Source organism: Cydia pomonella, chromosome 3 (genome assembly GCF_033807575.1).
Source record: "Cydia pomonella isolate Wapato2018A chromosome 3, ilCydPomo1, whole genome shotgun sequence".
Lineage (NCBI taxonomy): Eukaryota > Metazoa > Arthropoda > Insecta > Lepidoptera > Tortricidae > Cydia > Cydia pomonella.
Window position 1 is genome coordinate 159,380 of NC_084705.1, and position 144,179 is coordinate 303,558.

At 43.6% G+C, this 144,179-nt stretch overlaps 8 protein-coding genes across 8 annotated transcripts in view; 3 read left to right on the forward strand and 5 right to left on the reverse strand.

Moving 5' to 3' along the window:
• Positions 1-4,149: 4,149 nt before the first annotated feature.
• On the reverse strand, positions 4,150-31,822 carry LOC133515695 (uncharacterized). Its single transcript, XM_061848237.1, has 9 exons — positions 31,383-31,822; positions 28,349-31,180; positions 25,749-25,849; positions 25,048-25,223; positions 24,667-24,809; positions 23,596-23,735; positions 23,203-23,340; positions 15,130-15,385; positions 4,150-11,433 (listed from the first exon to the last, which is right to left on the reverse strand). Exons 2-9 carry the CDS (start codon positions 31,037-31,039, stop codon positions 10,927-10,929), a joined length of 4,152 nt encoding a protein of 1,383 aa, XP_061704221.1. The 5' UTR covers positions 31,040-31,180; positions 31,383-31,822; the 3' UTR covers positions 4,150-10,926.
• A 105-nt stretch (positions 31,823-31,927) lies between these two features.
• On the forward strand, positions 31,928-47,808 carry LOC133515693 (ER membrane protein complex subunit 2-like). The gene is made up of 8 exons (XM_061848235.1): positions 31,928-32,098; positions 32,457-32,567; positions 36,702-36,852; positions 40,995-41,138; positions 41,538-41,694; positions 42,952-43,047; positions 43,346-43,432; positions 45,717-47,808. The coding sequence occupies exons 1-8, from the start codon at positions 32,065-32,067 to the stop codon at positions 45,810-45,812; spliced, it is 876 nt and encodes a 291-aa protein (XP_061704219.1). The 5' UTR covers positions 31,928-32,064; the 3' UTR covers positions 45,813-47,808.
• Positions 46,886-54,393, reverse strand: LOC133515691 (tRNA (guanine(10)-N2)-methyltransferase homolog). The gene is made up of 9 exons (XM_061848234.1): positions 54,179-54,393; positions 53,715-54,101; positions 53,253-53,387; positions 52,370-52,559; positions 52,047-52,120; positions 51,564-51,702; positions 48,976-49,174; positions 48,242-48,406; positions 46,886-47,151 (listed from the first exon to the last, which is right to left on the reverse strand). The coding sequence occupies exons 1-9, from the start codon at positions 54,248-54,250 to the stop codon at positions 47,055-47,057; spliced, it is 1,458 nt and encodes a 485-aa protein (XP_061704218.1). The 5' UTR covers positions 54,251-54,393; the 3' UTR covers positions 46,886-47,054.
• A 627-nt stretch (positions 54,394-55,020) lies between these two features.
• Positions 55,021-59,362, reverse strand: LOC133515694 (esterase AGAP003155). Its single transcript, XM_061848236.1, has 4 exons — positions 58,848-59,362; positions 57,078-57,275; positions 56,475-56,615; positions 55,021-55,256 (listed from the first exon to the last, which is right to left on the reverse strand). Exons 1-4 carry the CDS (start codon positions 59,095-59,097, stop codon positions 55,072-55,074), a joined length of 774 nt encoding a protein of 257 aa, XP_061704220.1. The 5' UTR covers positions 59,098-59,362; the 3' UTR covers positions 55,021-55,071.
• A 298-nt stretch (positions 59,363-59,660) lies between these two features.
• LOC133515697 (DNA replication licensing factor Mcm3) lies at positions 59,661-86,081 on the forward strand. Its single transcript, XM_061848239.1, has 14 exons — positions 59,661-59,803; positions 59,887-60,164; positions 63,783-63,957; positions 64,249-64,487; positions 66,049-66,288; positions 68,972-69,136; positions 72,506-72,704; positions 78,156-78,304; positions 78,842-78,932; positions 79,310-79,525; positions 81,635-81,775; positions 82,370-82,459; positions 83,504-83,652; positions 85,069-86,081. Exons 1-14 carry the CDS (start codon positions 59,732-59,734, stop codon positions 85,268-85,270), a joined length of 2,406 nt encoding a protein of 801 aa, XP_061704223.1. The 5' UTR covers positions 59,661-59,731; the 3' UTR covers positions 85,271-86,081.
• Positions 86,082-86,212: 131 nt separating this feature from the next.
• LOC133515696 (protein Peter pan) lies at positions 86,213-92,045 on the reverse strand. Its single transcript, XM_061848238.1, has 9 exons — positions 91,573-92,045; positions 91,004-91,156; positions 89,785-89,955; positions 89,197-89,319; positions 88,996-89,057; positions 88,708-88,861; positions 87,532-87,687; positions 86,847-87,030; positions 86,213-86,656 (listed from the first exon to the last, which is right to left on the reverse strand). The coding sequence occupies exons 1-9, from the start codon at positions 91,756-91,758 to the stop codon at positions 86,235-86,237; spliced, it is 1,611 nt and encodes a 536-aa protein (XP_061704222.1). The 5' UTR covers positions 91,759-92,045; the 3' UTR covers positions 86,213-86,234.
• Positions 92,046-94,620: 2,575 nt separating this feature from the next.
• LOC133515698 (elongin-B) lies at positions 94,621-111,118 on the reverse strand. The gene is made up of 5 exons (XM_061848240.1): positions 110,987-111,118; positions 110,788-110,881; positions 109,208-109,352; positions 99,219-99,321; positions 94,621-97,792 (listed from the first exon to the last, which is right to left on the reverse strand). The coding sequence occupies exons 1-5, from the start codon at positions 110,987-110,989 to the stop codon at positions 97,778-97,780; spliced, it is 360 nt and encodes a 119-aa protein (XP_061704224.1). The 5' UTR covers positions 110,990-111,118; the 3' UTR covers positions 94,621-97,777.
• Positions 111,119-137,906: 26,788 nt separating this feature from the next.
• Positions 137,907-144,179, forward strand: part of LOC133515699 (lipid storage droplets surface-binding protein 1) — a 32,150-nt gene continuing 25,877 nt past the window's right edge. Inside the window, exon 1 of the mRNA XM_061848244.1 lies at positions 137,907-138,063. Coding sequence (XP_061704228.1) covers position 138,063 — 1 coding nt within the window. The 5' untranslated portion in view covers positions 137,907-138,062. The remainder of the gene's footprint in view (positions 138,064-144,179) is intronic.

The window sequence follows — 144,179 nt, forward strand, 5'->3', positions numbered from 1 at the left end:
CGACTTGATAGCCGAGAAGGTGAAAGTGTTATTTCAAACGTCAAACTTCTATGAAATTATGACGTTTACTTAACACTTGCCCCGTCTGTGCTATCAATATCGCTGCCAACTTAGCTTGGTCTGACTCTACTCATCCGCTACTTTTGATGCTGACTGTACCTATCTACACGAAATGTAGTAACATCGTTGACGTGGATCACTTGTGATTCACTAATGATTAACAAAAAATATAAATATTATAATTATTAATTCGTCGGTCACGTGCCGCACGCCGCCCGTCGGTATCACCTTGGCGGGTCCGGAGCAGACCGGTTGCCCGAACCGAAGCCGCGACATCGGTATATTATATTACTTATATACCTACCTATATTTGTAAGCTACAAACACAGAATCGTTCCTCTACTTATCTTATCGGAAACAATAAGAGTGTAAAGTCCGGGCCCAAGGCAACCTGGATAGAAATAACGATTTTTTTTATACCACGACGGTGGTAAACAAGTATACGGCCCGCCTGATGCTAAGCAGTCACCGCAGCCTATGGACGCCTGCAACTCCAGATGTTTTACATGCGCGTTGCCGACCCTTTAAAAACCTGTACACGTTAAAGAACCATGTAAACGGATCATTTTATAATAGAATTTCTATACAACACTTTTCTGCCTGATAAGTAGTTAGTTATATAAGAGCTTAACATGTAAGCAACCTTATTTATAACCTGCAGTGTACATTGTTTAATTTAAAAATAAGTTATTAAACGTTATCATGCCATGTATCGGCTTTTAGCTTTATTAGGTTACGTAGCCAACGTGCCAATCCTTTACGCTCCGTAGCGAACCAAACGCAACTGTCACAGTCGCACTAATATGGAAGAGTGATAGAGAGAGATGACTACGCTACGCTACGGAGCGTTAACGATTGGCACGTTTGGTAGTATAATAATCACACAGAATTAACAGATTTTTTTTTCACGATTATTTCCATTGTTTAAGATAGGGCCACGTCACTAATATACTCGTCTTAACAAGCGTATCTCGGGGGTGAAAGGTGACAGTCACACAGATTGCGCTATGCTCCAGTTTTTCTTACTCTTCCATAGTATTATTAAGCAATTGTTCTAGAAAATATTAAAATTGGGATTTAGGTTAAAGGTTGGCTAGTTTCAGTAGAGGTCAACTTCTTTGAAATACAAATGGGGTCACAATTATTGCAAATCTATTGTCATATTTAATTGTTATTGGTATCGCAACGCTTTTGTTCTAATTTTTTTTTATAACGGAAACGTGATATCGGTGAATTTAAATGGTTGCCACCAATGTTCAAAATAAATAGTAACATCAGCACCTGCAAGCGCGTGATCCTCCACAGCCGGACCACCTGGCCTGGTTGCGCTCAGATTACAAATTGGTGGATTGTAATTTACAATGATGCAATGTAATGTAATGTAATGTACCTTAAGTACCACGTGAGAAATCAAACGTACCTCCGTAGTTTGGCTGATATGTGTTTAAAAAGGATCCAGCTGGGGAGTAAAATCTGCAGCCGTACCACGCCTGGACCCGCTGATATCCGCGACTTCAAGACATAATTTAAATAACAGATAAATGTGCCTGTTATGTACCTGTGACTGAATCGTTTTTTTTTTTTCAAAAATGGTCTTATAAATTATTCATACATTTCAGTTTTTTGGGTAAACGCGGAATCGTAAGCGCCTGTCAAAAAATAATAGCAATTTTACGTGCGTATATGTAATGTGTACATATTAATGTAAATTGAAACAATACGTTTTTTAAATAAACATTGATTATGAAGCTGTGGGTTCGAGTTCCACGTTGGCCAGAGTTGATCACAGTCATAGAGAAATAAGAAGTAAGGATAGATCGACTACTACAAGTAAGTGGATTCGAAATCTAGCATCGAGTAGCGGAACTATCAGTACCGCTACTTGACACTAGATGTCTCAGGTTCTGCGACTCACGAAAATTGTATTTTTCAACAATTTACAACTAATATTACAAGCAGAAGAAGTTGAAAATAGAGTTCCGGTTAATCCGGTTATAATATTAGTTGAAAATTGTTGAGCATTGGACTTTTCGTTCGTCGCGACATCTATTGTCAAGTAGCAGTACTGATAATTCCGCTACTCGATGCTAAATGTCGACTACGAAAATAATAAGCGTTTTAGTACCAAAACGTTTTATTTCTCTATGGTTCTACGTACGAAGGTTAGATTAGCTAAAGTAATCCGAAATTTGCGTTATTTAATTCTAGGCCAATCGAAAAGAATACAAAAAATCGAATTTGGTAACTGACGAAGAGAAGAATAAGAGCACCCAACCAAACGTCATACAGTGCCGTTCTGTTCTCTCGACTATTATTGGGCTCAAATCAAGTGTGTGTTAAAAGGGAAAGATAACTTTAACAACTGCAGGTGTTGGCCTGGTGCAGGGAAATATGGAAAACAGCTCTGTAACAACCTGCCACAGAATGCGCTAGGAAGAAGCTGCATATCCTTCTTCTCCTACAGAAAAAAATACCATTGAATAAACTGACAATTATCAAAATTAAAAGTAGCTTTTTATTGTAGTTATTCTAAAAACGTAGTTTCTTATCAATAGGGTTGTTTCCATCTACAGATCTAAGGGCAGAATTGTATCCCAATAAATTCTTACGGATTATAAGAGCTTGTTAAACTACCTTTAGTGGACCGTTAAAAAGCATATTTTTGTAAATATTGAATTTATAATATCTTTTAACAACGTCACGTGACCCAAATCGAAACGACATTTAAGATTCTGATGACGTCACAACTGTTTGTTTGACACCCCAGTGTGAGCATTTTTCTCTGCCACTCTAATTACGTATTAGTAAGAGAAAAAGAGAAAGATCCTCACAGTATGCGATATTCGATGTTCGCGGTTGGCCCCCCGTTGTCTGTTCTCAGTTGGTTCTCCCTCAGTACAAAATTTAATACTCGAGCCGTAGCCATTTTGGTGGTGGACAATTAATTGAAGCTTTGATATCTTCACTAAAAAATAACATCATAGAAATGTTAATTGATAATAAATATTTTACGATATAATAAAATAACTCAATTATTGCAGAAAACATATTTTATTAATTGGTTAGAAACCCACACGCACGCATACACAGCTTGCCCACCACCTAAATGGCTACGACTCGAGTATCAAATTATGTACTGAGAACTGATACAGAACGTATTACAAGCGTTTCAAAAAATTGGAAACAACCCTATTGCATCCGTTTTTTTCATTTGATGTTTAGTTTTTTTTTCGGTCGTTACACCCCTTTTGTGTTACGTAGTGTGTGTGTAGAAAAGTTAGAGTCAAACCAAGATAAGTTGGCAGCCAAGTGTGCTTCTACTTTGAAGTTCTACCCGTAGTGGAAGCACGGACTCCTGAAAAAAGCTTCATGACCCCACATTGAGGGGACAGGGATCGTGCTAACAAATAGGGAGTATTACTGCAATGTTCTGCCGTCAGAGTGCAGCACTAGCACGAATCTTAAACCACAGTAACTTATACATACTGTGCCTTAAATTGTATTTTGACAAGTCTTCACAGATAATAAAATGTGACATTGATGCATCAAGGCGGTTTGTTTACGAAGGGCCTACCGGGAAACGCGAAAATCGAAATTTAGTTATCTGCCTCTATATAGCCCCAATATGCAAGAGTGATAGAGAGGTTAGATAACAAAATTTCGATTTTCTTGTTTCGCGGTATACCCTCAGATTGTGGTAGTGGCGCCCCCTACGCAGTTTGGCGTAATATTCCCTATTGTCAGCTATCACAGCTGACAGTTAATGTAGATGCCGCTGTACGACTCCCTACATTGTGCGGCAATTTTGTATGTAGTTATCACTACAAACAGCGCCATCTTCAGCTGTCAAACTCGGGCACTTTTTTGAGTTTACAAATCTTACGCTGCATTTCCCGCTGTAATGTCCGAACATTAGGGCTCATTCACACGGTGCGATCGCATGCGAGTTTCATAACATTGCGGTATTTGATCGGTCGGCCGAATTGCTTGTAACCTCAATACTCCGCAATGTAACTAAAATGTCATGCGAGTTCGCGCGCCGTGTAAATCAGCCCTTATAGTAACGACAGTTGAAATAAAAGTCTCGTATAAGTCCTTACGATAATTTATTGCAGACACAAACCTTTCAGTCCAGTGACCCCGCCGAACCGAGTTTTGGTGTACGACCCACGTTACAAAATACACTATATTATTTACAACAATAAAACTATCGTTACCATTAACTTACATAAAATAAATAACCAATTTCTCTAAGAACCGAGTACAGAGCGAATTATAACTAAATGCTTAATTCATATTAGAATAATTAAAAAAAAAAAACAAAACATTAACGTTTTATGTAGTTTAAAAAAATACGAGATCATTGTTTTACATGAAATGAAAGAATATGGTGGTGTTTTGACTGAACACAGCTGGCGTGGTGCGCGGCGGGGCCTCGACGTGTCGGCGGCGGCCCCGCCCGTGCCCGGGTACTGACTACGCGATTGGCAAACAATTGGATTAAGGTTAGCGAAATTCCTTTATATTTCTTCATAATCATTTAATTATTGATGGAATAATTTACCATAAAATAAGTATCAAAGCAGTTTAAATCATTTTTGCATCGCATGGTTGTTATATATGACCAAACTTTTCATTACATAAACCGTATGGATAGGGCATAAAAAAATTGCTCAGACAGGAAAAGTCAATATTGGAACGATTCACTGAACAAATCCCTCCTGACACTGCTGTAAGAAATGCAACTTCCATCGCGGCGTTCAAGGTTAGACGAAATAATTATCAACATTTTATTAAATAAAACCTAAAATTCTTTAAATAAAAACATATCGCGAAAATATGTATGTTCTCGGATTTGACAAATAAAATTTACGAAATAAATGTCCATATTATATTGTATTAATATTATTAATGTTGTGATATTTAACTCTGTTATTAATAATAAATTTCATTTCATTTCAAAATTAATCTCAATTAATTTAAAACTGCTGTTCGCTGTCCACAATTCAACTGCCTGCCCCCACCAGATAAATTTAGGGGGGAAATGTCTAACACGTACACAAAACCGTCAATCGCTTGTGATGTTATTGAACTAAAAAAATAGTCAAATACTTTACTGCGCTAGGACTCTACCCCTCTTTCCAATAGCGCATTTTTATGTCCGAAACTACATGAGATCATGCCACTTTCAGCTTTTAACCTCTAGCGTCGTGTAGTCCCAGTTCTAGTACAAATTATCTCAAAATGAAATTTAAATTTGTCCTATTTTCTAATACCATTGATTCAAATTTGACCGCCAAGTGTTCTTGTTTGTGGGCCGCTAAAGGTTAAAGGTACAGTTGAAATTTTATGAGGTGATTTTTTGGGCTAAAACCCCTAATGTGTTAAATAAAAGATGATCTCCATCGGAGATAACAGTGTAGGACGATCAGTCGACTGTGGGCGGTCAATCAGTTGAAAAGTTTGCTGTTACATAAATTTAAACCATTAAATACGATCGTAAAATTGCTTTTTAAAAGGGTTTGTTCCCGTTCGGTCAGTAGCAGTAGTAACCGCTACATAAAAGAAACGATACCTTTTGGTTATCAGATTAGGGGTTTAATCCGAAAAAATCACCTCCGAAAATTCCAACTTTAAAGTTGTTAATCGTGAGCTCTCGATGTAGTATCGGACTGTGTCGTTTTAAATGTATACATAATGAAATTTATCTTCTTCTTCCTCGCGTTGTCCCGGCATTTGCCACGGCTCATGGGAGCCTGGGGTCCGCTTGACAACTAATCCCAAGATTTGGCATAGGCACTAGTTTTTACGAAAGCGACTGCCATCAGACCTTCCAACCCAGAGGATAAACTAGGCCTTGTTGGGATTAGTCCGGTTTCCTCACGATGTTTTCCTTCACCGAAAAGCGACTGGTAAATATCAAATGATATTTCGTACATAAGTTCCGAAAAACTCATTGGTACGAGCCGGGGTTTGAACCCGCGACCTCTGGATTGCAAGTCGCACGCTCTTACCGCTAGGCCACCAGCGCTTATTACATAATGAAATTTATATTAAATTGAAATCAAAAACAAACAATAAGATCAACAATCATTGCACATGGCTCCTGCTGGCCGCGGCGCTCTCGCTCGCACTCGCCAACTATACTGCATCTGTCTATGCCACATCTGTCCCTGTCCAACATTAAAGGACGTCAGAAAAACCAAATGGTCTATGTTATCTAGTCCTCTTTATCCTTCAAACGCGACAAAAGGTGTAGCTGTATTTACGAGTACCACACTTGTCCTATCGCTGTGAATGAAGCAGACGTAGACTGGACGTCTCCGTTGCGGGGGTCTATTTGAAACCCCTTCGGAATTTGAAATCGGACTATTTGGAATCTTAGGAATCTTTGTGGGATTTTAAATAGCCCCTCGCGACGCTGTCATGTGATGTTGATGTGTTTTAACACGACGGAGACACACCATTTCAGCTCTTTATGTTTCAATTCATATTGCTTGTTATTTGGCTGTATTAATAATAGCGAGTGCATTCGAGAGGTGACACGTTTTTGTGGAAACAGACTTAAGGCTCATTTAGGCAGCGCGCGAACTCGCATGCAATTTTAGTTACACTGAGGTAACTTTCAATTCAGCCGACCCCTCAACTATCGGTAATAAAACACGAGTGCGAATTCTCGCACCGTCTAAATGAGCCTTTATAGTGAAAACGTGGACGGAAATTTTACAAATCAAGTTTTGGCAGCTGTTTTTCCCTTCCATGGAAGATTACAATTAATTTTAGGATGATGTAGATTAAATTAACTGATTTATGATTTGTACAATTACAAGTTTTGTGATGATACTTTAAATAATAGTTTTTCTGCCCTCCGGCCGAAAAGCGTTAACTTTCGGCCCGTTGCAGTAAAGTTACCGCTTTCCGGCTTCGTCGTACAGAAAAATAGTATACACACCTCGTCCAGTAAATAAGAAAGCCTCGGGTTTGTCGACCTCGGCTTCGCCTCGGCTAATTGGCAATTACAGGTGATTTGAGACATTTCGTACTTTACTATCGAAAGTATGTAATATACTATTTAATGGTATGGTAAAGAAAGGTTGCCCTACCTACTAGTTTTGCAGCCCTCCAACATATTAATTGTAATGTGCGCCCACGATTTCACTACGAGTGGCCGCGCCCGCGGCTCCCTCGTGGCAGATGCAATACTCGAACATGTGTCAACTCTTTCTAAATTCCATTATTGAACTAAACAATAAGTAAATTATAATATAACAAAATTAGATACTATGTACAGTAAATAAACCGGGAACGCAGGGTTTGTGTTCCGGGCGGAGAGCCTACTCTATTTCTGTAAAGAGTTTGGGAGGATCATGTACAAAATGAAGCTTCACAATCGAACAACTACTTATTTACAATCGTCTGAGGTGTGCTACAGGAGTGACACAAGTCTCGTTTTACAAGCGTTTCGATCATTGCTATGAAACACCAACATACATTTGAAACCCCAGACTTGTATCATATCCTCAACATGACTTACAAAAGAAACAGTAATATTTACTGACACTATTTGGCAAGTATTATTTTCGTTTCGTTTTTTCTGCAATTTCATAACTTGAGGTAATTAACTTCATTTGTCCAAACTCATCGCCAAGTCTGCAATGAGTCGATCCTTAAATAAATAAATTGAGTACGAGCGGGGTACTTGCCGACATGCCCTGATCGACTCGACGTGCAGGACACGACGCCCGACACGACACGGCACCCGACACGACGCGACGCGACACACATGACACTCGCCAAACTTGTGATACGTGATACGATCACATGACATGACTGACTCGTCTCTTCTATTTGATAGAAAAGTTATAATTGTGACGGTTTCAAGCAATATTTTCCTTAATGTTGGTTTTTGATAAAGGCTATATTTCTAATTTCATCTTTATGGCAGAAGCACCTTATTGAGAACCGATTATGTGCAGAAAACGTCACAATAATGTAAGAACTAAGATTATTAATAAACAGTGTATACCGACAATAAACGTAGGTGGCACCGACGATAGCCTCCTAGCTTTCTCACTCATGTCATGGCATTAATTTTTCCATTATACTTTAATTCTACTATTTTATAGCTTATTTCCTTGGAACGTGTCGCGTGTAGCGTCGGAGGCCGCGGCGGGGGACTGTCCCTACGCCAGTAAAATGCTGCGCCCATGTACACTTGGTCCTGTATTTACAGTTTACAATTCAAAATCAATTTTAACTAGATATTTACAAGTCGCCAGACGACGGTCGGAGGAGGAGCTGTCTCGGCGTGGAACGATGGCAATCCAATCAAAATCATTACATTGGAGCAAAAATCGACACAAAATGTTGTAATGATTGACTGTGGAATAGGCAAGAAATGCATAATATGAGGTAAATCACACCTTAAAAAATATAAAATTCTAATCAACTGGTATATAGTATTAGCTACTTTGGTTTGAGTGATGTTAAAACATGGCAATATAAAATATCCGACCGATCCGTTTTAGAGGTGGCAGCCAACAAGAAACTGATAGGGCTTATAGGGATGTTCATATTTATTGAGTTGTTCTGTAGCTGCGGACAGATGACTCTGGATGAGTCGTGACAGAAGTGTCTCGAGTGACCATGTTCATATTGATTGAGTTGTTCTGTAGCTACGGACAGATGACTCTGGATGAGTCATGACAGAAGTGTCTCGAGTGACCATGTTCATATTGATTGAGTTGTTCTGTAGCTGCGGACAGATGACTCTGGATGAGTCATGACAGAAGTGTCTCGAGTGACCATGTTCATATTGATTGAGTTGTTCTGTAGCTACGGACAGATGACTCTGGATGAGTCGTGACAGAAGTGTCTCGAGTGACCATGTTCATATTGATTGAGTTGTTCTGTAGCTACGGACAGATGACTCTGGATGAGTCATGACAGAAGTGTCTCGAGTGACCATGTTCATATTGATTGAGTTGTTCTGTAGCTGCGGACAGATGACTCTGGATGAGTCGTGACAGAAGTGTCTCGAGTGACCATGTTCATATTGATTGAGTTGTTCTGTAGCTACGGACAGATGACTCTGGATGAGTCATGACAGAAGTGTCTCGAGTGACCATGTTCATATTGATTGAGTTGTTCTGTAGCTGCGGACAGATGACTCTGGATGAGTCATGACAGAAGTGTCTCGAGTGACCATGTTCATATTGATTGAGTTGTTCTGTAGCTACGGACAGATGACTCTGGGTGAGTCACGACAGAAGTGTCTCGAGTGACCATGTTCATATTGATTGAGTTGTTCTGTAGCTACGGACAGATGACTCTGGGTGAGTCATGACAGAAGTGTCTCGAGTGACCATGTTCATATTTATTGAGTTGTTCTGTAGCTGCGGACAGATGACACTGGGTGAGTCACGACAGAAGTGTCTCGAGTGACCATGTTCATATTGATTGAGTTGTTCTGTAGCTACGGACAGATGACTCTGGGTGAGTCACGACAGAAGTGTCTCGAGTGACCATGTTCATATTTATTGAGTTGTTCTGTAGCTACGGACAGATGACTCTGGATGAGTCATGACAGAAGTGTCTCGAGTGACCATGTTCATATTGATTGAGTTGTTCTGTAGCTACGGACAGATGACTCTGGGTGAGTCACGACAGAAGTGTCTCGAGTGACCATGTTCATATTTATTGAGTTGTTCTGTAGCTACGGACAGATGACTCTGGATGAGTCATGACAGAAGTGTCTCGAGTGACCATGTTCATATTGATTGAGTTGTTCTGTAGCTGCGGACAGATGACTCTGGATGAGTCATGACAGAAGTGTCTCGAGTGACCATGTTCATATTGATTGAGTTGTTCTGTAGCTACGGACAGATGACTCTGGGTGAGTCACGACAGAAGTGTCTCGAGTGACCATGTTCATATTTATTGAGTTGTTCTGTAGCTACGGACAGATGACTCTGGGTGAGTCACGACAGAAGTGTCTCGAGTGACCATGTTCATATTGATTGAGTTGTTCTGTAGCTACGGACAGATGACTCTGGGTGAGTCACGACAGAAGTGTCTCGAGTGACCATGTTCATATTGATTGAGTTGTTCTGTAGCTACGGACAGATGACTCTGGGTGAGTCACGACAGAAGTGTCTCGAGTGACCATGTTCATATTGATTGAGTTGTTCTGTAGCTACGGACAGATGACTCTGGGTGAGTCACGACAGAAGTGTCTCGAGTGACCATGTTCATATTGATTGAGTTGTTCTGTAGCTACGGACAGATGACTCTGGGTGAGTCACGACAGAAGTGTCTCGAGTGACCATGTTCATATTGATTGAGTTGTTCTGTAGCTACGGACAGATGACTCTGGGTGAGTCACGACAGAAGTGTCTCGAGTGACCATGTTCATATTTATTGAGTTGTTCTGTAGCTACGGACAGATGACTCTGGGTGAGTCACGACAGAAGTGTCTCGAGTGACCATGTTCATATTTATTGAGTTGTTCTGTAGCTGCGGACAGATGACTCTGGGTGAGTCACGACAGAAGTGTCTCGAGTGACCAATTTTTGCTCCGCAGTAAGTTACGTCAACATTAGCCCCTTATCGCGTGTAATAAAAAATATTTGTTGAAATTTGAACTTTAATAGTTGTCAATAGAGTTGAATATCATATCCACCATATATGGCTTCATATGCGATAAGGGGTCAGATTGGATAAAAGTAATCGTTAATAATCTGATTTACTGATCTTGTAACGGAGAAATTTGACTGATCGACACGATTCGTTCCAAAATGAAGAGTGAAATGGAGCTGTTCTCGGACAGAAGCCATTAGAAGCAGCGGTGGTGCCGGCGGCACGGGCCTAGGCCTCGCTGGCGACGGGCTCGCGCGCGTGGTGGATGCGCACGTGCTTGTTGTGGTTGGACTTGTTGCCGGACAGCTTGCCGCACACGCCGCACGCGAAGGGCCGCGCGCCGCTGTGGACCTTCATGTGCTCGGACAGGTAGTAGGAGCGGTGGAAGGACTTGCCGCACTCGGCCACCTTGCACACGTACCGCTTGGCCGTCTCGTGCTCGCGCACGTGGCGCTGGCAGTTGTACTTGCGGATGAACTGGCAGCCGCAGTAGTTGCAGGTGTAGGGGCGCACGGCCTTGTGCGCGTTCATGTGCGACACGTACTCGGAGTGGCGGATGAAGGCGCCCTTGCACAGCGTGCACTTGTAGGGCTTGGCGGAGCGCGAGGCGTGCGTCCAGCGGTGCAGCTTGAGGTTCCACTTGGTGGTGAAGGCCTTGGAGCACACCACGCACACGTACGGCCGCTTGCCCGAGTGCGTCAGCAGGTGCGCGCGCAGGTTCGAGCGCAGGTACACCTGCGCACACGTACCCGTACACAACACGTTTCATAACACCGATTTATGGCATGCAATAAAGGATTAAACTATGAAAAGGTATCCTTTAATATACCGTCACCCGTACTGCTATGCGAAATGTTCTTAGAAGTCTTAGAATTTAACTTTTTGCTTAACAACGATTAAAATTTATAGATTTTGGAAAAAAGTACAGTCAGCGACAAAATTGACTAAAATGTTTGATGTCAATTGAAGCCATTTCTATCCAGGATCAAAAGCTTCTCAGGTAGTTTTAAAAACGAGCTTAAGAAATGGCTATTAATGAAATGTCTTTATACTCGTAGTTTAAAGTAATATTTTATGTATACAGACAGACAGTGAAGATTGTTTTGTTGTTGTTTTGAACTTATTAATTTTAATTTTAGTTTATTATAATATTGTATGCCCGAAATGCTCTTAGGGCCTCCTAGTCCTTAGAGCCGCTGTGCCCCGAGGCCATTTGGCGCAGACATCAGCCCTTTCAATTAGTTTGTAAGCATTATTGTGTACTTTTATTATGTAACTATGTTTAAGCTTACTGAATAAACGTCTTTATTATTATTCCCTTTATTATTAAATTGGCAAACTGTTGGAATTTTATTGTCGTGGCGGGTGAGGGAGGCCTGGTGCAGGAACTTATCGTGCAGGTGGCTACACCATGTACCTGCTTGCAGACGGGGCAGGGCACGTTCTGCTGCCTGGGGCGCTGCGTGTCGGTGTAGGCGGGGTCGTGGCGGGTGAGGGAGGCCCGGTGCAGGAACTTGTCGTGCAGGTGGCTACACCACGTACCTGCTTGCAGACGGGGCAGGGCACGTTCTGCTGCCTGGGGCGCTGCGTGTCGGTGTAGGCGGGGTCGTGGCGGGTGAGGGAGGCCCGGTGCAGGAACTTGTCGTGCAGGTGGCTACACCACGTACCTGCTTGCAGACGGGGCAGGGCACGTTCTGCTGCCTGGGCGCTGCGTGTCGGTGTAGGCGGGGTCGTGGCGGGTGAGGGAGGCCCGGTGCAGGAACTTGTCGTGCAGGTGGCTACACCACGTACCTGCTTGCAGACGGGGCAGGGCACGTTCTGCTGCCTGGGGCGCTGCGTGTCGGTGTAGGCGGGGTCGTGGCGGGTGAGGGAGGCCCGGTGCAGGAACTTGTCGTGCAGGTGGCTACACCACGTACCTGCTTGCAGACGGGGCAGGGCACGTTCTGCTGCCTGGGGCGCTGCGTGTCGGTGTAGGCGGGGTCGTGGCGGGTGAGGGAGGCCCGGTGCAGGAACTTGTCGTGCAGGTGGCTACACCACGTACCTGCTTGCAGACGGGGCAGGGCACGTTCTGCTGCCTGGGGCGCTGCGTGTCGGTGTAGGCGGGGTCGTGGCGGGTGAGGGAGGCCCGGTGCAGGAACTTGTCGTGCAGGTGGCTACACCACGTACCTGCTTGCAGACGGGGCAGGGCACGTTCTGCTGCCTGGGGCGCTGCGTGTCGGTGTAGGCGGGGTCGTGGCGGGTGAGGGAGGCCCGGTGCAGGAACTTGTCGTGCAGGTGGCTACACCACGTACCTGCTTGCAGACGGGGCAGGGCACGTTCTGCTGCCTGGGGCGCTGCGTGTCGGTGTAGGCGGGGTCGTGGCGGGTGAGGGAGGCCCGGTGCAGGAACTTGTCGTGCAGGTGGCTACACCACGTACCTGCTTGCAGACGGGGCAGGGCACGTTCTGCTGCCTGGGGCGCTGCGTGTCGGTGTAGGCGGGGTCGTGGCGGGTGAGGGAGGCCCGGTGCAGGAACTTGTCGTGCAGGTGGCTACACCACGTACCTGCTTGCAGACGGGGCAGGGCACGTTCTGCTGCCTGGGGCGCTGCGTGTCGGTGTAGGCGGGGTCGTGGCGGGTGAGGGAGGCCCGGTGCAGGAACTTGTCGTGCAGGTGGCTACACCACGTACCTGCTTGCAGACGGGGCAGGGCACGTTCTGCTGCCTGGGGCGCTGCGTGTCGGTGTAGGCGGGGTCGTGGCGGGTGAGGGAGGCCCGGTGCAGGAACTTGTCGTGCAGGTGGCTACACCACGTACCTGCTTGCAGACGGGGCAGGGCACGTTCTGCTGCCTGGGGCGCTGCGTGTCGGTGTAGGCGGGGTCGTGGCGGGTGAGGGAGGCCCGGTGCAGGAACTTGTCGTGCAGGTGGCTACACCACGTACCTGCTTGCAGACGGGGCAGGGCACGTTCTGCTGCCTGGGGCGCTGCGTGTCGGTGTAGGCGGGGTCGTGGCGGGTGAGGGAGGCCCGGTGCAGGAACTTGTCGTGCAGGTGGCTACACCACGTACCTGCTTGCAGACGGGGCAGGGCACGTTCTGCTGCCTGGGGCGCTGCGTGTCGGTGTAGGCGGGGTCGTGGCGGGTGAGGGAGGCCCGGTGCAGGAACTTGTCGTGCAGGTGGCTACACCACGTACCTGCTTGCAGACGGGGCAGGGCACGTTCTGCTGCCTGGGGCGCTGCGTGTCGGTGTAGGCGGGGTCGTGGCGGGTGAGGGAGGCCCGGTGCAGGAACTTGTCGTGCAGGTGGCTACACCACGTACCTGCTTGCAGACGGGGCAGGGCACGTTCTGCTGCCTGGGGCGCTGCGTGTCGGTGTAGGCGGGGTCGTGGCGGGTGAGGGAGGCCCGGTGCAGGAACTTGTCGTGCAGGTGGCTACACCACGTACCTGCTTGCAGACGGGGCAGGGCACGTTCTGCTGCCTGGGGCGCTGCGTGTCGGTGTAGGCGGGGTCGTGGCGGGTGAGGGAGGCCCGGTGCAGGAACTTGTCGTGCAGGTGGCTACACCACGTACCTGCTTGCAGACGGGGCAGGGCACGTTCTGCTGCCTGGGGCGCTGCGTGTCGGTGTAGGCGGGGTCGTGGCGGGTGAGGGAGGCCCGGTGCAGGAACTTGTCGTGCAGGTGGCTACACCACGTACCTGCTTGCAGACGGGGCAGGGCACGTTCTGCTGCCTGGGGCGCTGCGTGTCGGTGTAGGCGGGGTCGTGGCGGGTGAGGGAGGCCCGGTGCAGGAACTTGTCGTGCAGGTGGCTACACCACGTACCTGCTTGCAGACGGGGCAGGGCACGTTCTGCTGCCTGGGGCGCTGCGTGTCGGTGTAGGCGGGGTCGTGGCGGGTGAGGGAGGCCCGGTGCAGGAACTTGTCGTGCAGGTGGCTACACCACGTACCTGCTTGCAGACGGGGCAGGGCACGTTCTGCTGCCTGGGGCGCTGCGTGTCGGTGTAGGCGGGGTCGTGCGCGCGGCGCACGTGGCGGGTGAGCGAGGCCTGGTGCAGGAACTTGTCGTGCAGGTGGCTACACCACGTACCTGCTTGCAGACGGGGCAGGGCACGTTCTGCTGCCTGGGGCGCTGCGTGTCGGTGTAGGCGGGGTCGTGGCGGGTGAGGGAGGCCCGGTGCAGGAACTTGTCGTGCAGGTGGCTACACCACGTACCTGCTTGCAGACGGGGCAGGGCACGTTCTGCTGCCTGGGGCGCTGCGTGTCGGTGTAGGCGGGGTCGTGGCGGGTGAGGGAGGCCCGGTGCAGGAACTTGTCGTGCAGGTGGCTACACCACGTACCTGCTTGCAGACGGGGCAGGGCACGTTCTGCTGCCTGGGGCGCTGCGTGTCGGTGTAGGCGGGGTCGTGGCGGGTGAGGGAGGCCCGGTGCAGGAACTTGTCGTGCAGGTGGCTACACCACGTACCTGCTTGCAGACGGGGCAGGGCACGTTCTGCTGCCTGGGGCGCTGCGTGTCGGTGTAGGCGGGGTCGTGCGCGCGGCGCACGTGGCGGGTGAGCGAGGCCTGGTGCAGGAACTTGTCGCCGCACGTGGGGCAGGCGTGCGGGCGCGCGGCGTGCGTCTCGGCGTGCCAGCGCAGCTTGGCGCGCGAGTGGAACACGGCGCCGCACGCGCACACGAAGTCGCGCACCAGCCGCTTCTTGTGCAGGTGGTGCCGGTCTCTGCGGGGGAGGGGAGGGCAGGGATTATTTCATGCCCGATAAAACTTTTCACCAGAGAAGAGTTAAAATAGTTACTTACGATATAAATGCAGAAAATAGGAATTTCGCAACGAGTGGTGATAAGTTTTAAATCGACACGAGTTGCGAATCGCCTATTCGCACGAGTATCGTACAACGTTTTATAGTACATATAGCTCTTTAAATTTTCGACATATGCACGGAAAGTGCTCATTCCCGCACGCGTGCTGGAAAGTAGCACCATATGTAATAAGATAGTAAGTGACATAGGTTGCTAGCTATATTTTTTAGGAAATCTTGGTGGTAGTGATTGTCGCTTTTAAAGTTTTTAGTAATGCAGACTACTTATTTTTACAATACAAGTGCGGAGAATAGGATATTCGCAACGAGTAGTGATCAATTACCGACTGACTTAAAATCGACACGAGTTGCGAATTATCTATTCGCACGTGTATAGTACAACGTTTTTCAACACACTTGCTCAAAACGACGTTTTTATTCCACCGATTTTTGGCTCATAACAGTCATAAACCTAGATATTAAACACCCGTGTTTTTTCAGTATAGTATAACACTCGTGCTTTTTCATTATAATATCCGACTGAGTTAAGAAGGTAACAGATTGACTTCTAATAATATGCATGGAAACGGAACCTTAATTTGGTCGAGTAATTTTTTTTTAACCACCTATTAGGTTTCAAATGTTAGTTCAAATAGGTTTTATCACACCAAACATAATTTATAGATTAAATTATCTCGTAAATGACAATAATGAATAAACAACATTTTATCGATTTGTTCTCCATCCGTCGAATAGAAATACGAAAATATTAGCTTTTTACATTTTTTCAATTGGCTGTTTGTCGATTTCGTTCGCGCCTTTGACTTGCGCGCGCATTGGAATCGTGCGTAAAAAAAATAACGCACCAACCATTTACCGTATTTGTCATAAAATTGAAGTAGATTGGCATGTTTTTAGTTTATATATTGACGAACATGTCATTTTCAAGTATTGAAAATGAAGAACACATAAAATTGACGCTGCCAGTAATACGAGTACTAATAGAGGCAAGAGCCGAGAACCATAGCTTTTTACCATCAAAATCGGGTGAGAAATAATTGGCAGCATATGAAACTTTTATTCAATGGAAAATCAGCAAAAACGCCCGGTCTCTCTTGGAAAACGTGTTAGTAGCTTATTCCAATGAACTGGCGAATAAGTGCCTACTAGCCCAGCACGCTTTGGTGCAATTATTCGATGTTAAAACTGTAAGCCACCATTTTGAAAATTGTAGGTACCTTTACTGTTTTGACAAAAAAAAACTAATTTATAATAATACGATATTTCACTATAGTACATTGTAGGAGAGGCCGGAAAACCGCTCAAAGTGGAACGAGTGAGTTTGAGGGCCGACACGTTAGTGGAGTCCCTTAAATAACACGAGTCTATCCTTAGCGTTTCCGGCCGAGGCATTACATACTGCTTTTCACGACTACTGCGAGGAAATAAGAAAACATTTGCATAATTATAAGTACATTAATATACATTACTATTTATATTGGCGTGACGACAATTGTTGAAAGAAAGGGATGTACTTTTGCCAGAAACATTTATATTTTCTTCACTAGAAGAACTCATTTTTATAGCGTAGATAAGTGTTTCTTGTATTTTTTAGTCAAACAATTTACACTCCAATTCAGTAAGTCTAAGTATTTACTTTTTCTATCAATTTTAAGAGGCGTTTTTCTTAACTTAGAAGCAATTTTGCTAAAAGAATCACAAACAGCTACAAATTAAACGTGAACTGAACGGTTTTAACGTTTCTTTTTTTTAAACAAGTAATTGGTCCATTAAAAAACCTAATTTTATTTTTGAAGGAAAATATTGCGCCAAGACCTTTATTGATTTTTATGTTTAAAATGATTCTCATTGCTGTAGCACCTGAACCATCACCAATGACAGATGATGATAACAATGAATCATTGTAGTAGTGGTGGCTCAGGTGCTACAGCTATTGCATACTTTCCAGCAAAATAATTCAAATAGAAACTGTAAAAGTGTTTATGTATGGAATGAGTTGTAATTAACTGACTTACGAAGAGAGAACTGCTCGTGAATAATTGTTGGTAATGCTGCTGATCCAATGCCCCGCAGCTCTCGCTCCAGCTCTACGTATATAATTCGCCGGTTCTCACCAATATTTTTTTCTCCAGCTAGCACATTTTCAAGAGTAACTGTGGTTGGCGGCCGCCCCGTTATTGGCTCATCTTCAAAACTAAAGAACGTTGAGCGCCCGCCCTCTTTTGAGTTGAGCGAACCAATTAAAAACCGTTGGACGCGAACACGCAGATTCACCGAAAGTTGTAACTAAAAGTTGAAAATATTCCTGAGGCTTTAAACCTTTTTTGAACTCATAATAAATCCTAACCCGAAAATAACGTCGAGTGAGCTTTATCGTGGCGGCGAATTCCCGCCAGATTCATTCAGAAAAGAATATAAAAAAATGTGACTGATAAACCGAGTATTCTATTTTTACGTGTATAACTGATAACCAGCCTTTCCGATGGTGTGTAACATGCCAGTGTCTCACAGATGAGCATAGAGTATCCAATTTTTCTTGGCATGGCCCTCGTAAATATTAATTGTGTTATTCTCAATCAAAATTGAGAATAACACGTTTGATTTGTCTTTCACCTGTTAGTGTCTGATCCTTTCACATTTTCTCAAAGGTTAGCTAAAAGAGATCCCTTTTAGGGATAAGTTCGTCTTTGCATATTAAATTTTTTGTCTGTTTTATGTTAAGCTGTTTATGTGCAATAAAGTGACATATATACATACAAAAGGTAACTTTCTGTCGGTATCGAGTTATACCAGCACAGAGTTCAAAACATGTATTTAATATCCAAAAAGAATCAGGCCTCTAAGTTTACTTATTTTTCTATGATTTTTGAAAATTTACCATGCAAATGTACAGTTTTGAGATGTTCTATTTTAAAGTCGGAAAGTTTGAAAGACCAAGTTCTAGTGCGAAGTTATGTAGATGGCGATTTAAAAATATTCTCTAATCGTTATATTCCTAAGAAAATGACATTTAATCTCTAATATTTAACATATAATTGAGATATTATAAATAAAGCACGTAGGGTATTGAAACGTGAAACATAAAGAAAATATTTGTATGGCTTAAAATGGACAAGTTCTCGGCTAACTTATATTGCCCTTGCACGTCTATAATGTAGGGATAATAATAAAAAAGTAACACAGCTTTTATGTTAAATAAACTTTTTTTAAACAAAAGTAAAAGTAAAAAAAAATACATAAAATCAACGTAATTAGATGTCGGCAAGCATTCTACACATACGTTTATGCATAAAATTAACCAAAAAGTATAAAAATAATACACAATAATGTTAGTTGGTATTAAAAAAGTGGCTTCAAAGTCTAAACTTTGAATACAATTTTTGTATGAAAGTGATTAAGGGGACCACATTGTCACTATTCGTGACTTTACAGAAATAACAATTCCATATGCATATTTTTCTCGAAATGAAAGCTGTAATTGCTTATTACTGCTTAAAATATTAGAATGTGACTAAAAAAAATCAAATTCTTTCTTTTCGTCAGTACTAACTAAACATTTTGGGCTAAAGTTTCACTAAGTCTTAGGGTACCACATTGTCGCGTTATGAGATCATGATCTAATTCTAATAACCAAAAATACATAATACTATGTTATTGTTATTATACCTTTAAGCGTCACGTTTGTAAAAACAGAACGCAGACCTTTGACGTTTGCTACCTAATAGATACTCGATTGCTCATTGAATAAACATGAATTCAAAAGTTTACAAGTCTTGCGCAGGCCCTCATTGTGGTAACACATCAATAAAAGCACCTGATAAGGTACCCTAGTCATTAAACTTTATCTATTTATTGGAAAACCAACAGCACATGAAACATATTAACAATATATGTAACAATCGGAGGCTAATTATAACTATTATAAGTTCAAACAGATAGAAATTTCATAGACATTAACTACATGTGAGTATTTTAAGTGTCTAGAGACTATTTCTGAACAAAACAAAATTTCGTCAATTTCGACTTGATTTATAAAATCATTGATATCTCGGAATCCATAAGCGACAATGTGGTACCTTTTGATGGAGAATGACACAAATGATGTCTATTTATGATTCCAAGAACACGGACCTGGAATTAATTGAATAAAGTCATAGCTACAGACGGATGGGCATGGGCATGGGCAATGGGCACGTACCTGTGCTGCACCATGTTGGAGTAGCGGCGGAAGGTGTCGTCGCACACGGTGCACTTGTAGGGCGCGCGGCCCGTGTGCGTGTTGTGGTGCTCCTGCAGCTTCTGCCGCGTCAGGAACCGCTTCTCGCACACCTCGCATCTGTACAACGTGAGACACTTACTGCACTCTGCACGTACCTGTGCTGCACCATGTTGGAGTAGCGGCGGAAGGTGTCGTCGCACACGGTGCACTTGTAGGGCGCGCGGCCCGTGTGCGTGTTGTGGTGCTCCTGCAGCTTCTGCCGCGTCAGGAACCGCTTCTCGCACACCTCGCATCTGTACAACGTGAGACACTTACTGCACTCTGCACGTACCTGTGCTGCACCATGTTGGAGTAGCGGCGGAAGGTGTCGTCGCACACGGTGCACTTGTAGGGCGCGCGGCCCGTGTGCGTGTTGTGGTGCTCCTGCAGCTTCTGCCGCGTCAGGAACCGCTTCTCGCACACCTCGCATCTGTACAACGTGAGACACTTACTGCACTCTGCACGTACCTGTGCTGCACCATGTTGGAGTAGCGGCGGAAGGTGTCGTCGCACACGGTGCACTTGTAGGGCGCGCGGCCCGTGTGCGTGTTGTGGTGCTCCTGCAGCTTCTGCCGCGTCAGGAACCGCTTCTCGCACACCTCGCATCTGTACAACGTGAGACACTTACTGCACTCTGCACGTACCTGTGCTGCACCATGTTGGAGTAGCGGCGGAAGGTGTCGTCGCACACGGTGCACTTGTAGGGCGCGCGGCCCGTGTGCGTGTTGTGGTGCTCCTGCAGCTTCTGCCGCGTCAGGAACCGCTTCTCGCACACCTCGCATCTGTACAACGTGAGACACTTACTGCACTCTGCACGTACCTGTGCTGCACCATGTTGGAGTAGCGGCGGAAGGTGTCGTCGCACACGGTGCACTTGTAGGGCGCGCGGCCCGTGTGCGTGTTGTGGTGCTCCTGCAGCTTCTGCCGCGTCAGGAACCGCTTCTCGCACACCTCGCATCTGTACAACGTGAGACACTTACTGCACTCTGCACGTACCTGTGCTGCACCATGTTGGAGTAGCGGCGGAAGGTGTCGTCGCACACGGTGCACTTGTAGGGCGCGCGGCCCGTGTGCGTGTTGTGGTGCTCCTGCAGCTTCTGCCGCGTCAGGAACCGCTTCTCGCACACCTCGCATCTGTACAACGTGAGACACTTACTGCACTCTGCACGTACCTGTGCTGCACCATGTTGGAGTAGCGGCGGAAGGTGTCGTCGCACACGGTGCACTTGTAGGGCGCGCGGCCCGTGTGCGTGTTGTGGTGCTCCTGCAGCTTCTGCCGCGTCAGGAACCGCTTCTCGCACACCTCGCATCTGTACAACGTGAGACACTTACTGCACTCTGCACGTACCTGTGCTGCACCATGTTGGAGTAGCGGCGGAAGGTGTCGTCGCACACGGTGCACTTGTAGGGCGCGCGGCCCGTGTGCGTGTTGTGGTGCTCCTGCAGCTTCTGCCGCGTCAGGAACCGCTTCTCGCACACCTCGCATCTGTACAACGTGAGACACTTACTGCACTCTGCACGTACCTGTGCTGCACCATGTTGGAGTAGCGGCGGAAGGTGTCGTCGCACACGGTGCACTTGTAGGGCGCGCGGCCCGTGTGCGTGTTGTGGTGCTCCTGCAGCTTCTGCCGCGTCAGGAACCGCTTCTCGCACACCTCGCATCTGTACAACGTGAGACACTTACTGCACTCTGCACGTACCTGTGCTGCACCATGTTGGAGTAGCGGCGGAAGGTGTCGTCGCACACGGTGCACTTGTAGGGCGCGCGGCCCGTGTGCGTGTTGTGGTGCTCCTGCAGCTTCTGCCGCGTCAGGAACCGCTTCTCGCACACCTCGCATCTGTACAACGTGAGACACTTACTGCACTCTGCACGTACCTGTGCTGCACCATGTTGGAGTAGCGGCGGAAGGTGTCGTCGCACACGGTGCACTTGTAGGGCGCGCGGCCCGTGTGCGTGTTGTGGTGCTCCTGCAGCTTCTGCCGCGTCAGGAACCGCTTCTCGCACACCTCGCATCTGTACAACGTGAGACACTTACTGCACTCTGCACGTACCTGTGCTGCACCATGTTGGAGTAGCGGCGGAAGGTGTCGTCGCACACGGTGCACTTGTAGGGCGCGCGGCCCGTGTGCGTGTTGTGGTGCTCCTGCAGCTTCTGCCGCGTCAGGAACCGCTTCTCGCACACCTCGCATCTGTACAACGTGAGACACTTACTGCACTCTGCACGTACCTGTGCTGCACCATGTTGGAGTAGCGGCGGAAGGTGTCGTCGCACACGGTGCACTTGTAGGGCGCGCGGCCCGTGTGCGTGTTGTGGTGCTCCTGCAGCTTCTGCCGCGTCAGGAACCGCTTCTCGCACACCTCGCATCTGTACAACGTGAGACACTTACTGCACTCTGCACGTACCTGTGCTGCACCATGTTGGAGTAGCGGCGGAAGGTGTCGTCGCACACGGTGCACTTGTAGGGCGCGCGGCCCGTGTGCGTGTTGTGGTGCTCCTGCAGCTTCTGCCGCGTCAGGAACCGCTTCTCGCACACCTCGCATCTGTACAACGTGAGACACTTACTGCACTCTGCACGTACCTGTGCTGCACCATGTTGGAGTAGCGGCGGAAGGTGTCGTCGCACACGGTGCACTTGTAGGGCGCGCGGCCCGTGTGCGTGTTGTGGTGCTCCTGCAGCTTCTGCCGCGTCAGGAACCGCTTCTCGCACACCTCGCATCTGTACAACGTGAGACACTTACTGCACTCTGCACGTACCTGTGCTGCACCATGTTGGAGTAGCGGCGGAAGGTGTCGTCGCACACGGTGCACTTGTAGGGCGCGCGGCCCGTGTGCGTGTTGTGGTGCTCCTGCAGCTTCTGCCGCGTCAGGAACCGCTTCTCGCACACCTCGCATCTGTACAACGTGAGACACTTACTGCACTCTGCACGTACCTGTGCTGCACCATGTTGGAGTAGCGGCGGAAGGTGTCGTCGCACACGGTGCACTTGTAGGGCGCGCGGCCCGTGTGCGTGTTGTGGTGCTCCTGCAGCTTCTGCCGCGTCAGGAACCGCTTCTCGCACACCTCGCATCTGTACAACGTGAGACACTTACTGCACTCTGCACGTACCTGTGCTGCACCATGTTGGAGTAGCGGCGGAAGGTGTCGTCGCACACGGTGCACTTGTAGGGCGCGCGGCCCGTGTGCGTGTTGTGGTGCTCCTGCAGCTTCTGCCGCGTCAGGAACCGCTTCTCGCACACCTCGCATCTGTACAACGTGAGACACTTACTGCACTCTGCACGTACCTGTGCTGCACCATGTTGGAGTAGCGGCGGAAGGTGTCGTCGCACACGGTGCACTTGTAGGGCGCGCGGCCCGTGTGCGTGTTGTGGTGCTCCTGCAGCTTCTGCCGCGTCAGGAACCGCTTCTCGCACACCTCGCATCTGTACAACGTGAGACACTTACTGCACTCTGCACGTACCTGTGCTGCACCATGTTGGAGTAGCGGCGGAAGGTGTCGTCGCACACGGTGCACTTGTAGGGCGCGCGGCCCGTGTGCGTGTTGTGGTGCTCCTGCAGCTTCTGCCGCGTCAGGAACCGCTTCTCGCACACCTCGCATCTGTACAACGTGAGACACTTACGCTTACGAACAGATTACTCGCCTAGCGGGTCGCTGGCAGTGAATGTGTTAATGAACAATATCCATGCAAAGTTAACTTAGGCCTTGGACACGACATTTTTGTATTATTAACCAAATTTAAATTAATTGTATTGGGCGAAATCTGAATTTGTGGCTATGTAACACCGGTATCTATGAAATTGGCAACTACCTACCTTTTACTTCAAAATCAGTCAAATTGGACCGGGGACTCACTTGAAGTTCTTGATGCCCTGGTGCGTCTTGAGATGTAAAGCGAGGTTGGCGCGCCGGAAGAAGCACTTGCCGCACGTCAGGCACTCCAGCGGGTGCAGCTTCAAATGTGCCGTGAACGCCGCCTCCGAACCCTGGTCCACCTAGCAAATAGAAACTAATCAGTGTCATTCTTGCATGAATATACCGCCCTACTGCTGCTCAGGTCGCCTCAGCAGAGGTGTCGTGGTGCAGTGACCAACACGTCAATTTAATCCCAAATTTAAAACTTCAAGAGTTCCAGCTCGTTGTTAAATAAACGTCATAATTTCATAGCAGTTTGACGTTTAAAATGACATTTCCACCGCCTGGGCTATCAAAATGACTATCTGACTAGTTATTCATGAAATAAAACTATTTAAACGGATCATATCGCGTATAGTGAGTTTGAAATACCTACCGACATTTCGAACCCTTTTCAGCGTTCGTGGTCAACGGGTGACCCTTAATTGAGAGCTAAGAGCTAATTTACTATTATACGGTATTTCTTTGTCTACGCCGCAGATAAAGAGAGACAAATTAAGCTAGATATTTTCATTGTGTGGTCTGAAGTTATGAACGATGAATTTTCTGTGGTGCCTTATGATAACAATACCTTGCACGTGGGGCACGTGTGGTCACTCCGCCGCCGCCGGGGCTCCGGCTTGATGATGACGGGGTGGTCTCCAGCCCGGGTACAGGGCACTGTGGACCACGGTGTCATACCTTGCACGTGGGGCACGTGTGGTCTCTCCGCCGCCGCCGGGGCTCCGGCTTGATGATGACGGGGTGGTCTCCAGCCCGGGTACAGGGCACTGTGGACCACGGTGTCATACCTTGCACGTGGGGCACGTGTGGTCACTCCGCCGCCGCCGGGGCTCCGGCTTGATGATGACGGGGTGGTCTCCAGCCCGGGTACAGGGCACTGTGGACCACGGTGTCATACCTTGCACGTGGGGCACGTGTGGTCACTCCGCCGCCGCCGGGGCTCCGGCTTGATGATGACGGGGTGGTCTCCAGCCCGGGTACAGGGCACTGTGGACCACGGTGTCATACCTTGCACGTGGGGCACGTGTGGTCTCTCCGCCGCCGCCGAGGCTCCTGCTTAATGATGACGGGCTTGGTCTCCAGCCCGCCCGGGTACAGGATGCTCGATGTTAGAGCTTCTTTAGAGTCTGGCAGGAGCAAAGTGTCTGTTTCTGTAAAAAATCATATTAGTTCGGATATTAAATATTAATTGATTCAAAATTTAAGCACACGAAATAAAACATTATGTCATTAAAAAGGTAGGTATCATGCTGTAATGAATTATATATTTGACGAATCTTTGTTACTTAAATATTTGCATAGGTATAGATCCTGAGTCATAATAGTATTTTGGTATAAAAATTCAAGAAAAAAGGAAGTCGGTCACATATAAATTAAATAGGTGTGTACCTGCGGGCGGCGCGACTGCGTCAGGCTTGTCCTCCTGCTTGATGGCGGGCGCGCGGCCGCCGGGCGGGCGGGGCGCGCGGTGCGCGTGCGCGTGCAGCAGGGCGCGGTGCGCGCGCAGCTCGGCGCGCGACGCCAGCACGGCGCGGCACAGCCCGCACGCCGCCCGCCCCGCCTCCCTGCGACACGAGCTAACCTTGACCACGCTCAACGACCACAACACTCGATACTCATTGCTGTTCCAGTGGTCTCGCGCCAATTTATAAGCATTTGCATTATAAGCAAAAGTTTCTGTATATTTATTTATTTATTGTTCGGAGAAATAAATTGCACAAAAACAGCTATAAATTGCACAATAGTTATATATATAGATAACAAAGAGCCAATTATAGGTTCCCACCGGTAGCAACAGGTTAACAAATAATTGGTGGTTAGCACTAGATTTTTTTTTTTAACAAGGTGTTTCCACATATATTTTTAAATATTAATACTTATTATATTATATACTGAACAAAGAAACCAAAACTTATTATAAAATTGATACGTTAATCGATACAATAATATGCTATAGTATCAATGGTTACAATTTTATGTAGTTGTTTCTTCCTGATTCCGATAGAGTTTCCTCCTCGGGAGCCCCTGTCCGGTAGCGAAATATTTAAAATATGTAGTGTAAATTATAGAATAAAAATGAAGTAACTAACAAACAATCTGACTTCTCCGCAGTTTCATTATCGTCGCCGTCGGACAGCCAGCTCTCGCGGGCCAGCAGGTCGTAGCCCTCGGCCGCCACCTCGCGGTACATCTGCAACGTAACCGTGTTCTCTTAGTGCCACTTGTTGAAGATAGATACAAGATAGAATACTCTTTATTGGCACACCTCAGTAAAAAGATACAAGAAAAATAAACAATTGATTAAATGTAGAGACAGACAACAGGCGGTCTTATCGCTAAAAAGCGATCTCTTCCAGACAACCTTTGGGTAGAGGAAATAGATAAGTTAATCGAAAAAGTAGGTGTTGCTAAACCGTTATGAAGCCTACATTCACACACACAATTACAGTGAATATACATACACATATAAGGAATACAAATAAACATACATAAACATACATATAAATATATATAAAATTAACCGAAACATAGCTAAATATGACAGCAGCATGTCAGCCACAGAGTAAAAATAACTATGTACTATATAAACACTAAGGGAGAGATAAATAATGTTCTTTGAGTGATTTTTAAACACAGCAAGAGATTGAGCGCGTCTAATGCCAACGGGTAAGGAGTTCCAGAGTCGGACAGCTTGAAAAGTAAATGAAGTGTTGTGTGTGATAATACTAATTATACTAAAACTATGCTCAAAACGACCTATCACCGTAAATACCGTCACACCATTACCAGTACGACTACTCAATCTCTATTGAAACGGGAGTGAGCACTTTCCGTGCATATGTCTAAACTTTAAAGAGCCATATGTACTGTAAAACGTTGTACGATACACGTGCGAATAGGTAATTCGCAACTCGTGTCGATTTAAAACACTCCCTTCGGTCTTGTTTTAATTTATCACCACTACGTGTTATATTTCCTATTTTCTGCACTTGTATTGTAAATAAATATTGGGTGCCTGCCTCTCCTTCATGTATATTGGTGATCATTTTTTTTCAGGGTTGAGTAAGGTTTTAGGTTGTCCTTGGATAGGTCTTTCAAAACGATTTCAAAATGAACAGGTTTTCAATGATATTTTTTTGATACAGAAGATATTTTCTGAAATAATCGCTCTGAAAGAATAAAAAAATGTGTCAAAAAAAATTGTGAAAGCAAAACTTAGTAATGACTTTCATTGAAAACTATGATCGTTTTTTAAGCCGTTTTTGAGTTATCGCAGTCGCGCCGCGAAGGTACTCCCTTTTGCTGACTGTACATGATGCTTACTAGTAAATAGTCCCTGTTCAAGGCAGCCTACTGTGACGGACGGAAAACTACGGAACCCGACATTGACCATAGCCCGACATGCTCTTGGCCGGTTTTTTTAAGTCAAATGACTTGAGTGGTAGAACAGTAAAATTATTTTAAATCTCGGTATAGCATTGTAGTATAATTAACGGGACATTTTCTATTCCGTGCGGTGTTGCTATCTCGTATACATAAGTGCTTCTGCAAAGTTTTCCAAGTTTGAGGTCGTAAGCTTGAATCGATTGTATTTAAAGTTGGACATCATTTATTACAGTTAGGTTAGTGTTCAGGACATTGAATTTTTTTTTTCATGTAAAGTGTGGGCATTTTATAAATGGAACATTGTCTCAGTACAAAAGGCTCTCTAGCAACGACCCTGTCGCCGTTCAAGGGCAATTGATACTATAGTTCGTTCGCGTTAAGAATGCAGTAAAATCAGTATTGTCCGCCGGCCTAGCGATGCTCGTACCCAATCAGATCGTTCCAAATTAGAAAGTATGCCTGCAACTGGTCACTGTGAACTTGAATTTTTAATTAGGAACGATTTGATTAGTCATGAGCGTGGTTCAGCCGGCGGACAAGGATGATTTTACTGCAGTCTTAACGCGAACGTACTATAGGCATATGAACCCGAAACATACTCGTATAGGAAGCGGTAAATTGCCATAATAAGGAAATCTGAGAACAGCGAGTGCGTCACCCATTCTCACTAACCACTGACTAATTTTATTGGAGGTGGTTGTCCTCGTCCACATTTCGGCATTAGTCTAAATTATTACCAAACAAATTAAATATTTTTAACTAAGCCAAGGGTTAGGATTTATTATGTGAAAAATATCTACACAACTATTTTTAGTATTGTCCAAAATAAATGAAATAAATCAAGGTACAGTTGCCATTTCAAATAATTCGATACGCGAGCGGTTTACGTAACTACGAGTTCATTATTATTCAATGCTTTCTCTCGGCCATTGTGGCAGACCCAACACTTAATGACTCTCCGAGACCTCGACACACTTTAGACTCGACCGATTTGAGACCTGAGGAGAGTTCAACGTGAGAGGCTACTGTATGGTCTTTAAAGAGATAAGATACATTTTCAGTAAGAAACCAAATTAACAACAGCTCATTTCGCTTAACTCTTGTGCATCATCCTGAACCTGGTCGGAATGCACGAAGGTTGATATTCATACAATTAATACATATTATGTAGATAAATGTCTCTACCTACAACAACAATCCCTATACAAAGCGATATGTTCTGAAGGAACAATGGATAGTGGTGTCCTACATTTAAAGAGATGTTCTAAAATAGTGCGATAATGAAGAATGAATGTGGCCTTACCCCAGTCCAGGGCGACTCCATGTCCGGGTTGTCCTGCGCGGCGCGGCGCTCGTCAGGCTTGGCGTCGCGCTCGCGCAGCTCCGCGTACTCGGCGCCGCTGTCCGCGATCTTGTAGCTCTCGTGGATGAAGGTGGGCAGCACGAACTCGCCGTCCCGCTGCCCCGAGCCCCACAGGTACGCGTCCTTCTCGCGCGCCTCGAACGCTTCCCTCTCCGGCGTGAAGTAGTCCGCGTATATGTTGTCCCCGAAGTAGTTGTCGTTCATCATGCTCACGAACTGCTTGTTCTTTGAGGACGCCTCAAGCTCCAGCAGCTCCTTGTGGTTGGACTCGTCGTCGAACTCGGCCATGGCGCCGTAGGCGATCACGTTGATGGGGCGCATGGCCTCGAGCGGCGCGAGCCCGCGGTCGTTGCTGAAGCCACCCTCGTTGCTGGAGTTGATCTCCTCCTTCACCTGCACGGACGAGTGCTGACTCGAGTCGCGGATGCTAGAGCACGCCACGGGCTCCAGATCCATCGACTGCTCCTCCGTGTCTGCGTCGAACTCGTGCCGGCTGTCGTTGTCGTTGTCGTTGCACACTTCCACGGTGATGGTTTGCAAGGTCTCGGCTCTTTCGTTTTCGCTCGTGTCGATGCTGTGAATTTTATTCATGGTGAAGTTCTCGGGCGGGCGCGCCGACGACGACGGCCCCACTTGCAGGTCTTTACTGCTGCATGGCGTCACTGTGAAACTTTTGGAATTCTTAATTTCTAAAATCTTTTTATGCTTCTTGACAAAGATATTGTTCAGTCTTAAAGGCGTGTTCCTGAAGGAGGGCTTCAGAGGTGGTTTAGTGGTCTCTACGAGTAGTTCTACGGGCGCCGGCGTTTCAGGCTTCGGCGATATGGAAATTCTATCAGTGGAGTTATCCCCGCTCTCTGAGAGCTCGCTGCACGGCGATATTGACGGTTTTTCGTTGCAAATGAGGTCGGGCATGGGGCAGCTATCAGAAAATTCATTATCAATTTTATTATCTACAACAGAAGACTTGGAAACTGAGTCTTTGTACGAGGGAGGATTCCCGACGTTTTTTATCACAGAGAATGTATTCGAAACTACACTATCGTTACTAGTGGTGGGCTGCAGGCAGTCCCCAGACAGGCTGTGGTGGTTATCCTCAAAGTCAGGCAGGATCCGCTCCGGAGAGGTGGCTCGCTCCGAGTATTCAGGCTCCTGGGATCCTGTGAGGTCTACAATGGTATTGAGCAAATTTTTGTGATGCTGTACTGGCACTTCCACCTTAATATTGCTAAGAATTTTCAGTCCTTTACTGGACCCAGGCATGTCATTCCTTTCTACTTGCCTGTCTGGGCCAGGTGTAGTGGAAATGTCTGAAATCGTCTGCGAAGCTTGCGAAGTGCTAGTGTTCATGCTGGTGCTGCAAACTTCTACCGGCGGCCCCACTATGGGGCCCACTTCAATTATCAAAGTTTTATTGGATTCATTATTAATATTACTAGGATTAGACAGTGATTTCTCCAGGTTACTCACAGATATTTCGCTATACACCGGTGGGTTGCATTGCTTGGAGAGAATCTGCTGAGGAGTGGTGTACATACAAGATGTGTTGCCAAACTGGTCCACCACCATGACATTCTGGTACATAGAGCTAGTGGCAGCTACGTTAGTCACATTGTCATGGCCACTGAGCACTGTGGGCATGCTGGTAATGAAAGGTTTCCCATCTATATTATGTACCATTTCCCTGTAGATAATCTGTGAATTCTGTGTGACCACTGTAGTGCCTGGAGTGAAAGTGCCTGTTGACAACTGGTTGAAGGTACTACTGCTGCTGGCTAGTGGTGATGCTACAGACTTGGGCTCCATGATCTGGCTGGTAGGTATACTCCCTGACACAATCATATTGTTTTGAACACTTTTCTGCACAAATGTAGGTGCAGTGGGCACCACCAGGTGCATGGGCTTCACTCCAGGAGTAATATATTGCACTCCTCCCACATTGGCCTTAACAAGTATATTATTAGGTTTAGGAAGTATTTTTACAAGGTCATTATTTCTGCGGGAGCCCGAGCCTCCAGGCATCAAGGCTGCCTGTATCTTGGCCGCTGGGGCCACAGATGGCATATTATATGTAAGCACATTACTAGTGTTGTCTATGGCACTGTACTCAGCGCTGCGTGAATACTTGATCTCCTTGTCCTCCTGCTGCTCCGGGTAGTACACATACTGTGGATCAAACTCCGGGCCGGGCACATTCTGCATGAAGGGCTGACTAGACTTGTCAGGCTTCATAAATGACATAGCTGGATAAGGGCTAGATGTTGCATTATTGGAATTATTTTCAAAGTTGATGTCACCCATTTGCATATCTGCTGGTGTTGCATTTCTAGCAATACTGGATGCAGGGGTCTTGGAACTCCTGCTGGGGGTCCGTCGCCAGTATCTCTCATTGTCGATGCTGCGGCCACTCCACCGAGGGCTGTCCTCAGCGGGAGTCCTTGACCTACTCCTGTACGAGCGCTCCGAGTGAGCGGGTGTGGAAGTCCGGCTTCCAAACCCGACATTGTTAGCAGATAGGTTGCACAGGGCTTTGATAACTTGATCTTTAGGGTGGGTGTCGAGGTGGGACTCCAGGGACATGCCATTGTGGAGGAAGAGGGTGCACACGGGGCACTGAACGAGTTGCTCCATGTTGTCAGTCGCGCGCTCGCGGCGGAGGCTCGCGCGCCGTCAGACCGTCGTGGCGGCCTTCACGCGCATCGCCCACTCCACGCGAGTCAAGCATACGGCCGAGACCTTCTCCAATCTCGCACAGGTCTTCTTCTTATCGATCTGTCACAAAATAACTTTATATAAATACCACGATCGCGATCACCGATTTCGGGTTACACAAACTCGTTTAAAGTGCAAACAGAGGACAAAAGAAAACAAAACCCCGAGATAAAGGCCACTGAGACATAAAAAGTCGAGCATTATGAACGAGGAAGAAAGAAATGAATACAATGTATTGTTAACGCGCAGTAACGGGACTTACCTCGGATTATTGATTGTCAAATATCTTGCATACTGTGGATTATACTAAAATAAACCTTTGAATTAGTTCTATACACGAGTACTAAGCTAAGCTTAATCTAAAAATATTTCCAAATAGTCCGACATATTGCAGACGTCTCGTTCTATTGCTTGCAGTCACAAAACTTTTGTATTCCGATGTACGTATATAAACGTCGATAAGTTAGTGCTATAATCGGATTTCTATACATTCCCGACAAACAAAAAAAAATGTATTGAACGCAATATGCGTTGAACGAATTTATTTTCTACCATAGACATTAAAATATTTGTTTGTGTTACCATACCACCCAGCAATTATATTTTTAATGAGCAGCGTTTTTAATCTTTTTCACATGAATGATTTTTTTGAGTTTTCATGTATTTTTTCTTGAAATAAAATGGGATTCTTGACCTATTTTCATCGATTGTCTCTGACAATTCTGCCAGCTAATCATCAATCATCGAATTTTGAATGACAAATAAATGTGACAATGACAAATGACAACCAAAGAATAGAATATGACAACATTGACAACTGTCTGACGTGACTAGAATGGAAATGACTGCATGAGTTTTCCGGTTTTCCGACATTACTGAAATTCTATTACTTATTTGGTTAATATAAGATTGTTTATTGCTTTAGTAGATAAAACAAGATAAATATGTCGTACAATTACGAAGATCTCAGCATTGGAGGTTTGTAAACATACATCAATTATTTTCATTTAAATTACGATGAGAAAAGATTTTCTTGTAAGAAAAACCTTTGTTAATGCTACATGTCCAGGATTAAATAAAAACATCTTGCCTGGTCTATATGCTCACACCAAATATAATAATTGCTTGTTTGTTTACAGTGTTCAAACATCCTTTTATTTTCATTAATAACTTTACGTTTTGCCAGCAAGCAACGGAAAAACTGTTGGTAAAAAACACCTACTGCTTTTAGCCAATATTCACTAAAATGACACAACAACATAAAAATGATGATGTTATAAGTAGTATTCATTAGTAATTCAGGCAACTCATACCATAAAGTTCCCATTTTTTCCAGAAATAAAAGACCTAATGCGGCAATGGCGGGAGAACAACGAGCGGCGCAGCGAGGACGTGATGGAGTTCTGGGTCACCATCATGGACGACATAAACAGCCTCGGCAATGAGAGTGAGCACTGTTCATAATTAAACTCCGGGGCAGCCTTTGGGGGTGGCAAACAGGGCAACCGCCCGGGGCCTCGCACTTGGGGGGGTCCTCGCACAACAGGCTGAGTAGTTTTTTTACGTGAAATGTGAGTAGAGTCAAAGTCGATGTAGAAGTTAAAAGTTATCTAAGACTGACTCTTAGACATCTGTAAAAAGATCTAAGAGGGTTTAATTGCAAAAAAAACAGTTGTAAAAAAGTGTCATGGCCTCATGGCATGATGCCTTATTATATTTTGGCAATTATTTTTAATGAAGTTAATATTTTGTTTTGCTGCGCCGCACTGTGGGCTGAAATTCGACTCTCATTGATATAGAAACCGAAGTTGTTATTTTTATGTTTTTTTTCTTATTGAAATGGCCCTTTTGCCCAGTTTTGCCCGTATCATGCATTGTTATGGTAACCTATGAATTTTAGACGATTTGGAATGAAAAATGACGAGTAACGAATTTTTTCAATAAAAATGTATGGAGCAGGAACCAGAAATCATTATTACTCCAGAACCGCAAAACTAACCGTAATATCCTCGCAGGTGGTTATACTAAGAATTATTTGTGATTTTTTGGCAAAACCTATTTCAATCAAAAAACATAAAAATAACAACTTCGGTTTCTATGTCAATGAGAGCCGAATTTCACCCCACAGTGCGCCGTATGCAATTTGGCATATCTAATATAAAACTGGCATGCCAAACTTGGACAGCGAGAGGGAGATCCCAGCCTTCGAGAACCCACCACCATAGTGCGAGGCCTTAGACAGAGCTACAGAAGGGTTGAATTCGGAAATGGCAATGGTTAATTGTTTAGTAACGAACCGAAAGGCCGAAGGGCAATATGCAGGACAGCAGAGCTCGGACATAAACAAAAGACGGTGTGTTTGGCGGATCGCAAGAATGAGCTTCATGGCCCTAGGTGGCCGAAGAGCGCGCTCCACGGTATCAGGCCTAAAGCCTGAAATGTGCAGCCCTAGGCCAAATGCCGATTTACTGCACAGCTGTGATCGTATGATTCAAATATGAAATTAAAAAAAGTGCATACGGCTGAAGGCCCAAAACATCCAAGCAGGTTGCGTTTCCATGCGATGCTAAAGATTGAGTAGCAAGAGAATCGAGATCATATTGATTAATGTCCAGGCTATGCTCTCCTACAGCTTGGCCTTGCATGGAAACGCTCCTCGATCGAACGGTTGGGCCTTTGGCCGTTTGTCCGATTACAAGCTCTGATCTCTCGTAACTCGACCTTTGGCCTCACGCAGAAGTCCTTTGGTCCGTCGTGAAGCTCGGCCTTAAGCCTTGACCATTGGTTTTTGTCTGTAACTTGGCCTTTGGCCACGCCTAAATGCGCTGCACACACAACACTAAGCCAAGCTTGGCTTTCAGTCTTACTTACACTTGACCACTGGTTCAATTCCAAGTTATGCTCTTCTGCAGCTCGACTTCAAACTCGCAGGAAACTACACATTCGGGACTGCCTGCCTTATCTTTGCGGAGCTTAGCCGTCGGCCTCGCTCATTCTGCGAGTTCTTAAGAGTCATAAGAAAAATTGCCTAGATTGGCAACAAAGTGCATTGCAAATTGCAATATACAGGGCGTCCCACGGCGATGCCACATGGAGGGAAAGTACCTTAAATATCATAGATAGCATATTTTGCTGAAAGAAGACTTCATTTTATTTTTAAAACTTAGTTAAATTGCATTCATACTTTTTTAATTTTTTTTGAAAAAAAAATGTATGGAAAAAAAATATCGCGTCATTGGAGGAAAAGTACCTTAATTTTTGTAAATGAACATCTTACTGAAAGAAGACATTATTTCGATTTAAAAAAACAAGTTGAATTGCATTTTAAATAATTTCATGGTTAAACCGGGAATCGAACCCGCTACACGAGAAAAAAAAATACCTTGTAGCTTTGTCATACCGATCGAAAGGCTTCAATGTGAGAATTATTTTTTTGCCAATTAACATAGTGTTGGAAACAAAAGGAAGACCATTATTTTTTTCATTTGATGTGAAATTTTGATTAGAATAATGACATTCCCGTATGGGCATACAACTAATCTTTCATTTTAAAGTACCTATTACTAATGAATCAGGACCCACTTGAGAAGTACGCATCATTTCCTTATTATAATTGTAGTGCATGATAAAATGATAAAGAGATAAGTAATAAGTAGGAACGTACCTGTTTGTATGCAATCAATTGAGTTTGTGTGCATAATGTTCTGCCGTATGCGTAAACGACAACGAGCGTATTTTAATTCTTGCTATAATGTGTTTAAATTCCGTGTTTCGTGTCATTAAATTAAATAAATCTGTTAAAATAAGTGTCAATTATTGTTTAAACATGTTTTAAAATTACTGACTAGGCAGAAAAACAAGTATCTTAAACTATGATCAGGTGTTGAAAGTAAAAAAAAAAAGTTTAAAAAGTTTGTTGGCGGGAATTGACTATTTTATTTAGTTATTTCGCTTTACGAGGATTTTGTTACGACGGTATTGTATTAAATAACCATGGCGTATCAAAATAATGTTGATTTAATGGAAGCATACTTTTTGAACCACAAAAACATAACATTAGCCTTAAATTGGCACCGTGAAAGATATCCTGATAGAAATACACCATCTCGATTTATTATGAAACGGTTGGTGGATAATCTGACAAATTTGGGACGTTTCGATCATCTATTACCACAACCACGGCACCAAATGTTAAACACTGACGATGAGCTCGACATTTTGATATACTTTGAGGCAAATCCTAAATGTTCAGTGAGGGAAGGTGAAGCAGAAACCGGATTTTCGAAAAGCAAAATACACCGTGTACTGAAAAAATACAAATTTAAAAGTTACGTTGAAGGGCGATTAGTACAAAAATTGCAACCGGGTGATCCTGGTAGACGATTGATTTTCTGCCGAGAAATCGAGAGGCTCATTCTAGAGAATCACGATTTTCTTAATAATATTATCTGGTCTGACGAAACAAACTTCAGCAATAATGGTATGTACAACAGACATAATAACCGCATCTGGTGCAGGGAGAATCCCTTACGTATCCGCGAGACTAACAATCAAGTGCGTTTTTCCTTCAACTGTTGGTGTGGTATTGTAAACAACCGGGTCCTCTTAGTACATTTTTACGAAGGGCATCTAAATACGGATAGGTATTTAGAAATACTTGAGATTTTAAGAATTGAGATAAATAATCTTCCGTTGGCAGAACGACAAAACATTATTTTTCAGCAAGATGGGGCTCCGGCTCATAACAGTCACAGAACAAGGGATTATCTCAATGAACACTTTACTTCCTGGATCGGAACAAATGGAGAAACTAGATGGCCGCCGAGATCCCCAGATCTAACCCCGTTAGATTTTTTTTATGGGGTTATGTAAAAAATGTAGTTTACAAGAACCAGTATGAAAATGTCCACGAGCTACAAGCAGAACTTAGACGTATTATTTTAAATATCCACCACACCATAATTAAAAAATCGACAGGGAGTGAAATAATGAAAAGAGTGAGACTTTGTATTGAACAGGATGGAAAACATTTTGAGCATTTGATAAATTGATTTAATTTTGTATTAAAAATATTAAAATGCATGGCATTTTTATTTCGTTATTTAGCAAAAAAGTAATTCTCACATTGAAGCCTTTCGATCGATATGACAAAGCTACAGGGTATTTTTTTTTCTCGTGTAGAGGGTTCGATTCCCGGTTTAACCATGAAATTATTTAAAATGCAATTCAACTTGTTTTTTTAATTCGAAATAATGTCTTCTTTCAGTAAGATGTTCATTTACAAAAATTAAGGTACTTTTCCTCCAATGACGCGATATTTTTTTTCCATACATTTTTTTTTCAAAAAAAATTAAAAAAGTATGAATGCAATTTAACTAAGTTTTAAAAATAAAATGAAGTCTTCTTTCAGCAAAATATGCTATCTATGATATTTAAGGTACTTTCCCTCCATGTGGCATCGCCGTGGGACGCCCTGTATAGGTGCAAAATTGCTAAAACAGTAATTTTGCACTTTATCTACTAATAGCTATTTCAAAGTTAGCTGTACACCACTTATATTATACAAATGTGTATTGTACAGAGTATGTGATCCTGGAGCAAGTGCTGTATGCGGCACTGGACACACACACATACAGCGTGTCCAAGCAGTGCATCTCCATGCTGAAGCAGGAGTTCCCGGGCAGCATGCGCGTCATGCGCTATAAGGCGGCACAGCTCGAGGCAGAAGAAAGGTCAGTATACTGATGTACCATCAGAAAATTTCCAATGTTGGAAAAGTTTCGGAAACATGTCAAATGTTCGTATGGATATAACAATTTTCGTTCATAATCATTCATGGATATTATGAATGTCCAGAACTAAGAGACCAAGAGAACATTACCTTAAACAGTCGTGTCCAATGCGCGCATCGACAAAGACGCATTGATGATCAATTCATTTAATTAATTGCGAAATTAGCGCGGCTCGGCCGCAGCTAGCGAAGTGACGCGATGAGTGCCTTCGAGCTGAGTGCACCTATCGTGAACGAGCTCCTCGCCTTTCTGCAACGGAAGCTGCTGCTGGAAGGAGTGATGGACACGGTGTCTGCTGTCCAGATCTGTTCGTCGAGTTTTTCCGTCGAGGACATCTGTGCAGCAAAGAAGGTGCTGCACCAGTCCCTTGGGATCGCCGGCACGTTTGTACCTCACCGGAGAGGAGATGAAATTGGGAAGAAGACCCTAGAGGACATCATAAAAGTTCTAAGGGAGAATGAAGACCGGATTCCGGAGTTTATGACGACGGGTGTCTCCAGCCTGCCATCATATATTCCGGATCATGTTGACGCTAGCTGCTTGATGAAGGAAATCGTGGCCCTAAAAACAAGATTAGTGGATGTCATTTCGAAGTTTGAAGCGACCCAGGTCACTATAACCGAGTTAGGCAACGAAGTCATCAGTTTGCGAAACAGTGCCCTTACTCGGTCGGCGGCGTCGAATTTCAAGTGCGATGACCGGCATGCTACGAGCACCGAAGCGGTCAGTTTGCGAGTTGCTGACACTGTCAAATGTGTCGCATCAGCCGTGTTGCCGCCCGCGAGCCTCCCGCGCGCGCGCCCTCCCCCCGCCTCCTCCAAATCACGTCATCGTGTTTACGCGGATGTCGTCGCCGGTCCGAAAGTTGCATCGAACCGGTTTAGTGTACTTGTAAAGGGTACTGAAGAGGGAGCGACTCCAAAGGAGAAGCTCCCTGTTGCTAGTGTGGATGAGGAGGAGTTCACACTGGTATCAAGAAAGAAGAAGGCGCGCACGGCGCCTCGTAAGACTCAGTGTGGTACCGCCGAACCGGCTAATTCTGGCTTGCGGATTGCTACACCGAGTAAGGCGCTGTACGTATCGCGCTTGCATTACACCGCCACGGCTGCTGAAGTGGTGGAGTATGTACACCAGAAGACCGGATACACGCTGAGGGTGTTCCAGCTTCGATCGCGCCACTACGTGCATTTCAACTCTTTTGTTGTGCGCGTGCCGCGACCGCTGCAGGGGACCATCGAATGCGCCGACTTCTGGCCGAAGGGTGTCGTGTTTCGGAGGTTCCGGGGCAAACTGCCGAATCCGACACAAGAGCAGCCGATTCAACGGAGCCACGCCGTTTTGTCGCCTAAATAGTGTTTAGTTGTAATTTTATAAAATGTATATGTATGTTAGTCTGTAAGGTATTTGTAATATGGGCCTTGTTGCCTGAATCAAATTTTAAATAAATAAATAAAATAAATTTAAACTAATAGTAACAACATAAACCAAATATCAGCAAAAATTTTATTGCAAAGAACAAATTACCCTCCGAAGTTGTGAATCAATCAGCTTGTGGCGAGCTGTTGGGGAGTAACTCCACGGAACCGAGTGCTCCCGAGAGTCGATCAGGGTCTCCGCTTCTGGCGTGTCTCGGTCGGAGTGGACCCAGGGGACCCCGCAGGACTGTCAGCTCTGGCTTGCCTTAATTGGCCGTCCCTAGGACTCGTTATTAGAGCTATATGCTCCGGATGTGGAAATGAAAGATGCATAAGATGCGAGTTGGCACAGTGACTGTTAACAGCCACTGGGTACAAATCGGCGCACACCTCTCGACACCACGCGAACATTGTTCGACCGCGGCAAATCTGTATTTTGGCTCGTGAGCCTTTTTTGGCTCCATCTTGAACTATAGCGCGGCAGCCGCGTGCGGCAAGCGATCCGACGATCGACCAGTTTACAGGCAAGCCCATTGCTGCACTAATATCATTCCATGCATCATTTCTTAATGATTTGTTGCGATAATCACTACATTAACTGTTCCACCGGTTGCTCTTGGTCTCTTTACGACGGCAGTTTCAGGGGCCCATCAGGGGTGTATTACATAATATTAAATTTGTCTAAAAGGCACTCTGCGCTGTTGGCTTCGGCCCCACGCATGCCTGCAAAAGGTCCGGGACCCCATGGTCCCAAGATATGGAAAGACATACAAATAATAATAATAATAATTTTCCATATTAAAAGTGAAAGTTTCCTTATTACCTGAGAGATTGATGTATGTAACCAAGTGTAAAGAACAGACCAAGTAACAACATATTCTTCTCCCTCTCTCCCAGGCAAGTTTGCAACTTGGGTCAATAAAAGCACTTTTTACAGAACCCTTACCAATCTTGTTGAACATGCTCGGTGTCCGTGGCTCGTCATCATCATCGTCTCCTAGCCGTTTTCGGCCACAGCAACTGCTTTCTACCGCTGAGAGTGTCGCTGGTGCGCTCTCAGGTGACTGACGTAGCCAATCTTAGCAGCGAATGTGCGGCCACACTCGCTGCAGGTCAGCACCCCTCCGACGTAATTATATGTTATGGCCATAGGTGGTCTGGCCTTTAGCTCGTCACGCTTATCGTCAAGTTCTGTGCGTCGCCTGGCTTCGAATTCACGCACCTGCGTCTGCACAATATGCCTCCACTGTGGACGGTCACCAGCTAGACTCTCCCATGTCGTTGGTTCTATATGAGCTCTCTTCATATGCCGCTTCAACACATCTTTGAACCGCAGAAACTGGCCGCCTCGCTTTCGCTTACCATTTTGCAGTTCGCAGTAAAAGATGCGTTTCGCGACTCGGTCCTGGGACATCCGGGAGACGTGACCGCACCATCGTAGCTGTCGTCTCATTAGGTAGGCCTCTATTCCGGCGACATCGGCACGTCTAAGGATCTCCGTGTTCCTAAGACGGTCGGACCAGTGGACACCCATAATGTCGCGGAGGCATCTCAGATGGAAGCTGTCTAATGAGCGAATATGCTTCCGATACAGGCACCACGTTTCTGAAGCATATAGAAGATTTGGCAGGACAATAGCCATGTATACAGCAACCTTTGTAGCGAGCTTTATGTCATGTGACCGAAACACCTTTGAACGAAGTTTGCCGAATGCTGCTGCAGCGGCTCCTATTCTACAGTTTATCTCGTTCTCAAGGTGGCACTTGGCTGTGATGGTGCTACCCAGGTATTTAAACTGCTCTACTTGGTTAAGCGAGTCTCGGCCGAGTTTAATGTAGAATACGGGCAAAGACCTTCCCTGGAGAAGTTAGAAGGGATATTCCTCTGTAGGAGTTACAGTCCGCGCGGTCTCCTTTGTTCTTATATAAGGAACAGATGCGAGAGACTCGAAAGTCAGCAGGTACTCGCTCTTCGTAGCCGCCGTAAGGTTAACTTATTTTCAGATCGGGACAGTGAATGTGTTAAAAATCGGCCAAGTGCGAGTCGGACTCGCACAGGAAGGGTTCCGTAACTTCCGTACCATTATCTATCAAAACGGTCACCCATCCAAGTACTGACCCCGCCCGACGTTGCTTAACTTCGGTGATTGGATGAGAACCTCGAGATTGGAAAGAAATATTTATCTTATGCTGTTTTTAGTATTTGTTGGTATAGCGGCAACAGAAATACTCCATCTGTGCAAAATTTCAACTGACTAACTATCACAGTTCATGAGATACAGCCTGGTGACAGACGGACGGACGGACGGCGGAGTCTCAGTAATAGAGTCCCGTTTGACCCTTTGGGTACGGAACCCTAAAAAGGTTTCAGTCAGTACCTAAGGAGGTTAAAATTTTTAAGTTAAAAAGAAAAAGAGGTTAAAATTTCTCCATGATATAAAAGTATTAATGAACAAAAACTATTTAATTTTCGATTGATATTAATGTCAATAACATTGTTTCTAATTTAGTACCTAGTAATAGAAGTGAATGTGTCTTTGTGGATAATGAGAATTATGAGAATGAGTATTTATTTTTGGCACCAACTAAACTAAAACAAATAATGACGCAGGAAAAATAGTTATCTATATATGCAAACAAAATGTTGAGGTTATTTTCACTACCGCAGATATGAAGAAGCCCTGGAGCTGCTGGACGTGATCATCAAGGCGGACGAGACGAACGCGGCCGCGCGCAAGCGCAGGGTCGCTATCCTCAAGGCGCAGGGACTCATAGTCGAGGCCATCAAGGAGCTGGTCGACTACCTGAAGAAGTAAGTCTTGACATTTTGACGACCGGTTTGGCCTAGTGGGTAGTGACCCTGCCTACGAAGCTGATGGTCCCGGGTTCAAATCCTGGTAAGGGCATTTATTCGTGTGATGAGCATGGATATTTGTTCCTGAGTCATGGGTGTTTTCTATGTATTTAAGTATTTATATATTATATATATCGTTGTCTAAGTACCCTCAACACAAGCCTTATTGAGCTTACTGTGGGACTTAGTCAATTTGTGTAATAATGTCCTATAATATTTATTATTATTATTATTATTTTATTATTAAGTAGCATTGAAGGGTCCTTGTATTGCCTGTGTTTATTTAATCATTTTAAATTAAGTAAAACACGGTTTCGAGCAACCAACCTAACCTAACTTTACTGAATGTCCTTCCAGGTTCATGTCAGACGTGGAGGCGTGGCAGGAGCTGTGCGAGCTGTACCTGCAGACGGGCGAATATGCGCGGGCAGCCTTCTGCGCCGAGGAGCTGCTGCTGCACCAGCCGCACAGCCACCTGCACCTGCAGCGGCTGGCCGACATCCGGTACACCATGGTGAGGACTCCACGTTTGTGACTTCGTCTGCATTAGGGTAGAATATTTTTAACCAATCTGCTTTTTATTGATTTCCTACCAACTGCCAACTACATATAACGCCTAGAGTGTAAAGGCAATCATTCAATTTGAGCAAATGCTTACATCAATTATTTCACTTCCACCCCGGAATACCCTCAATTCACACCCTCTTAAGGGATGATTTCCGGGATAATTACTATCGCTTTACCAGATTCCAACTAACTCGGTTCAGCGGTTTACGCGTCAAGAGGTAACCGACAGACAGACAGACACACGTTCGGATTTATACATTCATTTAAACTTTATTGCACAAAACACAAAAATAATGTATGAGGCCTCACTCAATGAACGAGATCGTGCGGGGGCCTAATGTGCCGTGCGTTTTGGAGCCGCCGGGGTCGAGTCGCATGGACGGTACAAGGCCTGCTGGACTTAATTCCATGGGGGGGGGGGGGGGGGGGGGGGGGCGCTGCCTTTTATGGGAAGCAACTTGTGTCAGCACTTACGCTGCATCCCATTTGAGGCACAACGCTGGCTCAGCAGCGGAGTCCGCGGCAAAGTAGTCCGCGTTGGAATAAGAGGCCCTACCGCGAACCACGTTCGACGTGTTGCCTCTCTGTCGCACTCGTAAATTCGTACATAAGTGTGACTGGGAGGCGATACGTCGAACGTGGTTCGCGGTAAGCCCTCAGCTTATGAGTTTGTGCCGGTGGCTATTGAGACAGCGGGGCGGCGGGGTTCAGAGCCCGCTCCTCCTTCAGAGTCGGGCGTCGCCTGCGAGACGGGGGCTGCGAGCCTGGCTCTGGCTCGTGTCCGGTTCGGCAGCTCTCCATTGCGGTGCAGCGAGGAATGCAGCGGGAATAATGGGGACCTTTGAACCAGGGGGATTATTGTAGATTTAGTTTTATAGGTCGTAGTTTAAATGTTATTTTATTTATATTTGAAACAATGTGCAAACGGCGGCCCAAACAGACATGTAAAAATGTTGGAAGGAGAAAAGTAAACAGGTAATTATTAGAACTGCCGTAAACAATTGAAAAACTTAATAAACTATATAAAAACACTAAAATATATATATATATATATATATACTGAATATATTATAACTATAAATTGCTTTAAAAAATAATATCACTTTTTACTGTTGTCACCCAGTAATAGTATTTAATAATCGTAATTTTTGGATCACCCCTCGGAGCCCCTGTTTGTCTATTCACGTGTGGCATGTTGTTCCAGGGCGGCATGGAGAACATGGAGCTGGCAAAGACCTACTACTGCCAGGCCGTGAAGCTCAACCCGGACAACATGAGAGCGCTGCTTGGACTATTTTTGGTATGCTTTCATTTACATATTATCTTTGATTGCATCTACATGCACGTGATAATTATAAATATCTATGACTTTTGAGTACTGAGAGAGGGTCACCTACGAATATGCTAAGTTATGCCAATTAGAATAGAACAAAATGAGATAATGTCATTAGAAACGTCATATTTTTAGATATTAATGATATAGATAGTGTCGTGCAGAGTTAGCTTGGTCCGATTTTAAGGGCTTGAACTTATGACTCCCGTTTTGGTTTGTGCAGATGATTAATTTATTAAATTGGTTTGTTGTTGGCTGTTGCCAGGCGACGAACAATTTGCTGAACTACTACAAGTCCTCCGGCAACAGCGGCAAGCGCCAGGAGGTGCTCAAACTGTGCCAGTGGTCGCAGGTACCTTATCATTTTGATTAACTTTGTTACAAGACATGTTATTATACCAAGTGCTATTAACATACTTATTAGTTGATTTATCATTATGGAAAGGATTCGAATTACAATTTTTTTTACGTTAAACCAGGTTTTGAAGAGCGATCCAAGGGAACATAACCCTGGGAATGGGTCATAAGAAACAGTCGATATAGCCTTGAAATAGTCGAGGCGGTTAACACGTTCACTGTCCGTGTTACGGATGTGGGTCCCGACAAGCCCGACAAAGCCGGAAGGTTAATAAACGTGTTAAAAGATGTAAGAAATGGATAAAAAGTATATTTTTTTTTACATCAGCAAGGTGTTATTATAGGTATGATAGACTGCAAGTCCAAAGGACTTCCTGGAGCGATCGTTAGAATAGTATACATTTTTTTTCCGTTAATTACAAGGTTTATTCCTGAGCTTAAATTAAGTGACTTTCTCAAAAACACCGGTATTTTAATAGGGAATATTACGCGAAATACTGCGAAGGGGGCGCCACTGCCACCATCCATCACAATCTGTGGGTCTACCGTAAAACGAGAAAATCGAAATTTCGTTATCTAACCTCTCTATCACTCTTGCATATTCAAATAAAGAGGCAGATAAGTAAACTTCAATTTTTGCGTTGTCAAGTAGGCCCTTTGTAAACAAACCGCCTTGATGCATTAATGTCATATTTTATTATCTGTGACGACTTGTCAAAAACAGTTTAATTTAAGGCACAGAACTGTGGAGTGTGGAATGAAAAGGAATGAAATCTCTTGTGGTAGAACTGTTGCAAAAGTGTCCAGCTGTCAGCTATAAATAATAGTTCCAAATCTCTCCAGAGTAGCGCTGGAGTAGCTGAGAACCTAGGTGTTATAGGGAGCGTGCATGAACTGTAGGAGGCAGCACAGGAGTCGTCAGATTTTTGGCGCGAGGCGTAAATGTGGTGTTTTTTGTTCCGATGTAGCCCACAAGATGGCAGAACCTACTATGCACAAGAAAACACGTGACGTGTACATGTGCATGTTTATGGTTCCGATTCAGGCCACAAGATGGCAGACCCTCTAACGCGCACGGTCCCTATTGACGAAGTGAAGTTCGCTGTCTATGATTAGATTTTTTTTTTCAAGTATTCTAGGTATTATAGCGCCACCTATTTAAGGTTTTTTGATGACACTTTTTGGTACATGGAGATTCCATTTCTTAACTCCACCTTCCATAAACAGAATGTATAAGTTACTCTATTATTTACGAAAGGGGCTAGTGGTGTTCTCTGGCGGCAGAACATTGTAGTTATACTCCGTATTAACTCCATTTCGGAGATAATTTATTATTTATTTTTATTTACTATAGTGTGTACATTTGCTACTAAATGTAAACATCATCTTGGACGATTGATGTTCGAAATGAAATTGATATGTCACAGTTTTCAATTGTTTGGTTGAATTAAATGTAATGTCCGTGTTACAACAACGCTTAGATGCAACGTTTAATAACTTTTTATAAAAGAAAAAAAAAAAACATTTTTTTAAATTAAATATGTCATTTAGTTTCCTTAAAAGTATTTATCTACACACATATCATAAACCCTCTATGTTGCCTTCAAAATCCGTAAATAATGGCCAACATTACGATAAACTCTTTCGTTACAACAAATTTCTTATCTGTGATAATGTAGTTATAGCTTCATAACCACATCAAAATAGATTTCATAGATTTGGTTATGCATTTAAATTTGGAATATTTATTCTAATATCAGTCGAGATGCCTTTTTGTTTGAAATGAAATGTCAATTTCATACAATTTTGACATATCTCGCATGTTAGTTTGTATCGAATGATACGGAAATAGGCCCCCGACTCTAGTTTGTTTCTGAATTGAAAAAAAAATACATGCATGAAAAAAGTTTATCTTTTAATTAGTTTTAAGTATAAAATGAATATGTTTTGTTGTTTTTAAGGTAACTAATGTAAAATATGCGATAAAAATATTTCTGTGACGCCACCACATATCCGCGAGTTCCAATTCGATTTGGCAAAGATGCCTTAACGGAGGCTGTAATTTGGGTTAGTGAATATTTCATAGAAAGTTTGTGTGTAGATAAAATAGTGTATGTAACTGTACATAATTAGGCATTAAAACACTCGTGTGATCTTTTTAGAAACTCACTTCGTTCGTCTCTTGCCATTTAATATGTAGCAGTCACATAAACTACTATTACCCATACCCCGGAGTTAACGGAATTGAATAAAAACCCGGTATACGTGTGTCGGTGCAGAGCTCGGCGGCCAGGAGGCAGCAGCGGGCGGCCGGCGCCGCGCCCGCGCCCGCGCCGCTCGCGCGCCTGCTGGCCGCGCTCGCCCTCGCCGAGTAGCCCCGCCCCGCGTCACCACACACGAGACACACTGCCACTGCACTGCACCATCTACTCGATCCCACACACTGCCGTTGTACTATGTGTATATGTTACTTTACACCTACATACTACCTCGGCCTCCGCTTTAATCATTATTGCTGATGCGCCGTCACTAAATTGTAAAATTTCCACATGAACATTTTCAGAAACATCTCGTATTTATATGCGTATCGACATTTTCCATTACCGAGGGGGCAGACAGGAGTAAATCTGGTTTCACCACACCGACTGGTAAAGGCCTCCTTAATTGTTCAAAAACTAATGAGAAAGTTGCATTTTATCTACACGTGGGGCAAAGTAATCAGATGCAAATTTTGAGTTGTTTCCTTATGTTAACTAGTGGAATTGACTTTTAACCTTTTGACCGCCAAAGACGTCATATGACGCGCGCGGCTACAGCCCAATATCAACCTTTATGCGTGCCGACAAGGTTCACGATTACGCATACGATACGCGTGGCGTTCAAAAGGTTAAATAATAATTTTGAATGATAATTTTTTACTGCGTTCAATTTAATTTGATTTATTTAATATTTCATAGTTAGTATTTGCGTTCTCGCGTTGATGTAGTGACAAACTTTGTATTTCACTCGGACGTAAAGTTTGTTTAACCCTCGTGTCTTAACTCGCAACGCTCAAAATTCCACTTCTCGAACCACTCGCTACGCTTGTGATTCAATTTTAGAATCTTTTTCTCGGGTATCAATAACAGCACGAGCGGTTAACCAACAACCTTGCCCCCTTCTAAACCAATAACTATTCCATGTATCCCTGGAAACATACAAACCATTTATCCCCACCTCATGTAATCAAAAAGGGGACAGAATACTCCATATGTAAAAAAAAATTATCGTATTTACGGACAGTATCGAATTTAGACATATGTATGTTACAATACAAGAAAATCCTCGGACCATATTTTCAGCTGATTATACATCTACGTTATGTAGTTGACTATCTCAATTTACATGCGAATTTGAATATAAAATAAAAATATTTATCATAAAGATAATCTAAAAATAAATGCAATCATAATAATGGCATCATCACTGCCAAGTTTATTATCAACAAACTATTTCAGTCACACTTATTTAATAAATCACTAAAACGTGTAGACTCCACCGATCTCCCCCAGGCCGTTGATGGTACAAAATAAGTTACAACATAATGTATAGATATACAATATATATGAATAAAGTAATTAAGTAACATCCGCCCTGTGTCCGCCCCGGCGCCCCCGGCCGGCCGCCGCCCGCCTGGCGCGCCGCGGCTCCGCCCCGGAGTTGAAGTACTTCTCCCTGATCAAACATGACATTACTGTACCGCCGTGCATTCAATAGTACATTATTATCGAGGCTCGCAAGTAGCTACTTCTTGGCTGAGGATTCGTTTAGAACAGACGACCTTGGGAATCTGTTTAATTGAATCCGTAGCCAAGCTAGTAGTCTTCCAGCGGGGTCAGATACTTATAGTGCTTTTCTCAAAAATGGCGCATAAAATATAAATATACATGGAATAGAAATATTTTACAGAAGCAACGTTCTTACGTATATATTTTCACAATTTTTCTTTTTAATTTTTCTTATTTGGAGTGTTTAAAAACAATTGAAAATTGGTTTGCTTTGCCGCCTTTTTATCACTTAATAAAAAAATAGAAGTGTATTTTTCTGCCGAAAACCTATTTGAGACAGCTAAATAGTCGCGGTACCAATATTATAATAATAAGTTGATGAGCTGTTCATTTGATCTGGCCATTACAACTTCTTTTCGACAAATAATGGAATTTGTGTGCAACATTGCAGTCCTGAAATCGAGACTGCAATATTTTAACCTTTTGAATTTTTGGTTGACCATAAACTACGCACTTTGCGACCTATTTTTTAACTAGCAAAGTCGACTTTACCGTCCATTTTTGAGAAAAGGTATATTATTATTAAAGATTACAACTGAACACATTTGTGTCAAGTTATTCTCCCTCCGGCCTTAAACCTTATACGTGAGACACCTACTACAGTAACAACGAACTTTTCTCCACATAGCTCCCGTATCTAATATGTGAGCCACCTGCCACGGCAATATAGACCTAGTATATTCTCATTCCTCATAAGTACCTAAGTAATAATAGTAATAATCTCCTGGCAGTAAACCGAAATGAGACTTGCTCGGAGTTGTAGGTCTCCTGCCACGGTAATAGCGACCTTACGCCCCCCATACAAAGGGCTCTTATAATTTGTGAACCCCTCCGTCTGCCGCGACATCCCCATCGGGCGCCAGTATCTCCTAAGCAACCAACCGTCTTGCAGTGAGCCGAGATAGAACTGGCTGTATCTAGTACATCAGCCTCCTGTCATAGCAATATCGACCTTGCGCCCCCCACACAAGGCTCACCTGAAGTTGTGGACCCCTCCGTCGGCCGCGACGTCCCCGTCGGGCTCCCGTATCTTCTCATAAGTAAGTAATCTCCTAGCAGTGAGTCGTGACAGCACTTGCTCGGAGTTGGCTACCAGCTCGAGGCACGGGTGGGACGGCAGCTGGTCGGGGCTGTATTCCGCTCTGAAATTGATAAGTAATCTTCAAAATAACCGTGGCTTCGTGCCAGATACGCGGTAGAGGGAGATAGATAGTGTTTATGACTTCAACTAATGTGGCTGGGTCTAATGAAAGTAGAGACAAGGCATTGCTGCATTTAAAAAACAGCGTATAAAACACCATAAAGGCAATAAAACAATAACGATATTTGTTTTTTTTTTTAATAGTTCAATACATAACATGTGAATTTAACTTTCAACATTTTTAAGGCTTTTGATAAACGAATACCTAAAATTGTGCCCATATGAGATTCGTATGTGAGATTTATATAGATTTCCGACGCTAAAAACTCTAAATTATTCGTTGAAAATAATAACAATACTTAATATTCTCATAAAGTATCATTACTATGGTGTACTGATCTATGAAATTTGGTATCTAATTTGTTGCAACGAAAATCTTCTTGTTTTTCTTGAAATAAATAAATCATAATAAAATGTACCTGTAGCAAACAAATTTTAATAGTTTTATCAACATTTACAAAAAACATCGAAAAGAATGCAACATTGTCGTGGCGTATTCGGGTCCTGTACCTGAGCAGCGGGTACCAGGCGACGAGGCGGCGGCCGGGCGCCAGCAGGCGCGCCGCCGAGCCCAGCAGGTCGCGGTACAGCTGGCTCAGCGCGTACTCCACCTTGGCGGGCACGTGCTGGGCCAGGTGCTCCGAAGACAGGGTGTAGTTCTCCTTCTCTATGCCCACGCGTTCAGTTGACTCGCGAATCCCGTATGGAGCTGAAAATAATGGGTTCATAACATAGGTTTGCACTAGAGATGGACGCCGAACCCTAAAATCGCGGCGGCGCCGGCGAATAGAGGCCGGCGGCGGCGTGGCTATGTTTTGAAGACCTTGGAGATGGTTCCTTAAAATCTTATTGTATTTTTAGGGTTCCGTAGCTAAATGGCAAAAAACGGAACCCTTATGGATCCGTCATGTCTGTCTGTCTGTCCGTCCGTATGTCACAGCCACTTTTTTCCGAAACTATAAGAACTATACTGTTGAAACTTGGTAAGTAGATGTATTCTGTGAACCGCATTAAGATCACCTAATGTAATCGCTTACGATTACCGTCGCGCGTAAATGCGTAGCCGGCCTTTAATATGGGAATATGATCTTTTCTTGAAGGTTTGAGGTTGTATCGGTCTAGAAATACCACAGGTGATAATTCAATACACAGTTTAGCTGCGCGAGGCACGCATGTTTATGGAGAAACGCACAAGCACTGCCAACCATCTAAGTGGTGAAGATGGAAATGTTGTCGCGAAGGGCGATGGCGGAAAGAAATAGCCGAGAGAGAAGTAGCTCAAGCTCAAGGAATATCTTACTGTTTGTCAGTGTTACACTTACACGGCCCGGGAAGACATTTTGCTGACTATACATCATTGAAATAACTGAGCAACATCATCTTTCAGAATAGCTCCTATTTTCTGCCACGTCACGCTCGCCAACGGAGCTGCAGTCTGCTCATTAACCTCTTAAAATTGGTGCAGATTTTTACAGAAACAAATGCCATCTGACCTTCCAACCCAGAAGTAAGACTAGGTTCTTTTGGTATGGTCCCATTTCTTTTTTTTTTATACTACGTCGGTGGCAAACACGCATACGGCCTGCCTGATAGTAAGCAGTCTCCGTAGCCTATGTACGCCTGCAACTCCAGAGGAGTTACATGCGCATTGCCGACCCTAACAACCCTCCCTCCCCTCGTGGACTCTGGCAACCTTACTCACCGGGTAAAACCCAACACTATGAGTAGGGTCTAGTGTAGGGATTGCAATCCGGTCCGGCGGATCCGGATTCGGCACTTTTCAGGAGCTACCGGATCCGGTAAAAATAAAAAAAATGCCTATATACAGCACGCGCTGTGCGTTTTAGAAGAGGAAAAGGCGACGGATGAGAGGTATGAAGTTGAACAGAACAGAAAACGAATGAAAATGTTTAAATTTAGTGAGATATAAATATAATTGACGATGACTGGGAACAGGAGAGAATTTCTTCTTCTTTCATATTGGTGGCACGATATGACGATTACATAAATACTGTAATAGAAGGAAAAATTAAAGGATGGAGATGCCATGGAAGGCATTTTTAAATTATTCTAAAGAGAAGGTTAATGTTATGTCATAATGCTGTGATAAGAGATTAAAACAAAACAAATGAACAGGATTAAGTCGGCGGTTCTCAACCGACTACAGTTGGGCCCATCAGTATGTGTGAATGAATATTTGATAATATTCATATTCTTTACATTACCGCGATTACACATATATGATAAATTATAGATTATTTTCTATTCAAATATAAGACAGAATCTTTTGTCTTTACAATTTCACCCAATCTTATGCAATTTCCTTCGTCTCCTGGTACACGCTACTATACGTCTAGCCAATTCTTTATTTATATTTATATTTTATTTGATCCATGTAACTTTTCTTAGGAAGTCCCTTTCCGCGATGGTTTTTAATCCTACACTCTATTATTTTTCGCAGATTGTCGTGTCGTGTTTCGTTCCCTGTAATTTGACCAATATACTTTTCTGAAAATTAAATTTAAAAAAAATTAATTATACAGTTTACTACTTTCTCGGTCAAAAAAAAGTTGAACAAGGTAATATTGGAGCGCATTACAAGTAAAATATCTTCTTTTGTTACTAAAATGGATGTCAACGTTACAAAGAATTCAATCAGAGAACAGTTACTAAAACTTGTCCTTTCAAGAAATTTCATTCACCCCCCCTCACATCCCATCATCAGGCTTTGAAAACGAATCAAATTTATAATTGTAAACGAAAATTTGAGCACTTGCGAATGATTAAATATACTTAATAAAAAACCGATTTCTAATTTTGATTTTAAAGTGATATTGACATTGTAACACTTTTTACTACTAGGTAAGTTCATTTTTATTGTTAAGAAGTTATTTATTAACTTCAAATCATAGATTTAGGAATACGTATTACGCAAAAAACTAGTAAAATATGTAAATATGTGGCAATCCCTAGTCTAGTGTTATTTGGCTGTGGTTTTCTGTAAGGCGAAGGTACTTCCCCAGTTGATTGGTTGGTTGGTTCCCAGTTCACGATGTCTTCCTGACTAATGTCGAGTCAGAAACTGTTTCAGTACTAACGGTCGGTGATGACAGCGTCAACACTCCACCCGGGATGCCACAGCGGGCGCGAGGAGTCGCTCACCACCACGTCCAGGAACCGGGCGCCGATACCGTACTGCTGCATATTCGCGCGGATGCTCTCCTCTTTCTTACGGACCTGGTGGAAAAATCATTGCTTTATATATTTTCCAGCCCTCATCCACTTCAGAGGATGGCTACAAAAAGTACATGGATTCTGGTACGGACGCTAAGTTACTTTACTGCTTCCTCTTATTATAACTTTTCACGCATCCCCAGATTATAATGCCATATTGTGAAAACGTTTACTGCCGAACGTTGTAGCTGTAAAACTTTTATTAGGCAGTACATTTTTTATTTTTCTTCTAGCTCCCCTGGAATCAAAACTTATTTGGTATATAAATAGCAAAATTAACTTGAAGATCACATAGGTAACGCAAGCATTATTACTAACGAAACGCAATTGTGTTAAGTCGTAAATACCTTTTGTCCGACGCGTGTAGGCCTCGTCCGCGCGTGCAGCATGAGGTAGTCGATGTCTGTTCCGTACACGTACGCTGCAACATATATCTCATTGTTTAACAAACCGCTAAAAATAACACTGCATGGGCATAGGATAGTAGAAAAATGCATATAAATTCTAATCCAGGTACAAATTCCGTCAAGCACTTCCAACTGTCGATCCATTGGTGCTTTAAAAAGCTGCACCCACAATTATTACCCATTATTGAGAATTAGTGAAACTTAATTTGTAAAAAATTAAGTGAGCATTGTTACAGCAATGTGTGTAGAGTGTGTAGAGGTACCTCCAAAATGTGCTGCAGCAACCAACAGAGAGCCAGAACCAACAAAGGGGTCCAGCACTATATCCCCATCTTGGACTTGTGCCTGGTTAGCAGCTAACAATGCTAGCGCAGGATCCATGCTGGTGTTGCCAATGAAAGTGCGCTTCTTTAAGGAGTGCTGCTGGATCAGCTCACGCTGCCCGTCTGCTACCTTGATAAAAATGTACTTCAGTCATTAGTTATAATTATAATCAAATCAGATTAAATATGTTCATAAAAACAACCAGCCAAGGGCTTGTGCACAAATCACGTGAGGTTTTTTCGGCTACTTTTTTGACCCCCCCTCCCCTTTGGTCATATTTGGTGAGGTTCTTGGCCAACCCCCCCACCCCCACATAACCACACGTGTATTTTTATTTTATTTTTTCATTTGACCTCATTTTAAGTTAAATAGTATTGTATAGAGTAAATCTTATTTATACTCACTATTTTGAAGTGCCATATAGTTTAACGAAACGGAGAAAAAGTATGTGGTAGATATTTTTTCTTAGTTTCGTTCACTATGAAAAAATACACGTGAGGTCTCCTTATACCCAACGTGATCTGTCGTGATTTTTTCGTGACCCCCCCTATCAAACCTCGCCTGATTTGTGCAGAAGCCCCAACCAGGCACATTAATATAAAAATAATTTCTGTTGCCTTTTATTTATGTTTATGGCACTCATAATTATCACAAATATTTTTGTTCCTGTGTTATGCTTTAAACATACTAATATAAGTATTACAACACACGCCTATCGAGCCTACAGCCGTTTATTTCTGAAATATTTTGACCCATACAATATTTATTTCTTTTCAAGTGTTAGGTTCAAATTGTGCATTCATGTCTATGTAGGAAACTTACCCATTTCCCAAAGAACAAGTCTTCTGGCTCCTCGGGCACATTGTTGGGGTCCAGCCCATAGAACTCTATGTAGCTCAGGACTATGTCTGGCTTCTTCAACTTCACTGGGCCTTCAAATGCTAAGTAATCAAATTTCTGAAACAGATTCCATTAAATTTTGTAATGGATTGTATAGCTTTTATTTGAAATGTTATAAAATGAAGTTTTAATCATTTCAGTAATATATTGTAGATTTGGTGGACCACAACACTTTTTAAACACATTGGCCATTGATTTTCTATTTGATTGTAAGTGCGTAATCTCTATTAAGTGAATCAGTATTTCCCCATTCTTAACATGCATGTTGTGGTTTATGAGTTTTATGACTTTGGGGCTGTTGGATATCGGCACTGTCTAAGCTTTGTTAACAATTATTCTGGTAGTCAGGTGATTTAATAAGTTTTTTTTTTTCAATTAACAAACCTCAATTTTCTCAACTTTCTCCTTCATACTAAAATGCTTGCAGAAGGTCTCAACTTCCACTTTGAAAGACTTGTCCACCGGCCGACACGCGTCTATCAAGCCACTGGGGCAAATATCTTGATCACTGACTCCATACTCTGAACCTTCTGAAGTAATCCACTGATCTGTGCTGTTCTGCATGGCTCGCTTCAAGTTTTGATGAAGCTGAGCCTCGGTTTTGGCCCTCGACCATATTTCTATACAGTTTTTAAGCAGCACAGAGCGCGACGCAAGTTTTCTGACGCACTCTTCGGAAGGCACTTCTACCACCCAGTAAGGTCTTACTTCACATGGTTTTTCGACATATCTGATCGGAATATTGAACATGGACAGCAAACTTTGCATTTCCTGTAATATATTGTACAAATATATATTACATGTATAAGTAAAAAATAACTTTTTAAATCAAACAAAATAAGACTTACGGCATGCCGAAAATCAACGTGTTCCTGAGCGAACCACAACAAATACCGCGGCCACATGTTTCTTAAATACATTTATGGCTTCTATTTAGGATAAAACACTCCTTCAGCATCATTATATGCATGTAAATAGTTGTTTTTATTAATAAAAGTAAGTTTACCAAATACGACTCAAATCAAAACATAACCTCAAAAAATTTGACATTGACGTTTCAGAAGCACGTTTCATTTTAAGTAAGACCGTGGAACTTTTTTGTCTGCCAATAAAGTTTACAATAACGGTTACACTGTGCATGGAGTCCTCGCAAATAAAGCTGTTGACAATAATGATTAATGATATTTGCGTGAGTTATGTTCAAGTTTAAAGTATAATTTCAGTAAGTATTTAAGTGCAGGGTTATTTAAAAAAAACGTCAAACTACACGTTTAAATAACACCTTCACAGTCTAGGCCTAGGCTATCAAAATCGCTGCCAACTTAACTTGGTCTAACACTATGCCACTGGCGGAGCATGTATCTTGCGCAAAAACTTTCGAAATTTATATACTCAGTGGCTATTTCTGTATATTGGTCTAGACCAGGGGTTTCCAAACCCCGGCCCGTGGGCCAACTCCGGCCCGCAAGGCGTTCCAATCCGGCCCGCGGACACCCGACGCGACAGCCTACGGTCCGGCTCGCGGGAGGTTGCCAAACAGATCAGAGAAAGCTTCTGAGGTGCAACATGGCCCTCAGGTAAAAAAAGTGTAGGCTTCCAGATTGGCCATACAACTAATAAAAACATTAGGAACCCTAGCGCATTATATAGGATGTCAATTCATTAGTTCATTAGAAATTTAAATACAAACAACGCTCCACACATTTATTAAAAATAAACTATAACTATTTAAGAATTAGTCCTATCGCATATCCTCGTCCTCCTTTGGCTGTATATTATCGTGTTCCTCCAGCAGGTCCTGGCAGCGGTCATGCAGGAAGTCTTGGTAGGCGTCCTTGATGGAGCCCGAGCACGCCACGTAGTGCCCGCCCGAGTGCTCCGCCACCACCGGCTTCGTGAACAGGCTTATTAGGGACTCGCTCATTTCTGGAACACGTTATAAGATAGGTTAGTGTTGGGCAAGTTAAATTCCAATGGAGTGGCACCACTTTTCTTATCCCGAATACTTTATGAGATTTGAAATGTACTGTACAGTCAGCAAAACTATAAGTTTAGCACCCCTGCATATAAATATGTATGCAGGGGTGCTAAGCTAATAGTATTAGCGTATTGCTGACGATGTTCTGCCTTTTCGCCGAAGTTTTATTGACCGAATTTCACTTGCCAACCAACTTTTCGCAGATACTTAGCAAACAACGTTCGGCAAACTTTCATTATGACAACGTTTTACTTGATAGAATGATTGCTAAGTAGATTATTATTATGACATACAACATTTGGAATACATTTCTTTCGCCGAATCATTCATAAGGCTTAAAAAATTATACGATAACATAGGTATAGTCTTTTGAAAGAGACAAGATGGGTGCGACGACGATCGAAGCGAGGAGGAGCGTGTTAGGTGAACTACGACCTAACAGTGCGCCTTAATCGACTTTATTGCATCGAACTATGTTAGATTGCAAAAATAGCCGTCCGCGCGGACCCGTCAGCCTAACTCTAAAACGCTCCTTGAACTTAATACTTATTGGTCCGGTGCGAAGCGATCCGTACTGACGGTCGCATGACACTAAAACCAGCCTCACAGTCATTTTCCGGTCTGGCCTAGTGGGTATTGACCTACCTATGAAGCTGATCGTCCCGCGTTCGAATCCCGGTAAGGGCATTTATTTGTGTGATAAAACTGCTAGGTTGGGACATAATACGAATTATTATGTCCAGTTGCTACTTGATCATTCGGCGAAATGAAATTATACGAAAAATTGGTTGGGAAATGAGATTCGGCAATGATTCAGAGAACCATTGCTGACTGTACATGCAAGAAAAACGTTTGAAAAAATTGAACCAGATTAAAAACCTCTGTAATTCGGTTTTAAAATGTAGGCTACGGGTACGCAACAAGAGCGAAGAGGACTTCGCTCAGCTCGGCAGGAGGCGACCACGTCTTTTGCAATCTTATTGCGTAGATATAGCTTTTCACTATTGCCGATTCCGCGTCGAGAGAGGCGTGGGGAAACCGTATGTCCCTATCATAAAAACGAGTTGATTGCTACCTCATTCCCAAATTCGGCTCAGTATTTTTCACACTATCAAGGACTAATTACGGCCGCCCCATTTCTCAGCTTATGGCAAATAATAATTTACCCTTTGGTATGATGGAGTCTCCCTCGCCGTACACATGCAGTGAGGGTAGGTTGATCTCCTCATCATAAAAGCCCTTGTGCACTAGACTGCCCGATCGGAACCCTGATGCGAAGATGGCGAAGTTGAATGTGTACGGTAAGTCTGAAAAACATAACACTGCGTGATCAATCACAATCTGCCATAACGATATATGTGATAACACTGTCTTAGGATCCTGGAAAAACCAGGCAAGTTGGCAACATTTTGTCATCCTAAAATAAAGGACACAGGGCGTTACGCGGTTCCTTATAGCCCCACGACGCAAGCACCCTGTGAGAAGCCCATGAACACGTGAAGCGGCCGTGCTCGGCCACGGCGCGCTCCACGACCCACAGAATGGCCTCCAAGCACAGGCACTTGCTTTATTTAGTTGTATGGCATTATTTCAATTCTTGGTCACTTTACAAATTTACAAATTAATATCTACGGTCTTCACCCAATGGGCTGCGTTTTCGCTTAGCTTAAGTAACTCCAGAGGATCTCGTTTGTACTTTCTTTTTGGACACTCATGAAACAGTACACACTTAGGCCCTTGCTACTCTCGGTGTATAGAAGCATCCTTACATCCCTTCTGCTGCATGGCAGCCAGCAGCCCCACGAGGCAGGCGCCCTGCGAGAAGCCCATGAACCCATGGAAGGGGCCGTGCTCGGCCACGGCGCGCTCCACGACCCGCAGCGTGGCCTCGAAGCCCAGCGCCGGCCCGCCCAGGCACTTGCCGCTGAACGTGTTGTCTTCCGCGTTGAACCACCATGACCGCGAGTCTGCATATAGGGAGGACACATGAGCACGTGATTAATTTTATAAAATAAACTAGAATCGAATCAGGTAGAAAATTACCAACATCATAATAAAGTGGAAATTAAAAACATACATGTGGCTTTCCATCACAGAAGGGTCCTTATGCTTCATGTGCAAGTTGTACAACAAGGACCTTTTCTATCAGAAATTGTGATAGTAGGGTCCTCATTGCACATAAAGCATAAGGCTTAAGGACCCTTCTGTATACATGCACATACATATAGATTTTCAGACGTGACCATACTATGTGCAGATAAAAAAAATATGTGGCAAGTCAAGTACAATAATAACTTGCAAAATGATGCATGCTTTGATTTCAAGATGAAATAACAATTTTATTTGTAGAGTCATATATAATAATATAATAAAGCCATTTATTCCGAACTATATACATTTCAAATAAGTTTTATTTTTATAGTATATCCCTCAGTTTGGTGTGCCGTAAGGCATAAGCCTCCTCCAACTGTCTCCATTGGGCACTGTTTGCAGCAACCCTCATCCAGTAAGGCCCCAGAGTCAGACGAATGTCATTTTTCCATCTTGTATTTGGATGTGCTTGCTTTCTAGTACAGCCAGTGTAGAGCTATAAGAGTATATCATATATTTCTGGCAGGAGGAGGTGAAAATGTGCAAGATAAATATGTCATATGCAATAATGATTATGTACCTATGTTTAAACTTTTTGAATAAACATCTTTATTCGCGCGCGCGACCGCGACTATAGAGCGCGACTGAGAGAGAAAGCAGGCTGTCTACTAGGCGGAAAGACATAAAAAATGCTGTAGTCCCTAGGCTTAACATTATGAAGCACGCCGCAAGTTACCAGGCCGTCTTCCTTTTCAATAAGTTACCCACTGAATTTAAAACAATTACTAACAGTAAAATTTTCAATGCAAGACTCAAGAGTTATCTTTTAAAAAAGTCGTACTATTGTATAACCGACTTTATAGACGATAGCTGTACTTAATTTTATTATAGTTTATTTGAATTTTTGCTGAGTTTACGTTTTTACTATGTACATATTAGTGTATTATTCTAGTAGGATACCAAAGTGACGATATTATTATTTATTGTTGACATATCTTAGTTATTAAATTTTAAATTTCTAACATTTTTTATTTTTATTTTTATTGATATTTTATTTGCTTGGTTGATATTTAAATCTTATTGACATGATACAAATTTCAGTTAATATTATGCATATATTCTTCAATACTTTTAATTAATATCATCATCTTGGGATCACTAATTAAGCTTTAATTTCTTTAATATAATGTAATGTTTTATTTTTAATTTTAAGCTATGTTCAACACAATATTTTATTGTTATGAATGAATAAAGAATGAATAAAGAATGAATATTATTAATGTCTTGCAAGCACCAACATCACTAGTACATACCAGCGAATATAAACCTTACTTGAAAGTTTACTTTCAATGCCATAACACTTTCAAGCCCTCTTGATGCTATAGGCAAGACAACTATGTTGCCTGGGTTTTGCATGCAATGATATTGTGTTTTATTTAACCTCTTACCTTCCTCCCCTCCGCCCTCCTCGTGCAGCACGCGGTGAGGCGCCGACAGGAACGTGAGCTGCGCGTACTTGGCCACGGCTTTGCGGAACGAGCCGATCTTGGCGCGGAACACCGCGCCGTTCTGCCGGTACCCATGGAACGCCAGGATCTTCAGCCTCTTCCGCTCTTTCGAGTTCTCTTTAGCCTTCTCTGTTAGCACTTCGCTCATGTTGGAATTGGAGTTCTCTTCGGATATTTGCTCTTGCGACATCGTACGTTTTGTGGTTAGAAGCCGCTTAACGTACAGGTTATTTAGTTTCTGAAGGAAACTGATGTGGGTGCTGTTATAAAGTGTTATAATGACTCAAATTAAGTATTTAATTAAATAAAACCAATAAGATTAAGCACAGCCTGAGCAAGCCTTGTCACTGTTTTGTAGGAATTAGAATTATTTCTGCTTCTACAAAATAATCTTTATTCGGTTGATATTAGGCCCAAAATGATTATCCTATACATCAAACCAAACAAATCCTCAACCTCCAAAGCACAGCTTGACGTTTATGAATACGTTTAGAAACAAAAAGTAATTTAATTACTAAATGGTTTTTTAAATGAAATTGTAAAATTACTATACTTGCATTGAATTAATAAAAATCTTCTTAAGAATTTAACAATTGTTTCAAACATTCAACAATTGGTTTAAATTACCGAAGATTGAGAGGATATTTTTATGAACGCATTTTAAAGGCACACAACTCAAAAATTTGGCGCCAAATCGCGTCAACTGTCAAACAACCGTTCATACGGTTCAATGTTCATAGTTGTTGTTTGATTGCGTTTGTAAACGCGTTTATTTCTTTGTTATTTCATTTTACAAGTTTGTTATTGTTTTATAATCCATAAAAATGGAAGATGGCGAATTTGATCAAAGGTTGCGTGACTTACAAAGAGAGTACCTCGAGTTTTTGGACGATGAAGTTAGTACGATACTAAAGTAACCTCAAATCTATTGTTTAGCGTCATTATTCTAAAATGGTCGTGGTTTTCTTAAATTTTCTAGGAAGATCAGGGTATTTACATGGAAAAGGTGAAGCAGATGATAGCGGACAAGTCGAAACGGCTGGTCGTAAACATAAATGACTTGCGGCGCAAGAGCCCGGAGCGCGCGAAGAACTTGTTAGAAAACGCGTTCGAGGAGCAGATCGCGTTCCAGAAGGCGCTGAAGGAGTACGTGTCGTCAATGGACCCCACCTACGCGAAGGTGCAGGAGGAGTTCTTTGTGGCCTTCTCGGGCAGCTTCGGCACCAAACATGTCACACCCAGGAGCTTAACTTCCAGGTAGGTTTAATATACAGTGTAAACTATATATATTTTTTATTTATACCCTTATTTCAGGCAACTAGCGGCCCATGGACAAATACCTTAAGACTAGCATACACATTATAAAAATATATTTTAAAACTAAATACTACATATAATGGTTCACTCCCTATAATGTCAAAATTTTTGGCTGTAGTAGAATGAGAAGCATACAGACAGACATGTTAAAAACCCAAACCAGGCCTCCTTATTCCAATGCAAGCACAAAATATAACACAAAGTTTTTAAATTTCTTAATATGGTGTAAACTCTACTAAATAAAAAAAAAATGGCTGGAATGCACAGATCAACCCCTATAGACTGAGCTATAGGACGACTCACGGTCACAGCCCGTATGGGGTATAGAGCAGCTGACCGATGAAGTTAAGTACTTAGGACTAACTCTCGACAGTAAACTCAATTGGAACAATCACATCAACAAACGTATAGACAAGGCGGGAGTTGTCTTTTGGCAGTGCAGAAGGATGATTGGTAAGAGGTGGGGACTGAACCCGAAAATCACCCTTTGGCTCTATAAGACGATAATCCGCCCCCTACTCTGTTACGGTGCCCTGGTTTGGTGGCCAAGAACAAACATAGGCAACGTACGAGACAAGCTACAAAGACTCCAAAGGCTCGCATGCGCGGCCACCACTGGCTGCACGAGGTCCACTCCAACTGCAGCCATGGAGGTCATGTTAAACCTTCCACCGCTGCACCTACACATACAGCAAGAGGCCAGTCTCTCAGCGGTAAGGTTGCGAACCCTTAATATATGGTCTAACAGCATAGGAGCTCTCCACACAACATGCCTGGAAAAGGTATATGACGAATTTCCAGTGCTTAGGTCGGGCACGGATCGGATTCACAAACAAGCTATCTTTGACAAAAGGTACAAAATACAGTTATATGAGGACGACAACCACGAAGGACTCAATCTCCGGGAGCTGAGAATCTTCACTGATGGGTCCAAAACAGACAGCGGGTCGGGCTCCGGAACCTTCTCAGAAGACCTGAACATGTCAATCACCACACCGCTAGGAGCCCATAACTCGGTATTCCAAGCTGAGTGCATGGGCATCTTAAACGCGGCGGCTGCCATCATTGCAAGGAAGGTAGTAGGATCCTCCATCCGCATACTCTCCGACAGTAGAGCAGTCTTAATGGCTCTAAATAGCCATATAATTACATCCAAACTTATACACGAATGCCACGAACGACTTATGGAGGTATGTCATAATAATAATAAGATCACTTTACAATGGATCAAGGGACACAGTGGATCCCGGGGTAACGATGCTGCGGACGAGCTTGCCAGGCAAGGATCGGGTGCGGGGGCGATTGGTCCGGAACCGATTCTTCCGATACCGTTTAGCAAGGTACGCTCAATGCTGCTGGCACGTACAGGGAAACTACACACAGAACACTGGCTGAATCAGACTGGATGCAGACAGGCAAAAGAAGCCATGCCTGGCATCAACGGAAAGCTCACAAGGGCGCTCCTTCAACTAGGGAAGGTCCGACTGAGTATGGTAACCAGTGTCATAACAGGTCATGGACTATTTAACAAACATCTTTTCATAACAGGTGTCACAGACAGTCCCTTATGCCGAGGATGCATGGAGACAGAAGAAACAGCCTCTCACGTGGTGCTGGAATGCAGCGGAGTGGCCCCATACAGGGCAAAACATCTCGGATCCCCGAGAGACCTCCCTGAGGTCCTACTCAACATCAAAGGTTTGATAGGATTCCTCGAGGAGTTGGGCTGGCAAGAGTAGCCAACCCTCCACCCCCCCTTGTCACGCAAAATAGGCGCCAGTCGTCGAGTTGCGGAAAATCGCCCGAACTACAATACAATACAATGGGGTATAGAGCACATATAAGATAGCACGCGCGCTGCTCCGATTAGTTACGCCCAAATTTACGACCTGTTGGCAGTGTGCTCGTTTGTACGAAAATAAATCGTAAATTTGAATTTGTTCCCTAATAATGGTATATTGCAGCGTAAAATGGTGTGGCAAGTCATCTCAGTCTTCCAAATACAAAACAGATGGAATAACATTCCATAAGTAAGTCAAATTCATTATTTTGTTGAAAATTGTTCCTTGTCCGCGGGGTTCATTATATACTGGTCAATATGGTTGTACTGAGCGGGAACGAAGTACGCCTGTCCCTTTTCGTCAACTTGAAAATGCAATGTGCTATTCCCTTTCACATACACGAATAGTGGTGTGACAATGATGGTTTCATCTGTTGCGGAAAGTTCGTGCTTTTGTGTGTGTGCGTGCAGAAAACTGTGATTCTTTTTTATTTTTTATTGGGATAATTAATATGTAGTTTAGTTATTTAGTTGGTAGTTTATCTCAGTAGAATGATCATTATTGAGATAGTATCAATATAAGAAATGAAATAAAAAATCCAAATTTTAGCAGGCTTTCTCCTAGTTGCAAACGTTCAAAGGCTCCTATTGTCCCTAATGTGACGAGGCAATTTCCTCACGCAGAAAACGTCCAGTGTAGAAGTGCCTCGGACGAGGCGGCGCATGCGTTTTCCTCGCCCGAGCGCGCCGCCTCGGCCGAGGCACGTCTACACTGGTCGTTTGTGCGTGAGGAAATTACCTCGCGCGTATGCTCGCTTTGTGTGGACCCGGCTATTGACGACAGATTCTCATACGCTTCAACGCTTTGCTGCGACGACGCGTCGTGTGCGGACTTCTTTGAACTTGTATGTGCTAGTAGCACTCTCGTTCTACGCGCGTATTACGATACGCTTACGCTCCGTGGCCTTAATCTTCTGATGGATTATATATTTATACAAATAATGTTCAATTCAATTTCAGAAAAAATGTTTTTAGTGCAACTGACTAAGGAGATTAGTAATATTAGTTGACACTGATAGTTATAAAAAATTGTGTTTATACCACTAGCCAACATTTTAATCATCGTATACAATGCTGTGTTTTTTAGTTATAGAATTAATTAATCTAAAAACTTAACCTGAGTAAAGCTGAGCAAGTAAGTACAATATCATATACCTCTGTCTTCTCAGCATATTTTCGTCCACGGCTGAACATATGCCTCTTTCATGGATTTCCATGTTGTTCTGTATGCGATGGTTCTAAGCCAGGCCGTCTTTCTGATATCGTCCGACCATCTGGCTCATGGTTTTCCATCACCTCGGCTTCCCCATCAACGTCTCCAGAACCCCACTCGCTGGCCCCATTGGTCATCATCCCTGCGACATATAGACATATATGGCCGGTCCAGTCCCACTTCAGCTGCGCAATTCTTTTGGCGATATTGGTAACTTTTGTGCGTTGGCAAATGTCCACATTCCGAATTCTGTCTTGCAGGGATATCCCGTGCATCGCGCGCTTTATAGCTCTCTGTGCCACTTTTAGCTGGCGGACCCTCCAACATTCAACGTTCATGTCTCGCATTCGTAGGTCATTACTGCATTAGTTGTAAACCCTGGTTTTCAGTGCCTGTGGGACTTTTGACTTGAAAACATCGCCCATCAGCTTGCCAAATGGGGCGCATCCCAACTGAATGTGCCCACTAATTTCAGCATACAACATCATATATTTTGTTTATGCAGGTACTTGGGCAACCTGATCTGCGTGGAGGGCATCGTGACACGCGTGTCGCTTGTGCACCCCAAGGTGGTGCGCAGCGTGCACTACTGCCCCACCACCAAGAAAGTCATGGAGCGCAAGTACACCGACCTCACGTCCTTCGAGGCCTTCCCCACCACCGCCATATACCCCACCAAGGTAAGTTTTTGGTGTATGATCTTAGTGAGTGGATGCTCGTGGAGTGGACGTGTTCATGTTATACTGGTAACCACATGCAAACGTGATCAGCCTTAGGGCATGCTACACAGCACTTTGCTGCTGTCTGACGAGGTGACTTTGTTGAAAAAATGACATTTCCTAAGACATTCTTAAGGGATAAAGGTAAAGAACATTTTGGGAAAATTTTGTGAATTACCAAAATATAATGTATCCATGACAAGCAAGAATAAAAGCGACGTCTTTACGAAATTATTAAATTTTTTTTTTCAGGATGACGAAGGCAACCCTCTAGAGACAGAGTATGGGCTGTCCCGCTACAAGGACCACCAGACGCTGACGGTGCAGGAGATGCCGGAGCGCGCGCCGGCCGGCCAGCTGCCGCGCTCCGTGGACGTGGTGTGCGACGACGACCTGGTGGACCGCTGCAAGCCCGGCGACAGGGTGCAGGTGGTGGGGAACTACCGGTGCCTGCCCAGCAAGCAGGGCAGCTTCACAGCTGGAACCTTCAGGTATGTTCACTAACACAGCTGCCGCGCTCCGTGGACGTGGTGTGCGACGACGACCTGGTGGACCGCTGCAAGCCCGGCGACAGGGTGCAGGTGGTGGGGAACTACCGGTGCCTGCCCAGCAAGCAGGGCAGCTTCACAGCTGGAACCTTCAGGTATGTTCACTAACACAGCTGCCGCGCTCCGTGGACGTGGTGTGCGACGACGACCTGGTGGACCGCTGCAAGCCCGGCGACAGGGTGCAGGTGGTGGGGAACTACCGGTGCCTGCCCAGCAAGCAGGGCAGCTTCACAGCTGGAACCTTCAGGTATGTTCACTAACACAGCTGCCGCGCTCCGTGGACGTGGTGTGCGACGACGACCTGGTGGACCGCTGCAAGCCCGGCGACAGGGTGCAGGTGGTGGGGAACTACCGGTGCCTGCCCAGCAAGCAGGGCAGCTTCACAGCTGGAACCTTCAGGTATGTTCACTAACACAGCTGCCGCGCTCCGTGGACGTGGTGTGCGACGACGACCTGGTGGACCGCTGCAAGCCCGGCGACAGGGTGCAGGTGGTGGGGAACTACCGGTGCCTGCCCAGCAAGCAGGGCAGCTTCACAGCTGGAACCTTCAGGTATGTTCACTAACACAGCTGCCGCGCTCCGTGGACGTGGTGTGCGACGACGACCTGGTGGACCGCTGCAAGCCCGGCGACAGGGTGCAGGTGGTGGGGAACTACCGGTGCCTGCCCAGCAAGCAGGGCAGCTTCACAGCTGGAACCTTCAGGTATGTTCACTAACACAGCTGCCGCGCTCCGTGGACGTGGTGTGCGACGATGACCTGGTGGACCGCTGCAAGCCCGGCGACAGGGTGCAGGTGGTGGGGAACTACCGGTGCCTGCCCAGCAAGCAGGGCAGCTTCACAGCTGGAACCTTCAGGTATGTTCACTAACACAGCTGCCGCGCTCCGTGGACGTGGTGTGCGACGACGACCTGGTGGACCGCTGCAAGCCCGGCGACAGGGTGCAGGTGGTGGGGAACTACCGGTGCCTGCCCAGCAAGCAGGGCAGCTTCACAGCTGGAACCTTCAGGTATGTTCACTAACACAGCTGCCGCGCTCCGTGGACGTGGTGTGCGACGACGACCTGGTGGACCGCTGCAAGCCTGGTGACAGGGTGCAGGTGGTGGGGAACTACCGGTGCCTGCCCAGCAAGCAGGGCAGCTTCACAGCTGGAACCTTCAGGTATGTTCACTAACACAGCTGCCGCGCTCCGTGGACGTGGTGTGCGACGATGACCTGGTGGACCGCTGCAAGCCCGGCGACAGGGTATGTTTACTATGCAAGGAAATGGTTTTATTTTATTGATATGGTTGACTGCTGCATCAGACAACTTTGAGAAGAAGCTAACACAGCTGCCGCAGAGAATTTACGTAGTAGCCATATATTCATTCGAGATGACGTGCCATAGCCATCACTACCGTATAATAGTCACAGCCCTCACCCGTTATTAGTTTTCAGGTCTGCTCATTGCATGAACTGCTAATGGGTCTTTGGTTTTCATTATTTATGCATATTATTTTTTTACAGAACCATCCTAATAGCAAACAATGTGACCCAGATCAACAAGGGCATGGACCTGGCCATCACGCTCGACGACATCAAACTCTGCAAGCGCATGGCCAAGAGGAAGACAGAAGACATGTTCGAACTGCTAGCCAAGTCACTGGCGCCTTCCATCCATGGCCATGAGTACATCAAGAAGGCTATCCTGTGCTTACTGCTTGGTGGCATGGAGAAAGTGCTGGCAAATGGCACCAGGCTCCGAGGGTGAGTGGAACAAATTTCAGCTATTTTCTTGGGAGTAGTTGGTAAACGCCAAGATAAAACGGGCTAGTTGATGTGTTGTGATCATGAAAGTGTTTCTAACTCGTACAGTCCCAACTAGCAAAAGAGTCTCAGGTTGCGCACTTTATAAGACTGATGAGCTTATAGAGCTCTTATTATTGTTTTGGAACATATCATCACTCTTATATTAGTCTTAGACAAGCTAGTACCGGCTTTAGTAAGGACAGTCTTATTACCTGGTCTTATATATGTATATAAGAGCATTTTATAATACTATTATAAACCTCTTGCTCTTACAACAACATTTACGAAGTCTCATTGAACTTGAGAGTGCCTGGTCTTATATCCCCTTTCTCTAAGTACATTTGATTTTATATTAGACTTTATAAATGCTATTGTAAGAATGTAAGACTAATATTAACATAGTATAATAATATTATAAGCCTCTTGGTCCTACAATAACATTTACGAAGTCTCATTGAACTTGAGAGTGCCTGGTCTTATATCCCCTTTCTCTAAGTTCATTTGATTTTATATTAGACTTTATAAATGCTATTGTAAGAATGTAAGACTAATATCAACATAGTATAATACTATTATAAGCATCTTGGTCCTACAATAACATTTACGAAGTCTCATTGAACTTGAGAGTACCTAGTCTTATATCCCCATTCTCTAAGTTCATTTGATTTTATATTAGACTTTATAAATGCTATTGTAAGAATGTAAGACTAATATCAACATAGCATAAGAACACTGTAAGTACGTACTTTTCTGATCTTATTTAAAGCTATAAACAAGCATAATAAGATCAACAGCAGCACTTTAGTAAGATATTAGAGTGATATAGGATAAAGATACTTATATCACAAAAGACAAGATCAATATAAGATCGTTTGATCTTAAATCGATTTTGGGAACAATATTGTAAGTATGATATTTAATTTAATTTTTTTTGTAATTTAAAGTAAGGGTGTAATTTTAAATAGGTATGGATTACGACAACTGGAAAAAACGTTCGAGAAGTGATGGTTATCGGCGGAAAATACAGAAGTACAAAAAAATCATAAGTAAATCAAATACATATACAGCTCCTGCCAAGACAAGGTAGTGTTGGTGAAAATATTAGTGAGGGTTCTGTAGGTTCTGCTTGCATGAAAGATGTAGAGGTTGAGGACAATGTTTCAGTATGTGAAGTTAATGATTTTAGTGAAAAAGAATCTTCGACCGAGGACGAAACAGATTATGAGAAAGATTTTGCCTTAAAAAGTGAATTACAAAAATGGGCGTTAAAATTTAATATCCCTCATGCAGCAGTAAATGGATTGCTAATTATTTTAAACAGAAGACTAAATAATGTTCTAGCAAAGGACGCAAGGACACTGCTTAACACAAACAAAGAGATTGTGCAAATTAATGAGTTGTCTCCTGGAATGTATTGGCATAGTAGCTTAATAACAAGACTTGTATATTGTGTTTCCCAAGGCCATGTTAAATGTTTTAACATGCGGAAGTCTTTCTTCATCAAGTACTGGTCTATATCCATAAATACAACCATTTTGCATCACCAACCTTGTCACTTAAATAAAAAAAACATTTAGTTTATTAGTATGTGTCAAGTGATCTAGTAAGGATAAACAAATGTATTTAGGGTTTTAGTAAGTAAACCAAGGAACCCTAATTAATTCAACATGGCCATATCATTTGTATTCTGAATGTAGAATTTAGTGTAAATAATCTTATAATAGTCTAATAGTGCGCTTTAAAAATACACCTACAGCTATGGCTGACTATCAGTACAAATAAAGAAATAAAATAATTATAAACGGATACAAATACCATATTTGATCAGGCGCATGAAGTTTGAAGTGTAAAATAGGGTCTACTTTACAGTAAATAATATTTTCCCACGTGATTACTTACCGTAAAACATAAACACACACGATGATAACGAGCACGTTATTATATTTAAACATAATTCATAAACAGTTAGATAAATACTTACACTAACATATTTTTGTCACGCTGCTGCATTTATTTTACTCGTACACTTATACTTCACAAATAGAATGTTTCAACTCTGTGTGATCTTACAAAAAATCTAAATAAGCTTATTTAGGCTCATAAGATTCTAACGTTGGACCAATATAAGCCTATGTAGGCTTACAAGATACTTACGTAAAAGCGATATTAGCCTAAGGTAGCTTAAATAAGTTTTGGTAAGATTACTGTAAATGCAAGCAGCATTCAATTAGACTGATATCAAAATAAATACGCTTATAATTTGTGCCCAAACCCGGGCTTATACGATGCTATAAAATCAATATAAGAGCGAAAAAATTGTAGTCTTGAGACTATTCTAAGCGTGTTTTTGCTAGTTGGGAGTGGTCATACATAGCAGTGGCACAGTGCTTTATGCAGTACATTTAGAATAATAATAAATTCTTTATTTCAGACTTTGTTGTCCATAGAGTCTAATAAGTAATTTTAATCTTGAAGTAAGACAGTTATTCCATACAATTGGCACTACGTCTTGTCAGTGCAGAACGCAGCAGTGTGATTACATACAAAAGGTCCATGTTGTCTTTTTGCTTTCTTCTTTTTGTTTTTTTTATCTGTTTTCAAAATGTGTTTGTTACTTATTGGTAACCTTTTTGTCTTGCAGAGACATCAACATCCTGCTGATCGGCGACCCGTCCGTGGCCAAGTCGCAGCTGCTCCGCTACGTGCTGCTCACGGCGCCGCGCGCCGTCACCACCACCGGCCGCGGCTCCTCCGGCGTGGGGCTCACGGCGGCCGTCACCACCGACCCGGACACGGGGGACCGCAGGTACTTATTGTGTTGGTTACTGCTCACGGCGCCGTCACCACCACCGGCCGCGGCTCCTCCGGCGTGGGGCTCACGGCGGCCGTCACCACCGACCCGGACACGGGGGACCGCAGGTACTTATTGTGTTGGTTACTGCTCACGGCGCCGTCACCACCACCGGCCGCGGCTCCTCCGGCGTGGGGCTCACGGCGGCCGTCACCACCGACCCGGACACGGGGGACCGCAGGTACTTATTGTGTTGGTTACTGCTCACGGCGCCGTCACCACCACCGGCCGCGGCTCCTCCGGCGTGGGGCTCACGGCGGCCGTCACCACCGACCCGGACACGGGGGACCGCAGGTACTTATTGTGTTGGTTACTGCTCACGGCGCCGTCACCACCACCGGCCGCGGCTCCTCCGGCGTGGGGCTCACGGCGGCCGTCACCACCGACCCGGACACGGGGGACCGCAGGTACTTATTGTGTTGGTTACTGCTCACGGCGCCGTCACCACCACCGGCCGCGGCTCCTCCGGCGTGGGGCTCACGGCGGCCGTCACCACCGACCCGGACACGGGGGACCGCAGGTACTTATTGTGTTGGTTACTGCTCACGGCGCCGTCACCACCACCGGCCGCGGCTCCTCCGGCGTGGGGCTCACGGCGGCCGTCACCACCGACCCGGACACGGGGGACCGCAGGTACTTATTGTGTTGGTTACTGCTCACGGCGCCGTCACCACCACCGGCCGCGGCTCCTCCGGCGTGGGGCTCACGGCGGCCGTCACCACCGACCCGGACACGGGGGACCGCAGGTACTTATTGTGTTGGTTACTGCTCACGGCGCCGTCACCACCACCGGCCGCGGCTCCTCCGGCGTGGGGCTCACGGCGGCCGTCACCACCGACCCGGACACGGGGGACCGCAGGTACTTATTGTGTTGGTTACTGCTCACGGCGCCGTCACCACCACCGGCCGCGGCTCCTCCGGCGTGGGGCTCACGGCGGCCGTCACCACCGACCCGGACACGGGGGACCGCAGGTACTTATTGTGTTGGTTACTGCTCACGGCGCCGTCACCACCACCGGCCGCGGCTCCTCCGGCGTGGGGCTCACGGCGGCCGTCACCACCGACCCGGACACGGGGGACCGCAGGTACTTATTGTGTTGGTTACTGCTCACGGCGCCGTCACCACCACCGGCCGCGGCTCCTCCGGCGTGGGGCTCACGGCGGCCGTCACCACCGACCCGGACACGGGGGACCGCAGGTACTTATTGTGTTGGTTACTGCTCACGGCGCCGTCACCACCACCGGCCGCGGCTCCTCCGGCGTGGGGCTCACGGCGGCCGTCACCACCGACCCGGACACGGGGGACCGCAGGTACTTATTGTGTTGGTTACTGCTCACGGCGCCGTCACCACCACCGGCCGCGGCTCCTCCGGCGTGGGGCTCACGGCGGCCGTCACCACCGACCCGGACACGGGGGACCGCAGGTACTTATTGTGTTGGTTACTGCTCACGGCGCCGTCACCACCACCGGCCGCGGCTCCTCCGGCGTGGGGCTCACGGCGGCCGTCACCACCGACCCGGACACGGGGGACCGCAGGTACTTATTGTGTTGGTTACTGCTCACGGCGCCGTCACCACCACCGGCCGCGGCTCCTCCGGCGTGGGGCTCACGGCGGCCGTCACCACCGACCCGGACACGGGGGACCGCAGGTACTTATTGTGTTGGTTACTGCTCACGGCGCCGTCACCACCACCGGCCGCGGCTCCTCCGGCGTGGGGCTCACGGCGGCCGTCACCACCGACCCGGACACGGGGGACCGCAGGTACTTATTGTGTTGGTTACTGCTCACGGCGCCGTCACCACCACCGGCCGCGGCTCCTCCGGCGTGGGGCTCACGGCGGCCGTCACCACCGACCCGGACACGGGGACCGCAGGTACTTATTGTGTTGGTTACTGCTCACGGCGCCGTCACCACCACCGGCCGCGGCTCCTCCGGCGTGAGGCTCACGGCGGCCGTCACCACCGACCCGGACACGGGGGACCGCAGGTACTTATTGTGTTGGTTACTGCTCACGGCGCCGTCACCACCACCGGCCGCGGCTCCTCCGGCGTGAGGCTCACGGCGGCCGTCACCACCGACCCGGACACGGGGGACCGCAGGTACTTATTGTGTTGGTTACTGCTCACGGCGCCGTCACCACCACCGGCCGCGGCTCCTCCGGCGTGGGGCTCACGGCGGCCGTCACCACCGACCCGGACACGGGGGACCGCAGGTACTTATTGTGTTGGTTACTGCTCACGGCGCCGTCACCACCACCGGCCGCGGCTCCTCCGGCGTGAGGCTCACGGCGGCCGTCACCACCGACCCGGACACGGGGGACCGCAGGTACTTATTGTGTTTGTTACTGCTCACTCGTCTTTGAGCTTTTCAAACCCACTTTAAAATTACGAAAGTTCTCGTTTTGCTGGGATATCTCGTTTTTAAATGTATTTTCGCTGTTTTCCCAAAGACGGTATGTATATTACAAAAAAAATTATAGTCTGTAATTTCACAATTGGTCCGTGGATCTGATGTTTAAGGGTCCTGAAGAAGTGGGGGGAACTTTTTAAATATTTTCCTACTCTACTGTTATCTGTCATTTATGCATTCATTAACACGAATATAAGAACATACATAAAAGATTTCAAGAAAAGTCTATATTGTCTATTCCTCATAAAAGCTCTTGTGCTTTTATAAGCTATAATGTTACTGCGATTAATGGCTACCAACCTAACAAAACCAAAACGAATACAGTTTTAAACTAAGTGCATTGCTGCCAACTTACAAAATATTCATTTGGTTGCATAGTAAAAATAATTACTTCATAAGTCAGAAACACGCATGTGACACCCGTAATATAGCAACACCCATAGACTACGAAGACCGCTTAGCGTTGCTTGTTAGTCTCCGTAGGCTACGGTGGCCAAAATTGAGAAAAAACTGTCCAAAAAATTAATTTAGCAAGTAGCAAGTACCAGGGCCTCATGAGTTACGAGGAGGTGTCGCCGACCGGCCGGCCGCGGCCCGGGGCGGGCCGGGCGCGGAACAAGGTATGCTCGCGCGTCTTGGCTATATACTTTTGCTATAATTTGTTTACCTAAATTAAGATTTATTTTGTTGACTCGTAGGAAAAATATTGTATGCAACGTTGTATAAGTAGGTCAAAAAATTCTCGTGGCGTATTCCTTTACAATGTTCGCCTACGCCTTCGGCTCCGGCTCACATTGTAACTCACGCCACTCGCCTTTTTTGACCCTTCTTATACAACTGTTGCATAAAACACTATTATATGTTTTACATAGAAAGACATTAGTATGATTGTACCGAGTGATTTGTCGTCCAGGTTGGAGGCGGGCGCCATGGTGCTGGCCGACCGCGGCGTGGTGTGCATCGACGAGTTCGACAAGATGTCGGACATCGACCGCACCGCCATCCACGAGGTCATGGAGCAGGGCCGGGTGACCATAGCCAAGGCGGGGGTTCATGCAGCTCTCAACGCGCGCTGCTCCGTGCTGGCCGCCGCCAACCCTGTGTACGGCCGGGTGGGTACATGACACACAGACAACATGGCGGACACCGCACCATCCACGAGGTCATGGAGCAGGGCCGGGTGACCATAGCCAAGGCGGGGGTTCATGCAGCTCTCAACGCGCGCTGCTCCGTGCTGGCCGCCGCCAACCCTGTGTACGGCCGGGTGGGTACATGACACACAGACAACATGGCGGACACCGCACCATCCACGAGGTCATGGAGCAGGGCCGGGTGACCATAGCCAAGGCGGGGGTTCATGCAGCTCTCAACGCGCGCTGCTCCGTGCTGGCCGCCGCCAACCCTGTGTACGGCCGGGTGGGTACATGACACACAGACAACATGGCGGACACCGCACCATCCACGAGGTCATGGAGCAGGGCCGGGTGACCATAGCCAAGGCGGGGGTTCATGCAGCTCTCAACGCGCGCTGCTCCGTGCTGGCCGCCGCCAACCCTGTGTACGGCCGGGTGGGTACATGACACACAGACAACATGGCGGACACCGCACCATCCACGAGGTCATGGAGCAGGGCCGGGTGACCATAGCCAAGGCGGGGGTTCATGCAGCTCTCAACGCGCGCTGCTCCGTGCTGGCCGCCGCCAACCCTGTGTACGGCCGGGTGGGTACATGACACACGGACAACATGGCGGACACCGCACCATCCACGAGGTCATGGAGCAGGGCCGGGTGACCATAGCCAAGGCGGGGGTTCATGCAGCTCTCAACGCGCGCTGCTCCGTGCTGGCCGCCGCCAACCCTGTGTACGGCCGGGTGGGTACATGACACACGGACAACATGGCGGACACCGCACCATCCACGAGGTCATGGAGCAGGGCCGGGTGACCATAGCCAAGGCGGGGGTTCATGCAGCTCTCAACGCGCGCTGCTCCGTGCTGGCCGCCGCCAACCCTGTGTACGGCCGGGTGGGTACATGACACACAGACAACATGGCGGACACCGCACCATCCACGAGGTCATGGAGCAGGGCCGGGTGACCATAGCCAAGGCGGGGGTTCATGCAGCTCTCAACGCGCGCTGCTCCGTGCTGGCCGCCGCCAACCCTGTGTACGGCCGGGTGGGTACATGACACACAGACAACATGGCGGACACCGCACCATCCACGAGGTCATGGAGCAGGGCCGGGTGACCATAGCCAAGGCGGGGGTTCATGCAGCTCTCAACGCGCGCTGCTCCGTGCTGGCCGCCGCCAACCCTGTGTACGGCCGGGTGGGTACATGACACACAGACAACATGGCGGACACCGCACCATCCACGAGGTCATGGAGCAGGGCCGGGTGACCATAGCCAAGGCGGGGGTTCATGCAGCTCTCAACGCGCGCTGCTCCGTGCTGGCCGCCGCCAACCCTGTGTACGGCCGGGTGGGTACATGACACACAGACAACATGGCGGACACCGCACCATCCACGAGGTCATGGAGCAGGGCCGGGTGACCATAGCCAAGGCGGGGGTTCATGCAGCTCTCAACGCGCGCTGCTCCGTGCTGGCCGCCGCCAACCCTGTGTACGGCCGGGTGGGTACATGACACACAGACAACATGGCGGACACCGCACCATCCACGAGGTCATGGAGCAGGGCCGGGTGACCATAGCCAAGGCGGGGGTTCATGCAGCTCTCAACGCGCGCTGCTCCGTGCTGGCCGCCGCCAACCCTGTGTACGGCCGGGTGGGTACATGACACACAGACAACATGGCGGACACCGCACCATCCACGAGGTCATGGAGCAGGGCCGGGTGACCATAGCCAAGGCGGGGGTTCATGCAGCTCTCAACGCGCTTTGCTCCGTGCTGGCCGCCGCCAACCCTGTGTACGGCCGGGTGGGTACATGACACACAGACAACATGGCGGACACCGCACCATCCACGAGGTCATGGAGCAGGGCCGGGTGACCATAGCCAAGGCGGGGGTTCATGCAGCTCTCAACGCGCGCTGCTCCGTGCTGGCCGCCGCCAACCCTGTGTACGGCCGGGTGGGTACATGACACACAGACAACATGGCGGACACCGCACCATCCACGAGGTCATGGAGCAGGGCCGGGTGACCATAGCCAAGGCGGGGGTTCATGCAGCTCTCAACGCGCGCTGCTCCGTGCTGGCCGCCGCCAACCCTGTGTACGGCCGGGTGGGTACATGACACACAGACAACATGGCGGACACCGCACCATCCACGAGGTCATGGAGCAGGGCCGGGTGACCATAGCCAAGGCGGGGGTTCATGCAGCTCTCAACGCGCGCTGCTCCGTGCTGGCCGCCGCCAACCCTGTGTACGGCCGGGTGGGTACATGACACACAGACAACATGGCGGACACCGCACCATCCACGAGGTCATGGAGCAGGGCCGGGTGACCATAGCCAAGGCGGGGGTTCATGCAGCTCTCAACGCGCGCTGCTCCGTGCTGGCCGCCGCCAACCCTGTGTACGGCCGGGTGGGTACATGACACACGGACAACATGGCGGACACCGCACCATCCACGAGGTCATGGAGCAGGGCCGGGTGACCATAGCCAAGGCGGGGGTTCATGCAGCTCTCAACGCGCGCTGCTCCGTGCTGGCCGCCGCCAACCCTGTGTACGGCCGGGTGGGTACATGACACACAGACAACATGGCGGACACCGCACCATCCACGAGGTCATGGAGCAGGGCCGGGTGACCATAGCCAAGGCGGGGGTTCATGCAGCTCTCAACGCGCGCTGCTCCGTGCTGGCCGCCGCCAACCCTGTGTACGGCCGGGTGGGTACATGACACACAGACAACATGGCGGACACCGCACCATCCACGAGGTCATGGAGCAGGGCCGGGTGACCATAGCCAAGGCGGGGGTTCATGCAGCTCTCAACGCGCGCTGCTCCGTGCTGGCCGCCGCCAACCCTGTGTACGGCCGGGTGGGTACATGACACACAGACAACATGGCGGACACCGCACCATCCACGAGGTCATGGAGCAGGGCCGGGTGACCATAGCCAAGGCGGGGGTTCATGCAGCTCTCAACGCGCGCTGCTCCGTGCTGGCCGCCGCCAACCCTGTGTACGGCCGGGTGGGTACATGACACACAGACAACATGGCGGACACCGCACCATCCACGAGGTCATGGAGCAGGGCCGGGTGACCATAGCCAAGGCGGGGGTTCATGCAGCTCTCAACGCGCGCTGCTCCGTGCTGGCCGCCGCCAACCCTGTGTACGGCCGGGTGGGTAGTTGAGTACGGTAGTGAGGGAGTGTGCTTAAACTGCAGGGGGCAGCACGAAAGATGGCAGATTCTCCAACGCGCACGGTCTCTTTTGTCCATGTGCCTGATGTGCCCCTAAAGGCGACAAACATTTCTAAAGTTTTATTTTGGCTTGTAATTTTCACCACAAATTCAACGAGTATATTTTTGCCTGACATCACCAGTGTCAGAATTCCACACAATTGGCTACTTGACAGTTTTTTTGTAAATAACGTCAATCGATCTTGATTCTCCTGAGGATCAAATGTCTATATAGGACTCGTGGCATTTAAGCAACACAAAGGTCAGAAATGAGAGTTAAAGTCTGACGCTCGCACTCGACGATTGAAACGCCTCTAACAATGTGATATTGTAAAGTGACGTCACATTACATTAGTCTGTCCTAAATGTATGGAAGATCAAGAAAATTGCTATTTAGGCCCTGAACTATTGCGTTTATAGATATATAGTTGTCATTTAATTTATTTTTTAATAAAATGTAAGGAATCGAATGGTACCACTTTCTTTGAGTATATTTTAAATCAATTATTTATTATTTCTTAGTCAATTTGTGTAATAATGTCCTATAATATTTTTTTATTTATTTATTTTTTATTTTCTTATTTCTTTTTTTTTTTTTTTGAGACTTGAAGATGTATTTTTTTATCCCTTTCATTATTTTATCCATTTAACTAAATTTTGTTATAATATTCAACATATGTCAAGTACCCAATTAAAAACGAAGGATGCTGGAGCACAACCCGTGGTGCCCTATTGATTTTTCGAAAATAAATACCCCGATTTTCGATTCGCCGACAACGATTCGCAGACGGGTTCATTGGCCGAGTAACGATTGGAAGAATGACATTACGCATAATAGTCGTTTGCACGAGTAGTCAATACGCAGAACATTGATACGCATCTTTACTTTTCGTAGAATAATCATTTAGTAACTCTCACAATTACCCAAGAAACCATTGGCCGAATGATCATTTGGCATTAATATTGATTAGCAAAACTTCCCTCTTATTTATGGCTAGACTAGGACATGACTAACAACAACAACAACTTTTAGTTTGAGTCTGATAAACATGGTTTTGATACATTTAATTATATACAGGGTGGGCAAATAAGAAGTATACATTTTGTTTATAAATTTTAACTATATTAAGTTCAAAGATCATTAAGTATTGTTTTAAAAATATATTATTCAGGGTTGGCAAATACATGCGGAACAATGTCTGACATATGTCCACCACTAACAGCAGGCAAATGTAAGCCCTTATCATCGCAATTTTCAGCATATTTTTGCACATTTTCGTAGTTATCTTAGTAAATTCGTGTCATAAAGTCGGTTTTAATTGTTTAAATTTCATCAGCTTCTTAGCTGCAAAATTTGGGGAATTGGTATGCCAATCACTGTTACTTTTTCTCGAAATTAATTGAGCAATCAACGTATTTTAAACAACACAAACATTTGAGAAAATAATTGCTTGCTGCTAGAGTAATGCTAGAGTAAACATTTAGCAGAAATTATACCGGGTGTTTCCTGTAACACGAGCAAATAATTAAACCATATATAGTACTCCTAAAACGATATAACTTTACATTAACAACTTTTAAAAATTATTACCCCTGTGAAATACCAGTTTTACCCCCAGTTTAGGAACCGCCGCAGGCTAGTTAGTGTACCATACTATCATTATTAATTAATCCGGGCGCCTGGCAACTGTTCAGCGGTGGGTGTGACAGTGATTGGGCAACAAAGGGGTTGTAAAATCAATTGAAGGTGTGCAATTTATAGAGCTCTGTGTTTGGTGCGATATTATAGCGAATTATGTATTTCATTACCCCTTTGTTGCCCATCCACTCTCACACCCACCGCTGAACAGCTGCCAGGCGCTCGAATTAATTAATAATGTAAAAAGCCCTTGAGGTCTACTTGCAGAATAAATTTTTGAATTTTGAATGATAGTATGGCACACTAACTGGAGAGATTTCGTTGCTTTATAAATTACAGGCCTAGTTCCGCAGAGCTAGCTCCGTCTATAGCGCAGGAGCGCTGCACGCAAGTTAGACTACCCGTTTTTACCCAACTGCATTAATTAGAGGAAGTGTCGTCTATAGATAGCGACACTATCGCGGTGCTCCAGTGGCAAGCGTACTGTAACAAGCTACCTAAAGATTAGTCCTTAACCTATGCAACACATATGGATAATGGAATTTTTGTTTGCCCCCCAGTATGACCAGTACAAGACACCCATGGAGAACATCGGCCTGCAGGACTCGCTGCTGTCCCGCTTCGACCTGCTGTTCGTGATGCTGGACCTGGCCGACGCCGACCACGACAGCCGCATCTCCGAGCACGTGCTCCGGATGCACCGCTATAGGTATCTTCCTGCTGTCAGTTGACAAGGACCTACCGCACCACATAACCACAGCCTAAGAAATAATACAGTCGGTCGACGAAGGCGTCTAGACAGGGCAACCGTGCGGGGTGCGAGAGGCGGTCCCTGAGTTTCATACGCGCCATTGTTCGTATTCAGGGATATGATTTTGAGGGCTGACGCGTGTCTTGTAATCATCAATCAATTTGTGGACAATACACACCCATGACGACTTTTAAAAAAAAGTGACGCCCGCCATCTTTTTTTCCAAAATAGACGCCATTTGTAAAATTAGTACACATAAATACAATACATACATACATGAAACCTAAAAACATTTCCCTCCTCTTTTGGGCAGTTGTGTAAGTCTCGACAACCCTAGGTAGGTACGGTGACCTTGAGCGGTGTCGGCATTTACGCAAACATCAAAGGCGTCGGCCCACTGTTACTTTTTACACTGTGACATAACATAACATTTGACATCCGTTATGTGGACCAGCATTATTATATTACTGATTCTGTGATATGGTTGTTGTGCAGAAATCCGAAAGAGCAAGACGGAGAGGTGCTGCCGATGGGCTCGTCCGTGGAGATGCTGTCCACTGACAACCCCGACAACGACGAGGTCGAGGTCAGTGCACTTCGAGTACCCAACTCATACTAACTTAAGCTAATAATTAGCTTAACTCGCGTATTTTTGGCCACTCGCGCGACATTTTTTGAAGAGGTAGGTCTCCATTTTCAAGCACTAACAGGGCACGAGTAGTTTAAGCTTTTTACCTAGGAGCCCCTAGCCCTAGGAGCCCGATTGTACTAAACGAAATTTTTGAAATATCGTTTTGGGATTCCATGTTTTACAAGCTTGAATTTAATTATTCCTTATTTCTTTAACAAATTATAACAAGATCTAATTAGTACCATACGTAATGCTAGATCACCTCGCCTCACGCGACTTGCGTCTCAATAGATAGTCATGCTAGCCGCACATAATTGTTCTGTTATTTCTAGGACGCAGAGGATTCCATCTACGAGAAATACGACCCGCTGCTGCACGGCAACATGCGCAGCAAGAAGGAGCGCATCCTCTCCACCAAGTTCATGCGCAAGTTCCTGCACATAGCCCGCCTCATGAAGCCCAAGCTCACGCAGGAGGCCTCCGACGCCATCGCCGACGAGTACGCCAGGCTGCGGAGTCAGGATACCATGGACAGTGATGTTGCCAGGGTAAGTTCCTGCACATAGCCCGCCTCATGAAGCCCAAGCTCACGCAGGAGGCCTCCGACGCCATCGCCGACGAGTACGCCAGGCTGCGGAGTCAGGATACCATGGACAGTGATGTTGCCAGGGTAAGTCTCTTTTACTGTACTGTTTCTTGGGTTGTTCTACTGCTATCAATAGATGGCGCTTGTTCGCGCTCTATACTATTTAGAGCACGATTTTTGGGAGCTTTCATAGAGTTCTACATAGCTTTATTTAAGTTTTTCGTGTCTCCAGACTCTGTCTCCTAAGAACAACACCCGCTTGTAAGAAACTTTTATGGTGCTTGCGTAGCAAAAGACCTAGCCTATAATATTTGAATAGAGAACTTAGTGAGTTGTCAAATAAAAAGACGTGTTTACAAACATGAAAATATAATAATTTATAAAAGTTCTTTCGAGTTGTGTGTTATCCATCCACCGTGCAATTCCTCTGCTTTAAAATTTTTGATGCGAACATTGTTTGGCCTGTGTATGGATTAGGCACTTGGACGACCTGCCCGAGAAAAAAAAAATCACTAAAAAATATATTTTTTTACTTTCTCTTATTTAGAACACGATATCGAATATGATCTTAATCGGATGGTAGGGACCATTTGTTATATCTTGTATTTTAACCATTAAAAAAATTATATGACTAAAAATTTACTTTTATATTTTATTTTATTATTTTTTTTTATTTTTCTATTGTTGATTCGAAATAAATAAATAATTGAATTGAATTAAACACAAATGGGTGGAAACACAATTTTTACAGCATTTCTGAGAGAACTTTCCACTAGCAATTTAGGTTAAACTATCGTTATTTATGGTATGGGGAGTTAAATACCGGAATGGAAATGATATAAAATAGTGCATTTCGATGCTAGTGCGGAAAGTATGTACGTATTGTTCACGAGTACCGAGATATCTTGCCACGAGCCGTAGGCGAGTGGCTAGACGTGGGACGAGTGAAGAATGACATTTCCGCACGTGTATCGAACGACGTTTTTTAATACAATTGCGAAAAAATAAGAAAAACAACAAGTACTTTTTAGGGTTCCGTAGCCAAATGGCAAAAAACGGAACCCTTATTAGTCCGTCTGTCTGTCCGATTATGTCACAGCCACTTTTTTTATGCATGTTCTATTAGACAGAAACAATTGTAAATATAAAATATTATACTATTATTACCAGGGCTCGAACAAATCATGCCAATGACGTCAAGCCGCCGATGTCATCGGTATGATTTGTTCGAGCCCTGATTATTGCCTAAGTATCGTTATTTACGATTATTTGTGTATCGTATATTTAAATTGTATGAAAAAATATATCGAATTTTGTCTTTGGAAGCATAAAACATTCTTGCGGTAAGTAAAAATGTCTCTGCATTGACAGGCGTTTCGGCAGCTATTCCGTTCCATTCAGACAACTTATCAAGAACACTTTTTCAATATTCAATATTAAAAAATAAACGCGTTATAATGATGAAGAGGTAAGTAATAAAATATGAAATATTTATTATTCTTACATTAACAGTAGGCTTTTATGTTGATTACGACTTTTAAAGGAAACTAACATTAACACTCATCAATAAGTAGTCATGAATTGGAACAGGTGGAAAAGTGAAAAGCACTAGTTCGCGAAATCCAACTTTCCGCACGCTAAACAGCTACGTAAAGTAGCACTTTGTGTGTAACTGCATTAAAAAAATCATTTAAAACCATTTAATTGTTGATCGTAAAAAAAAAAATTTGGTACCTACTTAAAAGGCAAGACGCACTAGAGCAGAAACATATCACTTTCTGTACACCTCTTAGATCAACAATGACCCACTTTTAGAGCATGAGAAATGCAAAAAAAAAATACAGTACATATTATGGTGCTACTTTTTCGCACTAGTGTTAGTTAAATTTTTGACATAGTTACGTAATGTGCTAATTATCGCACTACTGCGGCAAAGGAGCACCATATGTACTGTAAATAACTATTGTACTACTTTTTGTTCTTTGTACTATTGTATGTTTTCCAAGTATTGTAAAATTTGAGATTGTGTTGGTAAATAACCGGTCGGTGTCATGCCGTGTGTCTCTCACAGACGCAGCCGGTGACGGCGCGCACGCTGGAGACGCTGATCCGGCTGGCCACGGCGCGCGCCAAGTGCCGGCTCAGCTTCCAGGTCGCGGCCGACGACGCGCACGCCGCCATCGAGCTGGTGCAGTATGCTTACTTTAAGAAGGTGACTGTTTTACTCCAACTGACACCTTTTTGTTTCAATTTATAAAATATTTATATTTTTGTGTCAGTCCATGTACACTTGCGCCCTGTGGACCGGATATACGCAGAAATCGGACGGTGCTCTCCGGGCCCAGTGTAACAATGCCTTCGGGGTGCTGATGGGGCTGAAGAAATATTGTAGTGCGTCGGGAATGTTTGCGGAAGCTCGAACGGATTGTTTTTATACAATAATCCGTAAACGTGTCGCCTCCCTGATGCACAGGATATGGAACAGCACCAACGGCATCCTGAAAGCCATTGCCGAGAGATGGGACAATCCTATCTTATTTTTCTGGGTGAGAAAACATATGCTGTCGAGTTTTATCACCCGGAAAATATTTTTATAGGATTATTTATGTTTTATTAATTTAAATTTATTAATTTATTGATAGTCATCATTGTTTACCAACCATTTTTCTACACGTGTAACTACTAACAAAAATATGGATTTGAAAAAAGTCTAAGATAAAATAAATTTATTCATTCATAAAAAGCCAGTTTATGACGATCATGATAGTAATAAGTTCACTTACAAATCGTTTCGTGTTCTAAACAGGTGCTGACGAAAGAGAAGCGTCGCAAGCGGCGCGCGTCCGGAGACGAAGAGGAGCTCGCCGAGCCCGGCGCCAAGCGCTCGAGGCGCACGGTAACCATGCTCGCTCTATACTGGTCTATGTCGGTTACACGTCTCGTAACACGCGTCCACCGTGATCACGACGTCTGCCAGACTATGCGCGAAGTGAAGGGTGTGTAAGACGCCACGTTGGACTTTAACGGGGACGGCGGTGACGAAAGATTGGCGAGAACGAAGTGTAAGAGGAATACCTTTGTTCGGCGGTGGGAGACTAGGCTTGTCATTAAAATAAAGCGCCTACGTATTCTTGAACTCATTTAGATACAAAAAATCATTTTCTCACTGTTACATGGCTCCAATGGCCGATATTATTAATTTAAGTCATAATTTTAAATTTAAAAGAAAATAAAAACATGCACAAATAATTGGAACTAACATGCATTGTCTTAAATTCCTAATGAGTACGAAAATAACAAAGTATGAACATGGGTCGAGACATGTGATGGTGCAAAGAATAGGCGCTGGCTCAGCATGAAGCTGCGGGGACCCGCCGGTGGTATACTGCCGGAACCTAAGAGTGGGGATGCTAGAGACGCCGCATAGAATGAACTACATGTCAATTTAGACCGCTAGGTAGATAAGGCCAATATTGTCGCTCATATTTAAACAATTCAACGAATAAAATACGTAAGATTCCTTAATTTTATTTTGAAACGTCGAATTGCGATGAGATGTAGCTTTATATTATTCATTGTGTAAATACTATCTATGTGGTTTTCATCATCGTATGAGGAATTTATATTTAAGTATAGGTATTTAAATCATCATCAAGTAATACATTAAAGTTTCAAGTTAAGAACCATACTTTTTGCAGTATGTAAACATGTAATTAGCGTTTTTGTCAAAAATACGGTTGAGATTCGATTCTTCGTATCGGTGGTGGGATATCATTCCGGCACTTTGTCGCTTGGTACTTGAAACTTATGGTACTTCTTCCGCGAAAAGATCGCGGTTCGTGAGGTGGAATGGCTAAAACCGAAGCACGATTTGCCCGGACCTCATGGGATGACGACGAGCTTTTCGTGAAGGTATTGACATCGACATGTATAATTTCAGACCGGCGCCGACGAGGAAGACCCGTACGCGCTGTCGTCGGACGAGGAGGCGGCGCCCGTGCTGCGCGCCGCGCGCGACGCCCGGCCCGAGCCCCCGCGCGCGCCCCCGCCCCCGCGCCCGCACGGACACGCCTCCCTCGACGCCGCCAGGTTACACGTCGTCCTACCGATATCATCATATCCTCGTGCCACTAATAAAATAGTACATTACGATACAAGTGCGAAAAATAGGAAATTCGAAACGAGTGGCGATAAATTAAAACACGACCAAAGGGAGTGTTTTAAATCGACACGAGTTGCGAATTACCTATTCGCACATGTATCGTACAACGTTTTACAGTACATATGGCCCTTTAAATGTTCGACACAGTAACGTAATATGCTACTTCTCGTACTAGTGCTATAAAGTAGCCCCATATGTACTGTAAACAAAGATTTTCATTACGTGGAACACTTTTTTTAGGATGGCTAGCGACTATAACTTGCATTACTGTGATAATTGTGGTTTGGCTCTGATTAAAATTCTAGACAATGTAATTTTTTACGCCCCTGTTCGATAATGTGGCAATAGATGGTCTAAAACCAAGCTGGAAAGTGGGCAGTAGCTGTAGCACCTGAACTACTACTACTACAATGTTTCATTGTTATCATCATCTGTCATTGGTGATCATTGTTATCATCATCATCTGTCATTGGTGCGAGTAAAAGGTCTTTTTTGGCGCAACTTTTGCCTTCAAAAACAAAAATTAGGTTATTTATAGGACCAATTACTTGTATTAAAAACCGGCCAAGAGCATGTTGGGCCATGCTCAGTGTAGGGTTCCGTAGTACGGTACCTTTCACGCGAGTTAAACAAATAGGCAAATTTGTATAATCAGTACCTAATTGAAGTCCTCTTACTATAAAGGGGAAACTTTTTGCGATAACTCAAAAACAGCTAAGGGGGCGTCCACAAATTACGTAACGCAAAATTCCTAATTTTTTGACCCCCCCACCCCTCATGTAACAGGACCGTCACGCTTATCTGGGACCCCCCCCCCCCTCTTCAATTCCGTTACGTAAGCAATATAAGTTACCGCAAATTAGGCATGTGAAAAACAAAACATTTTTTTAAATGTATTATTATAAAATCGTGCGTGACGTAACGCAAACCTTGACCCCCCCCCCCCCTCCCCAACGTAACAGGACCGTAACGCTTACGTAAAAAATGAGTTCTTCTAGTGAAGAAAATATAAACGTCCCTGTCAAAAATACATCGCTCTATTTCAACAATTGTCCTCACGCCAATATAAATATTAATTTATATTAAAGTACTGATAATTATGCAAATGTTTTCTTATTTCCTCGCAGTAGTCGTGAAAAGCACTATGAAATGCCTCTTCCGGAAACGCTAAAGATGGACTCGTATTATTTGAGCGGTTTTTCGTCCTCTCCCACAATGTACTATTATAAGCTACTAATTTGACAGACGCCTATTTCTTCTTTTCTACAACCAGCAATTCTGGATCCAATCGAATATTTTTGTCGAGCAACATTTTATAAAAGAAGGGTGTTATTTACGCGCAGACTGGCGCAGTTCAAGACGGCGCTGCACGAGCTGTTCCGCTCGGAGCGCGCCAACTCGCTGCCGCTGGCGCGCATCGCCGCCTTCGTCAACGACAAGTTCGCGCACGCGCAGTTCGCCCCCGCCGAGGTCACGGCCGCGCTCGACAAGATGACGGCCGACAACCACGTCATGGTCGCCGACGACATCATCTTCCTCATCTAACTGCAGCCCACGGGTCTCGTATACCTAAATCCGAGATTGTGCCGATGACATCTTAGTTTTTAGTTAGATCGTTCTGTCGGCGTGGCTAAGTGAGAATACATTTTATTTTGTATGTATACCTAAAAACCTAAACCGACTCGGTTTTATTGCTTTTGCGTTTAATATCAGTAAATAAGATCAACTAAAGTTATCCCGCCTCGTTTAAGTGATCTGTTTTTGCTTTCAATGAAATATCGGATTTCAATATTACACAAGTTGTTTTTGTTTTATTTGAACATCTAGAAATTTGATTCATAATTTCATTTCAAAATTATGTATTGATTCTATCGAGTTAACAACTATCCCGCCTCGATTAAGTGATCTTTTTTGCTTTTAATGAAATGTCAGATTCCAATATTGAACAATTTGTTCTTGAATGAATGATCTAGAAATTTGATTCACACAAAGTTCTGAATAGGCGGGTCCACACAGAGCGAGCAGCGTCGCGAGGAAATTCTCTCGCGCGGCAAACGGCTCATGTAGACGTGCCTCGGCTATTTGCCGCGCGAGGAAATTTCGTCGCGACGCTGCTCGCTGTGTGGACCCGCCTAATAACTAATATGAAAATCATGTGTTGATTCTATCAAGTTAACAACAGTGCCTTAAAATAAGTACAAATCTCATCACAATGGTTTGATTGGTGAGTCCCACCTGTAAAGTACAGCATTTTGAGAATGCCGCTTGTATTCGTTACTGTTACGTGTTAGCTATTAAGTTTGTGTTTAAGTACTACATTAAGTGAAAAATCTGAATAAACCGATTTTATAACATCCTTATCTTTTTTTAATAAAAGTTAATAATCACACTATGATAAATTGTGAATTATCAATTTGTCATAGTGTGATTATTCATTTTTTATAATGTCAATTTTGCTCTAGTTTCTTTCGAAATAAAAAACCAAAATTACTAGAAGATCCATTTATTGTCATTTGCGACCTTTCTTGCCCTGTTTACCAGACTTGAACTTATTCACTTTGCCTCCAAACACCTTCTTAGGCTTGTTAAAACTCTTATCCCTTCCTTTGCCTTTATTTCCTTGGAAATTCCTTCCTCCGTCCTGGTTTTTATTGAATTTTCTTCCGCCTTCCCTACTGTGGAATCCTTCTTTCTTGTTTTGGAATTTCTTTCCGCCACCTTCTCTGTCGTCTTTATTTCTATTAAACTTCCTCCCGCCGTCTTTATTTTGGAACTGCCTGCCCTTATTCTGGAAGCGTCCATCCTTGCTTTGCGAGCCGCCCTTTTGACTGGGGTCATATTTCTTCTGCAGTTTATTGTCGAGTCTCATCTTTTTGAAGCCGCGCACGGAGTCGTCGCCGGCCCTTCGTTTCCGCGGAGCACTGAATAAATCTGATACAAACAAAGTTTGACACTTTAAAACCGGAGCTCTCATTATATGAATAATATTGAAGAACTCGTGAAATACGACTGAGAGTTCATACTTGCCTCTGAACTCAAGTAGAAAACGTATGAACTCTCAAAAAACCGGAACTCTCACTCTCGTATTACCATCAAAATGAACAAAAGTTGCAAGTGCTACCTCGGTCGGGCTCGGCGCCGACGGCCTCGCGGTAGTAGCCGGCGTCGTCGTCGTCGTCGTCCTCCCCCCCCTCCCCGGCCTGCGACTCGGCGTCGGCCAGCTCCATCAGCCGCTGGCTCTCCGTCACCTCCCGCTTCTTCTTGATGCCTTCGAGCGCCTTCTGCTTCAGTTCCTCCTTCTCCCTCTGATCAAATGAAGACATAAAAACATGCTAGTCTGTTAAACCTCCGTGGGACTCGAACGTGTTCAAATTAACGTTTATAATAATTGTAATAGGAAAAAAGTCATATCCTATCGCTACTTTTTGTAGACACACTAGAGAGATCTGATATAAAAACAATTTCTAAGAGATCTATAATATATATATATCTAGCACTTTATCTACCAGTTAAACTTGTTTGATGATTGTGAAACGCCAACGATGACTTTATTTCTCGAATAAGTGGCGAGTACTAAGGTACTTGAATAAGTTCAAGACTTTACTTGGACATTGTCAAACAAAGACGTTATTCTCGCTGACAATAAATTTTTGGTTTCTATGAATAACTATTAACATATTATGTAAAAGTTAAAGCAGGTCTTCTAATGTCATTTCGATGTAGCGGCTGAAGCTGCCCTCACTAACCCTTATACTAAATAAATTATTTCATGACGGTAATAAAATTGTGTGTAAATAACAACCGACCTGTTTCCGCTTGACGTTCTGCTCCTGCTGCGCCTTGCGACTTTCTTTCTGCTTCTTCTTGGCGTCCCTCTTCTTCTTGATGGCCGCCTTCTCTTCCTCAGTCTTCTCGATCAGCTCGTGGAACAGTACCTCGCCGTCCATGAGCCCGTCCTCGACCTGAAAGATGTTCGTTATTAGTTGGGTCCGTACAGAGCGAGCATACGCGCGAGGCAAATTCCTCGCGCACAAAACTGCCAATGTAGACGTTCCTCGGCCGAGGCAGAACGCACGTTTTCCTCGGGCGAGCGCGACCTTGGCCGTTTTTCGGCATGCTCAAAGGCGTCCAGTCGTTTGCCGCGCGCTGGTCGGGACGTGTTTGTTTGGTGCGCGTGGTTATTTTGTTAAAATTTGAAAAAATTAAAAAAAACCAATGTAGCAAATACCCAATTAACCCCAACTATATAAATAGGGAAATTAGAGAGTATTGATGTTTCATTTGATTGTAAATTTAATAAATAGACGGAGACTGGTGTACGAGTCTTCCATCGCTAAATAACGCTGCGTGGGAAGCACCATCTCCCTGAAAGTGGTACCTTTCTTCAATTTGTGTCTTGCCATTTAAATTTTACGTGTAATTGTGAACATAACAAGTCAAATCAGTCCTTTTTTTAAATACGATTAAAATTTGTCTTGACTACATTTTCTAACCTCAAAAGAGCCGATTTCCGTATCGTGATAATATTTATAGATTTGTTGCACCCAAAATCTCCTGCAACTTGTTCGTTTTCTTTTGGATTGCTTTGAAAACCAAAATAAAACATACACGAGCCACGGCAGTGAATGTGTGCAGCTCCATTTTGAACAGCTGACTGAGGGACGCCATCTTGCCGAGCAAATTGGGTCGGCAGAGGTAAAAGTTACACGAGCACGTGGCCGCGTGAGGCCCGTCGTTTGCCGCGCGAGGAAATTTCCTCGCGAGGCTGCTCGCTCGGTGTGAACCCGCCTATTAGATAGATACATTTTATGCCACGCACCAAGATGTGAAGACTGCTGACGGTGACAGTGGCCTTAAGTTGTCACCTCGACGCAACAAGGCGCGGCGCCTCGTAACGTGAACCGAGCGCATGAGGTAGGACCACAAGGTAGTAACAGTAACCGTTCATAGACTTTACCTCGTTGCAATAAGGTGGAAGTTACCTTGATCAACTGCAGAGATATCCTCGGGCCGAGCTCGTAGAGGCGCAAGGCCGACTTGGAGTCCTGCGCGGCGCCCCGCGAGGCGAGCGCCTGGGGCAGGAGCACTTGCGACGCCGGGTCGTCCTCGAACTCGCTCTCGGACAATAGGGCCGCTCTGTAATATTTTATACAAAAGTCATACATCAGGAATACTGACACATAATACACTAATACACTGAGATAATATACTGAGGATACATAATGAGAATTTAAAAAAAAACTGAGCAAAACTGAAAAAAAAAAACTTACTTGTCAAAGAATTCCGACATGTCTTTGCAGCGATTTAAATTTGGTATTTTGCCTTGAACTATCTGAAAAAAAGTATACGTATTACATTGTACAAAAACTTTGCTGGTGTAACACATTCTGTAATGCCAAAAGTGTTATAAGGTTACTTTTAGAGCCGAATCAATGTTATGCAAAAAGTGGAAAATATTGTAATAACTGTACTTTTTTGGTGCCCTTGTTAAGTCCGACGGGCGTCGCTCGGATGACGTAGTGCCGCAGATCGATTATTTTTGTGGAAGGGTTGTAGTTCATCAACACGCAGCGGCGGATGTTCTTTAATTTTACCTGCAATAACCAATATATACTAATATGTTACAGAAAAACAGCAATTTGAGTATAATAAATCAAAGGCGTAGAAACAAGTGATCGTACTCGTAAATAAACTTGTCATTAGGCGGGTCCACACAGAGCGAGCATACGTGCGAGGCAATGTTCTCGCGCAAAAACCGGTTAGTGTAGACGTGCCTCGGCCGAGGCAGCGCGCTCAGGCGAGGAAAATGCGCGCGCTGCCTCGGCCGAGGCACGTCTACACTGGCCGTTTTGTGCGCGAGGAAATTGCCCCGCACATACGTGCTCGCTCGCTCACTCGCCTATTTGTCAAAAGCCAGAATTTAAATAGTCAGTTTCAGAATGTTTTGCTCATTGCCAACCCAGAAGGTCTCATAATCTGAATTCAGATTCCTGCAGTGACCCTTATTTTTTATTTATTTGCAACAAGAACAAGCCTTTTCTATTTGATTGAATCCATACGGTGGTGATATTGATGGTGGGGAACATGTTCTGGAACATGGTGGCCATGAGCTTCATGTGCATGCCCTCGCCGGAGAAGGAGTTGAGCACGATGAGCGGCGCGTGCTGGAAGGCCTTCATCATCACGTACTGCTTGCGGAGGGAGGACACCACGTCGCGCGCGAGGCTGTACTGTACAAAGGAGTTTGTTAACTTTTATCATATTCATCATCATATCAGACAGCAAAAAGATGTCCACTGCTGAACACAGACAACACCTAAGGAAGGTCAGCTGTATGGTACGGCATCAGAAGGTGTTAGGTTAAATTAACCATCTAGAATTTTGCACCAAGTAATAAACTTTCTACTGCTATCCTTGGGGCCCCAAGGATCGCCAACATGGGCAACATGTATAAATACATTATATCTATGTTACTGTACAGCCAACGTCAAAAATATGTTTATACTTTTGCACCTTACTCTTTTGTAATGGCGGTAATTTAACCCTTTATATGAGATGAAGATTGAATGGAGGATTTTTTTCAGTGTTGCCCATCAAAATGTTAACATATCTTGGATGTTGACCGTGGGACAGTTTGTGATGTGGCATAGACCAGTTTATTGTTTGAATTGAAGTGGGGTTTTTAATTTATGTCAAATTATACACAAATTACAACAATAGTATTTACATTAAATGGTTCCTTGACAGAAAACATAAATTTGTGACAGAGTGGTTGGAAACAAAACAATGAAAATTAAAACAAGAAATGTTACTTTGCTAATCCTTTTTTCGAGAAATGATTGCGTTGAGTGTTCTGGAGCAGTTGGAAATAATTAGGTACAACAATAGAGGGATGATTCTTAACAAACAGTTGAATGTTGCTCATTATTACCAATTTTTCCATTTAACTCACACTTGCACAGTAGGGGGGCTGGTCAAGGTATAAATATGGCCAACCATTCTAGACAGCTCATTTTGGTGGTGGGTTGTTATATTTATTTGTGTATTTATTTATGCGAGAGGGTGGGAACATTCATTGCATGTAAAAATACGCAAGTAAGTATAACGGGTTAGCACTGATTGACTAGCACATTATTTTTGGCAGATTAGCAAAGTAACATTTCTTGTTTTAATTAGCATGGAGTTCCACAAAGTAACGCCTGATTCTATTAATTATTTAACAAAACAATGAAATCAGTTTTGCTTTAATATGTAAAGCTATTTTAAAATAATACTTACATTATGTATTTTGAAGGTGAGTGTGGGCCCGCGCGGCAGGCGCGCGAGCCGCAAGTAGGACCCCAATTCAGTCTCTGTGAACACCATCATGTGCGACACATGTAGGTAGCCTGACACTGACAGGAAATCCTTGATTGTGTTCTTTTTCCTTTCCTGAAACATCATTAATATATTTAGTTAACCATTGCCCTTGAGTCGTTTTCAGCCCACTGGATAAAAATATGGTACTTATAATTTGTGCAAGAGAAAGTCTGTAACCTGAAGGATTTTTTCAGGTATACATATGTATATCGGTTAAATCTTTTGTTTGTAATTTTTATATGATTTCCAAGAATAATCATGAATACAAAATGAATACTTCTTTACTATATTTATAATAAGTTACTGTTTGTTATGATTTAAACACCTACTGCTGTTGACTGAACCAAAACAAAACTACCACACTCATATTCACATACTGGCATTATACATTTCGATGAGGTGAGGAACAACCCACACCTGGAAATTGATTTACAACAAAATTAGTTCCTAAATAATTTATGAAATGTGACAAAAGTTAGAAAACTTACTTTAAGCTGTGATGCTGTGAACGGCTCCATGATCTTGCGGAAGTCCTTGGTGAGGTCGATGATGTCCTTCCCGCAGTGCCCCCGGTGGATCACGAAGGAGTGCGGCGCCTTAACCAGGTTCTCAGGCTCTAGGCTTTGCTTGGTCGTGCTATTTTTCTTCGCACATTTTCCTTTACGTTTACCCATTGTATATGCGCGTTTTTACATCAATAAATAAAACTAAACGCGGAACTTTATTCGTAAATTTCACTTAACGTAAATAAGAATACGAAATTACATATTGTTTCGATTTGTGGAGGAAAGCATCCCTGATCCTCTTAGTTTTGAGGTTATTTTACGAGAAAAGCACACGAGTTTGACAACTGAGTAGATTGACAGTAAATATCAGTGTTTTGCTTTCTGGGAACTTCAGGGGTCCAAACTATATAGACTATAACCACAAGTCGTCTCCTTTACGATTTTCGTAGACATCTCTTCTAAATACCTGAAACTGGTATGGATGTGTTCCTCGCTATCTCCAAAATACGAATTGACCGGTTTTAGTTTATGGAGGGGGGGGGGGGGGGGGGGTCGAAATAAAGGGGGGGACAGATGGGGCTGCGGCTGGTCATCATTGATATTTGTTCACATTTGGAGTGCTACCGATCCGTTCCGATCCGATCGGTTCGTGTGAGGTGTCGTTTGAAAGATAATTAAACGTACTATTTAAAGCCATTTTTAGTGTAAAAGTTGAATTTTAGGGCAACTTTTAGTTAATACAGAACGTAATACAAAAGTATCAAAAAATTGGAAACAACCCTATTATGAATTTTGTTAGCATGGGCACTGCGCACCGTCATATAAATGGCGGCCGACCGCCGTCGACTTTTCATTATTACTTCTGTTCTATTCTACTGATCAATTCGTGTGTGATATCGTTAGAAAGAATATTTAACGTACGATTATTGTTTATTAACAACCGCAGTCATAAGATGCTAGAGCGCAATAACAATAACAGGTCCTACAACAATCCTCATAGACACTTCTTTAGCAACAGAGTGGTCAAAGCTTGGAACAAACTCCCAGAGGATATAGTATCGGCCCAAAGTGTCAATGAGATTAAGAATAAATTAAATGCGCACAATGCAAATTCTACTCAACACTAAAAACTTTATTGATGACTCTGGATACAAATAATAATAATATTTGGCCACCATTTTTTCCCCTTCTTTTTTTTCGACCCGTCCCCCCTCTCCATGAACTAGTCAATTCGTGTCAAATATAGGAGCAAGCCCAGTTTTAAAGACAGGGCTGTATTTTTTAAGTTTCTGTGTGTTGGGCAATTGGGCATAATATTATTTATGGATAGAAAAATACACATTTTCATTTCATCAGTGTTGCTAGATCTTGCAAAACGCTTCTTCTAAAAAAAAGGCAACACAATGGCAACATACCAAAAACAACCTACCTTATTTGATCGGGTTCATTGTTACCCACCATAAAAAAGTAATTGTTAATTCGAATTAACAATTAATCAATTGCATTATCCATTAATTAATTTAAGTTAATTAGAATTTAATTTTTTGAGACTTTTAATTACATTTACTATCAATCTAATTACATATTAAAAAAAAAAAAAAATATTTCGTGAAAAAAAAACACGTATACAATTTTTACAAATTAAATAATAATTAATTAATAATTAATATATATATTAGTAATATTATTATATATTAGTATTAATTTATTATTTATTGGCATTAAAGTTTCAAAAAATTAATTAGAACTACTTTCAATTGCATTGACATTTAATGGAATATATATATATAAGTATATATTTTCATAAACTAATAATGAACCCCGGCAGTACCTAGTAGAAATCAGGTTTGGAGCAACATAGGCACACGCTGTTTTGATTATCCGACACGTCTTGATGAGCACTTGGGAGAGCAGTATCCAAGACAGAGCTGATGCTGAACACTGGCAGTAAATTATCAATCACATTTTTAATTTTAATTGACTGGGTGACCGATAATCTCCAGGACGACGTAGATATAGAGAGGGAGCGCAGGGCATTGGCGGTACGTTGTAATATGTTGTCTCGCAGGTTTGCACGATGTAATGGGAATGTCAAAATAACGCTATTTAAAGCGTTTTGCCAGACCTTTTACACGTGCAGTCTGTGGACAAATTATACTAAAAGGGCCCTCAATGCCCTGCGCGTCCAGTATAACAATGGGTTCAGGATGTTGTTGGGACTGCCTCGATTTTGTAGCGCGTCAGGTATGTTCGCGGAGGCGCGCACTGATTGCTTTGGTGCAATAATACGCAAAAGGACTGCCTCCCTGATGCGTCGCGTGCGGGACAGTTCCAACAGCCTCTTGCGCCTAGTGTTGGAATCGCCTGCTTGCGCCTTCTGGAAACACTGGGAGGGAGTACATATGGGATCCAGAGGCTTGGTGTATAATTTATTATGAGCTAGTATAGTAGTTAACTAACATAGGATTAAGGGAATGTATACTAACACTATGGACATGGTCCGAAATAAAAATAAATTGAATTGAATTAACAATTTATTAATTTTTAATGGTTTCTGAAGCAATAACGTTCGGCCAACACTGAAAAAGCCTCTAGGACTTTTTAGAAAAAAAAGGCAGAAAGGATAAGTGAGACAATGACAACGAAAAACCAAGATAAGTTGGCAGTGATTTTGATAGCGCTTTCTCTGCTACTCCTACTAAAGTTCCGTAAGAGAATCTCGTTGGTCATTATCCCCCATTTCGTCTCTATATTATTATCCCTCTATGAAACGTATGCGAAATCACTAAATGTGGGGAATTGAAGTATAATTTAATTTATATTTGCCCAGTGCAAGTAGATGACGAATTTCACTAAAATACACTAATATACTAAACATGATAAATTATTATATGAAATGAAAGACGCTTGCACGGCTAAAATACTGAACCAATCTTGATGAAATTGATAAATTGTAGAAGATATGAAATCCACCCCCTGGGGCAGAAGTAAATCTTGCAGCACAATAAGGACAAAATTAAAACACCGAAAACAAATCAAAACAGCTTTATTTCCTGCTGGTTCATTTAATTGTAGACTTCCATACGCGCACATGAAATACTACGCTATTTCATACATACTCTGTATCTCTAGTTAAATGTTTCATTACTAATGGAGAATGCAGATACAGACATACCAAAGAACCGACGCCTACAAAGGGTATTGTTCTAAGTAATTTTTACTAAATTTTCTAAAATAAACTTTCTATAAACATTTAAATGATATAGGGACTACTAAAACTTCATAGTGACGCCAGCACCTCATTTTTATAAGCTGAATATTTTGGCCATCGGTTCTTTGTCTGCCTGAGACTCGAAATAAATAATTACATTGATTATGTGACTTATCCATCATCGAAACAGGATTGTACGAGAGGATACAATGACTAACCAAGTAACCACTAAGGTTATCTAACCGGGGACCCAAAATTGAATAACACCATGGTTCTATACTGAAAAAAAAACTTGTTATTTTAACGCGTGGTAGAGGGCAGTATTTTATAGCTGTGTTTAAATAAGCCCAGAAGTGTTCACATATGATAGGGCCACCACAGAAATATCTGAATGGGGAAGGTCGGTAAAGCTTATCATTGGTGGCGCTCCTGATGACGGTACATTTTTTGTAGGGAATTCAACAACACCATATGGCATAGACTATAGACAAGACAATCGAATTGGACTTTTGGAAAAAAAGGTGGCTTCCCTGCCTCAATCTGAATGTCTATTGTGGTCACTGAAATTTGTTAAACATGAAACGTTATGAAGCACTGACATTCAAACCATAGACATTAATAAATAAATTCAGTTGTGTCTGGGCGACCCTTCCTGTAAAGATTTTAGTTGCTCTAACTTTACCTACATGTGTATAAATGTAGATTACCAAACATGCACAATTGCACACACACTGCAGTTGAATGAAGACATGTTTTCCTAAGTGGCCATGGTGAACGATGGTTTATCTATCCTATGTTATAGTACAATAAAGTGCAATATCGTTTAATACCCAACTATTCTAACTTGGATTAGATCTGAAAGTAACCTCGCCGACCCGTGGGCCTTATTAGCTAGCTATGCACCTAAATTGACCAATCGATGCTAAAAGTTCCCGTTAAAAAAGTAAATAGCGATCCGTCGAGGACTGGGCGACGGGAGATATATTAGTTATTATTAAATCACAATAGAGGGCGCAGCAGCCCCGTGATGAAAAGCTCCTATTTACTCCCTATTACAAGTATCAGCTATAACTATATGCTAGTTAAATATTTTATCATAAAAAAGATGTACAATGAAAAAGGTCTGTTGGTTATATCTGTCGAGCAAACTTAATGTACAGGACTTGAAATCATAAATTCGTAAGAAATATGTATACAAAAATAAAATTTTAGAAACAGTTGAAGGGTTGTGCTAAGTAAGAAAACAGAACAGAACCTATTCCATTAAATTAATATGTAAAAAATGTAAGGTTCTTTAGTTTCATACTTTAAAAACAACACTTCAACCATTTTAATTTCAAGAAATGCATTAACAATTCGTATAACGTCGTTATGTATCACAAACCATTAATTTAAACCTTATGCTAAAAAAATAAATCAAGTTATTGCAGCGTCCATCAGTGGCGCAGCTGGCAACACTTCACTTCACTTTTATGCCGCGCCACTTGATGGCGCTAGTATCGGGTGCACACTTCTCAAGACCAAGGATTATGCGTACTTCACGTAAAATACAGGCAAGACGTCAATATCCTAAAAAGGCCTTACTGTTTCGTAATAATGGCTATGCTGGTGCACCAGACGTGAAGGAAACAGATATAAGCAACAGAGAAGTTAGGCTAGTGAGGTGAATGCGCCCCCCACGGAAGGGGGTGGGGGGCTGAGCGGGGCTCGCCGCTGGTTGTTCGTTGAAATAGAAGTGAAAAAAAAAAAACAAAAAAAAGATTTTGTTGATTAATAAATAATGACGGAATACTGATAAGTTTGTTACACTACACACGAGCCAAATAAACGTTATCAGTTTTATTTTGTAAGTACTAAAATAGTAAAAAATAATAGCAATACAAATTCACATCTCAGAATGACCCAAATTAGTTCATCAAGGTATTATTTAGTTAGTAGTCATCTTCCATTGCAACGCGATGAAAACGCATATGAATCTACCCTTCTCATTTATGTTAGGCTGTAACAAGGTTACTACGAACCATCAAATAATCAAGTTGATATTACCCCTACTTCTTTTAGTAAAATTATAAAAAAAGTCGTTAAGGTTAAATTATTTTTATTGGCTAGATTTTACTGCGAGGGAAAAGCAAAGTAGTAAATAAAGAGCCCTTTACTGCCTAAACTAGAAAGTTCATAAGACCACAAATGTGCCATTTCCTATGTCAAGAGGTTTTCATATACACTGAAACTACAAATAGATTTTTTTAGTTTAGACAAGAAAAGGTTCCTTTCATTTTGAACTAGCGTTAGACAGGAAAAGCTTCCTTTAGCGTTTAGAGATTGAGCGAAACAATACAATGACGGTATGCACCTACCATGGACGCATAATATAAATGGTTCCTTGGATGTAAGGTTGCCGCGACCGTCGGCAGCCCCGCCCTGCCGAGCGAGCTACCGTATAGGTGCAGCCTTATACACAAAGTATTGTTTAGTGCAAACATGAGAGGCACGAATGTTATATTCGGAAAAGTTGAAAGATTTAAACAAGATGTCATGGCTCAGGTCTGAGGCGAACTCGCGTGATGACACTCGGTATTATGTTACTTCAGTCAATTAATGTGCTGATTGACATTTTATTTAAATAATAATAAATTTTAATTACAGCATCACGCGAAATAATTCGCCAAAAGCCGTTTGAGTGAAAATGATGTTCTTATACATTTGCTAGAAACTTCCACGCGAAGATCCACGTAATATATTATACAATGGATACATACAATAAAGTGTCGACATTTGATCCTTGGCGTGCCGTGGAAGCTCCCAGCATTTTGTCCCGCACCGAATAAAAACGTCATCCGTTACAAAGCATCACAAAAATACTACAAACAAACGTGTAGCAACAGAATTGTTAAAATCGAGCACAAATCAATAAATGATTAACAAAATAAGTATGTTTATATGCGGTGTGTCGCGGCGCGGGCGCGGTCCGGCGGCTTAGTGCTGGTCCATCTGCAAGCAAACCGTGCCGTCAGCGATGTTCCTATGTAAATACTTGGGGTGTAGTAGGGAAGGGGTATTTCGCAGTTTCAAGCAGTGCATGTGTAGATAAGCGTGCAAGCGAATTAAGGAAATAAATCACGAATTCATTGTGTACAAATTGGAAGATCTACTTAAGAATATAGCTCCATCTCGTGTTTTGGCGAGATAGTTTAGCATAAGCATGAAATAAGTGTCTTATTTCTCGCTATTACTGCTCACGATTTGTTGATATTATGGTGTTTTTTCGGTTATTTATTTTTTCTATAAATGAAACCGGCGTTTAATACCAGCATGCACGCTTTTCTACACTGCGATACCTAATGAGATTTGTCGATAGTGTATGATATAAAACTTATAATATTTATTTCATACGAATGTAGAATGTGTTATGAAATCATGTTATAAATAGTTCTCCTGGGAAAACAAAAACATTGGTAAATAGTCAATCTCAAAGCATCAGATGCTAAAAGACAAACGAATGAAAGTCTTTTAAGTTTTGGTTTAAAAAAGTTAATCCAAAATCATCGATTCCTAGTATCCGATACTTTGAGCAACATTAAGAAGTTTCTTCGTGAGATGCTTAGAGCACCCAGCGCCACACGGCGCGCTTGAAGCGCAGCACCGCGCACGCGCACCCGCCGCCGCCGCCCCCCCCCCCCCCGCCCCCGCGCCCGCCGCGGGCACCCCGCGCCGCGCCGCGCTCGAGCCGGGCTGGACGGCGGCGAGCCGGGCAGCCGACGACTCCAATGGTCACACTCGAGTGCCTGACTATCCTAGGATTATTTTTTGTACTCAGAAGAACGTTTACTAACGTAATGACATATTGTGAAATAATGAAAAAAACATCGAATTCGAGAGCCGTAAGCCTGTTCCCAAGTTCAAATTCGAATCTCTCTTTACTGATTATTAAATTATGAATCTCAATACATGAGATGAGATGTTGGTTCCGGAACTCTTACGGTAGATGTCGCTAGCTAAGGCATTCCCGGTCCCTAATGTTGTAGTACTTGTAGTTTGTAAACACACCTATGAAATATCTCACAAAATATTCAAACACATGAAAATTGAAAGGGTGTCCATTGCTAAATAAGCTTTTTTCATGTGGCATTTGATCCCACCCATTCCAGTACGCTATCTTACCTGCTCCTGACTGTTGGTTTCCTGTGAGTTAATAATGTCGGGCAGATCTGAGCGACGAGGACGGGGCCAGAACCAAACCTCCGAGTCCACCGCTTTCCTGTCCAAATGTTATTGACGGATGTCTTAACTGCCCCTGTCCGTTGGCTTCCTGTGACTTCATGATTTCGGGCAGGTCCGGGGGCGACGAGTACAGGGTCAGATCTAGAGCTCCGAGTCCACCGGTCTCCTGTCCGCGTGTTAGTGACGGGTGTATTACCTGCTCCTGTCCATTGGCTTCCTGTGACTTCATGACATCGGGCAGGTCCGGGGGCGACGAATACGGGGTCAGATCCAGAGCTTCAAATTCGCCGCTTTCCTTTCTGTTGACATAAACAAGCAAATTGTTAATGACACAGTTCACACTAAGAAGTGCGTTCCCCAAGCCATCGGCCACGGAGCGCACGCTCCAACCTCCAACCAATAGGTAGGTGGTAGACCACAAACACTTAACAAACTATATCAACGGATGAAAAGGCGCAGTTAAAGGGTTAAAGAGGAATACCTACCGTTAGATATATGGATATTACGTATCATTTTATGATTAATATGTACCATATCTGCAGTAGTTCCATAAGTAAATGTATTGTAATACCCTCACAGGGTTGTGTTGAGACATGTAATGATACCTGTATTATAAGACCTTTTGTACACACACAAAGCAAGAAATAAATGAAATCAAGTCTCGTAAAGTAGGTACTGAAATACTAAATTAAACTATTTTCAAAATTGCTTTCTTGGGGTTACATATGAGGATAGTATGTACCATTTGTGGTATATAATATAAGGTATATTGTACAAAAAAATCTGCCATGTCGTATCTGGACGAGCCCAAACTTGGTATGTTTTGAAAATTATTTTTGTTTTACTTTAAAAAATGTCTGAAATGTAATGATGTGGTATATTTTACAATCGCCTCAAAAAGCCCTTTCATATGATACCAAAAGCGGTAGGCTTCCAAAAGAAACCTATTACAAAAAAAAGATGTGTCCTTCCCTTCCCAGATTGGTGATTAATGGTAAAAGGATTGGGAGAGTGGATACAGCCAAAAATTTGGGATTGATTATAGATAGTGACATACGCTACATTTATCATATAAATACAAAAATAAGAAACGCATTTTATAAGCTAAAAATTTGGTATGGTATCCGAAATTACCGAACGGAAAAGGTGAGGTTGGTTTTGGTTGCGTCGCTAGTGTTGTCACAGTTTAATTATTGCGATATCGTTTATGGACCACGCCTGCTGGCTAAAACCGCACATGCAATTCAAAGAGTCCAAAATGCTTTTACTAGGTTTTGTTTCTCGGTGCCAAAGCGGCCGCATATCACACCGTTTCTAAACGAGAGAAAAATTCTAAAGATTGCAGCACGTAGAACCTTGCATATGACCAGTATGGTTAAAAATATAGTTTCTAGTCATAAACCAGAATGTCAATGGATGAAAGACAATTCACAGTCGGAATACTCGCAGTAAGTTTCTGATTTTTTTATATATATATATATATATATATATATATATACCACGACGGTGGCAAACAAGCATACGGCCCGCCTGATGGTAAGCAGTCACCGCAGCCTATGGACGCCTGCAACTCCAGAGGTGTTACATGCGCGTTGCCGACCCTTAATAAAACAGCAGGTTATCGTGGCAGTTTCAAATACTCGGCATCTAAGATCCGGAACGACCTACCACCGCCATTGCAAGCTAAAATGTCCCTTCCAACCTTTAAAGGCAAATTGAGCTTACTTTTATTAAATTACCAAATTTCCTCAGAGGATATAATTATTTAAAATGGTGTCGTGCTATATTTTGGACACTTACTATTCCCAATGTTTATAATTTTGTATTTTTTATTTATTTATTTATAAGTATTCTCTCATACAAAAAGTACTATTCTTATTGCTGCACGTTTCAATGAACGAAACTTATGGTTATAATGTAACCAGTTGTCAACATCAAGTACTTAAATACCAAATTAAAACATTAAATATTCACTTGTAATAAATATTTATTTATTTTTTATACTGTAATTGTATACACAAGCTATCTCTGGTAAGAGAGGTATGGGCATTGTGAATGTCATCTCGCTTTGTGTGGTAGGGCACAGCCAGTGGATGTTATTCCAGATCTAGAGCAGAGCCCAACTGGGGAAGTACCTCCACCTTACAGAAAACAGCAGCCAAATAACACGACCCTACTCATAGTGTTGTGTTCCAGCCGGTGAGTAAGGTTGCCAGAGCGCAACGAGGGGGGCGGGTTTAGGGTCGGCAACGCGCATGTAACTCCTCTGGAGTTGCAGGCGTACATAGGCTACGGAGACTGCTTACCATCAGGCGGGCCGTGTGCTTGTTTGCCACCGACGTAGTATTGAAAAAAAAAATACATTAACCCGCATGTTATATCAATGTGATTCAGTGAAGGGGTCGGACTGAAAATCAGCGCTGCGCAGTCAATTTGTAATGAAATGGCTGACGCAGCGTATGCTGAGCCCTTTCCTTTTGCCGCGCATACCAATTTTTTAAAGTAAATCATTGTACTTTGTGACCTATATGATTTTTTATTGTGTGGCAATAAATGGTTTCTTATTCCCTTCCTAAGGGATTTTTTTTAAAGAAATACTGCGGGCAAAAAAAAAATGTTTTGACCTCTAGATGCTTGTGCCAAATAGCTAAACTGTACATCGTATGCGGTTTTTCTTGGAATTGGGCTCGTACGCTGTCCACTATGAGAGATCTAAGATAGCCATAGAAGTGGGTAATTTTTCTAGCGCGTATGTCGTGAAGCGGCTTTGCCAGGTTAGGTTTAAAAGACTCATGTTGTAATTACTGTGAGCAGAGTGGTCGCTTGCCGCCTTAGCTCAATATTTAATCATATTGGTCACTATAATTGATAGATTTGATTGCCGCAACCTTTGGACACGACATGATGCATATTTTCGTAGGCGGCGACAAGTATCGTTACTGCACGGATTAATCGTTATCTTATCTTTGGACGAAACGGTGAACCATTGCGGATCTACATTATCACTAATTGTAGGACACTGTGTTTGGTGTTCGTCATAATATATATTAGTAGGGTCAGTCAATGTATTTCTTTGTCATGTTCCACGATATCATCATAACCACTGAACCGATTTGATGATGATTCGTTGTTCTGGCACAAGCGACGTTACACGATGTGGCATAATCCACGTTTTTAACCGATTGTTTTTGTAACATGATTTGAAATACCCTTGTTTCGTATATTGTTAAATCTGACATACTAACATTACAGTTCTATTGCATTGTCCAAAATTCGTACAAAAGCAGCATGACTAAATAGTACATTGCCCATTTAACTTTCATTTTAATGTCTGGGATAAAAACTTAAAATAATGAATTGATTTTATCAACTGATCTGTTATTTTATAGTTGGGAAGCCGACGATGCTAAATATGTAGTTACTCGAGCGTCGTAGAGACCTATTGGATTCGAAAGATTAAACGATAAGAAGAAAAAAGGTTATATAATATATTACTTTTTGCGAGCAGGAGAGCTACAACATTTTTTTTTAAATGTAAAAACGCCATGTGGATTTACTCAAGCGCGTCAGACAAACCAAATCAAATCCAAATGAATGTATTAAAAAAATATAACTAGGCGGGTCTACACAGAGCGAGCATATGCGCGAGGCAATCTCCTCGGGCACAAAACGACCAGTGTATACGTGCCTCGGCCGAGAGTTCCATTCAAAGTCATTTTTTTATTTATACAAAACCATTAATTTACAATACTCTCTTTAAAGCTTCGCCAAACTGCATGACAGTTTGTAGGCGAAAAGTTACACTTTATATTTATTTTGTACCTTACATACTAAACTTAATTATGTTATGTTATTAATACTAAACTATCCTAGAAAAAACACCATTAACGAGGCAATAACTAAACGAAACACATATTTCTCTTTAATTAATTAATTACATTCTATTGAATACATTTTGTTTATGTGACCACGGCGATAACAATAGCTACCGACATAAATAAATCTACCAAATCGGCGATAATAATTCTATCAGCTAACATACGGAAACAACTCAACATTTGCATGTGATTACTTTGCCCGACATGTGGATAAAATGCAACTTTCTCATTAGTTTCTGAACAATCAAGAGGGTCTTTACCAGTTGGAGTGGTGAAAAAAATGTTACTCGAGCACGTCAGATGTTCAAAGGGGATGTGGACCCCACAATGTCTATTTCAATAAACTGACGATATCAGCGATCCATATGCAAATGGCAGGGTCGCAAAGTTAAAAAAAACCGCTATCTGGAAATACTCGAGCATGTCAGATTATTATACAGATAGGTTCAGATTGATATCCTAGTTGTGTGAAACCTCAATCTGACGATAATGTGGAGCAGTATCCTTCTTCTGACGATTTGAAAAAAAAAATGAAGATACACAATTATAAATTCTATATACTTCAACACTTCGGCTTGCGCAAATCGGCAGATTTTTTTCAATTTTGGTATTCTTGCATTATTCCCTTTAAAATAAAAATAAAATCGAATGCGCTTGAGTAAGTCAAGGTCGCGATTTTTTTTGCAACTTTGTGAACCTGCCACTCGCTTTCGAATCGCTAAAATCGTTAGATTATTGAAATCCATTTAACAAGTCCATCTACCATACCTTAATCTGACACGAGTATTTCAAGGTGGCAATTTTTTTTACTATTCTTGGACTCCCAGCTCGGTTTCAAGGACTCATACTTGGTGGAGGTACTCAACAGGATGCAAGGTATCCCCCCTATCTTAATCTGACGTGGTCGATTGACTTCCAATACTCCCTTCTTGGGCTCCCCAACCATTATCATTATTATTAGAGCTTCCTTATTCCTTATTCCACAGAGAATTTTATATATGAAGAAGAATATATGTTTTTTTTTTTTAATTTTATTTTTTCTGCTGTTTATTGAAATCCATTTAACAAGTCCATCCACCATACCTTAATCTGACATGAGTATTTCAAGGTGGCAATTTTTTTTACTATTCTTGGACTCCCAGCTCGGTTTCAAGGACTCATACTTGGTGGAGGTACTCAACAGGAGGCAAGGTATCCCCTCTATCTTAATCTGACGTGGTCGATTGACTTCCAATACTCCCCTCTTGGGCTCCCTAACCATTATCATTATTATTAGAGCTTACTTATTCCACAAAGAATTTTATATACGAAGAAGAAGATATATGTTTTTTTACATTTTATTTTTTCTGCTGTAGAACCCCTTCTGGGTAAGAGCCTCCTCCAGCTGTTTTTGTCTTTTGCTACACTTTGGCAATACTTGCCCGCAGTAGCAACAATCTCATCCTGCCATCTGGCTAGGTTCCGGTTCCGGTGCTCGAACAGTTTAGCTGACTGTCAGTGCGCTCCGTAATAAATAATTCCTATCCCAGTGAAAACGAGTTAAAATTTATCGGACTATGAAAAATTCTTAAAAGAAGACATTTGCAAAGAAAGTGTAGTGAAAATATCAGTGTTTTACGCCAGGATTACGACAAAATCCTAGAAGAAATCAAATTTAAACATAACCTCAAAACCCAAGTGTCACATTCTCAACAGAACTCCGCTACCAACATTACGGCAAGAAATTAGTGCTGCCATCACAAATACAGACAAACAACAAGAAAATACGTTCCATTCCAAGTAAACACACTAACGTTTTGTTATTGCATCATGGAAGATCAAATGAACGCTCTATGGGACAAAATGAAGGCGGAATTTGACAAGCAAAAAGCTTCAATAGACGCTGTAAATGAAACTGTCCACACAACGATTTCGACAACAATAGAGGCACAATTACTACCAATCTTACAGGAAACTGACAAATTAAAAGCTGAGAATGGTATATTAAAATCAAGAATAAAAATTCTAGAAGCAGAATCAAGAAGAAACAATGTGATTATTCACGGCGTTGAAGAAAAGGAAGTAAATAACACCGAGCTGATGGAGATTATATTGAAAACTTTGAACAACTCCTGTAAGAACCAAAATGGGGCGGAGTGGGACAAGTGGGAAATCAGTAGATTGGAAAGATTAGGGAGAAAGATTGAAAAGAAGGTCAGACCAATAAAACTAACTCTAACATTAGAATGGAGAAAAATGGAGTTACTTAGAAATAAGAAATCATTCCCAAAAAATATAAAAATAACGGAGGACTACACAAAAGAGGTTCTCGAAGAAAGAAAATCACTTATTCCAAAAATGATCGAAGCAAGAGAGGCAGGAAAGTACGCTATCTTAAAACACAATAAGCTAATAATAAAAGATAAAATCGAGCCGAAAAATGATAAAAGGAAAAGGGTACCATCCTCACCCCCTTCCACACCACCGAACAACTTCGGGAGAGCAGACAATCAGGAAAAAATTGATCAACCTGCAAAGCAATCAAAATTCAACCATTTAACGAATAGAAGCAACTCACCCATTGAAGCTCAATCAAAAAACTAGAAACCCCCACCAACCGGAAAACAAAAACAAAAACAAAAACAAATAACACAACAACAACAATTAAACAAAAAAACATAACATTCCCCAAGCCGACTGGTCCTCGAGGGGAATTAGACCACCACCCTCACACCTCCCAAAGAAATGAACGCGCACAGCAAAAACAAACACTCAAAATATGCACATACAATGTGAGATCACTGTCATCTCCGGAAAGATTGCTGGATCTAACACAAGCCCTTGAAAAAATTGAATATGATATAATTGGACTTGCTGAAGTAAGACGAACAGGATGTAAAATAGAAGAACATCAAGACTTTATATTGTGTTATAAAGGAGAAACAAAAGGACTTCATGGAGTCGGCTTCTTAATAAAGAAAACATTAAAACAGAATATCATTGATTTCATTGGAATATCGGAAAGAGTAGCATTGTTGAAATTAAAATTCAAAAATCAACCCATAACTATAATACAAGCCTATGCACCTACCGAAAGAGCGAAGGAGGATGAAATGCAGAAATTCTATGATGACCTCAAGAATGCTCAAGACACACAGGACACGAATGTACTAGTCATAGGGGATTTCAACGCCAAAATAGGTCAACCACGGAAATTTGAAAATCTAATAATGGGAAAATATGGATACGGCAAACGGAATGAAAGAGGAGAATGGCTACTACAATATGCTCGTGAACAACACTTATCTATCATGAACACATATTTCAAGAAAAAACAACAACGAAGATGGACATGGGTATCACCTGACAATAAAACAAAGAACGAGATTGACTACATCCTATGCAACAAACCAAAACAAATTACAAATGTCGAAGTTCTAAACAAATTGTCCTTCCCATCAGACCACAGACTTCTAAGGTCATCCTTCCTACTTGAAGCACCTAAAAAAAGCAGAAAGGCCTATAGATCATTACCAAAACCACCAACAACAGAACAAGAAAAAACCAAATACCTACAACATTTAAATGATAATCTAATAACATATCTCCTTAATAAAAAACATACAAACACACAAACTTATTATGATAACCTAGAAACTGCAATAACAAGTAGCCTAAAAATTAATAAGGATGAACAAAAGAAGAAGAAAATACTAAGGCAAGAAACAATAGAACTAGTTAACAAACGCACAGAACTGTTAGCAATAGAAAACAAGTCAAAAGAAATAAAATCAGAAATAAAAAAAATATTTAAGAAAACAAATAAAGCTAAAAAAAAAGATTACAGAAGTCATAGACAAGAAACAATTAAGAGAAACTTAGTTACCTACAGAAGCTCCAAACGAGCTTATAAAGAACTCAAAAGTCACAAAGATTGGATACAAAAATTACAAAATCAGGAACGAGAAACAAAGAACAGAAAAGATGTTATTACACATGCTACCAATTTCTATCAAGATCTATATAAGAAACCAGATAAAGAACCTGACAATACAACCTTCCTAGAATCAAAGCAAAACAATCAGGACATAGTAGAACCAATATCCGAACTAGAAATATCAAAACATATTTCTCATTTAAAACCTGAAAAGAGCCCTGGACCTGACAATATCAGTAATGAAGCACTAAAAATTGGAGCCCCACTGCTAGTACCTTACCTTGCTCAATTATATAACATGGTCTTAGAACAAGAAACTGTCCCCAAACAGTGGTGCAGCTCTGATATCATCCTACTGTACAAAAAGGGCAATCCACTAGATGTTAGCAACTATCGCCCAATCAGTTTGCTGTCAAGTGTCTATAAACTCTTCACATCCATACTACAGACTCGACTAACGCCAAGTATAGATGCACACCAACCAATTGAACAAGCTGGATTTAGATCGGGATATTCAACTATAGACCATATTCATACCTTAGATCAAGTAATGGGAAAATACATAGAATATAATTACCCTCTTTATATAGCGTTTATAGACTATTCGAAGGCCTTCGATAGCATTACACATAGCTCTATCTGGCGAGCTCTGAAAACATGTGAAATCAATCAAACATACATAAACATCCTAATAAACATCTATAGCCAAAGTGTAAGCAGAGTGAAAATGGAAAGGAAAGGAGAGGAGATAGCTATAGGCAAAGGTGTCCGACAGGGAGATCCAATCTCACCGAAACTGTTTATAGCAGTACTAGAACAAGTTTTTAAGAACATACAGTGGAAGAATAAAGGAATCAGTATACTTAATAAACGTCTAACCCATCTACGCTTTGCAGATGATATTATAATCTTTGCAGAATCTGCGACCCAACTAGAAGACATGATGAATACCCTTGACAAGGAGAGCAAGAAAGTAGGACTGCACATGAACACATCTAAAACAAAAGCTATGACCAACAGTCGAAGAAGACTAATTAATGTGGCAGGGACTGAAATTGATTATGTTAATGAATACATATACTTGGGAAAACACATATCTTTTAGCCCATCTAACAACGAGGAAGAAGTGGACAGACGCATAAACACAGCCTGGAAAAAGTTTTGGTCCCAGAAGGAAATCTTGAAAGGTGAATACAGCATAGCCCATAAGAAAATCGTAATGGACACCTGTATCCTGCCTAGTCTAACTTACGGAAGCCAAACTTGGACATACACAAAGAAAGTACGTAAAGCTATAACGACCTGTCAACGATCTATGGAGAGAAGTATATTGAATATAAGGAAAATACAGAAAATTAGAAGCGAAATAATACGTCAAAAGACCAAACTTACAGACGCTCTTCAACAAGCTCTTCATCTAAAATGGCAATGGGCAGGTCATGTAGCCAGATATAAGGACAAAAGATGGACATTAGTAACAACAAAATGGACCGGACCGGCCGGACGGAGGCTCCGAAGAAGGCCCAAAAAGAAGTGGATAGACGACATCTACTCCGTCGCAGGAAAAGACTGGCTCCAAAAAGCCAAAGACAGGGATGAGTGGAGAAAAAGTGAGGAGGCTTTCACCCAGCAGATGGGATCTGCAGTCAGCCCCAAAACAAATTTAAAGAATTAAAAAAAATAAAAATAATAATCTGACTGTAGAACAAATAAAGCTTTAATAATAATAATAATAATAATAATTCCACAAAGAATTTTATATACGAAGAAGAAGATATATGTTTTTTTACATTTTATTTTTTCTGCTGTAGAACCCCTTCTGGGTAAGAGCCTCCTCCAGCTGTTTTTGTCTTTTGCTACACTTTGGCAATACTTGCCCGCAGTAGCAACAATCTCATCCTGCCATCTGGCTAGTGGATGTCCTCTTTTTCTAGAGCCCAGAGGCTCCTTCCATTTGGTCACCTTTCCTGTCCACCTCCCGTCATTGAGCCTTGCCACATGACCAGCCCATCTCCATTTCATGCTCTGAGCAAAGTGTAAGGCATCAGTTACTTGTGTCCTTTTTATAATATCGGAGAAGAGATTCTGTCTTTTAGTTTTATGCCTAAACAGCTTCTTTCCATAGCTCTTTGGGTGGTCTGTATTTTATTCCAGGTTTGACAGCCATATGTGAGGCAAGGCAGTTGGGATGAATCCATCACTGTTTTCTTCAGGTGTACAGGAAGTCTGCCCCAACCATTAGTTTAGTGCAAAATTGGTACAAAAGACAGATAACAAAGTACTCTGCCAGGGTCTCGTCACTCTCGTCCAACTTCCATGAGCTGGCTGACCTTGCCAAACAGCATCTGACTCAGAGGAGAAGTCTTTAAGATGGTAAGCAAATGTACTGACCTTAGAGCAAGTCCGATGGGTGCCGGGCACTGAGCTTTAGCTGTAGCCGAGGTGAGTCCGTACTCCGCCAGGGTCTTCTCGTCTTCCATGAGCTGGCTGTCCTTGTTGAACAGCATCTGACTCGGGGGAGGAGTCTTTAAGATGCCTGCACACATAAACATCAAACCCATGTTTCAATATTATAGGACAAAATAATATTTTTATGGTGACAAGCATCAGTGATACTAAACAACAAATAAAAAATGTTAAATTGATATATTAAAACATTTTTACTATAATATGGACAAATTAAAAACAGAACAAATGCCTCCAGCAGCATATTACCATAGATTAAAGATTACTCATTTTAATTAGCTTGTAGTCTGTCTGTCACTTATGGAGGATAAGTACATAAGGAGATCCAAACGCGCAAATAGCATTGGATTGGGCATATCTTCAGGAAGCCTGACACCCACCTATCCAAGGTGGCCCTGATCTGGAAGATGCTCCGAAAACAGAAACATGGTCGCCCTAAATCTACTTGGCGCCGTTCCGTAGAGCAAGAGTTGGTTATATTGGGGATGGGGTGGGAGAAGATTACCCAAGCTGCCCAGGATCGGAGTCAGTGGAAGAAAATGGTTTGAGCCCTACACCATAGTAGGGGGTAACAGGATGAAGAAGAAGACGATAGTCTGTCCGACTTTGGAATATTTTTATTGGTTAAGTCATTTAGGGTTTACTTTACATTTCACATTTCCAAATTAGCTTTTACCATAAAATGCTTAACAGTTAAAGAATGGTCTTTAACAGTCATGGGACTGTAACAATTTAATATAGGGACAGTATAATTTACAATGGGTTCTGTGTAAAAAAAAGTTATCCTAGTCCCAAAAGGACACCTTGGTTATCATATTTGGTTGCAATTAAATGCACACCTTGATTGCCTTGCTTCTTATGCCTCTGGTGTGGAGCCGAGTGAACACACACAATTGATTGTTGTGGTACTGATATAAAGAGATACAAGTATTAGCAATAGTGATACAAGTTCATCACAACATTGGCAATAAAACCTTCAACCTTGGATAAAATGCATGAAAGTATAACAATGTAAGTTGATTAACTAATGTTCTTTTCTACCCATTTGAAACAAGCTGTAAGTACATAAATTGTACTGGAAAAATGTTACACAGGAACCTGGGTTTACAAATTACAACCAATCCAATAAGTTTAGGTGTTTCGCTTTTTTAATTTATAAAGATATGCAGTCTAAAAATATTCTAAGAAAGTACCCTTGCGAAACATGGCACAAGAATAAATCTTATGTTTTAGCGCCAATATAAAACATGTTTTTAATCGATGTTTGTATTATTACAAACATGGTGTTTTCAGTTTCTGTTTCGAATTCAAGGTCTGGTTCCCTGAAAAAGACCTACGGCGCCAAATTGGAATATACAGTATGGTAGTTTGTCAGCTGATTCCTTTCCAGTCCAGGCTTCAAAGAAAAAATGAGGCAGTAAACATCCTATAAATCGAACGCTAACCGACTGACATTGTCCAAGACTAAAAATAGACCTTTCTCAAATCATTCGAGACGTACTCACCTTCAATCATTTTCTTTAATTCCAGTACCGTTGTCGTGTCTTTAGCGTCCGTGAAGATGGTTAATTTTTTTCGCCTAATCATTAGAAAGACATCCTGAAAATAATTTTATTTTTGAGGTTACATGTCGAGTCGAAGTTATATTTAGGACTTTACAGTTGAAATAGATGCTTTGTATTGTATTATGTTACATGAGCTTACCATTTTTGAGATTATATTTAGTAACTATTAACCATTTATTTTAAAAACGCTACCCTTTGAGGCGTAGGTACGAAACTCAATTGACTGGAGTTTCGATTCTCATTTGTTGAATTCGACAACTTTGCTTAGGTGTTGATTGGCAGTAATGTACAGCGCTTGATATGTGATTGGTGGAAAAAGTATTGAAGGATACAATTCAACCAATGAAGTCGCTAGATGATGACGACTTTTTTTTGCGTTTGGTAAGTCTGCCCCGGATGTTTGTTAATTTAGCCAAAAGTCTAATATTTTTTTTAAAAGCAGGACTTCTCAGATAATCCGAAGATTATGGAGTTGTTATGGAGTTTATTTCACACCTTACATTGTAATAAACGGAAACAGGCAAAAGACGTACACTATACAATATTGTATTTTGTTTATGCATTTTTGGATGTTGTTTTTATTCGTTTTGAATGTTGAAGTTAAAAGCGCAGAACGCATTTTAATAACTGTCATTCGGCTGCTGTGCAGAGTCAAAACCGTTCGGAATATACAACTTATATACATCATTTCCAAGGTTTTGATAAAACTATTTCAATATTTTTTTGGAAATGATTAACTAATTTAGTTTTCCTTATGAATAGTTTATCATTTGCTAACATGTATATATTTACTAACGACTGTTTCACAAGTTTTAAAATTTAACAAGCCACTTGACGTTTGTTTTTACTTCAGAACGTACTTTGCATCGCAAAATTGATGTTTCTATTTTGCTGCTATAAAAATGTGCATTTCTTTATTATTATGTATATCTAAATGTGTTTCTTACTCAATCCGTTATTAAAAGCATGCGTTCCTTAGTTCACCGTGAACAATACAATGAAATTTTATAAAAGCATCAACAATAACCTCTAAGTTTTTGTTATGAAATATGGAATCGCGAGTTTGTGTCCACTGCCTTAACAAGAAGGCTATAAACTCGACGACTAATCGCTTGGTGACGGAAAGCTGTGGGCATGTGAAGTGTATGGACTGTCTGTTACACGAGACGGCTGGTTGCGTTGCGTGCGCCGCGGAGAGCAGCCCCAAAGAGTCCGAGGACACTCCAGAGCTCAGCGAGGGGCCGCCGTCGGACAGCGACAATGCCGAGCCTGAGCCGATCCGCACGGAGTTCCCTCTCCAACATTTCCTGTTAGGCAGGGAGGATGAAGAGAAAGAGTCTCGGGCAGAATACTGTTATGAGAAGACTGAAAAGAAGAAAAAACTGGAGACCTCTCACATTAGGGTAGAAACAGGTGTGTATGCTTTCATATGCATGCTCTAGAAAGCCGTAATTCCTCAGCTTTTTTAGGAAAATGTTAGAGGATACTTTGTAGCCATTATGTTTACTTTTGTTTACAAACATTCTTTATGCTATTCCTATAAGTAATGTGTGTAACAATGTCTTCTAAGTGTATAGTTTTTTCTTGTGTAGTATTTGAGTATTACTGGTGAATCAATACTGTAAAATGATGGCACTTCAACTGGCACAGATAGTAAATTAAAAATACCCAAAGTCGTTTTTCACATACCTACAAAGAGCAACATATGACTATGAAATATGTATTGTTTTTCTGTTTGCTCGCCTGTGAGGGCCTTCTCAAGCCTCCTCCATTTCCTTTGGTCTAGGGCCGCTCAGTTCCGGGTGTGGCCTGCCACTTGTGTTACGTCATGCTGTCATTAATACCCTAAATTTACTTTTTATAGTGCATTAACTTTGCCTTAAAGGGTATGTTTTTTTTTTCAGATTAGAAAATTTATAAACTCAAAAGTGTTACATAATTTTCATCCTCCAAAATTATCTGAGTAACTATGCACTGAACTATAGTGTTGTTTACATATTTATTATTGTACCATAGCTTTAGATATCATAGGAAAGAACCCTTACAATTCGTAAGAATATGGTAACTACCACTACTTTTGAGGTTAGAAAAATTCTATTCTAAAGAAAAATGGGGTATAACATGAAATCATTGTGCAGCTGAAGTGGGAATGGGTTGGCCATATCTGTCACAGGGATTATGACCGATGTGGCCAGTGAGTACTGTTCTGAAGACCTTGACTGGGAAACCGAGGTTGTAGAAAACCACGAGCCAGATCTCTTCTTCTTCTTTCCATCCTGTCACCTCCTGCTGGGGTGTAGGGCTCGAAACCATTTTCTTCCACTGACTACGGTCTTGGGCAGCTTGGGTAACCTCCTCCCACCCCATCCCCAATACACCCCACTCTTGCTCCACAGAATGGCGTCAAGTAAATTTAGGGCGACTATGTTTCTGTTTTCCGGGGGGTCAGCCAGATGGTCGGATGATATCACAAAAACAGCAGGACTGACCTGGCATAGAACCACCGCATACAGAACAACATGGAAATCCATGAATGACGCATTTGTTCAGCAGTGGATGTGAATATGCTGAGAAGAAGAATAAAAAAAGATTAAAGGCAAAATTGAGCATGGGAAACAAAGATATTTTAGATTTTTTTTTACTTTTCTAGTATTTGTATGCAGCTCTTTTTATTGTGAATTGAATGGATATCTATTTCTCAGTAAAATTATTATTTTAATATTTTACTTAGGCAAAGTTAGACACACAGAAATTAGGGTTCTCTACAGTAGATAGACCCTGATTTTCAATTCATGGCAACATTGATAAGATAACGGAGCTTAAATACTCAACCAAAGTGTCAGATTAAAAAGATGTCACTGTATAATTAAAATGAAATTCCAGATGGGAATCGGAGGTGTTACTTCTGTACAGCATGCAAGAGGAAGTTCCATGCTCGGAGCCAGGTGTCTTACCATGCCTACTGTAACGGGCAACAGAAGCCCTACCAATGTCCTGAGTGCAACAAGGTAGGTGCACATTTATCCTGGCATTGTAGTCCAGCCTGGGTGACCAGAGAGTGTCTGAATTTAATTAAAAAACCAAAAAATTTAAAAATTACGAAAACTATTTACTTTTATGAAATGAAGATGGATGCGGATTTTTTTAAAAATTACATTATCTAAATGTCAAACTTTGCTGTATACACACTCCTCCAACCTTTTCCACCTGTTCTGAAAATAATGTAAAATTTATTTATCATTTTATCAATCATTTTAACAAATTTACGTAACAGATTGAACTTAACATAAATTAGATTATTTAATACTCATGCCTTAGTAAAAAATTAAAAGCCTTTAATATTCAATAGCACAATGCATGCTTCTCTGCTGGCCAGTGATTCATTGTCTCCAATCAATCCAATCCGCAATACTCACGAAACTAAAACACCCCCTCCCGCGTTTGCTTCACACTTTGTGTTCGAAAATTATATACATTTGTCCTTTGGAAAATTTCAGCATAATTGAATTCACATTTGTAGCAACAACCAAGATGAGTAGCTAAATTGTTTAAATTCCGAAAAGCACATTTACTTACTCAGTGCCCGAATATAAGTACAACAATACCTACTTTTTGCAGAGTTTCGCCTCACATTCCCACTTCAAGTACCACATGCGGGTCCACCGCAACGAGCGCACGTACGCCTGCGAGCTGTGCGGCGAGAGCTTCTTCCAGATGTCCAAGCTGCAGCGACACAAGCTCAAGCACACCAGTGAGTACTGTAGTGCCCCTCCTCACTCCAACCAGCACATACTGCGAGCTGTGCGGCGAGAGCTTCTTCCAGATGTCCAAGCTGCAGCGACACAAGCTCAAGCACACCAGTGAGTACTGTAGTGCCCCTCCTCACTCCAACCAGCACATACTGCGAGCTGTGCGGCGAGAGCTTCTTCCAGATGTCCAAGCTGCAGGGACACAAGCTCAAGCACACCAGTGAGTACTGTAGTGCCCCTCCTCACTCCAACCAGCACATACTGCGAGCTGTGCGGCGAGAGCTTCTTCCAGATGTCCAAGCTGCAGCGACACAAGCTCAAGCACACCAGTGAGTACTGTAGTGCCCCTCCTCACTCCAACCAGCACATACTGCGAGCTGTGCGGCGAGATCTTCTTCCAGATGTCCAAGCTGCAGCGACACAAGCTCAAGCACACCAGTCAGTACTGTAGTGCCCCTCCACACACTAACGGGTCATCCATTAATTGCGTCGCACGTTTAGTGGGAGGAAAGCGGTCAAGAAAATGTGACATGTTGTGATATGGGGTTAGGGGAGTTAAAGAAAGAACTAGTTTGTTCAATGATAATCTGTTTTAGTCATATATTTTTTATACCTAATCGGGTTTGTGTTATAAAATTCCCCGTTTTCCTTATATCCATTTTTTTTAAAGTAACAATAACTAATTCGAATTTGCCAAATGTGACCAGATGTGATAAGGGGGGGTCAAAATATCATGAAATTCGTGTGCCGAAATTTATGGATGATCAAGTAAAATGACTGGAGTATTCTATGGAAACCCGAAACTCAATTTTGATTTTAAGACGAAACTCACTCCTGTTTATTATGGAACTCAAGTACTTTTGAGTTAAATTCCAAAAAGATTCCACAAGCATGGAGCGTTCATAAAATGCATATAATTTTCAGAGGAGAAGAAATACCCCTGTCCGGAGTGCAGCAAAGCGTTCAACAACCTAACAGCGCTGCGCAAGCACGCGCTCACGCACTCCGACGAGCGCCCCTACGGCTGCGACACCTGCGGCCGACGCTTCCGAGACTCTAGCAACTACCGCAAACACGTCGCTAAACATAACGGTAACTGAAAGTGTCACGCAGTGTCAGCTCCGACGCACGACTGGAGTTTACTTTAAAACTGCCGAGGCCCCCCGTTGTCTGTTCTCAGTACAAAATTTAATATCAAGCTGTAGCTATTTTGGTGTGTGCAAGCTGTGTATGTGTGTGGACTTGTCGATTTTAATCATGTTATAAATCGATAGTCTCTACACAGCGGAACGGCATAGCGATTAATTGAAGCTTCGGTATCTCCACTAAAAATTTACAACATCATAGAAATGCTAATGGATAATGACTACTTTATGATATAATAAAATAACTCGTTTGGCCAATGTACCATGGAGAACATACTGGTTGCTAAGAATATTATATGTAATGTGTAATTTGCGTCGAACTAAGGGCCAGTTGCACCAACCATATTTAGCGGCCTGATCAACGTCAGACAGCAGTGAGGTATGAAACTTCCCATACAATAAAATTTAGCGAACGCTTTAACGATGACAGACGGTTTGGTGCAACCGACCCTTAGTCGCTTAGTTCCAAAAGATAATTCGGGCGGCGAACAAGTATTCTTTGGAATTAAGTTGACGCTCATTACATGTCTTGTTTGGACTCGTGTAACTTGTGAAATGTTTTAACTAGCGTTATCATTTTCATGTCAAATTTTAGCTGATATCCTGTACTATCATTTAACAATAAAAAAGCACAGGTCAACGATCTAATAAAAAAAAAGATTAATTGTAAAAATAAATTAAATTTTTGAAGACAATTTTTCTTTTTGTTATTAATTCTCGAGGAATTGTGAAAAAATATTTCTGACAATTATGCTTGAAATTTATGCCCTAATTTATAAGCTATCGAATGATGTTTTTTTTAAATATGCGACAGGTAAAATGGACATATAATGGCACAAATGCAGTCGTATTTGGCGCCATAAAACTTTGAAGGGGTGCATTTATAAGTGGTTAAACATACTCATAGGTATGGAGGTGATTTGTCGATTGTCGATTTGTCTTAAAAACGAAGAAGAGTACATTGAGTTATTATTTAATTATTTTTTTACTCTTAATAAAAACATATTTTTACAAGCAAACCCTTGAGTGATCACTAGTATAAAGAACTAGCATCGATAGTCGAGTTTATCGATACAGGAACTCCCTACTTGTCAAACAATTTTGCCCCACGGATTCCTATGTCTGATGGTTCCAACTAAAATAAGCAATATCTCTGTCAACAAGTCGCTGATCATACATTATGAGGGTGATTCTGATTCTTGTATACAGAATATATCTAATGTAATAATGATTGTACGCAGGTGCCGGGTGCGCGCGCACGTGCCTGTGCGGCGCCTGCGGGCGGAGACGTGCGCGTGCGCACGTGTGTCCGCGCTGCCCGCAGGCCTTCCACGCGCGCAAGGACATGCGCCGCCACGCCGCCGTGCACTCAGGTCGGTGACCCCACGCTCAGGGCGGTGACCCCACGCTCAGGGCGGTGACCCCACGCTCAGAGCGGTGACCCCACGCTCAGGGCGGTGACCCCACGCTCAGGGCGGGGACCCCACGCTCAGGGCGGTGACCCCACACTCAGCTCAGCACTGCACTTCTTACCATGCGCGCTGGGATAAGCGCCACCGAGCATGCAGGGCAGGGGCTACAAGTATGAGGCGCGGTACGTCACCGGCAGCACGTTCCGTCTCGCCCGCGGCCCTCGTGCCTCCCTCAGCACCATTCCCCGTGAACTCGACACTACGTCCAGTGACATCAACGCTACAGTACATTAGGTACCTCATTTGAGCTCTGACTGCAAGCCTCAAGGTCATATTTCCGAAAAATTGCCATCAATATTGCCTGTTTTGACAAATTACGAAATAATAGCCTCGTATTACAATATGGCCTCGTTTCGTTTGCTTCTGTCGTCTCCTATTTTATCATTGGGAATTTAAAATATTTTTTATTACAGAATATTTTCTTAGTTATTTACGATGCAAGTGCAGAAAATAGGAAATTCGCAAGGAGTGGTGATAAATTAAAACACGACCGAAGGGATTGTTTTAAATCGACACGAGTTGCGAATTATTTATTCGCACGTGTATCGTACAACGCTCGTTTACGCGCTGGAGTGAGTCGAGAGGAGGGCCAAGAGAATCATGAATGACGACGATCTGACGAATGCTCGACTTCAAAGTCTGGAGCATCGTCGCAAGGTGCCAGCCTAGCGATCTTTTACAGGATACATTTCAGAGAGTGTGCCGAGGAACTGCACAACCTTATTCATCCGTCCCCACTTCTCCATCGGACTACCAGAGTCAGAGAATCGGCACTCTTCATGCTACCATTATTCCACAAATACGCACGAAGCGTTTTGCTTCAACATTCCTTATGCAAACTGCCAAGGAGTGGAATGCCCGGCCTGAGTCTGTGTTTCCGCATGAGTATAATCTGGATCTCTTCAAGGCTTCATAGGTATCTCATAGGCATACCTCGCAACGGATGTAGCAAAACCGTAGCATTTGACAGTTGTTGTTAGGGTTGGTGATTACGATGAATAATTTACTTACTTTATTGCACGTATGAGTACCTAATAAAAATACATAACAAAATTATACATAAATTATTTACCATTGACGTCGGTAGGTGTGGAACGCTCGTTTTCGAGTTTAAAATGGATTTACACAAGTAGGCGACGCAGTTTGACTGCAATAAATTTAAAAAAAAATATGATAATTTATTTTGAAGATCTATCGATATTGAACACTGTTGCCGCTACAGCTACACGTCTAACAGCTGTCGTCACTTTTCACAAATAAACTGATAAGTATTCAAATAAATCCTACATAAAGTTAAAATAATTATTTAGAAAGATGTGTCGGGATTTAGTTCATCACTTATTTAAAAGAAAAACAGGCCTGGCCGCGTAGCCAACGTTACAATCGTTAACGCTCCGTAGCGTAGCGTAGTCATCTCTCTCTATCACTCTTCCATATTAGTGCGACTGTGACAGTTGCGTTTCGTTCGCCACGGAGCGTGAACGATATGGACGTTGGCTACGCGGGCAGCTATCTCATACGTGTAGCAGGCAGGCTCTAGTACCTAGCCATATGAAGTGGAAACATCAAGTGACTATATTCAATAGAGAAGAAGGTTCAATAAATTTGATGATTTCAATAACATTGTGTTTTTATTTATTCCTAGTACATAGTGACAACCCTGACGTACATTTGCTACAGATTTGCGGGTTTGGTTACGGGGCAGGCTTATAGATAAGCGTACTCTACCGTAGATCGCATCATCACTTACCATCAGGTGAGATCGTGGTCAAACGCCTGCCTATCCTCAATAAATAGCGTTTCCTTCAAAATCTCTCGTTTCCACTCACGTTCTAAACCCACATTTTCTATTTCCTCCTGTGGCACACAGTATGCTAAAAACTCTTTCTTTAGGCGCACTTGTTATTTGTATAATGAATCTCTTAACGATATAGATATTTTTGTTCATAGTTTGTCCGTGTTCAAGAACAAAGTTCGGCAAATTTTGTTTTCTAGAAATTGATCAATTTGGTTCCAGTCATATTTTTCATACTTTTGTATGTTTTCTTAACTTACTTGCATGTAGCACACAACTAAACCGGTAATTTATAATTGCGTAATTTACATTTCCATGTAATAGTTTTCTTAGTAATGTAGGAAACTTTAGGCCTATTTTTAGTTCATTTACTTTAGACATATTTGTAAAAGGCTGTTTGTTTCTAAATAAATAAAAAAAATAAAAAAAAAAAATAAAAAAAAATAAGTAGCACCATATGTACTGTAATAGTTATTTTTAAAAATGTATTTTGTTACAGATTCGAAGCCATTCCGCTGCCGCGTGTGCAGCCGCCGCTTCCGGCGCAAGGACAACCTGGAGCGCCACGTCCGCAACACGCACCCCGCCGAGCCGCCCGCCGCCGCCGCCGCCGCGCTGCTGGAGCCCGCCGACGAGAAGACCAAGCTGCAGAGCCTGAACCCTCTGCCGCCGCTACCGCAGGAGCTCATACAGAAGCATCTACACGAAGACAAGGTAACATATAAGTGATAACAACCTGGAGCGCCACGTCCGCAACACGCACCCCGCCGAGCCGCCCGCCGCCGCCGCCGCCGCGCTGCTGGAGCCCGCCGACGAGAAGACCAAGCTGCAGAGCCTGAACCCTCTGCCGCCGCTACCGCAGGAGCTCATACAGAAGCATCTACACGAAGACAAGGTAACATATAAGTGATAACAACCTGGAGCGCCACGTCCGCAACACGCACCCCGCCGAGCCGCCCGCCGCCGCCGCCGCCGCGCTGCTGGAGCCCGCCGACGAGAAGACCAAGCTGCAGAGCCTGAACCCTCTGCCGCCGCTACCGCAGGAGCTCATACAGAAGCATCTACACGAAGACAAGGTAACATATAAGTGATAACAACCTGGAGCGCCACGTCCGCAACACGCACCCCGCCGAGCCGCCCGCCGCCGCCGCCGCCGCGCTGCTGGAGCCCGCCGACGAGAAGACCAAGCTGCAGAGCCTGAACCCTCTGCCGCCGCTACCGCAGGAGCTCATACAGAAGCATCTACACGAAGACAAGGTAACATATAAGTGATAACAACCTGGAGCGCCACGTCCGCAACACGCACCCCGCCGAGCCGCCCGCCGCCGCCGCCGCCGCGCTGCTGGAGCCCGCCGACGAGAAGACCAAGCTGCAGAGCCTGAACCCTCTGCCGCCGCTACCGCAGGAGCTCATACAGAAGCATCTACACGAAGACAAGGTAACATATAAGTGATAACAACCTGGAGCGCCACGTCCGCAACACGCACCCCGCCGAGCCGCCCGCCGCCGCCGCCGCCGCGCTGCTGGAGCCCGCCGACGAGAAGACCAAGCTGCAGAGCCTGAACCCTCTGCCGCCGCTACCGCAGGAGCTCATACAGAAGCATCTACACGAAGACAAGGTAACATATAAGTGATAACAACCTGGAGCGCCACGTCCGCAACACGCACCCCGCCGAGCCGCCCGCCGCCGCCGCCGCCGCGCTGCTGGAGCCCGCCGACGAGAAGACCAAGCTGCAGAGCCTGAACCCTCTGCCGCCGCTACCGCAGGAGCTCATACAGAAGCATCTACACGAAGACAAGGTAACATATAAGTGATAACAACCTGGAGCGCCACGTCCGCAACACGCACCCCGCCGAGCCGCCCGCCGCCGCCGCCGCCGCGCTGCTGGAGCCCGCCGACGAGAAGACCAAGCTGCAGAGCCTGAACCCTCTGCCGCCGCTACCGCAGGAGCTCATACAGAAGCATCTACACGAAGACAAGGTAACATATAAGTGATAACAACCTGGAGCGCCACGTCCGCAACACGCACCCCGCCGAGCCGCCCGCCCGCCGCCGCCGCCGCGCTGCTGGAGCCCGCCGACGAGAAGACCAAGCTGCAGAGCCTGAACCCTCTGCCGCCGCTACCGCAGGAGCTCATACAGAAGCATCTACACGAAGACAAGGTAACATATAAGTGATAACAACCTGGAGCGCCACGTCCGCAACACGCACCCCGCCGAGCCGCCCGCCGCCGCCGCCGCCGCGCTGCTGGAGCCCGCCGACGAGAAGACCAAGCTGCAGAGCCTGAACCCTCTGCCGCCGCTACCGCAGGAGCTCATACAGAAGCATCTACACGAAGACAAGGTAACATATAAGTGATAACAACCTGGAGCGCCACGTCCGCAACACGCACCCCGCCGAGCCGCCCGCCGCCGCCGCCGCCGCGCTGCTGGAGCCCGCCGACGAGAAGACCAAGCTGCAGAGCCTGAACCCTCTGCCGCCGCTACCGCAGGAGCTCATACAGAAGCATCTACACGAAGACAAGGTAACATATAAGTGATAACAACCTGGAGCGCCACGTCCGCAACACGCACCCCGCCGAGCCGCCCGCCGCCGCCGCCGCCGCGCTGCTGGAGCCCGCCGACGAGAAGACCAAGCTGCAGAGCCTGAACCCTCTGCCGCCGCTACCGCAGGAGCTCATACAGAAGCATCTACACGAAGACAAGGTAACATATAAGTGATAACAACCTGGAGCGCCACGTCCGCAACACGCACCCCGCCGAGCCGCCCGCCGCCGCCGCCGCCGCGCTGCTGGAGCCCGCCGACGAGAAGACCAAGCTGCAGAGCCTGAACCCTCTGCCGCCGCTACCGCAGGAGCTCATACAGAAGCATCTACACGAAGACAAGGTAACATATAAGTGATAACAACCTGGAGCGCCACGTCCGCAACACGCACCCCGCCGAGCCGCCCGCCGCCGCCGCCGCCGCGCTGCTGGAGCCCGCCGACGAGAAGACCAAGCTGCAGAGCCTGAACCCTCTGCCGCCGCTACCGCAGGAGCTCATACAGAAGCATCTACACGAAGACAAGGTAACATATAAGTGATAACAACCTGGAGCGCCACGTCCGCAACACGCACCCCGCCGAGCCGCCCGCCGCCGCCGCCGCCGCGCTGCTGGAGCCCGCCGACGAGAAGACCAAGCTGCAGAGCCTGAACCCTCTGCCGCCGCTACCGCAGGAGCTCATACAGAAGCATCTACACGAAGACAAGGTAACATATAAGTGATAACAACCTGGAGCGCCACGTCCGCAACACGCACCCCGCCGAGCCGCCCGCCGCCGCCGCCGCCGCGCTGCTGGAGCCCGCCGACGAGAAGACCAAGCTGCAGAGCCTGAACCCTCTGCCGCCGCTACCGCAGGAGCTCATACAGAAGCATCTACACGAAGACAAGGTAACATATAAGTGATAACAACCTGGAGCGCCACGTCCGCAACACGCACCCCGCCGAGCCGCCCGCCGCCGCCGCCGCCGCGCTGCTGGAGCCCGCCGACGAGAAGACCAAGCTGCAGAGCCTGAACCCTCTGCCGCCGCTACCGCAGGAGCTCATACAGAAGCATCTACACGAAGACAAGGTAACATATAAGTGATAACAACCTGGAGCGCCACGTCCGCAACACGCACCCCGCCGAGCCGCCCGCCGCCGCCGCCGCCGCGCTGCTGGAGCCCGCCGACGAGAAGACCAAGCTGCAGAGCCTGAACCCTCTGCCGCCGCTACCGCAGGAGCTCATACAGAAGCATCTACACGAAGACAAGGTAACATATAAGTGATAACAACCTGGAGCGCCACGTCCGCAACACGCACCCCGCCGAGCCGCCCGCCGCCGCCGCCGCCGCGCTGCTGGAGCCCGCCGACGAGAAGACCAAGCTGCAGAGCCTGAACCCTCTGCCGCCGCTACCGCAGGAGCTCATACAGAAGCATCTACACGAAGACAAGGTAACATATAAGTGATAACAACCTGGAGCGCCACGTCCGCAACACGCACCCCGCCGAGCCGCCCGCCGCCGCCGCCGCCGCGCTGCTGGAGCCCGCCGACGAGAAGACCAAGCTGCAGAGCCTGAACCCTCTGCCGCCGCTACCGCAGGAGCTCATACAGAAGCATCTACACGAAGACAAGGTAACATATAAGTGATAACAACCTGGAGCGCCACGTCCGCAACACGCACCCCGCCGAGCCGCCCGCCGCCGCCGCCGCCGCGCTGCTGGAGCCCGCCGACGAGAAGACCAAGCTGCAGAGCCTGAACCCTCTGCCGCCGCTACCGCAGGAGCTCATACAGAAGCATCTACACGAAGACAAGGTAACATATAAGTGATAACAACCTGGAGCGCCACGTCCGCAACACGCACCCCGCCGAGCCGCCCGCCGCCGCCGCCGCCGCGCTGCTGGAGCCCGCCGACGAGAAGACCAAGCTGCAGAGCCTGAACCCTCTGCCGCCGCTACCGCAGGAGCTCATACAGAAGCATCTACACGAAGACAAGGTAACATATAAGTGATAACAACCTGGAGCGCCACGTCCGCAACACGCACCCCGCCGAGCCGCCCGCCGCCGCCGCCGCCGCGCTGCTGGAGCCCGCCGACGAGAAGACCAAGCTGCAGAGCCTGAACCCTCTGCCGCCGCTACCGCAGGAGCTCATACAGAAGCATCTACACGAAGACAAGGTAACATATAAGTGATAACAACCTGGAGCGCCACGTCCGCAACACGCACCCCGCCGAGCCGCCCGCCGCCGCCGCCGCCGCGCTGCTGGAGCCCGCCGACGAGAAGACCAAGCTGCAGAGCCTGAACCCTCTGCCGCCGCTACCGCAGGAGCTCATACAGAAGCATCTACACGAAGACAAGGTAACATATAAGTGATAACAACCTGGAGCGCCACGTCCGCAACACGCACCCCGCCGAGCCGCCCGCCGCCGCCGCCGCCGCGCTGCTGGAGCCCGCCGACGAGAAGACCAAGCTGCAGAGCCTGAACCCTCTGCCGCCGCTACCGCAGGAGCTCATACAGAAGCATCTACACGAAGACAAGGTAACATATAAGTGATAACAACCTGGAGCGCCACGTCCGCAACACGCACCCCGCCGAGCCGCCCGCCGCCGCCGCCGCGCTGCTGGAGCCCGCCGACGAGAAGACCAAGCTGCAGAGCCTGAACCCTCTGCCGCCGCTACCGCAGGAGCTCATACAGAAGCATCTACACGAAGACAAGGTAACATATAAGTGATAACAACCTGGAGCGCCACGTCCGCAACACGCACCCCGCCGAGCCGCCCGCCGCCGCCGCCGCCGCGCTGCTGGAGCCCGCCGACGAGAAGACCAAGCTGCAGAGCCTGAACCCTCTGCCGCCGCTACCGCAGGAGCTCATACAGAAGCATCTACACGAAGACAAGGTAACATATAAGTGATAACAACCTGGAGCGCCACGTCCGCAACACGCACCCCGCCGAGCCGCCCGCCGCCGCCGCCGCCGCGCTGCTGGAGCCCGCCGACGAGAAGACCAAGCTGCAGAGCCTGAACCCTCTGCCGCCGCTACCGCAGGAGCTCATACAGAAGCATCTACACGAAGACAAGGTAACATATAAGTGATAACAACCTGGAGCGCCACGTCCGCAACACGCACCCCGCCGAGCCGCCCGCCGCCGCCGCCGCCGCGCTGCTGGAGCCCGCCGACGAGAAGACCAAGCTGCAGAGCCTGAACCCTCTGCCGCCGCTACCGCAGGAGCTCATACAGAAGCATCTACACGAAGACAAGGTAACATATAAGTGATAACAACCTGGAGCGCCACGTCCGCAACACGCACCCCGCCGAGCCGCCCGCCGCCGCCGCCGCCGCGCTGCTGGAGCCCGCCGACGAGAAGACCAAGCTGCAGAGCCTGAACCCTCTGCCGCCGCTACCGCAGGAGCTCATACAGAAGCATCTACACGAAGACAAGGTAACATATAAGTGATAACAACCTGGAGCGCCACGTCCGCAACACGCACCCCGCCGAGCCGCCCGCCGCCGCCGCCGCCGCGCTGCTGGAGCCCGCCGACGAGAAGACCAAGCTGCAGAGCCTGAACCCTCTGCCGCCGCTACCGCAGGAGCTCATACAGAAGCATCTACACGAAGACAAGGTAACATATAAGTGATAACAACCTGGAGCGCCACGTCCGCAACCGCCGAGCCGCCCGCCGCCGCCGCCGCCGCGCTGCTGGAGCCCGCCGACGAGAAGACCAAGCTGCAGAGCCTGAACCCTCTGCCGCCGCTACCGCAGGAGCTCATACAGAAGCATCTACACGAAGACAAGGTAACATATAAGTGATAACAACCTGGAGCGCCACGTCCGCAACCGCCGAGCCGCCCGCCGCCGCCGCCGCCGCGCTGCTGGAGCCCGCCGACGAGAAGACCAAGCTGCAGAGCCTGAACCCTCTGCCGCCGCTAACCGCAGGAGCTCATACAGAAGCATCTACACGAAGACAAGGTAACATATAAGTGATAACAACCTGGAGCGCCACGTCCGCAACACGCACCCCGCCGAGCCGCCCGCCGCCGCCGCCGCCGCGCTGCTGGAGCCCGCCGACGAGAAGACCAAGCTGCAGAGCCTGAACCCTCTGCCGCCGCTACCGCAGGAGCTCATACAGAAGCATCTACACGAAGACAAGGTAACATATAAGTGATAACAACCTGGAGCGCCACGTCCGCAACACGCACCCCGCCGAGCCGCCCGCCGCCGCCGCCGCCGCGCTGCTGGAGCCCGCCGACGAGAAGACCAAGCTGCAGAGCCTGAACCCTCTGCCGCCGCTACCGCAGGAGCTCATACAGAAGCATCTACACGAAGACAAGGTAACATATAAGTGATAACAACCTGGAGCGCCACGTCCGCAACACGCACCCCGCCGAGCCGCCCGCCGCCGCCGCCGCCGCGCTGCTGGAGCCCGCCGACGAGAAGACCAAGCTGCAGAGCCTGAACCCTCTGCCGCCGCTACCGCAGGAGCTCATACAGAAGCATCTACACGAAGACAAGGTAACATATAAGTGATAACAACCTGGAGCGCCACGTCCGCAACACGCACCCCGCCGAGCCGCCCGCCGCCGCCGCCGCCGCGCTGCTGGAGCCCGCCGACGAGAAGACCAAGCTGCAGAGCCTGAACCCTCTGCCGCCGCTGCCGCAGGAGCTCATACAGAAGCATCTACACGAAGACAAGGTAACATATAAGTGATAACAACCTGGAGCGCCACGTCCGCAACACGTGCGCGTTGCGGACAACACGCAATGGCAAATTAATCACACAAATAAATGCCCGTATCGGGATTCGAACCCAGGACCATCGGCTTCATAGGCAGGGTCACTACCCACTAGACCGGATCGGTCGCGTCAACAACCCAGAGCCCCACAAGGAGCCGACCCGCCGCCGGCGCGCTAACGTCAAACCCGTCGATCACGTTACTTTACTCCGTATAAAAAATGCCCGCAAAGATGGAAAGATTGAAAAAATAATGAAAATTGATTCCCCGCGGACGCTCCGGCTGTGGAATGAGCTCCCTTCTTCAAGTGTACAGATTTTAAATGGTCGACAACGCTTATGTAATACCCCTGGAGTAGCAGACGTTTATAGGCTGCGGTGACTGCTTACCATCGGGCCGGCCATGTGATTGTATGCCACCAAAAAAAAATATTGTGCGTAAGACAAGTTTTGAGTTTTGTAAGAGAAACACACGTGTGTTTATAAGTCTGTAGGTCTGTTGTGTAATGTGTGTGTGTTTGCGGCAGGCGCCGGCGCAGCGGCTGCCGGCCCTCGACGTGGGCAAGGTCACGCAGCTCGCCGTCAAGCTGGAACTGCAGGTACACACATACACACGCACATAGACGGGGACAATCACACACACACAGGAATTCAATAAACTTTAAAAAAAAACCTGAGCAAGTACTATTAATTTTATAAGTTTTAGATTTCATTAGGCTAATAAGAGTAGGACCTTGTCCTGTCAGATGAAATGTTAAGACACCAGTGAATTTAGCGCGTACCAATCAACGTTGTATAAGCTATATGTAAAAAAAAAACATTTATAATACAAGCTTTTATCGGAGACTACTTTTCGTTCAACAGTTAATAATGAATAATAACAGATTTCCTATGGCTACCTCCTGTGTGCATCATATCCAGCGTGCAGGAATTCATCCAAACAAACATATTACAAACATTGCAAATTAAATAAAAGATTGTAATTATAACAAGATCGAAACCTTAACAAATAATAAAACCTGATTACCGCTCGCCCCCGACGTACGAGCTAGCTGTACTAAAATAATGTACCACACTAAAAATCAACTGTGTTTGAGAAAATCATACGCACTGAACTAAATATATCTAAGTTTTGTTTCATGCTTTATTTCTGTATTTTTAGCATTTGTCCATAAATTGTTATAAATGTTTAAAGTGCGTTTTAGACCTATGTTCGTGTTTTTTTTCCATCGAAAGTAAAAAAAAACAACATTCGAATCGCTGAAATTCCAAGAGAAAACTCACAAGATTGCTATTAAAATTTTCGGCAACCGCATTCTACGACAAACTATAACATACACAAGTATAATACAATAGACATAATACATTAAGTTGTTTACCACGAAATGGTCCCGCCTCAGCATAATGCTAACCTTAAGACTAGTAGAATATTTTGATACTAATTCAGGTCCAGAAGCTGCCTGAAGTCAAACATCCCGAGAAGCCGCCGGACCCCGTGGAACAGAAGGAGCGCGTAGAACAGGCCAAGGAACAGAAGAGCATAGCGGAGATCCTCGCGGCCAACAACGCGCGGCAGAGCGTCATCATCTCCGTGCGGCGCGCTGCTCCCGAGCCCAGCGAGTACGTGCACAAGATACGGAAGGTGTGTAGCAACATCTATACCAAAACACAATTTATCTTTAACAAAAAACCAATGGCTCAGGACAGGACCACTTCGTCCACAATTCGTCACCTTTTTAAGGTTCATTCTCAAATTATATGACTGCGGTCAGACTTAATTCCGACAAATTTTTCATTCATTTAGTATGGTTTGACGGAGTTTAGACGCAGGCACAAATCTTAACCTTCCTAACTCGTCCACTTTACTATTTTGACTACATTCCCATTCCAGATCGTCTACATTCCTGTTTTGAGCACAGTGCCAGCTCGTCAACATTATTGTAACACCCAATATCCTGACTGCTTTCTATAAATAAGACAACTTCTGCAATTTTCATTTACATTTGTATTACTTTTTCCAACTGAAAAGTTTCGGTGACCTGTCATTTTGACCTTCACTAATGCCAGCTATGTGGACCATATAAGAATGTGGACAAGATAGGAAAGTGACGACATAGGAATATTGACGAATCAAAAAAGAAAAGAAAGCTAGTGCGAGTGGCTAAATGTGAACTTTTAGTAGGATAGTGGACAACCGCTTCGTCAAACAAAGTAGTCCCCATTTTGACTTTTTATTGTATATTGATTCGTTTGACTTTTTTTCGATTTTTTTAATATTTTAAATCAAATTCCATACAATTTTTTAATTACTCCTTAAGCTCCTAACTCTTTTTATAATTTAAAAATCGAGAACAAAAAAACAAACGAAAGAGCATAGCTATGGTCTGAAAACCAGCGCCGGGCATGTCGGCCCGGCACACGCTGAGACTGGAACCCTTTGCCCAATACAATAAATACAATACCGGTTGATCTGTATAAATTATTAATGTATCTTTTTTTAACTATTCTTCTTCTTCTTCTTTAGCCCTTCTCTACCCTTTGGGTTTTTAACTATTATGTAACCTTATTCTCCTATGTACTTGTATGTGGCAATAAATGATTCTTATTCTTATTCTTATTCTCCTTCAAGTGTGGTTGCGCTCCACTAACAATGGATAATTTATAATTCTATCCCTAAAGGGGATGAAAATGGGGTTGAAAGTTGTAACGACTTGTACGGGGCCAGTCGCGGGGGGCAATTGTGAGGATTAATGTACAGCAACCAGGCAAATGTGTACGTATTGTGTGTCGCAGGCAAACCGGCGGCTGCCCGCGCTGCTGCCGCCCATCGACGAGAGCAAGTTCGCCAAGCTCGCCAACCTCGACCTGCAGGTACACACGCACAGACACACACACTAACACATACACTTTGACATAACAGTAGTAAACACTACTGACATAAAAGTTAAAAAATAGTAAACACTAAAAAAGTATCTGTAGGAGGCAAGACGACAGATATTCCACGATTATTCCTAGTGTTCACAGCCAAACCGTAATTTTTACACAGAGACAATGAGTTCATGGACGCCCGGCGGAGCGCAACACGAGTCCGGGTCGCCATGTGTGGAAGTGATATGAGAAAACAAGTGAAACAGTCGAATTATGACGACATTTATAAAGAAATAAGAAATACTTATTTATTTAACTTGGCTTCCAGATTTTTAATACGCAATATTTCGCTATAATTTCTAAATACTTAACTCTGGATGGATGGCCATTGACATTATCGTATTGATCGTGTTAATGTTTGTCGAAAAGTGTTAATGTGGTCATCTTGTAGAATAACCTGGACGTAGGCGCGCCGCCGGAGAAGTTCCGGGAACTGTACAAGAAGATCCTGTACGAGCGCTCCGAGAAGGAGGCGCTCGAGGAGCAGCACTGGAAGAAGAAAAAGCTCAACATCAACTGGTGAGTATTCTTGCATACGATCTAAATACGAACGTGCATGCCACAGTGGAGCCTCGACATGAAATGACAGAGGTACAATCGGGACAATCTTCTGTAGTCTGTGCAGTTGTTGTTGTAATACTACATTATAGAGGCCGGGAAGCGAAGGGTTGCAGGCCAAGTAGATATAGGCGGCCGAGCGTAGCGAGGTCGAATAGGGATACGTGGCCGGCAACTACGTTTCTCGCCGAGATTTGTATAGTGCTTTTCTCAAACTTGCAATGAAATAATAATAAAAATAAGATGATGATGGTTGTTTCATGTTCTAATGTGATAGGTTATTCAGTGCGTGCATGGGTGCGAAGGGGAACAAAAATTTTACTACGCCAATTTTTTTATTTTGTATTTTTTTTAATCATTACTTTGGGGTTATTAAAAGGAAAACGAAAATTGGATTATATTTGCGCTACGATGCACGGTTTAGGAGATACAGCCCTATAAAGATTTCTGCACGACTGAAAAAAAAACCAGAAGAAAGCATAATGGCAGAATTTTGCTTAAGTATAGGTTTTTTAAGGTGGAATGCCAAGACGTGCCATAATTTGACGTTTAAAAACAAAAGGAGGTTGCCTTACAGGCCTAGGTGTGTAAGGCTGTATGAAATTCCTTTACATATCATCTTCACTCATCGCACCTGATATGTAGTATTTCCGGACCTAATTTGAAGTAAGTCATGTCAACATTTCATTGTAAGTTTGAGAAAAAGTTATTTTTAACCCATTTACAGACATACTTAATTCAATAGGTCACATACATGTCAACAGAACGTCAACTTTAATACTTCAGTTTAAGGTTCAAATTGTTTCAATCAAAGTAGACTTTCGGGGTTTTTGTGTCACCGGCGTTCTCATCTAACTGGAGTCAGACGAAGCTGGCTCGGCAGCGATTCTGATAGCACAGACTGTGCAAGTGTTATACAATATGTTTACACCACCATGAAAATGATGACTGTGCAACACCATCATGAAAATGATAGGGGACAGGCTGGACTCCCCCTATTTGCTACGCTGCAGGCGGCTACATGTGCCGTACTCAGCGGAAAGAAAATAATGTATATAGATATGTAAGTCCCTATCCGACCGTACTCCCGTACTTCATGGCATTTTTATTGTTTGTTGTTTATCCCTTTGTTCATCATTATTACTTTAGGAAAAATAACATGTACTTTTAAATTAAATATATATATATATATATATATATATATATATATATATATATATATATATATATACTAAAGTCGTAAAATGTAATATAAAAATGTTTATGAATCGGTGTCATTTCATTCAAAATTCAAAATTCAAAATTCAAAAATTTATTCTGCAAGTAGACCTCAAAGGCTCTTTTACAAGTCAATACAACATTTATAGTAACATCATATAGTGACATGAAAAATACATAACAACATTTATACATACAACAGCCAATACCTGGGTAAACATTACATTATAATAATCTTAAAATAAATAATTACTACAATACAATAGAGATGTATAGTCTCTATGGTTAAAAACACATTAAATCTGGAGATGTTGATTCAGGGCATCTTGTACCTATTCAATATGTCGACTTTTAAACCACAATTTATATTTTTATTTTCAGATATTCGACCATTTGAGAAGGCTGATTTGTGAAGATAAGTACTCTAAACGCATATTAAGACTAATGAAAACGGTCATCAATGGAAATTCAAGACTAAATGTATCCGATTTCATTATGAATATGACCCTATGTGATTGGACAGGTACAATCGTATTTTTGCAGCTTCTCCTATACTAAACAGCAATGAAAACGGGTGCCTGTGAATAGAAACTTGCCGCAGTGACCTGCGGCGGTAGCATGAAAAGATTTTATCGCCTTTCACTATGCATGTCACTTTCGCACTTACATACTTGTTAGAACGAGACAGGCATGGTGAAAACGTGCTACAACCGCCGTTTTCATTGTTTTTGAGTGGTTTATCCTGTTCTACAGTTCTGGTTAAGCTCATACTAATCTTTATAATAAGTCTCCGCTTAGTTATTACCGCTGTGCCGAGGTACGAAGTGACACCAAAATCTAATTCCTTGACCGTGTATTTATAAAATAAAAGTTGTAGCCATGAACGAAAGCAAAGAGAATATAATAATGACTGAAGTGATATTTTAAAATTTGTAATTATTGAGGATAAGTCCGTAACGTAGCTATCGGCGAATTAGGTGCTTTTTCATGTAAACATTTTTATACTACATATTATAATATGTGGCTTTGCATCAGAGAAGGTTCCTTAATGCTTCATGTGCATAAAGACCATTTCAACAGAAAACTATCATTATGCACATGAAGCATAAGAACCCTTCTCTATAGAAAGCCACATATGGGAAATACTGTATGAAACATAAAGTATTTTTGTGAATTGAAAGGGATTGCTAGACGAAAAAGTGAGTTTACTAACGGAAACCGTGACGTAGATTAAGAGTCTCACGAACCCGCCGCCAAAAAGCCGCCTCACGGAAAAATTGGGTGTAGCCAAGAACATCACCAAGCGGGAGGGGCAGAAAGTGGCCAATTTGTGCACAACCCCTTTAAAATGTAAGTAAAGGTAGCAACAGGCGGTCCTATCCATGTAAGCGATCTCTTCCAGACAACCTTAGGGTTCTTGAGACTCTTAAGCAAAGCTCTTTTGTGATAACTCGGCGAATCGAATTGTCATCTTAAATGCGATATAAAAACAAACTTTCACATTTTTTCGATCTCTTGCAAACTATTCCAATATTCGCCATTGATCATATTTAAACATGTCCAAGACGTCTTAGGGTAAGGTAGGATCTATAACATTATTCATATTTCATCAATATTTATGTTATGAATATCTAATCTTGAAAATGTTATTTGTAATTCATTTTATGATTGTTCTGGCAGAATCGATTTTAACTAAGAAGTATCTAGCTTCATACTTGACATGCATACTTAGATGTATGTAAAAGAAGAAAAAGATGCTGTTTATTTGCGCAAATACGACGAAGTGTAGCAATAAATTTGATTGTACCTTTATTTTGGTAAGAACAAAATCCGCATTGATGGCGTTGGCTCAATGCAATATTTGTTTGCAAATAGTTCTACTCATATCGAAAATGAGCACAATTGATCTCTTCGAAGAAAGGGCTGGTTCCAAAAATGTTATTTCTTACCTACATAGTTAGTTAGTTAGTTAAGTGCTTCTGGGCATTTTCCGCAAATCGACATCCATTGTGCCTATTTTGCGTGAAACGAGGTAGCGCTACTCTAACCACCCCAGCTCCTCCACGAAGCCTAGCAAAGTTTTCAGGTTGCTAACTGCCTCTCTTAGTGTGCACGGAGTCCCTAGGTATTTGTTCCTGTATACTTCTTACCTACATAATAATGCGTAAAATAGTCGCGAATTAGACACCTGAAATGGATGGCGTTAATGTTTGAGAATTTGGTAACGACAAGTCTTCTATAGCTGTCAAATTTGTAGCTTTTATTCAACGGTTGATTTGATCATTGAATAATAACGTTCCAAATAATAAAAAAGTTACACGGCTACAATAAAAACAATTTACGAAAACCAACTATCAACATCATTTATGATCATTTTTAATCAACAATTGCTTGCTTATTTACTATTATTATTTGTGAGAACCACAGACATCGCAAATGTGAAACGACTGAAGATCATGATCTCGTTCCAACTGATCTCAAATAATTTAAAGTTAATTTAACGTATTCGTACTGTGGCCCACGTGGGCATATATTCAATTATCACAATATTTAACTACGTTGCAGTCGATGTACAAATGTTTAGGCATTTAAAACCCGTGTGCTATAAGGCATTAGGCTGCCTGTCCACTGAGGCAGAGCGGAGCGGGGTTGTGGCGAAGGCTAATAGTGGATTTCCCACATCTCCGCTCTGGGTGAAGATGACAATCGTTAACAGTAGCGTACAAAACACAGCTGTCCCTGTCGCACTAATATGGAAGAGTGATAGAAAGAGATAACTAAGCTACGCTACGGAATGTGAAATGTGAACGACAGGCATCTTGTTTACGCACCCTGATTCGCCTTAGTGGATAGGCAAACGTAGGGTTTAGAATACATATGGATTTACAGCCATTATCAAATCGAAGCCTTACCGACTGCCTAAAAAGTACAGGTTTTTAAGATGTTCAGTGCCCCTAGTGTAAATTTAGTCGATTGCGAAACGTGACGTACGCGTTTGCGTTAAGTCTCATTTTGTATGGGTTTTTGAACAGCGCGCCAAGCGGGACGTTTTGGAAAGTCAAAAATCTCATACAAAATGACACTTAACGCAAACGCGTACGTCACGTTTCGCTGTCGAAAATATTTACACTAGGGGTACAGATAATAAGGATCAAATTACAATTTTATAGTTAAAATAATGATCAAATATCACAATGGTTTGCTTTACTTGAAAAATACGTTTTTAATCCGACTTTTAACGGAATGACCATAATCATTACAAATAAAATTATTTCAGTATGATTGATCAATTATTTTAATATACCTTATGATATGTATACAAATATTTGCTAGTTGTGCTGGTTTGCGGATTGTATAATATATTAATTTACGTTTAAGATATTGTTTATGAAATGTACGACACTTTGACACGAATAAAAATAATTTAATCAACCCGGAGCTTATTTTTATTTATAAAGTTAAATAACAATAATAGGACATAAACCTTCTTATCTCGGTCTTTAAAGTTTAAACAAAAATAGCCTAGTGTACCTATTAAACATTGAGACCTGAGACCAATTATATATAATTACACTAATATATTGCATTTGTGCTTTTGTCTGGCCGTTTGGCAGAAATATACAACCAGACGCCAATCGGATAGTAATCATGACAAATGCAAATGAAAAGCGACGAGAACTTTTGTATAGATTCCTCATGCATTTAAGATGCCATTGTCTCGGTCCCCAGACGTGAGTATTATATTCTTTATAAATTTAATTTAATTTTATTCTCTTTTCTTTATTTTAAATGAAACGCCATACTGCTAAAAAACCTAATATAAGTCGTGGCATAAAGGCCATTTCGCTGTTACCTATATTTGTACGTAGTAACTCTTATAACAGTTTTTGGTATTATATGCCAAAGGTGTCCAAAAGATTTCAACGTACTTGGGACTAAGGTCCGACCGAGATCTCGGTCTCGGTCTCGGTCTCGGCATTCTCGGCCAAAAATCGGGCCGAGATCTCGGTCTCGGCTCTCGGCCAAAATGGGCCGAGATTCTTGCCGAGACCGAGACTAGGCAATAAGTTATCATTGGTGGATTTTGAATTTACCGCGCACGAGCGCCCGTTTCTAAGCCACCCGTTGGTTGCTTCGCCCGCTTGGTGTGACGTTTTTGTGATTTTGATTGGTTTCGTACCCACATTTTTAGCCAATTATCAAATACGACGTTGGGATCGGATAGGCTCGGTTGCCAGTAATGACTTGTTCTTTGGTTCTTTTCGTTTTGTGGTCGTTGTTATTGCGGAAGAGTTAATAAATGAGTGTATATTGTTATTGACATGTAACTTAAATTAACTTGATGTGGGTGTAAGATGACACTTGACATTTTGATACTTAATATATTTTTGTTTACGGGAAAAGGTAAAGCACAAAACAATACCTGTGGCGGATTACTGTTGTGGAATATTGGACATAATTTCATGCTAACTTTGCGGATGCTTCTATGCAATTTTGACGAAACTCGCGGTGTGGTTTTTGAGACATAGGTTGATTTTCATTTAATATGGCTTAGCTTAGTAGCAGGTCTCTAACTGACCAGTTAAACGACGAGCATTGTCACAATTTAACGGACCATAACGCTGAAAAATTACGTTTTTTGGGTAACAATATATAACTTTTTTAATTTTGATTATTGTTACTGTACCTCTTTTTGTGCACATCCGTACTAGAAAAACCGGCCAAGTGTCGGGCAATGCATAATGGAGGGTTCCGTACCTTCATATAATACAAAAAGCCAGACAAGCAAAAGAGCCAATGTTCGTGGCACTTCCTTCATTTTAATAAGAAGATACTTATTCAAAATCATTTTCCTGAAAAAGTATTTATTACAGCTTAATTATTTACCTTACTAAGATGTGACTTACATAATACACCTTCGTTCCATATATCATTATAAAATATATCGTATAGTTTTCGAGTAAAATGGTTGTGACATACGGACAGACACAGACAGACGGCCATGGCGAAACTATAAGGGTTTTTGCCATTTTGGCTACGGAACCCTAAAAATACTATTTATTTAATAGCGCTAAGAAGTGGCCATGAAAACTTTTTTTGATAAATCATCGAATTTCGACTATTAAAACATTTTGATTGAAAAAAATCGTGTTTTTTTCTTCTGTTTTATAAATTCTCGGTCTCGGTCTCGGTCTCGGCCGAGAATACCATTGAATCTCGGTCTCGGTCTCGTTCTCGGCCGAGACAGAAAAAGCGTTCTCGGTCGGACCTTACTTGGGACCTTCACGCGGACAGAAAAAACACTATCACCCGAGTCATGTTCGTAGAAACTAACGAACGTTTTATTCAAACGTGGATTGTGCAACCTACCTCCATTAATATAATTGTTATGTATATAATCTAAATGTCCTCAGTTATTGCACCGTTTCATCTCGCACGCACCGGATTAATTAAAAGCAGTAATTAAAATTGAAATTGCTGAAGATGAATCGGTTATCTTCTGTTGTTGGTCGAGTTATCGACGTTTTTCGATAACTCGTAACCTGCCCGCTTACACAAGAGCGGGGCGGACATTTACTCAAGTCGATGTTAATGGGGAAACTGCATTGGGTTAACTTCGAAAGTGGTGTAATTTTGAAAATAGTTAAAAGGTATAAATGCTGTTAATTTAGTCACCTGCAATAATTTACAGGCTGAATATATAGGTCATATTGAGCAACTTTTACTATGGGACTAATTCCGAAATCGCGAAAAAAAAAATTACCCTCCCATAGAAAATGTCAAGGTTACACAGCTAAAATGTATGAAAGACTCAAAAAAATTTTCGCGATTTTGGGGTTGGTCCCATAGTAAAAGTTGCTCAATATGACCTATATATTCAGCCTGTAAATTATTGCAGGTGACTAAATAAACATCCTGTATACTAATCCAGAAGCACTACTTTGGCAACGCTTATGTTACTGCAACGCTTGCCAAGGCATCTTGTTTACTGTTCACAGAGTAGAAATATACCTAAAAACAACGTTCAAGCAGAAAGTGCTTCTAATTTAGTAGATAATAGTAATTTTCTAAAATAACCCGCATTCGGAGTTACCCTAAATTACGGTCAGCCGGTGAAGATGCGCCCATGGGACAATAGCGGTTGCCCAACCCTTTCCTTTGCTGCGAAGAGTGCGGTAAGTTGAGGTAACTTATATCATCGTCCACACTGTTTACTGTCCATCGGTGGACCTTATTACAAAAGGCATAAGGTCCACCGATGGACAGTTAAGAGTGTTGCTGTTTGTACGAGTATTTTTGAGAATATCAGGTTGTAAGGAAGTTGAGCATCGAGGTTTCGAGGTAGTCTTTTCCTATTTATTATGTACAAGTGTAATATGTCAAACCCACATTCAGACACCCTACCAATTAAATAACGTGCTTCCAATGTATACACGCTGTTTTTCAACTATATTTTAGCTATATTTTACAAGGTGAATAAAGGAAAAAAAAACCGGCTAAGCGCGAGTCGGACTCGCGCACGAAGGGTTCCGTAGATACCATTATCTAAAAACACTTTTTTTTATGGAAGCCCCCTTAAATATTTATTTTATTCTGTTTTTAGTATTTGTTGTTATAGCGGCAACAGAAATACATACTCTATAGAAATTTCAACTGGCTAACTATCAGGGTTCATGAGATACAGCCTGGTGACGGACGGACGGACAGCGGACTCTCAGTAATAGGGTCCCGTTTGACCCTTTGGGTACGGCACCCTAAAAATAGTACTAAAAGACTTTTAACTATAGGACCAACCCCGAAATCGCTTTTCCTGCCTCAAAAAAGCTTTGTTTATATTAAAGAACAAATATTTTTCAACCTACGGGGTGCGGGGTGGGGTTGAAATAATTTGACCAAAATTCTCTGCAATATCCGAATCGCCTTACGTCGTTACTCTACATTTTTCGTTATGCTTAATTTTCTTAGTTGACTGTAGAAAGCAGAGTCCGTGTCCGCTCGAGTCGTGTGTGCGGCCGGGACGTGCGCCGGCGCCGCTCAGTGGGACGCGTGAGTCGCAGCGGGAAGCATCGCAGGAGCACGAGGACACACTGCGATAACAGTAAGTCATTGTTTATTTACTAACTTATTGTATCTTAATATTATTGCATCGAAAATTTATTACTTTTTTCGAAATTTGCCGGATACCTAAGGTCAAAAGTGCAATCGTTAGACTGCCTAATTCGAAGTCTCATCTCTAATTGCTATTGATTAGGATCGAAGGTAGTAGCTAGATGCAAATTAAGTTATTAACGTGTCATTTGCAAAGATATTAATTAATTATTATTTCGGTTAGTTATGATAACAAAAACCTCAAATTGAAATTGAAATTTCACACACATTCCTACGTAATTTTGTGTTTTATTGTATGCTAGATTTGAAGCTAACTTATTCCGTTGCCTGCTTTTACTTTGCTTTGGTACCTATTTTATTTTTTTCCAAAAAATATAATTATGGTGGCTAATCTTTCTACTTACACATATTAGATATTAAGTGAAGTAATAGGCACCTGCATAATGTATATTTATAAGCAGACCTCGGACAGAGTGAGCCATTTTTACGTCATTAATGTCAAGTGTAGATGTTAATATAGATATGCCTCAAGATGAAATATTAAAAAGAATTCATGAATAATAATTAAACAAAAATGACAGTGCATTATGTACAAAACGAGTAAGTATTATTTATTTATTCAAATTTTTCTTTGTTATTGGTTATTGTAATAAAGAACTATAATTTTTTCTAGATTTTCAATTTTCAACGCACTTCTTCTTGAGTTTAATATCCACTTATAGATGGAAAAAGACCTTTCTACTTCCACTGAAGTGAGCGGAGTGAAGTTGTACATTAAAATACCGTCCACATCTGTTCCTTCCGAATTTTTTTCAGCATAGTCCCTAAACAGATCTAAATAGAATAATTTAATTCGTTATTTAATTACATCACATCTGCCATTGAATGACTACGTAGGTATGTCCATATTATGCAAACTCTTAAAACAGCTCACCCTGTCCGAGGTCTGTTTATAAGCCACATCGAATTATAAGTTAGTAGACAGGTACCGCGTTAAGTTGACGTTTATTATTATCTCTAGACAATTCTATTATGTAAGTAGATTTTTGTCATAAATGATTACAACGTTTGCATAGATTTAGTTTAAATAACTCTTCGTGGTTTTGTGTTTTGTTCTTTAGTCAGCAGTCGGTTCATCAGAATTTTCTGACTACCCTCAATTTTTGCAAAGTAAATAACAGTGAGCTCGATTTTAAAACTGTCCGCTTTGGCACTTAGCAGTAGCTTGATCTAGTAAAAACCGGCCAAGTGCGAGTCGGACTCGCGCACCGAGGGTTCCGTACAAACCTTTAGGTAAGTATATAAGTAAAAGTTCACCCATCACGACACTCGAGTCATATCAATTATTAAAAATATTTTTATTATATGATGTAACTAAAAATTTACGGTTTTCGTAATATTTCCTTTATCTGTGCTATAAGACGTTGCTTCGTACCAAATTTCAAGATTCTGAGTTCACGGGAAGTTACCTTTTTCAGATTTTTGCTCATATCTCGAATGTCTGTACGAATAGCATTGTAATTACTTCGAACAAAAGTGTATACATAAAATTTCCTACAAAGTTGGTCATAATTATGTTTTCATCAATCTTGATCGATAAAGATCTTATTTCATGCAGGTGTACTGAAAGATTGAAAGAAAGGGCTATTTTGTTCCCGCGGGAGTTATGGATTGTGAAAAAAAAGCTACAACTCACTAGGGAGTTATAGCTTTTTATTTTTATTATGTCACTTACTCATACAAACCAAGTAGCATAAAATACTGACGTTTATAATGTAATATTTTTGTTTATGTTTTATAGTACATTGTGCAACGAGGGGGCTAAGTGAAATTTTGGACACGAGGGTGGTGGATTATTTAATTTGATTAATTTAACAGCCGTTTAAAATATTTTTACATAAGTTTCAATCGTGGCTGAATGCCGAATAGGTCTGTGCCTTCGATGCCTCACCTGCCAAGAAATTTCAAAATGGCGGACGAATGTTTGATATTAATGTCACCGTATTTAAAAATTATTTCGCTTAAAATTTTGTTTTTTCTTCGCAAGTGTGATGAAAAACATTGTGTGTAACTCCGGGGGTAAGAATATTGCAAACTCGGGTCTTTAATTCCCTCCAGCCTGCGGCTGTCGGGGATTACCACCCTCGTGTCCAAAATTTCACTTACCCCCCTCGTTGCACAATGTACTATTAAACGGCTGTTAAATTAATCAATGTACATCATTTTAAACATAAACAAAAAGGTTAAATTATAATAATAATTATAAACGTCAGTATTTTAAAAGTAATACTCATTTATGCTACTTGGTATGTATGAATAAGTGACATTGTAACACTTTGGGGTATCCACCCAGTGTTATAAACAGCTGAGTAGCATATTATATAGGTACTTTATAGGTTAGAAAATGGTATGTTTGTTTTGGTAAGATTTGGTAGTTGAAATGTCTTCGACACGGATGTCATAGTGGGTCAGTCAAGGACTGAGACCTGTAGTGATATTTTCAACTTTACATATACGCTTTTAGCTATATTGAGTGGACAAAACTTACCGGAGCGGTAGGTCAGTCTGTGCGTTCACTCCGTTGCATTTTGCGCATCCATGTCGTGTTCCTGCGTTGTGCTAGGACACAGGCACTTTGTTTGCGTTGGGATATATACATTTCACAATTGAAATACATTTTAAAACATAGAAATACCACGTATTAACAGTATGATTTCGATAAAACCGAGCAGTTGTTTATTTCAGCGGTAGACACTGACGGCTGTCAATGTCATTTGGTTTTTTTTTTTTGTCCATGGTTCCGTAACAGACGGTCGGTCACACTTGTTGTACGACAATAAACATATACTTGTGGTTCTTTTATCTTTTTATAATTTCCAATTATTAATATAGTCCGTATTATTTGCTTCCTAAAATGAGTAACTCTTTTTATTGTTGATATTTCGAATTATTCCGAGAGTCAAACCGGTCAGTTGTGGTATCCATTGAATGAGAAGGTTTTCATTCATCAGTTTGTCTGTGGTTTCTCGGATTGGAATTTTGATAAATCATTGTTCGATCGATCTTCAAGATGTGAAGTATATTAGAAAATCTTTCGGCAATCAATCTTAGGGGTATGTAACCTACTTGAAGGTTTTATTTCCTGAAACTGTGGTAAATTCAAGTTAGTAATCGTTAATGTAATTTTGTTACAGCTCGTCCCAAAATGTGCATAATTTAGCGCCTTAGAGCCTACCTAAAATGGCGGCTGCTAATCTTTTCCCTTCAATTTAACATAACTTGGTGAGTTTCCACACTTTTTAAATATATAAAGAAGGAAAGGAGGAGGTAGTGTGTCCTTTCGCAAATGGGTTAATATAGTGTTTTATGTGGATTTTCCAGCAAAACCTAATGTAACGTCAACCACCTCTTCGTCTTGCCACGCGGTCTGCAGGCGCCGTCGTTGGTATAGGAAATAATGGACCCGGCATAAACCCCGGTAAGTCATTTAATCGCTTCATTGCCGTAATTTAAATCGCGCTGTGCCTCAGTTTAAAATATAATTTTTCTATAAAGCTAAACGTGTTAAAACATAATTTTTTTTAACCTAGAACATTTTCTTTGTTCTTAGGGTTCTTTCCTGGACCCTGGTCTTTCCTGGACCCTGGTTCTCCTGGACCCTGGTTCTCTAAGGCTGTGCCATCCGGTGGCAGCGTTCTTCTTGGCAGTGTCCGTGAAGTTAAGACTTTTATGAGATACCTTTAGTTAAATATGGACCCTTTACGCTGAACAGGTAACCTGTAATCCCTGTGAGCAATTGCTTACTGCTAAACATCCCCGGAGGTTGGGGCATAACTTTTACTGTAGACAGTGTTATGTTAGGAAGACAAATTTTGATATTGTTGTCCGTAGACACAGAGATGCCTATGATGTATTTAGTGTAAATTTCAAGAAATAGTGGTGTCACTAAGAAGTATTTAGTATTACTTATTTACTAATAAATAACTCGTGTTGACCGTAGCGGGTCATATATATTTAAGGAATAAACTGTGTATTAAATAAATTTGGGATTTTCATTTGGATATGTCATGCGCTTGATGAGAGTAGTATCCTGGCGTCCTACCTTAAATTTTTGGGTACCTATTCTCACTACATAGTGGCCTGAACCGCGACCCTATCTATGATTGTAGTTAGCCGAAGGTATTTGTGAACTTTTCAGTAGTGAAGTTTGGTGAGTTCTGGATCACTCCATAGAAACACGTTTCCTTCTATGGAAACGGTCTTTAACAATAATAGAATCAGATCTTCTCCATATCCAGAGCTCACCCACACCTATTACAGTGGCATGCCCAACGTATGGCCTATGGAGTATGACATGTCCAAGTGAAACATTTTTGCATTATTTTAGTATTAAGGTTATTTTATGTAAAAGGGATTGCAAGTTATTGTTTTAAATTGTTGCTTGAGTTGGAGGTTAAACTTATAAATTTAACCAACTTATAAATAAAACTATACTACGCTAAATAATTAGCCTTACATAAGAGAAATTTTCTCACTATTTTAAAATACTTTAAAAGGGTTAAAATCTAATAAAGTTTTAACTTACTTTAAAATATTACAATTCAAAACCTGACACTGACTTACTTCTGATATTAAATATCAATCTTTAAAAATGGATTTCCTAAATGCGGGATGTAAAATCATACATTTACATAAAGATGAAATGGCACATGAACTGGCGATTCGCAGACTTCCGGTTAATCCTGTATCGCGTCGGTCCAGCTTATGTCATGCGTTAAAACAGACTGCAGATTTAGCCAAAAAGGGTAGTTTGAAGTGCCAGGACTTCTTAATAAGTAACGAAGTTGCCGAATTGGAGCTCTGCCAACGTAAGGTAGAGGAAATAGATTTAGAAGCGAAAGGAGACTTAACGGCGTCGGCGATTGATAGACTATCCTCGCGATGCAAATATCTTTTGTGTCGTGTTTCACGGTTACCTCAGGAGACCGAAGCGGTACTTCTGTTGAAAACATTAATTACTTCTTTATTAGATCGGTTGAATGAGCAAGGCTCTTCTGCGTCGTCTGGGTCAGATGATGATTTTCAATCTCCTAACGAATCTCGTATTGTTAGGGAAATTATTTATAAAACGGACAAGACTTTCAACATAAATTCCTTGAATTTGAAATTCAAAGGTGACACCTGCGTTCGTACGTTTCTGTCTCGCCTCGAGGAGTTGCGAGATGCCAGAGGAATTTCAGAGAGTCGTATATATAGGGGATTTCCTGAAGTTCTTGAGGGTCCGGCGTTGTCGTGGTTCCGGTCGCAACGTACGAAACTTACTACATATAAGGAGGTCACCGCGGCTCTACAAGAGGAGTTTGACATACCTGATTTGGATCACCAATTGTTGCAGGAAATACGGGCTAGGACTCAAGCCAAGTCCGAAACAATTGTCTTTTTCGTATCAACCGTGTTAGGGATGTATGAGCGTCTGACGAAGGAGGTTCCTGAGCAAGAGAAGCTGGATACTATGATGCGGAATATTCGCCCAGAGTATTCCAAGGATTTAGCCTTACACGACATAGAATCGATAGAGCAATTGAAGTCTTTGTGTAAGCGCATTGAATTGGCGCAAGTCAAGGCGAAGCAGTTTCGCGAACAGATTCTCTCAAACAAGACTAATGATTCTTCCTCTGACAATCCGTCGAAGAATGTAGAACCTCGTAATAAGTCGTTTCAGTCTCGTTTCCCTAATTCTTCCAGAAACTTTGTTGCTTCTGTGGCACAAAGCTCTTCTCACACGAAATGTTTTCGATGTGGTAGGTCCAATCATAACACTAAAGAGTGTAAGAGCTCTCGAGAGATCGTTTGCTTTAAATGCGGAGAAAAAGGGGTGAAAACTCCAGAATGTGTTAAATGTAACTCCAAGACAAAAAACTAAATAGGGTCTTTTCTGCTAATAACAATTCTAGATCTTCTGCTCCCTGTCGTGCAGAAAAGACAATCTTCTTTAATCCTCCGAAGGGAGATGACAGGGTATATGCTCTCTTAAATATACTTAACTTGAATTTCAAGGCGTTATTAGATTGTGGAGCCAGTGTTAGTTTCCTGGGCCACAACAGC

Bases quoted from the DNA above. Each gene is read 5' to 3' on its own strand.
- LOC133515696 (XM_061848238.1), bottom strand. From the start codon at position 91,758: ATGGGTAAACGTAAAGGAAAATGTGCGAAGAAAAATAGCACGACCAAG. The intron at 91,157-91,572 runs GTAAGTTTTCTA...ATGATGTTTCAG, and splicing joins TCACAGCATCACAGCTTAAA to GAAAGGAAAAAGAACACAAT. The intron at 86,657-86,846 runs GTAGCACTTGCA...TGTTTGTATCAG, and splicing joins CGGCGCCGAGCCCGACCGAG to ATTTATTCAGTGCTCCGCGG.
- LOC133515691 (XM_061848234.1), bottom strand. From the start codon at position 54,250: ATGTATTTAAGAAACATGTGGCCGCGGTATTTGTTGTGGTTCGCTCAG. The intron at 52,121-52,369 runs GTACCTCTACAC...TATATGTTGCAG, and splicing joins TGCTGCAGCACATTTTGGAG to CGTACGTGTACGGAACAGAC. The intron at 51,703-52,046 runs GTATTTACGACT...TTTTTCCACCAG, and splicing joins CTACACGCGTCGGACAAAAG to GTCCGTAAGAAAGAGGAGAG.
- LOC133515694 (XM_061848236.1), bottom strand. From the start codon at position 59,097: ATGTCGCAAGAGCAAATATCCGAAGAGAACTCCAATTCCAACATGAGC. The intron at 57,276-58,847 runs GTAAGAGGTTAA...CCCTATATGCAG, and splicing joins GGAGGGCGGAGGGGAGGAAG to ACTCGCGGTCATGGTGGTTC. The intron at 56,616-57,077 runs GTAAGGATGCTT...TATGTTTTTCAG, and splicing joins TGCCATGCAGCAGAAGGGAT to ACTTACCGTACACATTCAAC.
- LOC133515695 (XM_061848237.1), bottom strand. From the start codon at position 31,039: ATGGAGCAACTCGTTCAGTGCCCCGTGTGCACCCTCTTCCTCCACAAT. The intron at 15,386-23,202 runs GTACGTGCAGAG...CCTCCCCCGCAG, and splicing joins TCCAACATGGTGCAGCACAG to AGACCGGCACCACCTGCACA. The intron at 11,434-15,129 runs GTACGTGGTGTA...ACGTGTGCGCAG, and splicing joins CCTGCCCCGTCTGCAAGCAG to GTGTACCTGCGCTCGAACCT.
- LOC133515693 (XM_061848235.1), top strand. From the start codon at position 32,065: ATGTCGTACAATTACGAAGATCTCAGCATTGGAG. The intron at 32,568-36,701 runs GTGAGCACTGTT...TGTATTGTACAG, and splicing joins AAACAGCCTCGGCAATGAGA to AGTATGTGATCCTGGAGCAA. The intron at 43,433-45,716 runs GTACCTTATCAT...GTGTCGGTGCAG, and splicing joins AACTGTGCCAGTGGTCGCAG to AGCTCGGCGGCCAGGAGGCA.
- LOC133515697 (XM_061848239.1), top strand. From the start codon at position 59,732: ATGGAAGATGGCGAATTTGATCAAAGGTTGCGTGACTTACAAAGAGAG. The intron at 60,165-63,782 runs GTAGGTTTAATA...TTGTTTATGCAG, and splicing joins CCCAGGAGCTTAACTTCCAG to GTACTTGGGCAACCTGATCT. The intron at 72,705-78,155 runs GTGGGTACATGA...TTTGCCCCCCAG, and splicing joins CCAACCCTGTGTACGGCCGG to TATGACCAGTACAAGACACC.
- LOC133515698 (XM_061848240.1), bottom strand. The intron at 109,353-110,787 runs GTGAGTACGTCT...TTATGTGTGCAG, and splicing joins ATTAAAGAAAATGATTGAAG to GCATCTTAAAGACTCCTCCC. The intron at 99,322-109,207 runs GTCAGTACATTT...TTATGTCAACAG, and splicing joins CCCATCGGACTTGCTCTAAG to AAAGGAAAGCGGCGAATTTG.